This window comes from Lepidochelys olivacea, assembly GCF_965140295.1.
Source record: "Lepidochelys olivacea isolate rLepOli2 genome assembly, chromosome: 7".
NCBI classification, from domain to species: Eukaryota; Metazoa; Chordata; order Testudines; family Cheloniidae; genus Lepidochelys; species Lepidochelys olivacea.
In genome coordinates this window covers 13,746,657-13,890,835 of record NC_140417.1, presented here as the reverse complement: position 1 = coordinate 13,890,835, position 144,179 = coordinate 13,746,657, and positions in this window count along the sequence as shown.

Sequence of the window (144,179 nt, the reverse complement as noted above, 5' to 3'; positions counted from 1 at the left end):
TTTCAGCATGGGCATTGTAGCATTCATAAAGACCTAGCAATTGTCCTTTTTGCATGTTTTTACATGATATCTGTACCACATAATGCTGGTTCAAAGAGCTGCAATCTGCTGGGCTAATTCATTATAATGGAGATATCATCCCTTTTCTGCAGCACAGAAAGTCATTCAAGTGAATGAAAATAGTGAATGGCATAGGAAAGGTAGATTGGGTGATGCTATTCCAGCTTTTATATAATGCAAGAACAAGGGTGATATTCAGTAAAACTAAAAAGAAGCACATTTAAAACTGATAAAAGTAAATACTTTTTCACGCAATGTACAGTTAGCCTAGGGAACTCATTGCAACAGGATATCACTGCGGCCAAGTGCTTAGCAGCATGCAAAAAATAAAAGAGTTGATATTTATGTGACAATGAGAGTGCCCAGAATTGTATTGGTAAATATTAAAAAAAAACCCGAGCACTGGAAAGGAAAAATAAAATGAAATAAAAACATTTTATGCATCATGGTATAATCTACCCTCTAGCTATTCGGGGTTAGGAAATAATGTTTGCTGAGAGCAGGTTATGCCATAACTCTCTATTGCATGTTTCTTGCACTTCCACTTCCCCTATACCAGAAATAGCATCTTCCTATGAAACTGAATTAACTGGACCACTGGCCTGATTCTGTATGGCAATGCCTGTGTTCCTTTCATCCCATGCATCCTTTGGCTGGTCCTTTCCACAGGGATGAATTTCACCCCAAGATCTGATTAAACTCCTACTGAAGTCACAATGGGACTCATGCTGTAAGAACATATGCTAGTAGCATATTTCATAACCACTCAGATCAGAAAATATCTTTTTACTTGGAAAAATGGGAGGGTGATAGGTGCAGATGTCTAAAACTCAGCTGCTAAGTTTCTCTGGGGAAGAATTAGACTCAGCTATAAATATTGAGTTTAAAAGTTTTTGAGTGTTTTTCCCCCCAGTGGTCATTTCCTACAGCATATACAGGCAGGAAATTTTTCTTGAAAGACTCAATTTCACAACATGAAGGCAACCAAAATGATCAGAAGCCAATATGGTAATTAGCATAGTAGTAACAGCATTTTTGCTTGCTTACAATAGTTCCATGAAGCCTGTGTGGTAATTTGGAAAGTAATTCTTGAATAGATGGTCTTAAGAAAACTACTAAAACATTATGACTGGGAAAGACTAATTTGTTTCGAATAATGTAACACAATACCGTGCAACTTCTATAACAGACAAGTGACCTGATTTTCCATTGCCCCACACCTTATGTAGTCATTCACATAGTGAAAAGTGAGTATAAACCACTGCCATTCTGATTTGATAGTGTTCTACATCCACGTTGTCCTAGTCTAAACTACAACTCATGGCGTGGAGTATTGGAGAATCAGACAGAGATTTGAATGTTTGGTTCATTAATGCTAGATCCTGCCACCCTTACTGATGTTGACTGTGCTCTTCTATGAGCAGTCCCATTAAAATCAGTGTACTGCTCAGTGTGAGTAGGGTTACATGAATTAGGTCCTTACTGTTTAATACTGTTTGTGTAGTTAAAAAGATGCACACTCATAAAAGTCCATATAGCCACTGTCATCTTCCTCTCCTGGCACTGCAACCATGTCCTCATCTTGAGTCACTGGGTTTCTGTCTGTTGACTCAGATTCAACCTCTCCTATACCCAATGCTCTACTAACTTACCTTAGACATCCTTTATCACTTCTACCGATGCATGACTCTGGGCCATTTCCACACCAACAGCCTCTACTTGATACATTCTTCTACGTCATGAACGTCACTGATGTTGGTTAGTTAACTGCTCATTCCTACCTGGGCACTACCTATGGCCACTCCCTTGTCTGGCCCTTGTACAATATTTATTTACTCTAATATTAAAAGTAAGACAATTCAATGACAGCAGCTCGTGGATACAGTAACAAGGAAAAAAATACTTTACATAGTTTACAATTTCCTTTCCCTGTATTTGTCAGCCAAGTCTTTCTCCTTCCCCACCTACAGTGTTGCAATGTCTAATGTGCTGTTTGACCCATGTATTTTCTGTCAAAGATCCTATCCTTCAAACACTCTGAGCATCTAACTGCCATTGATTTCCAGACTTTCACTAATCTTGCTCAGACCCTGAGTAAGCTGCTTAGAGCAGGGATCTCTGCTAACTTTTGTTAGTAGAACACCCATGACGAACATGTTAGTAGAACACCCAGAAGACCCATGACACTGTGTAAATACAGTAATAAAACAAAGAATAATGACATTGGGCTAAATTGTGTTTTTGCCACAAGCCCAATGTAAGAGACAGTTTGTAGTTGTGTTGTCCCAAGAACAGATCAGGCACCATATTATGAGAGATTCACAATCTGGTTCCTGATTCCTACCCTGGTCTGGTATTTGAATACAAAATCTGATGCAGATGACCTCCCCTGGTGCACTGGCCTCCTAAACCCCTTCCTGCTCACCTATGCATGAGAGGAAACTGCTACCTGTGATATGGATAAATGGTGCAGGGGAATAATGTAGATCTTTATATCACTTAGGCCCCTGCATTGCAACTTAAAGCAAAAGAAAATCTAGACTTTTAATATTATGAAGGTATTTTGACACATTCCAGAAATATATGTACATATAACATCGTATAAACAATGATTGAAAGTAATCTTCAGGTTACTATTAATTTAAGAACATTTCTGTCTTTTAATGGGAGATAAAAGTGAGAATCAAAGACATCATCAGCTTCAAGTTGAGGATGTTCTGCACTACGTGAATTAATTTAAACTATCCCAAATTTAACGTATTGTACTGAATTAATTTAGTAAACTGAATACATCAGGATGATCAATGTTGAACTTCATAGATACTAACCTAGTTCCCTCAAAATAGATTTTTTTTCCAGATAAGAACAATCTGCACATTTATGTCTCTTAATGACTAAATCAAGTGGAAGAACTGGATGCATATCCATCAGGGATTGTATGCATAGTTAATTAAGTCTGAAATAATAAATGCCTGATTTCCACAGGATATGGTAAACAGCCAATTAAAATAAGATGCAGTATACACTTTTTCTACTCATTAGTCAAAGCATAAAGCATTTTAACATTTCCTAAATAATTTACTTGTATCAAAATAAAGTGAAATGCTTAAAACATTAATAGGGTACTTTACAATGCTGTAGTCAATAAGATGCTATATGAAGGTAATGTAAATAATTTATGGATCTATTCAGCAGAAATGGTAATGGTCTGCAGCTTTCTGCACTGCAGAAACCCACTGAAGCCATAGAACAGGCACCCAGACAAGCAATTCCAAATCGCGATTAAACTCCATGACAGCTGAGCAACGGAAACCTCCAGTGACATGAAACTGTTTCCTGCTAAATAGGGGTCTGAGCCTGCCAGGTGCTGAGAGCTCTCAACTCCCACTGAAGGGAATGATACTCAGAACCTGGTAAGGTCAGGCACAGTGCGGGGGTCGTTTTGTAAATCCTTGCCATTACTTGTCATTGAGATATGGGGTAGCGCACAAAATGTGCTAGGTGATTTCCAACACAGTCCCACGCCCCAAAGAAAGTGAAGTCTAAAAGATAAAGCTAGATAAGGTATTGGGGAACAGCATACAGCGTAATGGCAAGATGATCAGAGTAATGATGATTCCATGTATTGTTAGTTATATTTTAAAGTTAAATACATCAGGCCCGATCTTCAGCTGGGGTAAATCAGTGTAGATCCATTGACTTTAGTGAATATGATGTTTTATACTGACTGAGAATCTGGGCCACTAAATTCCCTTCCCCTATCCTTCCTGAACAGTTCATCCACCCACCACAATCCCCAGATTCAGTTCCAGTGTCCTTCTACTTCTCCCTCCAGAAATTTGACCCCTTTTTTGCCCCTTAAATGAGCAATTAATGTATGGAATTGGGACTGCATTGAGATACAGCCATATGCAGCAGTGCAGAGTAAATAAAGGCTAAGAAGACCTTGTGTATCCGTGTTACCGCTCGGCTCACCCTGACTCCCAGTCATCAGGGGCACAGTATGGACTGCAAGCCCTGTACTCTCCCTTGAGCAAGTGGATTGGGAATATCATGAAGTGTGCGTGTCGGGGGAGCCTTCTCCAATGCATTGACCAGCAGAACCGAGTCGGTGCAAGAGGGGAAATAATCTGCGCCCAGTAAAGGGATGAAGCAAGTTGCTTGCCCTCTAGAAGCAAGAGGGAATCATGGAAGAGATTGTGACTCTCAGAGATCACCCAGGGAATAAAGTGCTGATCATTATTAGAATCTGACCCCTTTTTTTCAGCATCACCTTCCATGTCAAATGTTGATGAGAACAAAATTAGCATATTTAAATGACACCTTCCTATGTGCAGCTATCTAGGGCTTGGTCCTGTAGTCCTTTTAGAACCACAACTCACGATGAAGTCAGTGGGAGTTTTAGATGTGCAAAGTTTGCAGGACTGGATTACAGACAGGAATAACAGAGAGAAAAAAAGCAGAAGAAATTTTTAAAAAATACTCACCATAAAGTTATTTAGTTCTAACTGACTAGCAGTTGGCAGGTGGGAAGAAGTGATGAGAGAGAGAGAGGGAGGCTGTAAAAAAAAAGTGTTTTTCTTTTATTACAGATAGGTAATGGATGATGCAATTTGGCAAGATTTAAATTAGGTCATCAACTCATAGGGCCAAATTCATCCTGGCATAATTCTTCTTAAATCAATGGATTTCCACCAGGGATCAGTTTGGTGCAGTTTTTCAGATTTTCTAGGCTGTGGCAGGAAGGGAAGACATCTGATTTTTAAAGTTATTTAGGCATCTGAAGATAAACACTGGGGAGTTATGTACCTAACCAGCTTCAGCCCCTTTGAAAACCCTCTAGGCAGCTAAACACCTTTGGAAATCTAGCCTTAGGGCAGGCCTACACTACAGCCGGGATTGACGCTCTGAGATCAATCCACCGGGGTCGATTTAGTGAGTATAGTGAAGACCTGACAAATCGACAGCAGATTGCTTTCCAGTAGACCCCTGTACTCTACCCCCGATGAGAAGAGTAAGGTAAGTCAATGGGACAGTTTCTCCTGTCAATCCCCTGTGGTGTAGACCCCGCAGTAACTCGACCTAAGGTACTTCGACTCCACCTACGTTATTCACGTAGTTGGAGTTGCATAGCATAGGTCGATTTACCGTGGTAGTGTGTAGACATAGCCTTAGATCCCTGTTCATGTTGAGTAGTACCTTATTCTGCAAGTAGTCCTATTTTGGCCTTAACAATATTCCTAAGGGCCTTATAAAAAATCAGTGACAGAGCTTTGAATTCCAACAGGACTATTCACAAGAGTAAGATGTCTCTGTGTGAATTTGAGTTATAAAATTTGTCCCTAGGTAAGATCTTTAGTTTGATAATTTGAGGTTGGTCTTTGTTGTGTCTCAGAGAAAATTCCCTTCTATCCATCTTATCATATAAACACATGATTTCCAAAAATATGGCCTCACATTCATTTAGTGAACTTTTGTAATAATTGTTTATGATTTTGAAATAACCCCATTGTCTTGAATTGTAATCTTTTTCTAAAACTGTAAATGGGATAGGGATCCTGTGTTTAGATGTGTACTTAGGATCTCTATCCTGATTGGGGCCTCTGGACACCAAAGCACATAAATATTAAATAATAATAATGATGGTAACTGCTCTTTCTTCCTCGCTTTCTGTCTTTGTACCGTTACTGTTGCCATCTCTAAAAATTGTGTGTGAAATGAATCTCTGTTCTAAGGGCATATTCACCATTTTAATCCCATTTTCAGGGGTCAAATGGGACATAAGCGATATTAGAGCACTCTGCACAAACAGGAATATCACCATGTGAGATCTGAATTACTGACATACAAAATACAACAGGTATTTCAGCTTTAATTTCAGCTTTAACTCAAGTTTCTGTGTTTAACCTGGGCTCTTTGATGAAGTATGACATTAATGTAACCAGGCTCATCTGCACTAAAGTCAATATGCTGTTCACATTTATCGGAGTGGTAGATTTGGCCTTTCATGGTATTGAAATACATTTTGTGAATTAATTACATTTCCTCAAGGTTTCTGATTTCTGTATTGAGATTTAATGAAGTAACCACTATCCTGATGGTTTGTAAATGTCATAAAATAGTTCCTATCCCTCCCCTTTTTTATTAACTGCTTCCCAATAATATCTAAAATGCTGAGAATGAAGACTTACGAACTTTATCTGTTCAGCAGATAGTATAACAGTAATATAAAATGACTTCAGACAGTCTCATCTTTCCCTTTACTTTTTTCTATTCACAATAGGTACACATTTTCCAATGTGTGTGTACAAAAATTCATACACAGTTTTGCACATCACTGACTTAGACAAACAGATCTCTTGATAAAGCAGATCAGGGTTGCCATGCATTAACAATACACGTATCATGGATTTGGACATCTAAATCATGTGTGCACACATTTTCCTGAGACCTTTTGCAGTGTGGACAGACTTTTCAAAAAATGTCCTTATTACAAAGTTGGATATAACTATAACAGCTGAGATAGAATCTCAAAGAAAAATGGCTTAAAAAAGTCTTTTACCATAAAACCTAGGTAACATTTTACTATAACTCAAATTTACTGCTCAACCAATACACAGAAACATGGCATTTGGACAGGACAGCTTTTTAGCTTTCTCAAATGCAGAAAAAATAAATAAATAAATCTTCCATCAGAGTTTCAATTAAAAGTGAGAAATAGGCATATTGCCTTTCCTTATCTGTATATTAAATCACGCTCTTGATGGCAAGTGTTTAACATTTTTCTGTTTATAGAAAGCATGTACAAGATCTTCTTTGAATCACACCAGTATCCATCTGTACAAACAGGGTTTCATTTGCCTCCTGATAGAGCTTTAAAAATGTGTAATCCAGACAGTCGTGACTTAGAATTTACTGCTATTAGAAACACCTTGTCTTATGTTGGTTGTAGTTATTCTAGATAATTAATAAATTATTGAAAATCAGTGAAATCCTCTAACATATCCTCCTTCAGAATGAGTTACATCCAATTTTTATACTGGTCTAATTTATACTTTTAAAGTAATAAAACAAATACAGTAGCTCAAGTATCCAATATTTATGTTTCATTTTTATTTTGTAATACTGGTTTGAAAAAAATCAGACAAAAACTCTGACCCCAGAATCTCTGTTCTTCAAAATTGAAGGTCATAGATACCAAAGGGTGCATGCTGCTCTGTGGATTAGATAAGCAGAGTGTGCATTTGAAACTTTGGTAATGGATCACCACCGGATATGTTTAAAAGAAAAAAAGGATAAATCAGCCCTGAAGTGTAATACTAAGCAATTGCAAAGATGGCATGCAAGATAGCAAAAATGTAACTTGAGTTCACACTGGAATGCATTTTGTCCCTTAGATACAGTGGCATTGCAAGATATGAAATTAAGGGCTAAACTTTGTCATATTGCAATGCATATGCTCCTGAAAGTAGCTCCTAGTGGGTTTACTTACCCATTGCGGGTATAATTTTCACAGTCTTGCCCTACACCAATCATTTGTTGACACCTTTCCCCAACATCTTGGTTTAAAGTATTCAAAATTGTCCCAAAATGGAACTGTACTTTCCCCCTGGACTTTGTATTTCCTTCTGCATTATCTTTTGCTATTAATATTACAGTATTCTATTTACAGTATTGTGCATCTTTAACACCCTTTTGTGGAACCGTTCTGTGGAACCCTTCTGTAAGTTGGGGGACTCTTTCACCAGCCTGGCAAGGGAAATAAACATCACACCGTAGTCCTTTAAAAGTCTCAGGGATCAATTTATTATTTGCAAACAGAAGACATTAATAACAAAATCAATCAATTCAACTACCAAAGCTGGCCACAGTGCCTCAAGCCTCTACTAGCCAGAGGAAAAAGAGAACACACCCTCCCCTCTACACCCTGAGGCCAGCTGCTTCTTCCTTTTTTATCCTGCCCAGCTATGTGACAGGCAGGGATCCCTTAGCCCTTTCCAGGCAGCTGCTTCAGCTTGTCACCTCTTCATTCTTGGAATATGACGTAGTTAACCTGTAATTACTCACTTTGCATCTCCATTGCAGCAAACATGAAGATGAAACACAAGCCATCTTCAATTTTGTGGTCCATTCTTGGAGTAGGCTAAAAGCAAAGGGCCCTCCATGAAACATTTACAATTCAGCTTCACCCTAAAGCATTCATATCTATGAAAAGGTTGGTGGAAGCCTAAATTAAATGTGGGACCCAATTTTAAATAGAATCTCAACCTCCAGAGTAAACAATAGATGGAGCCTGCCTATTAAATCATCGTTTTTTTAATTAAATTCTTTGCAGCTTGTGAGTTCTTTGAAGTGAGCTAGGTGATAAATGAATTGTAATTTTAATAGGGTTATATTTTGTGCTAAACTCTCATAGAGAAGTGACACGAGATATATACTGTGTGACCATAAAATGCTGCATGGCATTTTGCTGATAACTGCACAGTTGGTATATGACATGGCAGCTTCACAGAGGAAACAAAGGCAATGTAAAGTGGGTTATTTTCAATTACAAACTTTTAAAAAATGGGGAGTAAAGGAGCATTAATGACATTTTTAAGTTTATTCTTCAAGGGCCTGATCCAATTCCCATCGAATTCAATGGAAAGTCCTCCTAATGATTCAGTGGTCTTTGGATCAGGCCTCAGTTGAGGAATTAAAAACAAGGAAGATATTTACAAAACTACAAGTGTCAAATATATCTCCTGATGAGCTTCCTAAAGTAATGTAACATGGAGTGGTACAGGGCCAGAATAAAAGACACTGTAAGCAAAGGAAAAAAATAAATGTGTATTTTTTTAACCAATTAAGAGCCCTTTCAAAGGTTTACCATTGACTTCTTTAGGAAGAGGATTACACCCATGTGTGACACAAATCCATAGCAGGACAAGGGCTGCTCACTCAGCTACAACAACTCACTCCTCCAGTAGAGTCTGCAGTGGCTCATTGCCTAGGCATGCTGCAGCAATTCAGCTGCACTAACTCATCCCTCAAGCAAAACCTGCAGTGTCTCAACCCTCAGGCATGCTGCATCAGCCTATCCCTAGGCAGGGCTCAAGTCATGACCCCAGGGCACAGGTATTTCACTTTCACTGCCAGAGCTGCAAGTTAATCTGTGCAACAGTGCCGCTTGGCTAGGAACCCTCCTGCTGCCTTGCAATATTACCGGCTCCCTAGATTTCTAGTCTGCTTTCAATCCTGTCCCTGTGCCAGCCTTGCCCAAGCCTTGTTCCATCCTGCTTCAGCCTTGTCTGTACCATATTCTGACCCTGTTCCAGTGCTGTTCCTGACCTGCTCCAGAACTGTACCTCTCGCTTGACCCCCAGATCCGTAGATCAACTTCAGCCCGGCTTTGACATTTGGTCTGTTTCTGGACTCTGACTACAATCCTCATTTGATTTGCCTATGAACTCTGACCCTGGTTCTGACCCACAGGCTATCCCTGAACCCCAGTTTCAGCTCACTCCTGGCTCTGTCTGGCTTTGACCACCACTCCTGCCACTGGCCTTACCACCTAGAACCAAAAGCCCATGTCCATTTCCTGGCTTATTCACAATGAACATGAACTCATACTTTGATTTTCACTGTCTTTGAGTTTCCGCCTTTTAAAGTAGGAAAACTAGTGAGCCTCAGGAAAACTGTTTTTTTTTTCAGTTGTAATTTTAAAATGAACCCTAATCTCTCCCACCACTGAATTTCTCCTCTGTATCCTTATCACAGGATATTCAATGAGACTTTCCTACAACGGACTGACATATAAGATTTACCAGCAGAAAATCTTACATGATCCTAAAATAGTTAATCATTTTCCAGAATCACAAACATATGATATTTAAGGTGGTGAGATTCTCCTCCGCTTCCCTCAGCCCTGTTTAAATTGTATATCAAATGCCATAAATGTCATGGAGAAAATCCTGTCCCCATTGAAGTCAATGGGAGTTTTTCCATTGACTTCAACGGAGCTAAGGTTTTACCCCAGGTATTTCCTTGAAACACGCATTTATGCAGGAGTGTGCTGATATTGTTGGCATCTTCTTTGTCTGCATGTACAAAATTCATCGGAAAGGCCAATTTTTATCTTGATGGGAGTGGGTGAGACTCCATTGAATGAAGTGGATGGAGTTATACTTATTTACAGCAGGGCTGTGTTTGGCCCAATGGCTCTGTGATGGGCATAGTTTCATATATCTGAAAAAAACCCACCAACAACTCGCATAATGACACATATTACCGATGCTTAGCAATCATAATATATAATGCCACTGCTGCTAGGTTTCTGCTTGTAGAGTCCTGATTATTCCATCTGGGTAGCAGCTTAAACAAAGGAACAACTGGACAAAAGAAATATATGTGCAAAGTCTGAACCATGCTATTGTTTTCAGTAGAGTTTTTCTGGCATTAGCTGCAGGGAAATGAATCACACAGAGTAACATTTTTCACCAACCCCAAACATCCTACATTCCCATCAAATTGATGTACACCACAAATGTTCACTGGGCTGTAGAATGGGAACAAAGAGGGTTGCAGACATACAATTTGTCACCCTGATTTTATATAATAGCAGGATATAAGCATATAAATGGATTGGTTTGGCAGGTGAAAAGTAAAATTACAGAGAGAGGGGAATATTGTAGCAAATTCAAAAGTTGTCATGCTGCTAACGGATCCCTTTGCCATTTGACAGCTGTCTTACAAATAGGCTGAAAAATGACGTTGTAGCAAAGATCAGTTTGATCTCCATTTCAATAACTTAGGATGGGACACATTTCCCTACAAAACCATAGTATTTGATCTTTCTTCAAATATCAATAGGGTTATTATGAAAGGCATGTTTTTGTGTTCCTGCTTTCTGAAAACTCTAATGATATAGCTGAATGATAGCACGGTAAGAATACCCCATTATCTTGTATAAATGAGTTTGCCTTGTCATTTGAAGAGATATTTTATAGCTGTCCATGTGACATTTGGGATTTTCACTTTTGTTTTCCAAATATTGTTTGAGTGTATGTTTTTCTTTCCTAAAGAAGGAAGCGAATGCTGATAACTGGCCAAATCTGGCTCCCATTTCCTCTGTAGGAGGAGAAGGTCTCATATGCAGCATATAAGACACAGTTATATCTCACCATCTTATGCAGGATATGTAGGGACTCCAGAAAGGTTGTATCCTATATAGCGCAAGACCATGTCCTTGTGGGCAGAACCCATGGGCAGGACCTTGAGGGGTTAGTTGAGGAGAGGTTCAGTGTATATGCAACTGATGCACTGCATTTTCTTCAAGGCTACTTCTTGATTTGTAGTTGTACTCAGTAACTTGTCGGATCAGATTAAGCTGTAAAAGTGACATTAAACCAGGTCTTGGTGGTACAGATTGGGTTTGGTGTTTCATCCAATATCAGATCATGATGTTCCTAACTTTACATTCATCATCAGCAGGTACTTGAGACAGCTGTTTTCTTTTGATTTGCTTGTTGGCATTTGGGGTAAGAAAGCTAAAGGAAGAAGTGCTCACTAGTAAATCATTATAGTTTTATTCCAATGACATGACATTCTTGTGTGCTTTCTCCTCCTGCCAACGATAACCAGGCTGTGGGAGAATAGACAATTTTGGGTTCTCAGGGCCCTTGAAATGACTTGGGTTCCTCTTCTCAGTATTCGAAGGTAATGACAATGTTGTCCTGTCCTTATAATAAAGAGTTTGTATAGTCATCTTTATTTACACGTACATATATTCAGTGAAGCAAATTTTTAAAGAGGCCTCAATCCAGCCACTAAGTTTGAATCCACATAAACTGTAGGCACAAATAGCAGGTTTTAGACATTCAATTATCTTAGTTGCAAGTTCAGACAGGTAAGTGAGATATAGAAATGGTTATTTACACAAGAAATTAATTGGTTTGAATCTTAAATAGAGGCACACGATAGCGAGCCATTTTAAAACTTGTTTAAAATGGATGGGTGTGTTTTATCCCCCAGAACAACCAAAAACAAAAAGAGAGAGATATCAGGGACACCTATAATAGAAAGAGCCATTCAACCCAATAGTTTTAAAGGGCTGATGATAAAAAAAAAATAATAGCAGAAAAATAATGAATGAAATCAACAAAAGCCATTACAACATTAACAATGTACCCAGTGATAGTTAAACAGGTTTATACTTATGAAATCAGAGTGGTTCACATAGTAACAAGAGGATAATGAGTATGTACAAAATTGCATATATTAATATCTTCTTCAGTTAGAAATCAGTTTATTAAATGGTTCCCAAATGTCTTTGTGTTTAGGAAATGGTGCAACCAGCAAATAATTCTATCCACTGTATGTGAAAGTCACCACTAAACCTTTGCTGGTGCATGTGGAATCACGGGAGACATTTACCTCAGATTTTCTAATCATAAGAAATATACTAGTAATAAAGCAATTAAGTTAGGCTTTGTATAGACTTACTATAGGTATTGGCTCTTGCTATGGATAAATCTCTAATATAGTCCTGAAATCACATTTAAAATATATTGGATATAAGGTACTCATTATCGAGACCTAGGAGTAAACTATTGAAGGAAGGAGTCCCGCCATTCATAGATCCATGTGCTATGTTATGTCTCTAGTCAAAGTGATCTTACTGAAATTTAATTGTGTGGTATTGGTATCAGCCTTAGTTTTCATTTGGCAAACGATAAATTCAGTTTAATCAATTTTATGATCATCTTTATGAATATTATGATCTTTATTTAAATCAATGAGCTAAGGTAAAATCCTTTGAGTCAAACTTGTCATTCAGATGAAGAGACGTGGTGAAATTTTGGCCCTATTGAAATTAATGGCAAATCTCCCAGTGACTTAAAGGGGGTCAGGAATTCACTCGTAGGGTTTTAATGGATATCAGTGGAAGCTATACCCATCTACCTACAGGTGAAACTTCTCCCCTTAAGAGCAGTTGACTTTGTGTCTATTTTGTTATGAGCATGCAGTTCTTTACTGTATGACACTCACTTTTCAAAATGAGATACCTGTTTTCAAAGCAAAACTTATACTTAAGCCTCATGTAAAATGTTCATGTAAAATGTTCCTGGCTAAGTACAAATTCAGTTTATATAATGTGATCTCTTAAGGCTACACCTATTAATAATTTCAAAACACTTCCATTACAAAAAATTCCAGGCATTTATTTATAAAAATTATCTACATTAGAAATTTTGGAATTTTTTTAACAGCTCTAAGGGTAACCAAAATTTGGGGTCATTGGATGGAAGCAAGTTGGGAAGGTGTAATCTTACTTAAAGGCCATACAAATTATGCCAGCCATAATAATTAAGAGCAAAGGTTCAATCATGCAAAAATATTGTGGATCAGTGTAGTTACACCATTTTACCCCAGCAGAGGAGCTGGCCCTAAATATCTCCAATTCCCAGTGCAATCTCTAGGAGTTGATGAAGCTCAACACCTCATAGGAGACATTTCAGCTACCCATAGTCCCTATAAGTCTAAATATTTAGGTAAGGATTTACATAGGTCAATTATTGACTCACTGTGTCCATGTTTATCAAACATTGTGGAGAGAGATGGGAGCATCATATGAAACAAAATGATATGTTATTGGCAAGGCAAAAAGAGATTATTTCACAAGCTGTTTCTGTCAGTTATTCATTACACTGCTGATATTCTGCTTCAGCTAACAGCAAACTCCCTAAAGATTAAGGAACATTCAAGTACAGTACTCGATTGCGGTATGGTAGATAGTTTACCATGTAAAGTGGCTAAACTTGCTATGAATTAGAAAAAGAAAATAACCTTTTCATTGGATCCGCACATAAAGAGGAGAAGCTGTGGAGTCCTTACAATTATAAATTGTACAGTGGCTTGAGTATGCATGATGAAAATGACCTAAAGACTTAATATTGGGGGTTTATTTTCATTACGACTAACTTGGATACATTTTCTGGTTGCGGCCTTGAGCAACAAACCACTTTCAAAGCAAAAGATGATGGTTTCTGTGCTCAAAGAGTTGTATATATTACATATATATGTGTATGTATATAATATATATCTATATTACACACATAAGGAGCCAGGGATGGTCAAAGGTGGTCCCACAGGATATTAGGGGGGTGGAATCTTCCCCTCACAGGCCACAGAGCATCACAGGAAAAATTATTACAGCCCAAGTGCTGCAGTAGCTTGTACTCTATTGATACCTTTCAGAGGGCAATAAATGGTGAATCTATACAACTGTGAATCTATCAGTCCTACCCCTGCTGCCAATCCTGTCTCAGTACTGGGCCTCAGGAGCTAGGGGGACTGTATATGGTCTCAACTCCTGCAGCAGAATGATACCTGGTCTCACCTAAACATGGCAAGAGTTCAGTGACGCTGGAACAGTTTTTGGAGTGGGGGTCCTGAGCTGCACCCCTCTTACCCCTGTTCATGCACCTCACCACCCCCCACAGCTGGGGCTGGGAGCAGGGCCGTGGCTCCGGGACAGGGAGATGAGGAGGGGTAAAGCGGCGGAGGCTGGGGCCACAACTAGGGGTGGGTGCGGACCCCCGGGCGTGAGGCCAGGACCCTGCATATGGGGTGTCAAGGTTCCTTCCCCACTCTGAACTCTAAGGTACAGATGTGGGGACCTGCATGAAAACCCCCTAAGCTTACTTTTACCAGCTTAGGTTAAAACTTCCCCAAAGGTACAAACTATTTTACCTTTTGCCCTTGGACTTTATTGCTGCCGCCACCAACCGTCTAACAAATATATAACTGGGAAAGAGCCCACTTGGAAACGTCTTTCCCCCCAAAATTCTCTCAAACCCTACACCCCCTTTCCTGGGGAAGGCTTGATAAAAATCCTCACCAATTTGTATAAGTGAACACAGACCCAAACCCTTGGATCCTAAGAACAAGTTAAAAACATTCAGGTTCTTAAAAGAAGAATTTTAATTGAAGAAAAAATAAAAGAATCACCTCTGTAAAATCAGGATGGTAAATACCTTACAGGGTAATCAGATTCAAAACATAGAGAATCCCTGTAGGATAACCGTTAAGTTACAAAAAGACACAAAAGCAGGAATATACATTCCATTCAGCACAAGTTATTTTATCAGCCATTTAAACAAAACAGAATCTAACGCATGTCTAACTAGATTGCTTACTGACTTTTTACAGGAGTTCTGACCTGCATTCCTGCTCTGGTCCTGGCAAAAGAAAAAAAGACAGACAGAGAGAACCCTTTGTTTCCCCCCCTCCAGCTTTGAAAGTATCTTGTCTCCTCATTGGTCATTTTGGCCAGGTGCCAGCGAGGTTATCTTTAGCTTCTTAACCCTTTACAGGTGAAAGAGTTTTTTCCTCTGGCCAGGAGGGATTTAAAGGTGGTTAGCCTTTCCTTTATATTTATGAAAGGGGCTGGTGACCAGGGCCCCTGGATGCGGGGCTGGTGGCCAACCAGGACTGGGGCCTGCAGCAGAGCCCCTGGGCAGCAGTGGGGCCGGTGGCCAGGACCCCAGGCAGCAGGGGCATGGGGCCAGCAGCCGGGACACTGGGTGTAAAACCTGGAGGTGCTGCAGCTATGCAAGAGTTGCAGGATTTTTCCTACAAAGCACCAGAAGGCCTTTCTGGTTTTGCTTCATTCCTGCCAGAAGAAACATTTGATTTTATACAGATTTCCATTTCTAGAAGGCTGTTCTAAGTTAACGCACTCTGATCAGATGTTTGAAGATATCATGAATTAAGCCTTTATTGAAACTGAATATGATTTATGTTTCCTAGCTGAATCCATGCTACAAACTACTATTGCATTTTTTATTTCTATTCCATGAGGATTTTAATTGTAAATCTGCCCAAGAATTCACTTTAGAATTGAAACTATCTGCATGGATGGCTTTGGAATTTACTCTTTCACTTTTATGTCACAAAGTTTTTGAGGAAAATATTTTGTGTTCTTTAGTGAAAGAGTAAACGTACAGAAACCTCCTATTCAATGAACCTAGCAAGGTCAAACTTGTTAGATATAAAGTCCAAACACTATAAAAACATTTTTGTGACAAACTGTCACTCTGTTTGCTGAGATAGAACTGCATAGATATTCAGTGATATAAAAAAAAACAAAAGCCATGGATAAGAGCTACTTATTATTAGGGATACTACTCAGAACTCATAAAGGATGTCCTAGGAAACAGGCAAATATTACTAATTATTTTTGTTACCATTAAAAACTGCCTTTATTAATTTTATTTTTAGTACTTCAATTTTTGGTTCTCTTCACCTACGCTATTTTTAATTAAGAGCCAGACTGTGAACTCTTTACTCACACTTATGAATAGTTACTCCCCTGTTTAGTCTTATTGATTTCAATAGGTTACTCCTATGATTAAATGCTGGCCAGTGTGGGTAAGAGGTTCAGCCTCTGCTGAAGTAGGTTTCAGAGTAACAGCCGTGTTAGTCTGTATTCGCAAAAAGAAAAGGAGTACTTGTGGCACCTTAGAGACTAACCAATTTATTTGAGCATGAGCTTTCGTGAGCTACAGCTCACTTCATTCACGAAAGCTCATGCTCAAATAAATTGGTTAGTCTCTAAGGTGCCACAAGTACTCCTTTTCTTTTTGCTGAAGTAGGCAGATTTATGTTCTGTGCCATTTAAGGTGCTACAAAATACTGTGGATTGCTTATCAGTGACATTCCTTGCTCAAAAAAGAAGGTTGAGGAATCATAATAGATACCAAGAGCTAAAATTCTGCCCTCATTTATTTCTATACAATCCCATTGACTTTAATAGGATTGCATAGATATAAAGGCAAAGCAGGATGAGCATTGCTCTGTGGCTGCTGTGAAATAAATTACTGGCATCTGGTCATCCTACACAAAAGTTTCTGGAAACACTATATGATAAACTGAGCATCTGCATGAAAATCTGGAAAAATCAATAATATAGATGATATATTACTCGTGGCCAATGATATTTAAGCCATAGCTCGCTAGAGTAAGCTGGTAGTTTAAAGTAGAGTTGAACACAGGTCCCAGAGCAATTTATAAAATGTACAGGTTTTCCAGAGGGCAGTGAGGATTTCTAACCCCATCACTTTTCCTCTAAGTTTTTCAGTCAGCCTTAGATCGAATGAAGGAAATCATCATGTTGGAATACCCATTCCCCAGTCACAATCCAACAAGAGTGCCAATGCTATTGTTGTCATAGTTGTCAATATCCAAGGGAACATCAGATTGTAACAAACTTTGGGGTAAAAAGAACAAGCCCTGTGTTTTTACGTGGATTAGCTTGGGTGTGGCTAATTTATTAATTTGAATTCCTCATGAAGTTTCCTAAAATGAGTGTTATTCTTATCTATGAAATGCTACAAAAGACTTAAGTCCAATATCAATTATAAGAGGATTAAATACTTAGGCATTATACTGGCCTCTAAATTAAAGAAGTTGTATAAACTCAATTTCCAGAGGACTCTAAATGTGATTAAACTGAATATGCCAGGTTTAAATATCTTGCTGTTATCCATTTCTGGGAGGATTAACTCCATTAAAACAAGCTCCCCCCAAATATTTATTTTAAATAACTTCCAGGGATATATCTTATTCTGTGTTTAAAAATCTTACCAAAAAGTTTGGCAAATTCATGTGGCAAGTGAAGAGACCCTTCCTGAAAATACAAATATTCTAGAGATCTAATGATGGGTGTGCAGAGCTCAGCTTGTACCAATAATATATAGCTTTTGAAGGCACACCTGTATCAAATTATAAGTCAAGAAGGTTTAACTTCTTGCATGGTGTGAAATTGAAGCTTTTCATGTTTCACCTTCAAAAATTACTGTATCTGGGGTCTTCATTCCCTCGAAGGTTAACCCAAGCTCTTTTTGAAAAACAACACTATGAAAGCCATAGTCTTAACTTTCTGCAGATAATACTTCTCTAGTTACACCTGTTCCTGGGATTCTTCCCTTCTATGTCTTCAAAGCTTTCAAAATCTATTTAGACAGGGTGAAATAGCCTTCTTATTAGAATTAGAGGATAATTTAGTCTTGCATTGTGGATATACAATATAGATCCATGTGATAGCTGTATGGTCTTGTAGATTTCTTTCTTCTTTGCAAAGTAAAATAAGTGTTGGCCTTTTCTTGTAAATCAGCTCCTCAGAATATTAATACCGTGTAACTCATCTTCATGAGGTGTTGGGGGATAGTGAAGGGTGGAGATTCTTAATTTTTTTAAGTGAGTTTAGTTCTTATAAAAGATCACAATGACATTCCTGGTGACTGAAATCCTATACTCTGTGAACCATTTAGGAGCAATATATGTTCTTATAATAGGCAGAATCCAGAAAGTGGCAGTTTCAATCACTCCAGTCATCATTATGTTGTAAACAGATGTTATTCATAGTCTAGGCCTCATAGTGAATGTCTCAGAAGCTGCTATAGAGGATCCATATACAACAATCTGCATAGACAGGGAAGATCCTTTCGGAATTGGTTTAGCTGGCTGAAGAGCTATATATCTGCAGAGTGACACCAGGCTTCCTCAGTGCAAATCAGGATCTAGCTTAAAGGCATTCCTATGGATTTATACCAGTGTAACTGAGAACAGATTTGGCCTATATAGCCTAATTTCAGCATACCTGAGCCCACAGAGGTAACAAAGGACAGTCCATATAACCTTATCAGGACTCAATCCATTTCCTTCATTGATAATGTTGGGCAGAAAACTGAATAAAGTTGCATTTCTATCCATAGGACTGATTTCAGTCTTGTAGAAGTGTAAATCAGGAAGAGATCCACTGAAGTCAATGGAGCTAAGTGAGGTTAAAAATGGAGTAAGTGAGATCAGAATCAGGACCCCTGTTTTTATTTCTGATTTTCTGTTACCATCTTATTTTGTTCTTTGCACTTACATTAGTTGTGGTCAAGCTTTCTCTATCCAATTCCTTTTCAGATAAAGGGTTTCAGATGCAGCCAGACCTTGTTCTTAAGAATAAAATCTACTGTCATTACTTATTACCACTACCCAATACAATTGTCCTTTCAATGTCAAAGACTTGGTTTCATTGTGCAAACCTAAAGATACTTGTAAAGCTATCAGACATAAACCACAAAATTGGGCTTTAAAGCAGATAACACATGCTTTATAACAAGTAGTGAGACAGATACTCATCTGCTGTAAATCAGAGTAGCTTTGGATATAACTCAGTATTTTTCACATTCATCTCATGATATTTGTGGAGAATATAATGATTGATTTGTAAAAAAAAATTGTGTTATTACATTTGAAAGAAAATCAGATACCTCATTTGTTCAGGTTTTATTTTGTCTGTTTTCTCATGATCTTTGGGCCAGATGTTGATCCTTTATTCACTTGGAAAAGCACCTGATACCCACAGGCAGCCCTTTGATCTCAGTGGGATGATTTGTGTAGTACAGTACTTCAGCAATCTGATCCTCTGAATCCAGAACCATGGCAGAGCCAGATTATGATGCCCTGGCTCATATTGAGTGAAATCCCATCTCCAGTCAAGCTGAAGACAAATCTCCCATTTGCTTCAATGGGGACAAGTTTTCACCCACTGAGTAGCAACTTATCCAATAAGTTATGCAATTTATATCAATGAGAATGCTCAAGAACGTACTGTTCAACACAAGTAAGATTGAAAGAATCTGTCCTGGAGTTTGAAGCTAGATCATATGAATAAACTAAAAACGATGGGCTTGCAAACTCTGTTTTCCATTAGGCTAGTGCAATTGGAATGTAACTCCACTAATGTCAAAATAGTTACTTTGGAACAAAAGAGGGTACAATTGGGTCCAGCGGGCCAGAGGATGATTTCACACTCTTTATATCCTAGCATGCCTCCATTACTCAGTTGAGTTACCCCCTGATTAAAGCTGATCAAAGCTGATTAAAGCTGATGTAAAGGAGATCAGAAGCTGGTTAATGAGGTCTGGACGTAGATCTAGATTTACAGAGCTGTGTGAGTTAGTAGGATATACTGTACATTATTTCTATTCAGAGCTGAACTTACTTTTGAGATCTCATGTGCGTGCAGTTGGAATTTGGCCAGCGGGTGATTGGTCAATTGCCTGTTATGGAAATGTACCAGACCAGCTGGAGACATTACACACTCCCAGTATGGGAACCAGACCCTGTGCACTTAGTGAGAGTGGAACAGCTGCTTCAGGTTATGATTCTAGGCTGTCTGCTCCTTCTAAGATGATCACTGCACAATAAACCACCTACCGGCTGTTAATCTGCATTACAGCTAAGGAAGCAAGACAGCTGCTCACAACAGTGCAGACAAAGACAAAGCATGAGGAGCTGCTGAAACAGAAAATTGAGCCGGCAGAATATCCTTGAAGTATGGGGGGAGTACACCAGTTATAACTTGAAACAGGGCACAGTGTAGGTTCCTGTAGCTCTGCCCTTATCTCCAGTGCCCATGTGTACCCAGCACTGCTCTGACATCTTTTTGGACAAGTTTCCCATAACTTTTTTCAGCAATGGGCCAATTTCTTAGTATAAATGAGGTTCCATTTTGCTTTGCATACAGGTAATTCCATCACTCGTGTTTTACTAATAAAGTTGGTGCCAGCAATGGATATTAATCAAATTGAATATTAATGCCCAGATCAGCAGTGACTGAAATCACTGTAATCTAATGTCCTGTATGAAATGGTTTCTCAAATAGGATACCATGAAGATTGAGCTATCTTTTTGCAGTAGATCTTCAACACTATGGCTGAGTCCAAAAGGCATGCTAACGTGGGGAAGCATAGCGATGAATGAAGTGACTGAAAGGCAGGAATTGAGGACTGTTGCAGAGAGTCAAATGCATTTCCATAAGCTCTGTGCTTTATAGTCAGCTTTGTACCTTTCAGCTGTAGCTTTATTTACAATCTTTTTCTATTTGTTTGATTTTAACAGGCTGTTGTGGCAAGATGACCTCTTTGTTGGATAGGTTGAGCTCCCGCAGACTAGGATCCATGAAATTTCAGAGGCTTGTGTGTGTACTACCAGGTCACATGTTGTCATAAATATAAAGGGAAGGGTAAACACCTTTAAAATCCCTCCTGGCTAGAGGAAAAACCCTTTCACCTGTAAACGGATAACCTCGCTGGCACCTGACCAAAATGACCAATGAGGAGACAAGATATTTTCAAAGCTGGAGGGGGGAGAAACAAAGGTTCTCTCTATCTGTGTGATGCTTTTTCCGGGAACAGAACAGGAATGGAGTCTTAGAACTTAGTAAATAATCTAGCTAGATAGGCGTTAGATTCTGTTTTGTTTAAATAGCTGATAAAATAACTTGTGCTGAATGGAATGTATATTCCTGTTTTTGTGTCTTTTTGTAACTTAAGGTTTTCCCTAGAGAGATTCTCTATGTTTTGAATCTGATTACCCTGTAAGGTATTTACCACCCTGATTTTACAGAGGTGATTCTTTTATTTTTTCTTCAGTTAAAATTCTTCTATTAAGAACCTGTTTGCTTTTTCCTTGTTCTTAAGATCCAAGGGTTTGGGTCTGTGTTCACTTATGCAAATTGGTGAGGATTTTTATCAAGCCTTCCCCAGGAAAGGGGGTGTAGGGTTTGAGAGGATTTTGGGGGGAAAGACGTTTCCAAGTGGGCTCTTTCCCAGTTATATATTTGTTAGACGGTTGGTGGTGGCAGCAATAAAGTCCAAGGGCAAAAGGAAAAATAGTTTGTTCCTTTGGGGAAGTTTTAACCTAAGCTGGTAAAAGTAAGCTTAGGGGGGTTTCATGCAGGTCCCCACATCTGTACCCTAGAGTTCAGCGTGGGGAAGGAACCTTGACATATGTTCATAGCATGTCACGAGCTGAATGCTACAGTATTACTCTAGATGGAATATCATTCCAGATTTTGTTTTCTTGAGCATTTATATAACACATAATTAAATGGGACTTGCTTTCATGATGCTAAATCCTGTGCAAGGATGCAAAATCAATTTCTCAAAGCTTTAAAAGTATGTAAGCCAGTGTATTTTTGTATACAGATTCAGATATCAGCATCCCTTTTTGTTTTTTTACTTGCAATTATATAATTACTGTACACCAACATATTACATTAAAGGAAAGTAAGTCTTATTTCATTTGGATTTTCCTTTCACAGCAGCAGTGTCACAGCTTCTAAAACACTTTTCATGCGAACACAATGAGAAACATCAAAGTGTCATGACACTATTTTCAAGAAACTTTTTTTCTTAAAAGAAAGGCTGTTGATAATTACAGATAGTGTGCATGTAGGTGGTGATAGTGATTCATGAAAACATTTGTTAACATCAAACCTTAGTTTCACAGGTTTTATTGTAAATGTCTTCAACGTCAATTGATCTATTGCATTTATTGGCATTGATCATGATTGTCTCCTCCAAAGGGGTCAGCTGGCTTAAACAACCTTCTATGGCTTCGTATGGTGTAGGGGCAAATTCCTAATGGCAGCAGCTAGTATAGTTGCCACTACAACACCCCCCTCCCTGTTCATTGTGTGTGCTGGGAATAGGAGGACATTACGCTGGAGTGAACTGCTGTAATAATCTCTAACTATGGATGGCCCCTGTGGAGCCATTAAAGCTGAGGTGGAGTTTAGAGCAGCCTTAAGGCTGTCCTAGATCTTTGGGGGGCTCTACAGGCAACTGGCTCTCTGTAGGATAATGTTTAGCTACCATCGTCCAGCTTCTTATTGGCTCTCCCTTCTCTGCTGTGCCCAGTGGTGACTGAGCACAGAAAAAGATTGAGTCCATTATTTGCTGTTCTATCATGAGCTGTAAGACACATGCAAAAGGAGCAATGCAGTAAAATATGAAATATTAAAAATGACAGCTAACTTTGTCACCCTAAAGGTCTAGCAAAACAACTTTGCTTTGTCTGCCAAACTATCATTTCCCATTGCAGATTCAGTATAATCCCTTATCAGTGTTACTGCTTTTCTTTCCTCTTTTATTTTGCCCAGTCTTCTGGAAAATTCTGTATTCTAGTATTTTGAATCCCCAGTTCTATTTTCTCAGTCAGTCCTGTGTCTGTTATTCTAAAAACATCGTACTTGTCCTTGAAAATGCATAACGCCAATTCAACACTCTGACTGAGCTCCCAGCATTTGTTTAAGAATGGACGGAGAGACACAAACACAAAGCACATACATGCCAAGGGTAGATTTTTTTCTGCCAGACATCCTTTGCTCATTATTTTATAGTAGCCTTCAATGTTAATGGGGTATCTTACCTTGGGATGTTGACATCTACCCTGTACAATCAGCTCCCTCATTATTAACATTAAACAAAAGAATGACAATAATACAAATACTTAGCTCTTATACAGTCCTTTTTATCAGTTCCTCTGAAAGCACTTTCCAAAGAAGGTCTGTGTCATTATCTCCATTTTACAGATGGGGAAACTGAGACACAGAATGGGAAAGCATTTCCTAAGGTTACCCAGCTGGTCACTGGCAGAGCTGGGAGTATAACCCAGGTCTCCTAAGTCCTAGTCCAATGCTGGTCTCATTGCCTCAGATAGATGATTAGCCAAATTAATTTCCATATTAGATCAAAGATTTCCTTTCATAGAGATGGAACATAGCAGGCTCAATGACAAGACAGATGACTGACAACTTCTGTATAAGTCATTCAAAAACATAAAGCTAAGAACAAAACAGACAGCAATGCCTAACTCCCAAAAATCTCTTTGGGCCACATTTTAATTCCGTTACTCATGCTGAGTAGAACATTACTCCATGAATAGTTAATCGACTTCAATAAATGAGACCACTCATGGAGTAACATATTATTTTGTAAGTCTCTGATCTGCTATGATCAGAATATTTAAAAGGAAAATTCCCACTAAGAAGTTTTGTTTTTTTTTTTAATTCCTATTACCTTTTATTCTCTGTAAGCAGCAATGGCAAGATTTATATTGTTTACAGCAGTGTTTTACAACCTGGGTTAACCAGTTGACTGCTGGGATCTTCTGCTACACTGTAAAATATGAGTGTCTTTTCAGTAAACACTTGAATAAAGATATTTTCAAGTGATGTGTAAACCTGTAAAAGTTTCAGAGATCAGGTTGTTTGTATCTACTCAAATGTTTGCTCCAAAGCTTACATAAACTAACCAACCCCCTCATGGCTCTTAGAAACTGGTCTGAAAACCTCAGGAGAACATGTTGTCTCATATTTCCAGCAGTTTCTCTTCAGGCTATGGCCAGAAATTGGGAGAAAAGCATATATCATGGTATTTTGGCCTTTCTAGTTCCAGTCTTGTCCTGACACTAAAAGTGAAAAAAAAACAACCCCAATAATTTTAGAAGGTAAAAATAAAAAATAAGGAAATATGAATCCATGAAAAGAGGAATGCAAGAGGATAAAATGAAAGAAGCTCCCTCATGGAAATGCTTATATTTTTCCTTCTTATGCTCTAGACTTACAGTTACTTCCAAAAGACAAAGAGCAATAGTGAAATCACAAATAAGCAAACCCACTGCAAAGGACAGATGTGCATTTATAAATGAAAAGAAAAAGTAACGCCACAACAAACATGGAACACAATTAAATATCCTTGAAGCACATGTCCCCATATAAAGCCTACAGTTGGACTACATGACTGCTTGGGCATTTCCTGTGGGAAAAATGTCTGTAAAATTTTTAAGACTTACGGACATTTCTGCATAAGGAAAAAACAAACAAACAATCAAAACCTTACTATTTATGGCCGACAGAAAATTAACTGTGCCAAGTACTAACATTTGGAGAAAACAAAAACTGCAGTAGACCACTGGTGTTTTCTCTGTTTTAATGGATAGATTCAAATAGCTTGAGTGAATTGTCTTACTTCTTACACTGGAGAAAGATAGTACAGCTCTAATTAAGGATCTCAGGTTGTTAGCATATCCATTCTAGCTTTAAAGGTTGTAAAAATTAATATCCACTGAATTTTGGCATAGAAGTCTCATCAATGAGCAAGAAGGTCTAGAAATGGAAAAGAAAAACACCATCCACATGTGTTGGTATAGAGAGAATTTTCCATTCATGCTACTTAAAAATGCAAATGTCAATGTAAACAAAGTTAATGGCAGTTGGCCTAATGAGCCAGATTTTTTTAAAAAAGGTATTTTTTCTATTTAGGCACCTAAATAAAGTAGACAGATTTTCAAAAGGGCTCACCAACCAGCAGCTCCCACTGATCTCACTTCTGAAAATCTGGCCACTTCCTTTAGGTGCCTAAATGAGACTAAGCTCATTTTACAAATCTGTTGGATAAGGTGGTGACAATTTTAACTAATTATTTTTCTGACCATTGTAGACATTTACATTTTATCCAAAATACATATCATATTATGTATCATGATTTGGATAATCATTAATCATTTAATACATTTAAAGTAAAACATCCACTCGGATTAAAACCGAACTATTTGCATGCTTTCCCCCCCCCCCCCCCTGCACACTGCTGATATCACAATGCAGTGGTAGATATATCCATCATATCATTATACATGGCACTACATCAGAGTTATACCAATGGTTCAGCAGTGTACTGTACACTGAATGAATTATATTAGGGATGAATTTGGTCCTAATTCTTTATTCAGAGTGATAAAGCCTATTGTCTGGCTATACCAAAAGAAGGACAGGAGACATTTGACATGGGTTTAATTAGGCCACAACTTTGTTATTAGATGTCTGGGACTATTTGGCAGATAAAAGTGTACAGTGCAGGTAACCCCATGTTTATTCTGTAATCACACGGGGGGCTTTTACCAGCTCCCCCTCTTTTTCCCTCCAGGTCCTGCCGGCAAATTTATTGCCGGGACCTTATCCTACTCGGGGGGACTTCCACCAGTTCCCTGTCTTCTTCCATCCAATTCCCTCCAGCAAATGTAACCCCATCCTCCCTGAATAATTTGGTTCCCCAGGATGCCCAAATTGCTGAGCCTTTTATGACCCCAAGGAATTTGGCCACCCCCCTGTTAGAATCTGTCGAGCCTTGCCCCCGCCAGGTGACGCCCCATGGCTCCCAGCCAGACCCTGTGTTAATACATTCTGACAACATGGACCTGCATCAACTCACTTCTTGTTCTGGGCAGTAATGGAATCCCTCTACACATTCCCAAAAGTGTTCTCCAATGTGTGCCGCATCATGACAGTGGCTGCTGATGGGCCCCTCAGCGCACAGCAGTGACATCAGCTAGTCCAATAACATGCTTCTTCTTCCATGCCAACACAGACTCGCCCCATCACTGGACCCTGGTTGCCAACCCTTAAGGCCACTAGGACATCTGCTTATCTGCAAAAAAAACCCAACAAGCCTGTGCCCACAGATCCACAGCACTGCCTCCATGGAATGAAATCACAACACATTAATGGAGACTGACTGCCCGATGCTTCAGACTGCTCCATGTAAAAGGGAGGTTTCTGGTGCAGGCCTGCCCCTTTTAAAATCTGAATTCCTAGGGGATGAGTCAGCAACCATACTGTCCTCTTTTGCAACAGTTTTCATCTTCCCCCCAGCCATAAAGCACTGTTCCCTTCATTCAGCTAGCCAGTCAAATACCCCCTCTCTCCCCTGCCTAAAGGTGCAGGGTGGTCATTCTGCATATCTGTGATAGTAAATCTATTACTACAAGTTTTACAGATACTTCTCAGTCAAAATATTGATCTATACCCCTTCAGCCCTGTTTTCAAAAACAATCCATTATGGAGACCACAGCACTCATTTGGCATTTGTCCCTTTAAATCTTTCAATCTCCTGTAGTTGCACAGTTGAGGTATCAGTAGAATACACTTTAATTAGCCCAGAGGAAATCGCAGTAGGGATGAAATGAGTTGGCTTGTTATTCTTCTGTTTGTACTAACTGCAAATAAAAGCATGTAATTGTTGAAACTGTTGCACTGTGGATATATAATAAAAGAATCATTGGGCGAGACAGAAAGCAAGCATGAGAATGATTCTGTAGACTGGTAGTTAGATCACTCACCTGGTAGACTTAGGGTCTAGTACACCTGCTCTCCTGAATTTTTTTGACTTTATTATTTCAATTCATTTTGTTCAGACTTGCATATTATATTAAACTAGTACATTTAATATATTATATGATTGTATATTAGATTTAATATTATATAGTGCATTTACTGTTTCTAATATAAAAGTCTAAACAATAGGAGTAGAAATGAAAATCAAATTGAAACAAATTGGTTTCACCTTATCAAAATACAATTATTTGACATTATTGAAAGAAAATGATGTGATGTGATCAAAATGAAACATTTCAACGGGCCTGAATTGAAATGTTTCATAAATTTTGTTTTGCGGGAATTTTAAAAATTTTCACTTTTGATTCCAATTCAGAACAATATATTTTTGGAAATGTCAGGATTTTCCATGAAAGGGAAATTCAGGTTCCTGACTAGCTCTAAAATTATGCTCCTGTGAAGAACCCACTGTCCTGGTGAACTCTTTGTGGGCTTATTTCTCCCTCACTGAAGTTGGTGCAAATCAAGGGTAAATAAATGGAGTTGTACTGGAATAAGCAAAAGGAGAAACAAGCTCTATATACTTAAATGAGACACTGAAATAACAGTCAGTAGTGTATATTCACAATTACCTCATTTCAGCAATCATTCTGGAAAGGAAAATCAAAAACATGCCACACCTTGAAAAGAACATTCAGGGCAGGTTTTGAAACTAAAAAGCTAGGGAAATGGTTTCGGATGGAACTATGCGAAACTAGACCCAAACATGGCAAATTTGCTTTATCAAACACCATGAGAACATTTGTGCCACTGACAGACAGCTAATTGCCCACAGCTGTCCCTGGAAAAAAAAGGTGTTTTTCTATGCGCAGTGAAGTGAGAAGCAGTCCTTCCATTGACTTCCACGGGAACAGGATCAGACCCTAGGCATTCAACCCCAGAAGACGTTTATCTGAGTAGACATCAACAGAAAATGAACTGGGATTATTCTGGATTCATTTCCTCTGCATCTAAAAAAAGCAGTCTTTTAGTCCCATGTTAAAAATATGTATATGATAATAGCACTTATATATGACCTTTCATTTTCAAAGTGTTTTCTAATTATTAATAAATTAATCCTCATATTACTCCTGGGAAATAATTATGCAAGTAGTATTTATCCCCATTTTATAGATAGGAAACTGAGGAAGAGAATGTAAATGATTTGCCAGGATTTAAACACAGGATTTTTTTGATCCAACAACTCTGCTCAGGCCATAGACCGCATCTCACTCTGTTAGGAGTTTGCAAAGTCCTAAACAAAGAAGGGTCTTGGGAGAGATTAAATAAAGCTCCACAAGAAAGTACCTGAACTCTTTTCTAAGAGAATGTAGTACAAATTAAGCCTCCAAAGGAAAATGATCACCAACAAATTCCTTAAAAAAGAACAGTCTTCCTTCTAATGGAAAAAAATCTTTGATGCTTAAAGAATCCATATTATAAACCTAATGGAATGTTGAGAATGAAGTGCTGCTTTCCTGCTGGGTTCTGTATTGGGTTTTGTCTTCCAAGTGCTGCCGAGTCCTGTGCTGAATTACACCCTGTGCCAGCCTTCAGCTTCATTTCTCAGCACAGATGATTCAACACTTTTAATTTTCATGCATTTATTTATTTTTGCTTTAAATGTATAGAGCTATACTCACAGTCTATATTAGAAATATAGACCTTTGGGTCATTCAGTTCCTGGCAGTTAATGACTAGCTGGGCCAACGATCCATAAGAACTCAAGCCAGGAAATACCGACCCTGGAGTTTACTACTGCTTAAAAAGTGCACTTCTACCATGAAAAACAACCATATAAAGTTGATCTGTGACATATCTGCTTTTGTTGGTGACCTCCCACCAAAATGATCTTTACTGCTTAGCAGGCTTGCAGAGCCAACACATCTATAACTCAATGGAATCTTTCCCATCTTGTGCATCATCCATATGAATACTCACTATCAGTTACGCCTATGTAAATCAATTGAAGGGTTTCCCAGTTGTCACTGATGGCATAGTCTGACATCATTGGGGTTGCCCAGGAATAACTGATGCCTAATTTGATCTGCCTAAGAAACAAACAAAGAAAACAACTTGACATGCCAATAACTCCACTAAGGATATGTCTACACTATGAAATTAGGTCGAATTTATAGAAGTCGTTTTTTTAGAAATCGGTTTTATATATTCGAGTGTGTGTGTCCCCACAGAAAATGCTCTAAGTGCATTAAGTGCATTAACTTGGCAGAGTGGTTCCACAGTACCGAGGCTAGAGTTGACTTCCGGAGTGTTGCACTGTGGGTAGCTATCCCACAGTTCCTGCAGTCTCCGCTGCCCATTGGATTTCTGGGTTGAGATCCCAATGCCTGATGGGGCTAAAACATTGTCGCGGGTGGTTCTGGGTACATATCGTCAGGCACCCGTTCGCTCCTTCCCTCCGTGAAAGCAAGGGCAGACAATCGTTTTGCGCCTTTTTTCCTGAGTTACCTGTGCAGACGCCATACCACGGCAAGCATGGAGCCCACTCAGCTCACCGTCACCGTATGTCTCCTGGGTGCTGGCAGACGTGGTACTGCATTGCTACACAGCAGCAGCAACCTTGCCTTGTGGCAGCAGATGGTGCAATAGGACTGGTAGCAGTCATTGTCATGTCCGAGGTGCTCCTAGTCACCTCTGTGAGGTCGATCAGGAGCGCCTGGGCAGACATGGGTGCAGGGACTAAATTTGGAGTGACCTGATCAGGTCATTCTCTTTAGTCCTGCAATCAGTCCTATTGAACCATCTTATGGTGAGCAGGCAGGTGATACGGATTGCTAGCAGTCCTATTGCATCATCTTCTTGCCGAGCAGCCATGAGATGTGGATGGCATGCAGTCCTTCTGCACTGTCTGCTGCCAGCCAAAGATGTAAAAGATAGATGGAGTGTATCAAAACAAGAAATAGACCAGATTTGTTTTTTACTCATTTGCAACACTTCCCCCCCCACCCCCCCCGTCTAGGGGATTCATTCCTCTAGGTCACACTGCAGTCACTCACAGAGAAGGTGCAGCGAGGTAAATCTAGCCATGTATCAATCACAGGCCAGACTAACCTCCTTGTTCCAATAAGAACAATAACTTAGGTGCACCATTTCTTATTGGAACCCTCCGTGAAGTCCTGCCTGTAATACTCCTTGATGTAAAGCCACCCCCTTTGTTGATTTTAACTCCCTGTAAGCCAACCCTGTAAGCTGTGTCATCAGTCGCCCCTCCCTGCGTCAGAGCAACGGCAAACAATTGTGCATCTGAGTTGAGAGTGCTGTCCAGAGTGGTCACAATGGAGCACTCTGGTGTAGCTCCCGGAGGCCAATACCATCGAATTGTGTCCACAGTACCCCAAATTCGACCCAGCAAGGCCGATTTAAGCGCTAATCCACTTGTCAGGGGTGGAGTAAGGAAATCGATTTTAAGAGCCCTTTAAGTCGAAATAAAGGGCTTCATCGTGTGCACGGGTGCAGGTTTACATCGATTTAACGCTGCTAAATTCGACCTAAAGTCCTAGTGTAGACCAGGGCTAACTTTAGGTTGAGTTTGCAGACTTAAAAAACATCTTTTTACTTGTAAACTGATCACGTTTAATATAGAAATGAGTGGCTTTCTGACAATTGACATGGAACCCACAATGCCTTTTTTACAAGACTCTTTTTCCAGCTAAAGACTCTCCTGGCCACTGAGTCCATAACTCCAGTCAACAATCTCCTCCAGTTCTCTTTGACATGCCTCCACAACAATAGAGATCTGACTAAATCTTTGGCACTTGTTTGTGAATGCTCAGCATCAAATTCTGGAAATAGGCCAAAAAGTCAGTGAACATTGCTAGAGATGCCCAGAAAAGGGCACTGTTTATACCTACTGTCTTCAGAAGCAAAAGACTCAAGCCTAAAGGAACTACCTTGCATTCATTGTATGGTAGACAAAATCATACATGCTCACAGAATTTTGAGCAAACCTTGTTCCTCTTCTTGCATACTACAACCCATGTTACCAAGCTGCTTGGGCCATTATGGTGGCAGTATATATTGGCTACTGCATTTTTGAGCACTATCTGTACATCCACATGCTGATGCCTATGTACTGACTTTACCCTCCTTACAAACTCTCCTTTCCTTACTATGTAAAATGTATCATCATGGGCTGTATTTAGCCCAAAGTCATCATCATTTATATTGGGAGAGTTCTGGTTTTACTTCAACTAAAGCGACTATAGGAATTTAATGTCTTTCTTTATTCAGCGACTCAGAGGTCACTACTGTGAGATTTATTTGATTTCACAGTTTGGCTAATTAATTTGCTCATTCTGAGCATTCACCGTCAGCATTGCTTTTGGAACAGTACTACCAAAGCAATAGATTAATTTACATGGTACATTGCATTTGGAATAATTATTACCCCACAGAATTGTTATTGCTCAAAATCTGAAGGGAGAGGTAAACTCCCCACTGTGATAAAAGAGTTTCTGTTGTGGTTTTATCAACTGAACACAGACTAAATGAAAAAAAAATAAGAAGCCTCTTGAAAATGTTAAGAAGCAAATATTCCAGTTGCTCACAATGCTATTTTTCTACCCAGTTAGTTTATTAGATATCATTCATTTCAAGTTTTAGCAAACTAAATAGCAAAAACCCTCATTGTTAAGCCACTTCACTGATCAGTGCAAATAAACACTGTAGACCAGAGATCGTCAACCTTTGGCACGCAGCCTGTCAGGGAAAGCCACTGGCAGGCCGGGACAGTTTGTTTACCTGCAACGTGCACTGGTTCGGCTGATCACAGCTCCCACTGGCTATAGTTCACCGTTCTAGGCCAATGGGGGCTGCGAGAAGTGGCAGCCAGCACATCCCTTGGCCAGTGCCACTTCCTGCAGCCCTCATTGGCCTGGAAAGGTGAACCGTGGCCAGTGGGAGCTGCAATGAGCTGAACCTGCGCACGCTGCAGGTAAACAAACCATCCCGGCCCACAGCGGCTTTCCCTGATGGGCCACATGCCAAAGATTGCTGATCCCTGCTGTAGACATTTCTTCACGACTAGCTAGTCATGAGCTCCCAGTACACCTGCATTATAATGATTTGTTTAAAAACTGGTGGGAGAACACTAGAAAGGAGTAGTGGCTTGGTGACACTGGATTTATAGTATCTAGGAAAATCAAATGAGCTAAATAGTATGAATTCTGCCCATTAAAGACTATGTGGGGATGTGAAAGCCATTTATATCATTTGAAGGACATAAACACAAAAGGGTGAAAGGAATTAATTAGAATTTGCCAGCACTGTAAAACTAGGATTAATGACATGAAAATAAGTAAAGGCAAACTGAGTGTAAGCATCATGAATATAATGGCCTGATGAGTCCTATCGGCTTTGGGAATGCAGTAGTTTTCCAGTGGAAGGGTTGGAAGCCACATTTCCTTGAATCGATTACAGCAAGATTTGACAAGGGAATGGTGGACATATGGAAGGGAACAATTCTACATTGCTGGGAAGGGATGAACTAAATTCTCAGATTCCACTTATTGGGGTCCTTTTAATTTGCTACCTGGACCACTCTTTTGACTTGCATATTAACTCTTTAGATGAAGGTCAGCGAGTGTCTGGACCAGGAGTTCCCAAACTCTGATATGTGTACAAGAGCTTGATGTTCCATCAATTCACCTCACAACAATTTTTTAAGAAGTGTTATGTGAACCAATAAAGTTTGGGAAACTGCTGGATTAGATTATTTTTCTTGGCTTCCTCTTTTGAGATGTAATTCTCCCCTCACTTTCTTGTTTATGAGCAGCTACCATTCAGATAAGTAGAGGATGATAGACAAGGCTTGATGGGTCATATGGACCCTCTGCCTGCCAGTGCTCCTGCTGATTTACATTCCATTCTGATGTTATATCTCCTATCACATGAGAATAATTATGACTATTTTTTTTCTAATTGGAGCACCAGAACAATTCCATCATCTCTGTCCCATTCAACTTCACTTTCAGTTTTACAATGACTATCAGTATGGCACGTGTGGCAACCATGAAAACTGGTTCAATGTGAGTCCTGAGATTTTGGAGTTAGTGTAACCCTGCCTCCATGGGTTGCAACTGAGATTACCAAATTCAGAACAAGCTGCTGGGAAAAAGGGCAGACACACCCCAAAGCTGGTGGTTATTCTTCCTTGAGATATACCAAACCAGCAACAAAAGTAAACTTCTGTCTCACTTCAGTGGCTAACAAGAGGTCAGAAATGCAGCCTCTTTGGGTATTTCAGTCCTGGATTCAACACCCAGAAACTGGACTTAATGATGAGGGGTTATTTAAAACCAGTTACATCAAAAAAAGGGTTCTTCTATCCTAAAGGACCCGCCACATATCCAGGTCCCTATAAAACTCAGATCTTACCCAATAATCATGCTGTTGCTTATCCTTTAGTATCTAATATCTAGAGATTTATTTAAAAAGAAGAAAGAAAGGTGAGAGTTAAAATTGGTTAAAGGAATCAAATACATACAATAATTGCAAAGTTCTTGGATCAGGCTTGTAGCAGTGATGGAATAGACTGTTGGCTTGTTAAATCTCTGGTTGCTTCCAAATCATTGGAAGGTCCTCAATCCATTGGTTAGAATGCTCCCATTAGTATAAGTTCATAGTCCAGAGGTTTGAGCAGGAAAGAGGCAAAATTAACATTTTCCAGAGCCTTATATAGCTTTTGCCAAGTGAAGGGAAACCCATTGTTCTAGTTTGTGGAAAATTACAGGTAACAAGGTGGTGTTTGGAGTCACATGGGCAAGTCACATGTCCATGCAGGCTTTGCTTAGTCAGAGCAGAGGCCATTACCCATACTTTAGTTAGAACATTCTCAGGAAAGTGCATTAAGTGTAGACAGGTGTCTTCCATGGTCCATTGTGAGTTAAGTGTTCTTTGATGGGCCATTTAACATGAATAGTTCCTTCATGATGTGCAGGCTAAATACCTTGTGAGTGTTACCATATGAGCAAACATTTGAAATACAGGTACAGAGTTAGTATTCATAACTTCAGATTTAAAAATGGTACATGCATACAAATAGCATAATCATATTCAGCAAATCATAACTTTTTCATAGACATCTTACTTGACATACTTTGTACAAGATTTGTTGCAATTATATAACAGTGATAGAAACAATGATCTACATGACCATATTTTAATCAAATAACGTCACAGTTACTCATTCTAATAGTCTGAGAAATCCTCACAAAGCCTCAGGCCGAACTCCTGAGGCCAGGCAGATATGACTATTACAAGAAAAGAGAGAGATGAAGTCAAGGTGAAAGTGTCTTGAGTTTTCTGACGATGATGGGAGCACCAGACAAAAGGGGTAATGTAAAAAGAAAGATTTTCTAATTAGCCTGGAGAGGGAAGATGGGAGAGGGGATTTAATAGCTATAATTTAGTCTAGTGAGTTAAGAGCATGTTCCACCACAGACTTTTAACGGGTAATTGACAAGTCAGATAACATACAATTTGAAGCCAATTTTAAAGTGCACAGGCAGAATGCTGTACACCTACCTGTAGTTATGATTTTCCTAGGCAACAAAATAACCACTGCGCTCTTCTAAGCACATACTGTACTCGCCTTTCCTCTGACTCTTAACCTTTTCATCCAAAGCCAAGGAGAGGCTATTTATAGATACAAAAAAGAAAAAAAGTCAAATGGAAAATTCTGTTCAGAGTAGTTTGACATTTGATGGTCAACTTCACACTCTTAAACTTATGTGCTAACAATGGGATTTTGAAAGATGCTGAAGCGATTAAAACACCTGAACTATATTGCTTTTCCCATCCCCTAGGTTGGCTTTAATAAACTTTCCAAAATGTTAACATTTCTAGGATATGTTCAAACCACTAACAATAGTCTATTTTGGGCCTTTAGGAACTGTGAGGACATCGTCTTCCAAGCCAATCTTATTAAGTACAATTTTACTGCAACTGGCAGAATTCGAAGGAAACCAGTTAACTAGTATCCCCATGAAAGAAAAAGGGACAGGATTGTGACAGCATGCAGCATTCTGGGAGCAAAAAAATAGAAAGTAAGACAAGCATTTCTCTCTCTGTGTCCCTTATCTGGTGACATGTAAATAATACTGTAGCTATTCAGTATCTGTTGGATGTCTTTAAGGGATTACAATAGGTATTGGTATTCTCCCGTGAGTTCCATGATGATAGATTGTTGCTGCTCTGACCATCTGTAGTTCAAACAAGTGACAAGGGTGACAAGAACCTTTGACAAAACAGGTTCAGGAAAATATTTGGACTCATTTGTACTTTCCCCTCTGCTCCACCATACCCCCCCTTTGACAAAACCTCAGGGATAATATAACCTGCAGGTCAAATAATCATATGTGCTGTAAGGGAGGGTCTGAAATCTGAGCATAACTCTCAGAAGGAAAAGGGTTTACATGAGAGTATCATTTTATTTAATGAGCATAACTTATTGTAATATCAGCAGCTATTTCCTGATCTTTGAGGTTCACACATATGTATCTTAGGTCTGAGGAAACTCATTTGCAAGGGGCACTATAATTTGTCTAATATTCTAGTGTTTCATTACTATAAACTCCATTTTGCTACTATAATCTAATGCAGCCAAAGGAAAAGCAACCAACCACTGTATATTCAAAAAGGGTGCACAGTCTTCAACCCAGGTAAAGTGATTTGGCCACCTGTGCATGAAATATTTGATGCAAGGGCAAAGTATTATTACTTTACTTTATTAAAATGTATGATCATTTCTCAAAAAGAAAAGGAGTACTTGTGGCACCTTAGAGACTAACCAATTTATTAGAGCATAAGCTTTCGTGAGCTACAGCTCACTTCCTCAGAAAGCTTATGCTCTAATAAATTGGTTAGTCTCTAAGGTGCCACAAGTACTCCTTTTCTTTTTGCGAATACAGACTAACACAGCTGTTACTCTGAAACCGATCATTTCTCAGTGGCTATAATATTGTGTATGTGCTGTAAAATGCCTACAAATAGGCAAAATGCACCTGCTCTGTATATGCACTCATCTTTTCACTCTTTATAAGAACTTCTTCACTTCTGTTTCCAAAGTGCTGAAGTTTTAAACACAATTAGACCAACTCAGCTCTCAGTTGCATCAGCGTAAATTCAGAGCAACTCCACTAATGGTAATGGTCTCAAACCTGTTCTAGGTAAAGTGATATTAATGGGAGCACAATAAGGCCCAGTTGTTTTATTCTTGATTTACTATGTTGAACTAGGAGCAGAATGAGTTTGATGAGTTGAAAGTACTAAGCATTATATCCTGTCCTTGTTCCACATACAGGGAAATGACAGGTTTTAGCTGGAAGCATTGAACGTGTATATATCATGTGAATCTTTTTTCCAGCAGCTTTAAGAAAGCTTAACTATGTGAGTAAAATGGACTTGTAGTAACTTCTGTTCTCTATATTAATTCAGTGCCCACGAAGTACCATCCCATACATTTTACCCTGAATCATCCATTAGGCTTTATACAGATTCTGAAAGTTTGTCATATTTTTCATGGTTCTTTGCTTCTAAGTAGTGTATTAACAATAGACATTTTAAAAAAAAAAATCCCTGAACGTTAGCTATAAATACAATATTCCAGTTGTATGAACCTGATTGAAAGTGCATTATCTGGCAATGGTATATGGAGCTATTTACTCTTCTCTCACTGGTTCAGTTCCAGAACAGCTCAGTATTGACCCAGATTTATGACCATTGAATAGATGCTCAATGGGCTATGAGGAACGAATTGTAATATCAATCCAGTTCCTAGTAGATACTTGCCACCATCACAAATGGAAGCCTTAGCTATTATTTATACAGAACTTTGAAAAGATAAGGTCAGATCCCGGGCTGCTGCTTTGGGCTGCACTGCTGATGTAGAACTGCTGAAAGCAGCTGATAGAGGATTATCGTAGTGTGGGAGAATATTCTGGTGGGTTAGACCTAATGGTAGTTAGTTAAAAGAAAAGGAGTACTTGTGGCACCTTAGAGACTAACCAATTTATCTGAGCATAAGCTTTCATGAGCTACAGCTCACTTCATCGGATGTGGAAAGTGTAAAAGATCTTTTATACACACAAAGCATGAAAAAATACCTCCCCCCACCCCACTATCCTGCTGGTAATAGCTTATCTAAAGTGATCACTCTCCTTACAATGTGTATGACAATCAAGTTGGGCCATTTTCAGCACAAATCCAGGTCCTCTCACCCCCCCCCCCCACAAACCCACTCTCCCGCTGGCAACAGCCCATCCAAAGTGACCACCCTCCCCACAATGTGCATGACAATCAAGGTGGGTCATCTCCAGCACAAATCCAGGGTCCAACAAGAACGTCTGGGGGGGGACCCACTCTCCTGCTGGTGGTGGCTTGTCTGGGGTGGCCACTCTCCTTGCAATGTGTGTGGTGGTCGGGGTGGGCCATTTGCAGCACAGATCCAGGGTTTAACAAGAACGTCTGAGGAACCCCCCCTCCCCCACCGCCCCCAGCCGTTCTTGTTAAACTCTGGATTTGTGCTGGAAATGGCCCACCTTGATTGTCATGCACATTGTGAGGAGAGTGGTCACTTTAGATAGGCTATTACCAGCAGGAGAGTGGGTTTGTGTGGGGGGTGGGGGTGGGGAAGACCTGGATTTGTGCTGCAAATGGCCCAACTTGATTATCATACACATTGTAAGGAGAGTGATCACTTTAGATAAGCTATTGCCAGTAGGAGAGTGGGGTTGGGGGAGGTATTTTTTCATGCTTTGTGTGTGTATAAAAGATCTTTTACACTTTTCACAGTATGCGTCCGATGAAGTGAGCTGTAGCTCACGAAAGCTTATGCTCAAATAAATTGGTTAGTCTCTAAGGTGCCACAAGTACTCCTTTTCTTTTTGCGAATACAGACTAACACGGCTGTTACTCTGAAACCTGGTAGTTAGTTGTTACTCCTTCCCAACTTTTGGCACAGGAGCATGGATAACATTTACCAGTGACCTGGTGTTCGCTGGCTGTCACAGCACCCTCATGAGCAGCATAAATTGGTTGCATCTGGTCCACCCAGGTTAAAACACATTTGCACCCACCTCTGATGATTAGGCTATAAAAATATTATACAACTGCTAAATATTTATTATTATTGTTGTTCTTGACCATCTCAGGAGAGGTCAAGGTATGAATGGACAAGAAAACTAACTTGCATTCTTACACCCCTTAATGTGCTCCTCCTGGCTAGAAAAGGAATACATTTGCGTACAGGCAGGGTGATAAAGCCTGCAATGTCATTGCCCATGGAGAACTAATTCTATGGACAATGGGTCTGACCCTGAGAAGCGTTGACTATCTGCACCTACTAGTAAACAGGAGAGACACATAGCTAGTCTTGCTCAAGATCAAGCCACAAAAGAAGACTGCAGTCTCCAGTAATGTCCATCTAGAACCTTACGCCAGCAGTAAATTCACATTTAAAACATCTGTATCTGGTATACATATCTTGACTAGGAATAAATGGAATAAGATGCATTATTAATTTGGCATTTTTGTTCTTGGTCAGATGCTTCTCATATTTACCAATAATTTATCTATCAGTGCATGGTGCATAGGTATGTGTGACATTATAAAAAATGTATTCATTGCTCTCTTTCCTCCCTTTGTTTTATGACTGTTCTGCTGTTTTTCCAGATTTTTTTTGCTGCACATGCAAATAAAAGAATAACTCCTTAATAGAAGTATGCTCTAATTAATTTGATTGCTTGATATACTTGTCATGAATACATATAGGAAATGTATTTACAATGTATTCCAAGCATCATATCCATAGATTCATACAGTTTAAGTCCAGATCATCTAGTCTGACTTCTTGTATATCAGAGGTCCTTACATTTTCTCAGTTTCCCCTGTACTGAATCCAATAACTTGTGTCTGTGTTTGGCTGAAACATATATTCCAGAAGGGCATCCAGTCTTGATCTGAAGACATCATGAGATGGAGAACCCACCACTTCCCTTGGTAGTTTCTTCAAATGGTTAATCACCCTCGCTGTTAAAAAATATGGTGTCTTATTTCATATTCAAATTTGTCTGGCTTTTGCTTCCAACCACTGGTTCTTGTTATGCCTTCCTCTGCTAGATTAAAGAGCCCTTCAGTACCCAATATTTTCTCCCCATGAAGGTATTTATCCACTGTAATCAAGTAATCTGTTTTATTAAAAAAAATTACACAGATTGAGCACTTTAAATCTCTAATCATAAGGCATTTTCTCTACCCCTAAAATCATTTTTTGTAGCTCTTTTCTGAACCTTCTCCAAGTTTTCAACATCCTTTTAAAAATGAGGGCACCAGATCTTTATGTAGTATTCCAGTCCAGTGTCATATCCTTAACCCTACTCATCACTTCCCTATTTATACATCCAAGGATCACATTAACCCCTTTTACTGCAGCACTGCCCTGGAAGCTCCTGTTGCATTGCCTGTCCACTATGACCCCTAGATCTTTTTCAGCGTTACTTCTTTCCAGGGTACAATAGCCCATTCTGTAGGTATGGCCTCCATTCCTTTTTCCTAAAAGGATAACTTTGCATTTGGCTGTATTAGAACTATAGGTTCAATTTACCAAGCGATCTTGATCTCTCTGTAGGATTGCCCCACCTTCATCAATGTCTGTGGCACCTCCAGATTTTATTAGGGATGATTTTATCTTCAATGCATATCATTAATAAAATGTTGATCAGCACTGAGCCTGGTACTGATCCCTTCAGAACCCCTCTAGAAACCTTATTTGATGACTCTCCATTGATGACTATTTTTGAGATTTGTCAAATTCTTAATTGCTAATTGCTTAATTCTTTGATATGCACTTTATTGATATTGTATAGTGCTATTTTTTTCATGAGACTGTCATAGGGTACTGAGTCAAATGCCTTATAAAAGTCTAAGTATATTACATCTACTTAATTATCTTTATCAAACAAATTTTTTATCTCAAAGAACAACATTATATTTGTTTGATAATACCTGTTTCCCCTAAAACCGGTGCTTTAATTCCTTATTAATTGAATTCTGTATAAGCTTTCCATTATTTTTCCTGAGACTCATGACAGGCTAACTGACCTACAGTTACCCAGGTCATTGCGCACTCAGATCTAGTGTGTGCTAAACACTGCACCATATTTATATGCTCAGTCTACTCAAAGTAAGGAAGGGTCTGAATCGAGAGCCTAATTAAAATGAAGTGTAACATGTTACATGTAACAATTTATGTTCTGCAGTGCGTTTGCCATGTTGCTCATTGCTTTGATTTTAGTACCTACAATTTAAATACAGTACACTAGAACTGTCACTTAAAATGAAGTGTAACATGTTCTTTATTTTATTTATATCCAGTGTCTTAACCATCTGCTATATGGAACTTCATCAGTTCACACATCACACCACTGTATGTACGGAGACTCTAGAGTGTGTTAAATAGTAAAACAAGATATATGTCTATTAGTAATGGACACAACCCAAGCGATTCTCTTCTGATGAACATACTGCATTTTCAATTAAAGCATTATTATATTTTTCACTCCACTTTTATAAAGAAACTAAAAAAAATATGAACTTTGTTAAAAATGTCCCTACTGGACCAAGACTCAGGTGGATCTCAGATGTGTTCCAGGAGTACACAAGGATCTTGAAGGGTCAGGGCCTTATAATACACACATACCATAAACTCCTACTTTATTAAGTGTTGTCTGGGCCTTAGCCACACAATTCTTTTGGGCTGTAGTATGGTGTGCCTGGCTAAATTCAAAGTAACTCTGGAAATGTATAGCATTGGTATAGGTAGGCACACGTATAGAGGTACATTGCATCTGTTTAGATGCCCATACTTTTACTTCTATTGTTTGAAGAACGGATTGCAGAAGCAAATCTGAGTTTCAGTGGCTCTAAACCATCTGTTCGCACCATAATCTGACAGAGACCAAATACTTATCTGAGCCAGCAAACTTCATGTACAATATACAAGAGCAAATCTGTGGTTTTACTTTGCACCTATACAAAGGGGAGAAAATGTGAAAATTTACACTTATGAATTCCTGGCTTGATGCAAGTCAGTGCAGCATGATGTAAACAGATGAAGTTTTGTGAAATGGATGCTTCATGATGCAGTAGAATAGGAGCCCATGTTGCACTTTGTTTTAAGTGGTATTTGCAATGTAATATACTTGCATATTGGGCCCAAATTAACAGTCAATGTAGCCTGTTACACTGAAATATGGCCGTTACACTGAAACATAAATGAAAACTTCTACACAGACACTACTATTTAACATTTGGCAACTCCAGTGTGTCCCTACATTTCACAAAAATTGAGCAAACCGAGTACAGTATATCATATATCTGATGCTGAGACTATTCATACAAATCTGGGTTATGACACTGCATTCTGAGTGTAAGTGTAATTTGCCATACCTACATCAGCTACAGGGTGGTAAACAGGAGAATACTGCACTGTGGTATATGCATAATATGTGGTAGGGAAACTTTAGAGATGAACTACAAAACAAATTATAAAATTGATGTGGCTGTTAGAAGAGGCTTCAGCTATCCTGAATACAAGTGTACATTAAAGTCTCGCTTGTATCTTCATATAATAAGCCTGCATTATAGAGGTTGTGGAGATAAGCTGCCCCAGCTGATCCTCTGGAAGACATGGTAACCCAATGCTTCCCAGAGCTTCCGGGTGTACAGGGAGCAACACACCACCCTTTGAAGTCAGCCCTGTCTAACCTGGCTATTACTGAGTGGAATGGAACTGTGATCTCACTGCCTTCCAACCACCCTTATTTTGGTTGGTGATGTCACTAGAAGCACTAGCCAGAAGCAGTCCGTACACTCAGAAATACTCAAGAAATGCAGCTGTGGACTGCTCAGGCAGTATGCATAGGAAATATTCTTTGTACCCTCCCATCTCTCCTTGCAGAGGCTGGCTACAATCTGTAGCATTATCAATATGTGCTTGTTTAGAGGGCAGTCAGGGACAGTTTGTGTGTGACTGAGAAGTTGTCCCAGTGACTGCGATTTGTTTTCCAAAGTCACTTAGGTACTTTTGAAAATCCTACCGTTTGTCCCTCAGTAAGAAACATCTACCTTTTAAATACTGGGGCTGGTGCTATAAAATACTTTATCCTACTCTTTTATCTACTGATGCTCACATTGTACTGTGTTTTAAGGACATTATTGTATAACTAATATTTCAGTTTTTCTTTTGGGAAAAATACACCATTCTTTCAGGGGGTGCGGGAGTTAAAGGTTGAAATCCTGATGTTCTTACTGAGTCCCTGTTATGTCAAAAATCCCTTGAAGTCAATTGGAGTTTTGCATGAGTAAAAATGGTAAGAACTCCAGGATTTCGATTAACAATGACAAAATAAATGCAAACTACGGCACTTTTTTTGTTGCTAAAATTGATTGTTGATTTTTGGGAAAGAAGATTACCTGCACCATGGTTATTTGCTTACCCTTTATACTTGCAAAATCTTTGGCTGTGGACCATAACTTCTCCAAGGAATCGATGTGACTTTCCAGACAACGCACCTGAAATGTGAAATGCAGACATCCCTCCTCTTAGTTGCTGAAGTCCATTCTATCTCTTCAATGCATTTTCTAGTGATACTTCAATTTAAAATTTCGATCAAGTTTTGCGGACAAATGGAAAAATACCCTCTGCAGTCAGTTATATGATGTCACTATAATCATCTAGCAGGATATGCACACAACAGTAGCAAAGACTATACTCGGTTCAAACCAAAGGATAGTATTTATTTTGTCTGATAATTGCATCTAGTTACATTAAATTAATGAATCCTTGTGCCAAAATTTAAACAAGAAACATTTCCAAAGTACTATTAAAAATCACTTGCATTTGCATAGTCTTTGAACAAGGAGTGTTGTTGAGAAAAAGGAATTGCATGTGCAAGCTACAAGGTAATTCTGACACAGTACAAACTTTTTCCAGTGCAGGTTGAGTGCTAAGGGTCTATAGTCTAAGATTAATTTTAAAAATATATTGGTTACCTACCTAGATGCATAGTGGGATTAAGAATGCCTTAGAAAAGCAATTATTGTTTGCATTTCTACAGTGGCACAGAAAATAAGAAAATTTCCCTCAAGTAAAATAATTCCTGTAGAGAAAATTTGCTACCTTATTCACTAAACATCAAATAGAAATATTTCAGTTTCACATCAGAGGTTGCACAAGTGGTATGCAAAATTGAGTCAAAATATTTGTAAATAATAGAGCTGTCAATTAATCAGCTAACTCACACGAGTAACTCAAAAATTAATTGAGATTAAAAAAATTGTGATTAACCACAGTTTTAATCGCATTGTTAAACAACAGAATACCAATTGAAATTCATTAAATATTTTTGGATGTTTTTCTACATTTTCAAATATATAAATTTTCTATTACAACACAGAATACAAAGTGGACAGTGCTCACTTTATATTATAAATATTTCCACTGTAAAAAACAAAATAGTATTTTTCAATTAACTTACTACAAGTATGTAGTGCACTCTCTTTATCATGGAAGTGCAAATTAGAAATGTAGTTTTTTTGTTATATAATTACACTCAAGAACAAAATAATGTAAAACTTTAGAGCCTACAAGTCCACTCAGACCTACTTCTTCTTCAGCCAATCACTAAGAGAAACAAGCTTGTTTATATTTCCCAGAGGTAATGCTGCCCACTTCTTAATTATAATTAAGTGAGAACAGGTGTTCGCATGGCACTGTTGTAGCTGGCATTGCAAGATATTTACATTCCAGATGCGCTAATGATTTATATGCCTCTTCATGCTTCGGCCATTGTTCCAGAGGACATGCTTCCATGCTGATGATGCTCGTTAAACAATAATGTATTAATTCCATTTGTGACTGAACTCCTTGGGGGGAAATTTTATGTCTACTGTGCTGTTTTAGAATCATAGAATCATAGAATATCAGGGTTGGAAGGGACCTCAGGAGGTCATCCAGTCCAACCCCCTACTCAAAGCAGAACCAATCCTCAATTAAATCATCCCAGCCAGGGCTTTGTCAAGCCTGACCTTAAAAACTTCTAAGGAAGGAGATTCTACCACCTCCCTAGGTAACGCATTCCAGTGTTTCACCACCCTCCTAGTGAAAAAGTTTTTCCTAATATCCAACCTAAACCTCCCCCACTGCAACTTGAGACCATTACGCCTTATTCTGTCATCTGCTACCACTGAGAACAGTCTAGAGCCATCCTCTTTGGAACCCCCTTTCAGGTAGTTGAAAGCAGCTATCAAATCCCCCCTCATTCTTCTCTTCCGTAGACGAAACATCCCCAGTTCCCTCAGCCTCTCCTCATAAGTCATGTGTTCCAGTCCCCTAATCACTTTTGTTGCCCTCCGCTGGACTCTTTCCAATTTTTCCACATCCTTCTTGTAGTGTGGGGCCCAAAACTGGACACAGTAGTCCAGATGAGGCCTCACCAGTGTCGAATAGAGGGGAACGATCACATCCCTCGATCTTCTGGCAATGCCCCTACTTATACATCCCAAAATGCCATTGGCCTTCTTGGTAACAAGGTCACACTGTTGACTCATATCCAGCTCCTCGTCCACTGTCACCCCAGGTCCTTTTCTGCAGAACTGCTGCCGAGCCATTCGGTCCCTAGTCTGTAGCGGTACATGGGATTCTTCCGTCCTAAGTGCAGGACTCTGCACTTGTCCTTGTTGAACCTCATCAGATTTCTTTTGGCCCAATCCTCCAATTTGTCTAGGTCCTTCTGTATCCTATCCCTACCCTCCAGAGTATCTACCTCTCCTCCCAGTTTAGTGTCATCTGCAAACTTGCTGAGGGTGCAATCCACACCATCCTCCAGATCATTTATGAAGATATTGAACAAAACCGGCCCCAAGACTGACCCTTGGGGCATTCCACTTGATACTGGCTGCCAACTAGACATGGAGCCATTGATCACTACCTGTTGAGCCCGACAATCTAGCCAACTTTCTACCCACCTTATAGTCCATTCATCCAGCCCATACTTCTTTAACTTGCTGGCAAGAATACTGTGGGAGATGGTGTCAAAAGCTTTGCTAAAGTCAAGGAACAACACGTCCACTGCTTTCCCTTCATCCACAGAACCAGTTATCTCGTCATAGAAAGCAATTAGATTAGTCAGGCATGACTTGCCCTTGGTGAATCCATGCTGACTGTTCCTGATCATTTTCCCTCCTCTAAGTGCTTCAGAATTGATTCCTTGAGGACCTGCTCCATGATTTTTCCAGGGACTGAGGTGAGGCTGATTGGCCTGTAGTTCCCAGGATCCTCCTTCTTCCCTTTTTTAAAGATGTAGCTCACGAAAGCTCATGCTCAAATAAATTGGTTAGTCTCTAAGGTACCACAAGTACTCCTTTTCTTTTTGTGAATACAGACTAACACGGCTATTACTCTGAAACCAATCAAGGAGTAACCAGTCAGAAACTGACACAGCAAAATCTATAGACTTCAACAGAGAAAAAGAACTATAAGAACAGGTTGCTTTGCCACAGGACTTTGGGTTTGTCTTGCCACACTCCAGGAGCATTGGATTGTGACTGACAGAGCCCTGCTCCCCTCCGTGACCAATCTGGCTTGCCACTAGATTGATCCAGACTCTGGACTGGTAACTATAAACATCAACTGGCAGGACTGTGTGTGTGTGTGCGAGAGAGAGAGAGAGAGAGAGAGATTGAGAAGCATATGCTAACTGTTGTATTCGTAATAAGTGCAGTGTGTTGCCTTCTTCCCTATAAAGATCCTCTGTGCTTCTTATAAGTATAACATTTTTGGTGAGAATTGTGAAGCAGGGAAGAGTATATGGACTGTAATTATTGACAATACTGCTAATTGATCGATCATTCAGGTGTGCACACCCCAGGTCATAGAGATACCGGGAACCAAGTTTGGTTAATATTGTATTCACTGTTGGTATTTTATAAATTGAGAATTTGTATGATTAAGTGGTATACACACCCTCGGTCGTAGAAGGGCTGAGAGACAGGAGAGAGGTTTAGTATCCCTCCCTCCACTCTGGACTGCTGGGGGGAAATAATTGGAAGTTGGTAAACCCCCAGTCATAGAAGTGCTGGGCATTAGGGGGAGGATTAGAGTCCTCACTCTGACCTATTTGTCAGGGAAAACTATAGGTGCATACACTGTCGGCCATAGCAAGACCTAGCATAAGAGGAGAACTTAAGGGTTTCTCACTCTGCCCCTGGGAGGGGTTTTTATATTTGGTATATGAACCGTCGGTGGTAGAAGGTCGAGCAATACAGAGGGGGACTTAGCGTTTCTCCCTCTGGCCCAGAGTGGGTTAAAATCATAAGCCCCGGCACTGGCACGGGCAAACATAAGATCTTAATTAAGGTAATTAGAAACAACAACTAAACACCTTAGATACAAAATGTTCAGACGAAAAGAGTCCTCTAAGGCGAGTACTCAGGCAAAACTAAAAAAGCTGCTGTGCGTGCAAGAGATCACTCCTTTTAAACAAATCTTGCAGAAATTTGGCCACAGCTCATGGACAGAACAAGCAATAGCCAATGTCCACACAATAGCCCACTTAGAAGATAAACTGGCAAAATATTTGTTGATTTATAAACCTTCAAACTCAGCAAAAAAGGATTCAGCTGCACTCTGGCTATTGTGGGAAGCCTGTAATGAGGCTTTCCTCCGGCTGGCCAGTTGCCAAGCAGAGAACACTGTACTGCGTGAAAAGCTCAGCACTAGTGAGCGGCAGGCAGAAAAACCTGAAAATATTGGCTACAGGGGTTCACCGCCAATTAGATGTACTTAAAGACACTGTGAGGGAACTGAAGACAAAAGAAAAGGGATTACTGGAACAGGTAGAAGAAAAAGACAAAGTTGTAAGAGAAAACCAGGTCCTACAGGGCATGGTAAAGAAACTAACAGAGCAGGGCAGAGCTCCTGCAATCCATAATCACTGAGAATCAATTATCAAACAGCTTAAGCAGAAGCTAGGCTTTGCAACCCGCCAGGTTGCAACAGTGACAGCAGGGGAATGGGATCAAACACTGTCCAGGGGAAACCTGGGAGGGAGACATTTGTGATAATCCACAAGAATGTCTACATGACGGGTGCACCCCCACTCCCATAGCCCCGGTAGTAGCTGTTGAACGATGCACTGTGACAACCCCCGTAGATGGTGAGGGTAGCACAACTGTTTCCACAGTTCCAGGATCAGCCACTGATTTAAAAGCAATGGCTGATCATTTGGGGACCCTAAACCGAGACACCTTTTCTAAATGGTGCACTAACCATTAAATAAATTGGTTAGTCTCTAAGGTGCCACAAGTACTCCTTTTCTTAGAGTTGTTGACATCCTATTTTTAAAAATTCTATTTTCAACAGCAGCACATTAATAAAAATGATATATAAATTAAAACTGAAAATGTTTGTTTGAAGAGCTAATTCTGTTGTCATTTAGGGCTACTTTTTTTTCTTTTGCAGGTTTTAGTCATGTCCTTTTAAAATGGATAGCAATAATGTTATTAAATTTCTACTCGTTGCACTAAGAATGGTTTCAGAGTAGCAGCCATGTTAGTCTGTATTCGCAAAAAGAAAAGGAGGACTTCTGGCACCTTAGAGACTAACCAATTTATTTGAGCATAAGCTTGCATTCAATGAAGTGAGCTGTAGCTCACGAAAGCTTATGCTCAAATAAATTTGTTAGTCTCTAAGGTGCCACAAGTATTCCTTTTCTTTTTGCACTAAGAATGTAGCCTAAGAGTCAATTGCCAATCAGTACCAAGAGGTCTCTGTGAATATTGTCTTACATTTTAATGTTAGATAGTGTGAGAAGGACAAAGAAAACTCAGTCTAATTAAAATGTAAACTCTTTATACAGGCTATATCATGAGCCTTTGGTTTCCTTAGCTTAAAGTGTATTGACACTACACTACTAATGTACTGTAGTGACATTATCTTTGTAATAATAAGATGTCACATTTTCTTTTTAAAAACGATGCTTTAGTGTGGGATATTACAAATAAAAGAGTTGTGTTTTCTAGAAACTGGAGATGTTTTATCCAAGAGTTCTTTGTCAGGTTGTTAAACAGAAATAACAAGGCTAATGAAAGAGGAGAAAAGATAAACTAACATAATCAGAAAAAAAAAAGATGAAAGAGTAAAAAAAGGTATGAAAACTCTTTGGGGGTTAGCTAGGAAAACTGTCAGGTTGCACACAGAGAAAGAAAGAAAGATCAAATGGTAAAAAAAAACTTTGAAGTCCTGAAAAGTAGATAATAGTTTCAGGTATGTATTCAGGTATTTACATATATGCATGAGAAGGGAGTAGATTGTACAGGCAATAACTATTTAGCTGTAAAAGAAAATGCTAGTGATGGTTAAAGCAGAACTGCTGAAAATAGGAATTACATTTTTATTTTAACATCTTATTTCTTAGAGGCAGATTCTGATATCCATATACTACTGTAGATTCTCATTCCATTGACTTTAATCAGACTACTTGTGGGATCAAGTACTACATAATGTGACCTGGATTCTAGCCCTTATCTCTATAATACTCCGATAAAAATACACTGCTGTTTTTCTTTACTATAATTCTTGAAATGCTTTTTGGAATGTGGAAGTATAAGAAAACTGTAGATATTATGAGCCAGATCCTCAGCTGACATAGATGGATGCTGCACCTTTGAAGTCAAATGGAGCTGTGCTCATTAACCACAGTAGGGGATCTGGCCCAGATGAAAGAATGGTAGCAGGAAATGATCATTTCAATCCTCATTGCTACAATTGCATTGTGGCCTACAGATCTGTTAGTTTGTCTATTAACTATTCTGAATGTCTATGCATTTCCTGTAAAGGCTGTGATGAATAACATAACAGTATGGTGAATTTTAATGCTTTAAATTACTAGGTACTTTAGCTACATTGTTTCCTACTTAAGTTCCTAAAATATGCATCTGAGGAAGTGAGCTGTAGCTCACGAAAGCTTATGCTCTAATAAATTGGTTAGTCTCTAAGGTGCCACAAGTCCTCCTTTTCTTTTTGCGAATACAGACTAACACGGCTGCTACTCTGAAACCTAAAATAAATCAGTCTGTGGGTGTCTAGAATTTGCTTTAGATTAGTTCAGATGGTCAAGGGATATGCAAAGTGATTAATATACTTTGTAAAACAAATCTTCAGTATGTCTGACTGCACAGGACAATCACCATTTATTTGTACAGGGATTGGAAGGAAAAGAATTAATGTCTTAAGTAAGCAATTAATGTTAGGTTGAAACAACAGCAAACTATAATGAAAACCTAGGTGTCACCCTTGACTTGGAAGTTCCTGGCTTTTATCAGGGTGCTTCAATATAGAATGGGACTCTCTGTAGAAACAGGCACTAGTTACACTGGGTTATGGGTGAAACAAAAGCTCTCTTTCCTGGTTTCAAATTAATTCAGTGTTCAAGAGAATAAATAAGTGAAAAACAACAAAGATCTCTTTTACCGAGGGTCATAGGCCAGAGGTGTTGTTCACTATCAACACATTGTAGAATAATGCTAAGGATAACTTGCCTAGATTATTTTGCAGATATCCTGTCTGCTGGGTCTGCAGTTAGTTTCTGTGACCCCCTGAGCAAATCAGCAGGTTATGTCCCACTGGCTTCCCCACAGACTAAGGAGGAACACCTGCCTGCAAATTCAACTACTTCTTAACCTCTACTAGGCTTGAATTCATTCGGGGGGGGGGGGGGTGGCTTAGTTTCCTTCCCATGATAAGGCTGGCCTGGGGAACTTTCTGTCTCTGGATTCTTCTCCAGAACTACAAAGGGTTGGTACACATGACTTTAGGGTTTATTTAAGCATAGCGTTTTGTACTGAATTTTCTTAGACAAAAAGTACACTAGGGGGAAGATGTGAACAGAGTGAATGAGAAGCAATGCTTGTGAAAATCCTTACTGTCGTTAAAAGTATTGCCCTGGGTGCAAATTCTGCATACACAAAGCAACAGCTGTAGTGAGCATGGTATCAGCAGAATATCTATCTAGGTTTCTATATTTTCACTCATTGTCATAGTATCTGTCATATCTGTCAACCTAAAATCTCTGGACAACGAATGACTTTTATTAGTTCTTCTACTTCCTACTAATCATGTCAAGTTTGGGGCATAAAGAAATGGTTTTATATAATGTATCCTAGGTGAACCCTAAGGGCTAGATACAGCCCTGGTGTAAGTGGGTGCAGTTCCATGGCGCCGATGTTGGATCATATTAAAGAAGTTCTGTATTAAAATCACAAATAAGTTTGATTCCCCAGAGTTTAAATTCCAGGGTATTACTAATTAAGAGGTCTCTTGGTTTTTGGTACTGTTTCTCTCCCTCTATGTGTGAAACTTGCAAGCTGCTAACTGTGTTAGTACATTCTAAGACAGAGTCTGTTCTCAAAGCAATTCACAGAGAGAGAGACTCAAAACAATACTCTAACAACAGAAACAACACCCAGAGACTCCCCGCCCTTTTGTTGTATTAACCATTGTGATTAAAATAGAGATAGAGGATGTATGTGGATGGATGCTTGGTGTGGATAATAACTGAATGATCAGGGAGGTGCCAGCCTAAGAATCCAGTGTCCATCGGCTAAAGAAGGCGTCAAGTGGAAATAACCAGAGGACCCCCCGGAGGGCAGACTGGAATCCACCCAACAGCCTCAAGAATGGGAGAACCAAAGAACAAGATAACATCTTGGAGCCGTCAGGAATGTGCTATCTGCTGATTGATTCAGCAACAGCATGATGAAGCAATTCCCATAGACTGGCATAGGAAGAAATTCCTATAAAAATAGACTCTAAAAAGTGAGAACTTTGGGGTCTGATTCTGCAAACCAACTTCCAGGAGCATCAGATGAGCATCTGACAAGGCCCTGCTCCCTCCTCATGTCCAGGCCACCTGGCCAGTGACTTGGCATGAGCAACTCTAAGGCTGGTAACTATGATAACAACCTTGCAGAACCTGTGTGTGTGTGTGTGTGTGTGTGTTTGTATGAATGAATGTGAGAATAAATATGAGATTGAATGGAATGTTATAGCTATAACTAACTGCTTACTATGATTCTTTCTGTATTCACAATAAAATGTGGTATTTTGCCTTTTTCCCTTTAATAAGATCCTGCTGGTTTTTATTTTATTGGTACAACACCGAGACTCAATATTCTCTTTTGTAATAGCACAGAATCCTATGTAGCAAATGCCACTGAGTCTCATGAAATGAGTGTGGTTTGGTCAGATATAAACCTTTCTCCACTTACAACAAAACAAAACAGAACCGCCTCATATGCAAATACATTGGCAATCATCTGCATTTACAGTCTCTCCAATTACCTCCATGTGATCCTGCTTTTCTTTTGTACTGTATTTCTAGAGATATGATTTGAACTTAAGTGGACTCTGAGTTCACCAAAACACACTCCAGTTTTGCTGATAAAAACAGAGTAAATGTCAATTCAAAATTAAATTATATGGCAAGTCTTTTGTAAAATCAGTTTTAAAATGATTTTTGTATAAAATTAATATGTGAGGTATATTGGAGAGTTCGGCATTTATTGGCATTCAGAAAGTCTCAACATCTTAGAATGAGCTACTCCTAAATCTTTGGATGTGCATCTATAATACCTCAATTCCATTACATCTTATTTCTGTTGTGCAGTTATGTTTTCACTTACTATGAGCAACAGCTTCTTGCCACTCCTTCCCGTACAACCGCACTCATCCAAACAACCATCATAGAATTAACTGCCTGATTCAAAACTCACTGCAGTCCGTGGAAGTATTGCTGTTTTCTTCAGGGGGCCTTCAATCAGGACCTAAAAGAGTAATACCAAAAGGGTCACATGCAGTGCTTACTATGTGCCAGGGCCTTCCAGGGCTGAGCCCCAGCACCTCTAGGCTTGAGAATTCGAAAGCTGAATGTAAAAATATTGTTTGTGCCCCAGCACCACTTTCACTGCAAATTAAGCACTGGTCACCAGATTATATTGACTCATATCTCTAGCTTTCAGATTGACATAGGCACCCAATTCACTAGGACTATCCATACCACAAAAAAGTAAGACTGCTCAAATAGTCCAGCTTAATGTGCCAAATTATCATCTTCAAATATAGTTTCCAGCTCTTATGTTACACCAGATACAGAAATGGCTCGAACATTTAATCAGTAATCAGGACGCTGATCTTTTAAATGTCATCTGTTGTTTTCTAAGGCACTAAGATGGAGATTAAAGGTGTTTCCAGTGGTGAAAAATCATTGTGGTCACGCTGTAAATTAATGTAACAAAATGCCACGACAGAGGAAAAAAATGTATGCAGCTTTCATACGGGGCAACTGACTCCAGCTTTTAAACAATCATGAATCAAAGTAAATTGAGCAAACTGGATTTTCCAGGCAATCACACATTTGATTTCAAGCTATTCAAAAGTGTTGAGATGTGTGTTGTTTGTTTGTTTGTTTGCTTAATTAGCTTATCAGTTGCACTTACATCTGCTGCCCATGCGTGAGAGGTGGGATGTGTACTTTTACTATTATTATTCACTTTAAATTCTGCCAGAAAAGCTTCTTTTTTTAGCAATTCCAGTACAACTTGGAATCCAAGTTATAGAATAATGTGATTTACCAGTCTCCCTACCACCACCACCTTTAATCTACTATTTAATAAAATTCTACCCTGAAATCAAAATTTGTTTTCTCAGAGTTCTGAGTTATTTTCATAATTTATTTCTCTCATAGATCATTTCTGGACATAATGTGGCCTACTGGGTAGAGCACTCAAATGGGGCTCAGGAAATTTGGGTTCTGTTCCTAGCTCTGCAACTAGCCTCCTGGTGACTTTGGACATGTTACTTCACTGCTTGGTGCCTCGGTTTCCCCACTTGTAGAAGGATAATGATATTTACCTTTGTATAAGTGTTTGAGATCTGTTAATGAAAAGTGCTATATATGAGCTCGGTTATTATTATGAATCATTATTACCATTATACTGCATTTTTGTCATCTGCTGGTTTGGTACATTTTAATTAGAATGGGGAAAAGACAAACTTCTAAACAAATAATTCCTGTTTTAATTGCACCCATCTCTAAACATGGCTACTTATGGCACTGATCCAGAAATAATATCTGCATGGCTGGACTATGGCACTGAGTTATTGACTTCATAATGGCTTCGAGTGGGTGTAGCAGTCTGCCCACTCCCGTGCTATTGCATGATTAAGGACTGTATATACCTACAGCTAGAAACAGCTAGGTCACAGAATTTTCATACACATGCAATAAAAACAAATAGCCCTAAACACTTGAGCAAGTATCTTCACAAAAAGTGGCTCTTCTAAAATAATCTTAGGCTTTTATTCTGACACTCTTATTAACTTTGAGTAGTACCTGAATTTAATGGGATGGCTGATGGAGTAAGGTACTAATCAACATGAGTGAGGGTGGCAGAATTAGGCACTTAATATTGTTCTGTCATTTCTTTATGGCTACTTTGACAGTTATGGTAATGTGCCATTTTTTACATAATCATACTCTTCAAAACATTTCTCAGGCTTAGGTGCTTAACTATATCCATTTAGGTACATTGCTATGTACTGCATAATCTATTATACCATAATCTATAGGAACATTCTTTCACAGCAAGACAGTCTAAGAAAGGACTTTCTGAAATGACCTTTAACAAACAAGTTTTCCACAAAAACTTTAAAAAATTAATTTAAAGATTTGTTAGAAAATAGGGAACAAGGATTTGTAAAGTGTCTGACTTCCAATCTGGAAATATTTCCATTGCCTCAGCAACTTTACACAGAAATTAGTAAAAAAAAAAAAAAAATTAGCACTAACTTTCAATAATGTGGAAATGCTTTTGAAAGTTCCACTTATGAAAGTAATGCCTTCACAATTTACATTAGCATACCATCAAATCTTTGTTTCCACATATACTGTCTTTGAGAAATAGTACCTCTGGGAATGACGGAGCTAAATCAAGGGTATGCATCTGAACAAACTCAAAACCACCTTCACCAAACAAGGACACTGCAACAGAGAAGTAGATAACATCATGAAATGGGCCACCCAAGTTCCCTGAGAGAATTTGCTTCTATACTGAATAAATCCCCCTCCTACTACACTTAGCACCTCACACTGGAACCCAAATGGGGTATCATCAAACAACGATACTCGATGGAGACCCCATCCTGAAATAAATCTTTCCTAACGCCCCCTCTTCTGGCATTCAAACAACTCATCAACCTCTCCAATCTCATCATCAGAACCAAGCTCCCCGCAAACCAGGACACACCAACTCAAAGGGCACCAGACCCTGCCAGAACAACAGTTGCAAAACCTGCAGACATATTTCCACTGATAAAATGATCAACACCTCCCCACAACACACCTTTCAAGATCCCACAATTTGTGGTGTACCTCATTCAGTGCACTAAATGCACAGACAATCACAAAGACAAAAAACACCACATCACCCGTGTGTGCACACTTTTCACAAACCGATCATTTTATATCTAACCTATCAGTCCTCATCCTCAAAGGAAACCTGCCCAATACTTTCAAAAGGTGAGCCTGAGAGCTTAAATTCATAATTTTGCCAGACACTAAAAATCATGAACCTAACAGAGACACAGGATTTATGGCTTATTACAACAATCTGTAACCATCTAACAACATCCCCAGCTGTTTCACCCCTCTTTCTTTCCTCTCTGTGACTGAAGGGGTGTTAGTCAGCCACTCCACCTTGAATGGTCCTAGGAAATATGTGTTAACTATGTATGCCAAACAATTTGTTCCATCTTATATTTAGCTGTGACACACTGAGGCCAGGTCTAAACCACGGACTTATACTAGTATAATTACATCACGCAAGGGTGTGAAAAATCCACTTCCCAGAGCAACAACAGTTATACCGACCTAGACCCCTGCCGCCTCCAAGAGAGATGGATTAACTATGCCGATGGGAGAAGTTCTCCCAGTGGAGTAGGAGCTTCTTCACTTAAGTGGTACACCGTTAAGTAGAAAATGAATGGGCAAACCTGTATGCAGGAATGAAAAGAAATCCAGACCCAGGTTTTCTATCATGACATATTCAACATAGTTCTAGCTAATATTTATACCTAGTTAATAATAAATACCGTTCACAATTAATATTGGAGCCAAGCTATAATGCTGAATCTAAGACCAAAATGTACTCAGTGAACTGGAGTCATCTAAAATGCTTGCATCAGGACATGAGGGGAGAGATCTGGTAGAGACCAAATGCACTGGGTTGTCAGAAGGTGCTTCAGGGAAGCGAGTATTAAATAGTGCCTGGTTTTGGAAACGTTGAGTGAAATCCTGGCTCCATTGAAGTCCATGGCAAAGCTCCTATTAAATAAACAAATATTTTTAAAAGGCCTGGTTCTGTTCTTACACTGTTTTTTCACTAAAGTATTTCCAATTACCTTAGTTACGCCTGACTCACTGCTGTGAATGAAATCGGAATTAGGCTGCAGCACACTATAGCATGCAACGTATTAAATAAACAAACAAAACAAAGTTACAGTTGTCTCCAGCGCCTGCAGCCTAAACTCAAAAGCGTATGGCTGGTATATGAGAATGTGACATTTACTAAAAAATATGTTGGGGGCGGGAGTGAAAATGAGTTGCATGTTTTCATCTTCTGAGAGGACAGAAAGGCAAAAAAATAAGTAAATAAGCAACATAAATAGGGAAAAAGGAATCCATTGCAACAAATCACTTTTTTTAGTAATGTAACCTAAAACTGTCATGATTTTCTTTTCAAATACTGAATACTTAACAAGACAGAGTTCCTTTCATATTTGTGAAGCACCTTGAAACATGTAAAGTGCTATTGGTACCAGCCTGTAAGTATGATCTTTTAAATATTATATGTTAATAAACTTAAAACACATGTTAAAAATGTACACATTAGAATGTTAAAAGTTATTATTTTGGTGTTATTGCTGTCCCCAACGATCTAAATTGAGAAAGGGGCCCCACTGTGTTAGGTATTGCACATACATATCATAAGAGACAGTCCCTGCACCTAAGAGCATGGAATCTAAATAGGCAAGATAGATAAAGAGTGGAAGAAAAGGAAATATTATTTTCCCCAAATTTACTGAGGGGAAATGAGGAACAGAGAGTTTAAACCCCTGATTCAGCAAGATATGTACTTTACTTTAAGCGTCTAAATAATCTCATTGACTGGCACAGTCAGTTTAAATGATTTGCCAAAGGGAACACAAGAATGTTGTAGACAGGAACATCATTAATCTCAAAAAGCGTATTAAAAGCGCAATAGGGTCCTGGTCCATGATGATGGCACCTAGACACTACACTAATAAAAATAGTAAATAATAACAATAAACCTAAAATAAAAAATGTGGGTGTTTTCCTCCCCAGAGTATCTACATTTTTCCTCTCTTTATGATTGTGCAAAAATATCTTTATCGCTTAGCTAATCTGCTATTGTCTTTGTAATTGGAAACCTGGGCCAGTTTTTAAATGATAAAGCGAACACAGAGCAGAGTTAATAAACCAACTTATCAGCTGTACTGGACGCTTGATCCGTAGAGCATGAAGACTACAAATGTTTATGAGGAAGGATATAGTACATACAGACTGAGGTAATCATTTGTGAGGGATACTAGTGAGTACTATTTATTGTCCTTTCTTTCTTCTGTAAGGTCTGTCAGCAGGAAGACAAAGGCAGAAGATTGCCCAGGCTAGGAAATGTCAAGAGACAATAATGCAAAAGCATCTTTTATTCCTTTTAAACTCAAGCTTCCAGAGGAATGAGAAAGAATTGACTCCATTTGGGCTTCCCCATCCACATACATATATGTACGCTCCTTTCCTCACCAGCTATACCATAACACTATCTATCCAATTTCCCAGGATCTATGTAATTTTGCTGTGTTGGGGCTGGGGTTTGCATGGTGTTTATTTTATTGCCCCTGTTGTTGCTGTTTACTGTTAAAATCAGTAATGTTTGGATATACTGTGGGATTTTGCTGAGAAACCGGCTGGCTTTTCTACTGTCTCACCAGAACAACTATTATGCCCTCAGCTGCCCTCAAATTCCCTTCCCTTGCTACAACTATCCCAAAAATGATCTTAAGTTGCATGTTTCCCCAACTGGCTGTCAGGAGTATGCCACTCTCTATGTGCTGTAAGGACTGGAGAAGAGTAATTCACAGTGTTGACACCATCAGTAAGGCCAAAGAAGGAACCCATTACCAGTGGCATACCTGATTCCATTGCCTCTCCCCTATTAACATCTTGGCCACCTGCAACACCAGTTGCAGGACATTCTGGGGTCAGCTGCACAGTGGTAGGATAAGATTGTGTTTCCTGTTTAACAACCAATTCCCTAGTTGGGGAAACGGTCCTCCTGTAGATGGACATGCTGTGTGAGAGCAGCACTAAATCAATAGGGGACAGCTATCATATGGGACACTGCTTATTTCCACTCAGTGGTAAGATCTGCCGCTGTTGGTATCTTGTGATTTTGGTGCCAGCAGACCTTACCCTCAGTGGGGTATCTTGGAGTGCTTATCATTAGCTGCTTCCACCACCCTTCCCCCTCCAAAGTGGCTTATGTCTACATGTGCATGTCTATGAATATAATATTCTATATATTTGTGTGTTGCTGCTTATATGTAGCTTCACCTATCCTTTTCTCGTATTTGCAAGGCAAAGTTGTCAAAGATGGCTTTTCAGGGCAGGATGGGGGGCAGGTGTCAATATTTAAATGTGTGAAATTCTGAAAATGTTAAATTTCAAGCTAGAAGTGTATGCTGGCAAGTGGATCTTGGGAAAAAACAAACAACAAAAAAATCCCCAAAAGCCTCCATTAAATTTTTATGAAAAGAGATTTTAAGGATCTGAATATTGTACTAAATGAATTAGTGATACTCCTGGTGTGAAATCTCATGACAAATTGTTTCACTGGTTTCATACATCCTTACTCTCTGTGCATTATAAAAAAGCAAATAAGAATGCCTGCTAACATGATGTACCAAACTTTTATCTACCTTTTCTTCTGAAAACAATTGTATCCCATGCTGCATTGCTAAACTCTGTGCCAAACTGGAAAATGCAGTAGTTTGGAAGTAAATGATCACAAGTAACAAAATGCCACATGAAAGTGCTTTCATGTATTGCATTGCTACAATTGTTTTTGATTTTTTTCTGGTCTGCTCAGGGAGGAGAGCAGAACAGAACCTTCCCCCCTCTTGATTAGATTGAAAGGAGTAGCTTTCTGAAGTGGATCACTTACATTATCTCTCTGATCTTTAGAGGAAACTGTTTGTGGTGTGGGATTTGAGGCATTAATAGCTGCAGATGTGAATGCAGTAATGCCCACAGAACTACTTCGGTCAATGCACACCAACTCACTACAACAGGAACAAAGGAACGGCCGCTGTTCATGTGAGAGCGGTAGCAGCAGTGGCTGAGGGATTCTGCACTATTAACGCTTTCCTTATGATATAATGGAATATTGTCTTCACTGAAATCATCTGCAGATAACTTTTTGCCTCTTGCATGGATCTGAAGGGTGAATTAAGATCATCAGGTAGCTGGAGTACATAACAGACAGCAACAAGACAAGTTTTGTAAAATGTGCTATGCCTAGGTCTCAACCCTGCCCCAGAGAAACCCCTTCAGAGGCTGGTGTCAAGGTTCCTTCCCCACTCTGAACTCTAGGATACAGATATGGGGACCTGCATGAAAACCTCCCTAAGCTTATTTTTACCAGCTTAGGTTAAAACTTCCCCAAGGTACAAACTATTTTACCTTTTGTCCCTGGACTTTATTGCTGCCACCACCAAGCTTCTAACAAATACAACAGGAAAAGAGCCCACTTGGAAACATCTTCCTCCACCCCCAAGCCCTACCCCCCCTTTCCTGGGGAAGGCTTGATAAAAATCCTCACCAATTTGCATAGGTGAACACAGACCCAAACCCTTGGATCTTAAGAACAAGGAAAAAACAATCAGGTTCTGTCAAGGTTCCTCCCCCACTCTGAACTCTAGGGTACAGATGTGGGGACCTGCATGAAAAACCTCCTAAGCTTATCTTTACCAGCTTAGGTCAAAACTTCCCCAAGGTACAAAATATTACCCCCGTTATCCTTGGAATGGCCGCTACCACCACCAAACTAATACTGGTTACTGGGGAAGAGCTGTTTGGACGCGTCCTTCCCCCCAAAATACTTCCCAAAACCTTGCACCCCACTTCCTGGACAAGGTTTGGTAAAAAGCCTCACCAATTTGCCTAGGTGACTACAGACCCAGACCCTTGGATCTTAAGAACAATGAACAATCCTCCCAACACTTGCACTCCCCCTTTCCTGGGAAATGTTGGATAAAAAGCCTCACCAATTTGCATAGGTGACCACAGACCCAAACCCTTGGATCTGAGAACAATGAAAAAGCATTCAGTGTTTTACAAGAAGACTTTTAATAAAAAATAGAAGTAAATAGAAATAAAGAAATCCCCCCTGTAAAATCAGGATGGTATATATCTTACAGGGTAATTAGATTCAAAAACATAGAGAACCCCTCTAGGCAAAACCTTAAGTTACAAAAAAGATACACAGACAGAAATAGTTATTCTATTCAGCACAATTCTTTTCTCAGCCATTTAAAGAAATCATAATCTAACACATACCTAGCTAGATTACTTACTAAAAGTTCTAAGACTCCATTCCTGTTCTGTCCCCGGCCAAGACGACTACAGACAGACCCTTTGTTACTCTCCCTCCTCCCAGCTTTTGAAAGTATCTTGTCTCCTCATTGGTCATTTTGGTCAGGTGCCAGCGAGGTTACCTTTAGCTTCTTAACCCTTTACAGGTGAGAGGAGCTTTCCCCTGGCCAGGAGGGATTTCAAAGGGGTTTACCCTTCCCTTTATATTTATGACACGCCCCCCAAATCTCAGCTAGGGTGAAACACTGGCTGGGATTTCTTCCTGGAGCTCTAGGAAAACAGAGTTAATAAGACACATGCATCTCTAAATATACTACCAAGTACATAAAGACTAACAATATTTTCCACATCTCAAGGACGATTTTAACCAGTTGATTCTGGGAAACTTTCACGGGAGAGTGCATCAGCCACTTTGTTAGAAGCTCCTGAGATGTGTTGGATGTCGAAATCAAAATCTTGGAGAGCTAAACTCCACCGAAGAAGTTTTTTGTTAGTTTCTTTGACGGTGTGAAGCCACTTTAGTGCAGCATGGTCGGTTTGCAGGTGGAAACGCCGTCCCCAAACATATGGGCGTAGCTTTTCCAGAGCGTAGACAATGGCATAACATTCTTTTTCAGTGACTGACCAGTGGCTTTCCCTCTCAGACAGTTTTTTGCTGAGAAACACTACAGGGTGGAATTCTTGATCAGGTCCTTTCTGCATTAAAACTGCTCCCACACCACGCTCGGATGCATCTGTGGTTACTAGGAATGGTTTGTCAAAGTCTGGGGCCCTTAGTATAGGGTCAGACATGAGTGTCGCTTTAAGCTTGTTAAAGGCCTTCTGACACTTTCCGTTCCACTGAACAGCATTTGGCTGTTTCTTTTTGGTTAGGTCTGTCAGTGGGGCAGCGATTTGGCTGTAGTGCGGTACAAATCGTCTGTAATAACCGGCCAAGCCTAAGAAGGATTGAACCTGTTTCTTTGACTTTGGGACAGGCCACTTTTGGATAGCATCCACTTTGGCCTGTAGGGGGCTGATAGTTCCTTGACCCACCTGGTGCCCAAGGTAAGTCACTCTGTTTAGGCCTATTTGACACTTCTTAGCCTTAACAGTTAGTCCTGCCTCCCTTATGCGCTCAAGGACTTTTTGTAGATGTTCCAGGTGGTCTGCCCAGGAATCCGAAAATATGGCCACATCGTTAAGGTAGGCGACTGCATATTCTCCTAATCCCGCTAGGAGACCATCTACAAGTCTTTGGAAAGTGGCGGGTGCATTTCGCAGCCCGAAAGGGAGTACATTAAATTCATACAGCCAGAGATGTGTGATGAAGGCTGACCTTTCCTTGGCAGATTCATCTAGCGGTACCTGCCAGTACCCCTTGGTTAAGTCCAAGGTAGAGATGAACTGGGCCCGTCCCAGTTTCTCTAATAGTTCATCAGTGCGTGGCATTGGATAGTTGTCTGGGCGAGTTACAGCATTTAGCTTACGGTAGTCCACGCAAAAACGTATTTCCCCATCTGGTTTGGGAACTAGAACCACTGGAGATGCCCATGCACTTTCAGAGGGGCGGATTACACCCATCTGTAACATATCCTGGATCTCCCGTTCTATAGCAGTTTTAGCTTGAGGAGACACCCGGTAAGGTTGGACCCTAATTGGGTGAGCATTACCTGTGTCAATGGAGTGGTATGCCCGTTCAGTCAGTCCTGGGGTGGCTGAGAACGTTGGCGCGTAGCTAGTGCACAGCTCCTGGATCTGCTGTCGCTGCATACGCCCAAGGGTCATGGAGAGGTTCACCTCTTCCACACCACCAGCACATTTCCCTTCGTAGTAGACACCTTCAGGCCACTCAGCGTCGTCTCCTCCCTGGGCTGTAAACTGACAAACCTTTAATTCTCTGGAATAAAAGGGCTTTAGAGAATTAATATGATACACCTTAGGCTTTCGGTTGGAGGTGGGGAATGCTATGAGATAATTAACAGCTCCCAGGCGCTCCTGGACCACGAATGGCCCTTCCCACGATGCTTCCATTTTATGGGCCTGGAGCGCCTTTAAGACCATGACCTGGTCTCCTACTTTGAAGGAACGCTCTCTGGCATGTTTATCATACCAGGCTTTTTGCTCTTTTTGAGCATCCTGTAAGTTTTCTCTAGCAAGGGCTAAAGAGGTTCGGAGGGTGGTTTGTAGGTTGGTTACAAAGTCCAGAATGTTAGTTCCTGGAGAAGGTGTAAATCCCTCCCATTGCTGCTTCACCAACTGCAATGGCCCCTTAACCTCACGGCCATATACAAGTTCAAATGGGGAAAACCCTAAACTGGGATGTGGTACAGCTCTGTAGGCAAAGAGCAACTGCTGCAATACTAGGTCCCAATCATTGGAGTGCTCATTTACGAATTTACGTATCATGGCCCCCAAAGTTCCATTAAACTTCTCCACCATGCCATTTGTTTGATGATGGTAAGGAGTGGCAACCAAGTGATTTACCCCATGAGCTTCCCAAAGGTTTTTCATAGTTCCTGCCAGGAAATTAGTCCCTGCATCTGTGAGGATGTCGGAGGGCCAACCTACCCTGGCAAAAATGTCTGCTAGTGCCTGGCACACACTTTTAGCCCTGGTGTTGCTTAGAGCTACTGCTTCCGGCCATCGGGTGGCAAAATCCATGAAAGTCAGTATGTACTGCTTTCCTCTGGGTGTCTTTTTCGGAAAAGGACCCAGAATATCCACAGCTACTCGCTGAAATGGAACTTCAATGATGGGGAGTGGCTGGAGAGGAGCTTTGACCTGGTCTTGGGGTTTTCCCACTCTTTGGCACACCTCACAAGACTGGACATAGGTAGAAACATCCTTGCCCATTCCCTCCCAGTGGAATGACCTCCCCAAACGGTCTTTGGTCCTGTTCACCCCAGCATGGCCACTAGGGTGATCATGGGCTAAGCTCAAGAGCTTGGCCCGGTATTTAGTTGGAACTACCAACTGTCTCTGAGGATGCCAGTCTTCCTGGTGTCCCCCAGAAAGAGTTTCCTTGTATAAAAGTCCTCTTTCTACAACAAACCTGGATCGATTAGAAGAGCTGAGAGGCGGTGGGTTGCTCCGTGCCGCCGTCCAAGCTCTCTGGAGGCTTTCATCTGCTTCCTGTTCGGTCTGGAACTGTTCCCTTGATGCTGGAGACATCAGTTCCTCATGGGATTGTGGACCTAGGCTTGGTCCCTCTGGAAGCGATATAGGGGATGGAGCTGTTTCTGTTGACTGTGAACCGCTCTCCGCTGGTGCACTATGTTGGGATTCAGGCTCCGGCTGAGCCTCTTGTGTAGGGTTATCGGCTGCTGCCAGTTCAGGTTCGGTGGGGCCCTCTGGTGTTGAGGTTGCAAGTACTGGATTCAGTGCTGACACGGGGTCTGGTGTTGGTTGTTCGGCTGGTTCCGGTTCTGGGACTGGTTCCGTCTGGGTCTCTGGGACTGGATCCACTACTGCTGTTGCAGACATTGGCCTGGGGTCCAGGTCCATCACCTCTGACTGGGTCCTGATAGAAGTTTCCGGAACAGAGCTAGGCCTCACGGCTTGTTTAGCCTGGTTGCGGGTGACCATTCCCACCCTCTTGGCCTGCTTCACATGATTGGCCAAGTCTTCCCCCAACAGCATGGGGATGGGATAATCATCATAGACTGCAAAAGTCCACATTCCTGACCAGCCCTTGTACTGGACAGGCAACTTGGCTGTAGGCAAATTGAAAGAGTTGGACTTGAAGGGTTGAATCGTCACTTGGATCTCTGGGTTGATTAAATTGGGGTCCACTAAGGAAGCATGGATAGCTGACACTTGTGCTCCGGTGTCCCTCCACGCGGTGACCTTCTTCCCACCCACACTCACAGTTTCCCTCCGCTCCAAGGGTATCTGGGAGGTATCTGGGCCTGTGGACCTCTGGTGTGATTCCGGTGCAATGAACTGTAATCTGTTGGGGTTCTTGGGGCAGTTGGCCTTTACATGCCCCAGCTCGTTACACTTAAAACATCGTCCAGCTGACGGGTCACTGGGGCGAGGAGGGTTGCTGGAGAACGGGGTGGTGGGACGATAAGGGGTCTGGAGGGTTCTTTGGGAGGTAGGTGGGGCTTTGGGCGGCCCCCGGTAATAGGGTGTGGTCTGGGGTGGTCCCTTCTGGTCTCCGCTCCAACTGCGACCAGTTTTCTTCTTCTCTGCCACCTCCACCCATCTGGCTCCAATCTCTCCTGCCTCAATTACAGTTTTGGGTTTCCCATCTAGGATGTATCTTTCTATTTCCTCAGGAACACCCTCTAAGAATTGTTCCATTTGCATTAGGAAGGGCAAATTTACTGGAGATTCAACACTTGCTCCTGATATCCAGGCATCCCAATGTTTTACAATGTGGTAGGCATGTCGGGTAAATGACATGTCTGGTTTCCACCTTAGGGCTCTGAACCTCCGACGAGACTGCTCGGGTGTTATCCCCATTCTGACTCTCGCCTTGGATTTAAACAGTTCATACTTGTTCATGTGTTCTTTAGGCATTTCAGCTGCCACCTCAGCTAAGGGTCCACTGAGCTGCGGCCTCAGCTCTACCATGTATTGGTCAGTAGAGATGTTGTACCCAAGGCAGGCCCTTTCGAAGTTTTCTAAGAAGGCCTCAGTATCATCACCTGCCTTGTAGGTGGGGAACTTTCTGGGATGGGAAGTGGTACCTGGAGAAGGATTGCTAGGGTTTGTTGGTATATTCTGCTGGGCCTTTATCCTCTCCATCTCCTCCACATGCTTCCTCTCTTTTTCCCTCTCCTCCTCCACATGCTTCCTTGCCTCCATTTCCCTCTTGTGGGCAGCCTCTTGGTGTTGTTCTGCCTCCCTTTCTTGTTCCTTCTTCAGCTGCATGAGTTCTATCTGTCTTTCATGTTCCCTTTGTTTTTCCTCAGCCTGAAATTTGGCTAATTCCAGCTGTAGTCGAGCTGAGGATTTGGCCATTCTAACCTCTCTGTTTTTAACTAACTTTACACCCGAGGTTTAGAAATAAACAAACAAAACTTGGCTGTAAAATTTTGCTGTGCTGGAATAGAATACCTATTCTCTGATAGTGATTGTCAGCCTACAGAAAAAGACAATTCCCTTGTCTCTGCTCTGGGCCCAAATTAAAGCAAAAAACATCCAACTACTTGGAAACCTGCTTACCCAGCCCAAAGAAGAAAAAAAATTTCTTTTCAAACCTGTGCTCCTTGTAAAACAAAAAAAAAATCAAAATCCTAAAAAAACCCTGCCACTTTTGTCTCCAGGCAAATGGGTAGAGCACACACCCCCTATTTACTTTTAGGAAGAAAAGAAAGAAAAAAAAAACCTCTGGGTTGGAAGACTGTGAATTTCCCTGCAGGAGTTAAGTACCCTGCCTCCAGGCAAAGAAAACCTGCAATTCACAAGATAATCCCCTTTTGTCTCTGCTTGGCCACAAAGCAGAGAGAAACCAAGCTGCTTTCAGTTTCAAAGCTGCCTTCTGGACTTCCTAAAAATTCCTTTTTAAAATCTGTATTTCTAGTTCAAAAATTCTCAACTGGATCTCAAAATGATTTCAGGTTAATCCCACCACTGTGCCACCATGTCAAGGTTCCTCCCCCACTCTGAACTCTAGGGTACAGATGTGGGGACCTGCATGAAAAACCTCCTAAGCTTATCTTTACCAGCTTAGGTCAAAACTTCCCCAAGGTACAAAATATTACCCCCGTTATCCTTGGAATGGCCGCTACCACCACCAAACTAATACTGGTTACTGGGGAAGAGCTGTTTGGACGCGTCCTTCCCCCCAAAATACTTCCCAAAACCTTGCACCCCACTTCCTGGACAAGGTTTGGTAAAAAGCCTCACCAATTTGCCTAGGTGACTACAGACCCAGACCCTTGGATCTTAAGAACAATGAACAATCCTCCCAACACTTGCACTCCCCCTTTCCTGGGAAATGTTGGATAAAAAGCCTCACCAATTTGCATAGGTGACCACAGACCCAAACCCTTGGATCTGAGAACAATGAAAAAGCATTCAGTGTTTTACAAGAAGACTTTTAATAAAAAATAGAAGTAAATAGAAATAAAGAAATCCCCCCTGTAAAATCAGGATGGTATATATCTTACAGGGTAATTAGATTCAAAAACATAGAGAACCCCTCTAGGCAAAACCTTAAGTTACAAAAAAGATACACAGACAGAAATAGTTATTCTATTCAGCACAATTCTTTTCTCAGCCATTTAAAGAAATCATAATCTAACACATACCTAGCTAGATTACTTACTAAAAGTTCTAAGACTCCATTCCTGTTCTGTCCCCGGCCAAGACGACTACAGACAGACCCTTTGTTACTCTCCCTCCTCCCAGCTTTTGAAAGTATCTTGTCTCCTCATTGGTCATTTTGGTCAGGTGCCAGCGAGGTTACCTTTAGCTTCTTAACCCTTTACAGGTGAGAGGAGCTTTCCCCTGGCCAGGAGGGATTTCAAAGGGGTTTACCCTTCCCTTTATATTTATGACAGGTTCTTAAAAGAAGAATTTTAATTAAAGAAAAAGTAAAAGCATCATCTCTGTAAAATTAGGATGGTAAATACCTTACAGGGTAATCAGATTCAAAACATAGAGAATCTCTCTCGGCTAAACCTTAAGTTACAAAAAGACACAAAAACAGGAATATACATTCCACTCAGCACAACTTATTTTATCAGCCATTTAAACAAAACAGAATCTAACACATATCTAACTAGACTGCTTACTGACTTTTTACAGGAGTTCTGACCTGCATTCCTGCTCTGGTCCCGGCAAAAACAATACACAGACAGAGAGAACCCTTTATCCCCCCCAACCTCCAGCTTTGAAAATATCTTGTCTCCTCATTGGTCATTTTGGTCAGGTGCCAGCGAGGTTGTCTTAGCTTCTTAACCCTTTACAGGTGAAAGGGTTTTTCCTTTGGCCAGGAGGGATTTAAAGGTGTTTACCCTTCTCTTTATATTTATGACAGGTGGTATGATGATCATTTTGGGCTAGGTCCTGTTTTTCAGGGGCAGTCCATGATAAGGGTGGTGTGGAGCAGCAGTGCCTCAGGGGGAGCACTGGGAAGCAATCTGACCCAGAATGCTTTCTGAAGCTATCTGGTATACTAGATTTCAGCACTCCAAATACTATCTAACTCAGGATGGCCCGCCTGGGCCTTACATTCCACAAAATACATTAAAAGTCTCTCATTGACCTAGTCAGAATTAGGTCTCTGACCAGGCTTGGCTTCTTGGGCTAATGCAGAGGGAGGATCTATCTTTCTCCCTCTCTCCTGGCTTTCTTCAGAACTGATGTTTGATAGCAGCCACCAAGCCTTTTTATCTGGGATGCTGGGCCCTGACTGGTCTCTGCCAGCTCCCAACCCTTCTCGCTACTGGAGGACCAAGTCTCACTGGTTCTATGAGAAACTGACACTGGCAGGCCTTTCTAGGCAACACCTGGAGGACCAAACTCACTGTGCTTCTCTTCTTAAAGAACAGTTTCCTAGAGCAGGGTGTGCAAAGGCAAACGTGTCTCTGGCAAGGGTCAACAAATGCCTGGTGCACCCTACCATAGCACCATACTCCTGTGGGAGGTATGGAAAGAACAGTCCTTGGGGTCCCTTAAGCACAGGCACTGCAGTCCGACGTGGCCCTTACAGAGGCTGTCTAAGGGTGAAGCTTACACTCTCTCCACCTAACCTGTGCTTCCATAGAAGGTCAGGCAGAATGTGGCCCTCAGAGCTTGGCCACTCTGCTATGACTTCCAACAAGCATGTAAGCTGTGGAGGTCCTTTTTATTATGTGGATTCTTGTCACTGAGAACTAGATTCAGACACCAAACTCTTTACATACAGATACTGGATTCATATTCTGTTGTCAATCCTCTGTGCCATTCAGTCCTGCAGGCCCACCCCTCCCGCCTATAAGTAAGTCACCTCACCATTCTACCCAGTCACCACAAAACGCTGGGTTGAGAGTCTCATTTACATTCTGAAGCCCAGATTTCTTCTCAAGCACTGTAGCAAACCTCACTGCTGCCCAGACATGAGGCAAATGTTAATGTCAGAATTAAAATCAAATCAATCAATACATCTTTAAAATAAACTCATTATCATAATCCTGGAAATAGAGCATTGATTCATTCACACTGCAATCCAAAGATTTCAATTTTATGGTCTTCTTCAGATAATTTACTGAAAGTTGTCACTCTAAATTTACAAAACAAACTGCCAGAAAATGCTTACATGGTCAGAATAAAAAGAGTTTGGAAAAGAGAATCAAACACGCACTCACAAACAGTGCACACATGTAAAATACTATACAAGGCTTCTTTCCTCAAATATGCAATCTGTCTCTTACACACACACATACATTGTAATTCCTACTCTCATCTTTACCCCAGGCTTCTGGAAATGTAGGTGTCTGCTGGAATATGTATAATGTGGGTGGAAGACTGAAGCTGGAATTATTATTACTTTCTTCATTATTTCTTGGTTTCAAGGAAGATGCTGTATCTGTTTACATTGTTAGTTCACTGTGTTCTTAATATAGGTGTTTTCTGTATTTGTATAAACCTAAATAAATCCATCAATAAACATTTCAGAAATTTATAAATTATCATATTGCAAATAACAAATTGACTAAAGCCAGCCTCAAACAAAATCTCTCCTTCCCATAACATCAACAGCCCTTTACATCTAAGCCACCCTCTCACTTCTAGCAAAAGCCTGATGATCTTTGTACCATAACCTGAGGGTCAACAAACTTAAGCATAGCCAGACCAATAGGGGAACCTAAGTCCAAAATCAAAGGCTCTCCACTGAGAATAACCTGCTTCCAACCCACAGATCTCCACCCTCGCAAAAGCACCCCAGCTGTATTAAACTGTCGAGACTATACCTAAGAAAAGAAGGTCCCTAATTTACCTTTGACCCAAAGTAAGCTAAAACCTATAGATCAAATCAGCTTCTTGAATTTTAGAAAGAGATCAGTAGCTTATGCAGGTTACAGAACCCATGTGTAAGCGTGAGCCACATAGTAATCACCTCTATGCAAGCAAGTAGCTGTGTTCTGCATTACCTGTAATTTCTGTGTGCTTTCTTCAAATGGAAAGCCACATTGATCCCACTAAAAGAAAAGGAGTACCTGTGGCACCTTAGAGACTAACTCAAATAAATTGGTTAGTCTCTAAGGTGCCACTAGTACTCCTTTTCTTTTTGCGAATACAGACTAACACGTCTGCTACTCTGAAAATTGATCCCACTGAAGCAGTCCAATATGGAGGATTCAGTGTTATGGACAACTGTGTTAAGGTTCATCATGTCTGAAGCAAAAATTCACAAGTGTGTAGCTCTCCAGGCTAGTGATGGTACCTGGAAGCACAGACGCACCCAGGGATCTTAAAGGACCCCTAGATTGTGAACCTCAGAGACAAAAGAAAAACACTCCTACTTTCACCAAGGATGCAGATATTGCCTTTGTTGTTGATTCCTCCCCATCAGACTCACAGTCCCTCTTGTTTGGATTAATCTTTAGCCAGTTCACACTTATCTGTGATCTATCTCATTCTCATCTTTGCCCCATGTATTCCAAACTTCTCTGGAACTGAGGAGAAAAGAGAGGACCCACCAGTGTTGAATGTCATCAGCATGCAGATGGAACTTCAGCCTGAGTTGTCACATTGTTTCTCCCTCAGGCTTCACATATGTGTTGAAATGAACTCCTGAAGATTGCAATTCTTGCAGATAAATGCAAGGACATACTTCTTATAGTACATTTAGGGCAGTATTATCCTCACTAACTTTAGATGGCAGAATGTTACGAAGTCAATGTGTATTTAAAGTTTGTACAGTAGATTTATTTCCACTTGTATTGTGTGAACACACTTTCAATGTTCTGGCCAAGCATAAAATAAAACACTTAGAAATTAAAACTCAGAGAATTTCATTAAGAATCTGTTGCAAACTCCAAATGATACCTCATGTATTGGAACGTGAATTGTGAGCTGAGTGTCGCAGAAGTGCAAAATCATTCCATAAATTATCTGTGAAAGTGGTAAAATCTATGAGTCTTCTGCTATAGGTTATTTTTAGATCCTCAGACTGCACACAACAGCATGTTCATCAGAGAAACAATTACTCTATGGCAACACACTGAAATTAAGCTAGGAACACAAGTATTTAAAAGAAAAATTGCTAATCAAAAATGTGCAAAATCCAACTGTGAAATTCCTGCTCATTTCTTCCTAGAAATAACATATATTAATTTTATAATAGACAGCAGTCACTAGGATGCAGATGTATTTTTTGAGTCTATGTCACATAGTTTGACACTTTGATATGTATTGAAAGATTTCACCCACTTTCAATGTGTATGATAGATGTGTGTACACTAAGTACCTCTTTTATGATTCACAGATGTAGGGACAGGGTGTCAGTTGTGTTGAGTTTAACACTCAGTGCAGCTGAAGAGAGAGGGGGAGATGGCTCTTAGGTACATTTTTGCTTTCCCAATCCTTTGCTGGCTAGAGGCCAACACTTAGAGCTGCCATGAGGGACTTGGCACTGGCTGAGAATCAAGAAGAATGCTGTTTGCTTCACTCCTTCCCTTTGTGTGCTTGCATTCCCCCTCATTACTCCTGACTCCTTCCCCACACTGTTAAAGGGAACCTTTGGCTGCTCTCCTGCCAGCTACAGGGGCACATAGCAGCTGGAACAGGGCCTAAAGATCTGTATGTCATTGTGCCAATTGCACTCAGTAAAATGCAGTGTGGAGATATACTGTGCTAGACAAAGACCTGGGATGTTCTGCCTTATGGAGACTAATCCTTCAAGTATAATTGGGTATTAGATTATTGATCTTTGGTTTAATTTCTGTATGGATAACTTGCACTGATGGGTTTTGGGGAAGCTCTTTACAATGTGCCATGTCCTGAGAAGTGATGTGAATTTCCAACTTCCGTTGGCTAGAATGACTTTGTTCCATGGGATTTGAAGAGCCCATGCAAAATCTTTACATCTCTTGGATGCTGCATTGCATACTGCTTAAAAGGGGCAGGTACAGCACATGGGAGAAACTGCAAACCTGAGCTGACTAGTAGTTCTGATTCCTTTCCATGGCCTGCAGGAGGTTTCTGTTGTCTCCATCTACTATGGTTCTCTGCAGTACACAGGCCATTTCCCTTGGATTGTGAGCTGGGGACCTGTTACCTTTAGTGCATGGGTATGGGTTGTAGACACAGTGGGGTAAATCTACACCTGCATACAATCCATTTGGGGAGTTTTTAAGTATCCATGATCTGAATACTAAGGAGTTTCCAGATAGATTTGGACACCATAGTATGAAAGCCCTCAAATACACATTTAAACTCTGATTCAACAGGTACTTAAGCATCCATACAAAATATATAAGCAAGTGGGTAGTTCCACTGAAATCAATTTTGTAGTCTTAAGGTTATGCACATGCTTCAGTGTTTTGCTAAATTTGGGCCTCACAAGATAGAATACATTCAGATAAAAATAAGTGTGAGATCTCTCTAAGAAATATTTTAATTTATTTGGTCAATAGCATTTATTTTAAATATTCCCAGTTGCCATGATTACATAACGGATCACAATGGCTTTGACAGAATCAATGTGAGATATCATCCAAATAATGCATATTCTAAAATCTTTGCTGACACACAGACATATTAACTGCATTATCAGCACATTGAATGGCCAGAGTGTCATCCTGCATTTTCAGTTGCTTTGATACACAATATTAATGTTACTTAAAATATTTGTGTATTTATAGTTATTCATCTTCAATCTGGTTCAAAACTGATGAAGGAAAGGATGACATTTCTTCCATATTAAGATAAACAGTGCATTTCTTCTATCGCTTCAGGTAATATGTTAGTCAAGTACTACAATTTTTGCAGTTCACTGTTTATATTATTAATAGCTGTGTTATAAGAAGTGTACTGTTGAACTGTCAAGAATAATTTGTTGCCAGATGTTAGCATAATTTGCCAGCTGTCATATTTTAATCATTTTTATTTGGCTAAAATGTGATACTTAACTTTTATGGTAAATCAAGAAAAATAGCAGAACTTATTTCATGTTACAGGAGCTAAGTAAAAAAAGCAGTGATTTCAGTATTTTGAAGTGAGGGCCCAATTCTGAAGACCTATTTGTTTGTTTGCTGCTGCAAAATCCTGCCTCAGCACGTCATTGTGGTGCAGTGGTGACCCTGGCCATCTGACGGCTATGGTAGTGGGGCGTATGCCCTGGTAGGTCTAACCATGCTACAAAGGTTTTGGACTATCCAATCCAGGGAGGGGGATTGCTCTCTCAGAGGAAAGAGCGCTTTTTCTTCTCTTTAGAGGTTGAAGGCTAGCTAAGTTTGAGGAGGTGTGCATGCCTGCCTGCCTAGCCAGTGGGATGGCTTGAAGTTAACAGCTAAAACAACATGAGTAAATGGATCTTAGTTCCCTGCACATCATCGAACCGTTCTATGGTGGCGGAGCGGAAAATGAGCGATGAGATGTTGCTAAAAATGTCAGGTGCTAGGCCAACATGGAAAAGGACAACCCTCGCTGTGTGTACTTACAAGTGTAGGTTGCTGGCGAGGGAGAAAATGTTAAACCATCTGATGCAGGAGAAGAAAAGGATAAGATGCAATATCCTCGGTGTCTGCAAAACCCAATGAAAGAAGGAGTTGGAAGTCAACTGGAAGCATGGAAGTGCTGTGAGGCTCAGAAAGGGAGATGGTGCTAGAAATGTTGGAGGAGACGGATTTATTGTCAGTAAGGATTGGTCTTTGAAAGTCATATCATGCCAGCTAATATTATCACGTATTGGTGTGCTGCATCTTCAGATGGAGTCAAAAGCTACCCTCAAGGTCATCCAGGCCTACGCTCCCACAAGCGAGGATGAAGAAGTGGAAGAATTCTACCGAGAGCTCGAAAAAGCCCTCGCGCAAAAGTCCACGTATGCTGTCATGATGGGAGATTTCAACGCCAAGGTTGAGCAAGGGAAAGCTGGCTAAAAGTTCATAGGGAGATACAGCAGCAGCAAAAGGAATGAAAGAGGAGAAAGGCTGGTAGCGATGGCAAAAACGAAAGAACTGTACGTGGCAAACACCTGGTATAAAAAGAAGACCGCAAGAAGGTGGACATGGATCATGCCAAATGCGAAGAGCAAGAATGAAATTGACTATATTTTAGTCAATAAAAGGTGCATCGTTCAAGACATCTCTGTGGTGCAGCCTTTCAACACTGGCAGTGACCATCACCTGCTTAGAGCGAAGTTGATTTTCGACGAAGCGGTGGAAAAGAAGGCGTTACGGATGGCAAACAGGAAACAGCAGCCGAAGACATTTGATGAAGCAAAACTGAAGAAAGCGATTTCTGGGTTTGACTGGAACCAGACGGAAAAGTGTGATGAGAACTATAATATCTTTTCTGACAAGCTGAGACGTTGCATAAAGGCAGCTGAAATTGAAAAGCTGAAGAAGGCGAAGGGAAGAATCTCGAATGAAATGAAAAGCTTGTTGGAGAAATGGAGAAACGTGAAAAGGAGCTCAGATAACAACCTCGAGTACTCCATTCTGTGCAAGCTTATACCGTGAAAACCGAAGGACGACTTTGAGAACTTCCGGAAAGAAAAGCTCCTCAAAACAGTGGAATCATGCAAGAGCCTCAGGACATGCAAGCAGGAATTGACGCAGTATAGATTGAGCATAACATCATTGAAAAACAAAGATGGAGAGACAGTAATTGACAGAGCAGGGATGGAGGAGGTCTGCAAGGACTTCTATATAGAACTGTTCAAATCAAGAATCAATGTCCCTCTCCCAACGCTCCAAGAGTCAGAAGAACACATCCTCCCAATAATCGTCAGCGAAGTCCAAAGCACACTACACCAGATGAAGAAGGGAAAAGCTCCAGGCAAAGATGGAATAATGTCAGAAATGATTTCTGCAGGAGGCAAAAAACTTTGGAAGGCCATCGCTTTAAGATTTAGTCGATATCTTGAAGAAGGAAAAATACCATCAAGCTGGAAGGAGTTGAATACCATCTTGTTGCACAAGAAGGGTGATCAGAAAAATCTTAAGAACTACCGCCCTACATGCCAGCTGTCCTACATCTACAAGCTCTTTAGAAAGGTGATAATGAACTGACTCTCACAGAGTCTAGATGAACAACAGCTGAGAGAGCAGGCAGGGTTTCGAAGAAATTTCAGCACGATCGACCATATATTTACCCTTAGCCAGCTCCGAGAAAGAGCGAGAGAATACAAACTCCGCTGTGCTTTGCTTTCATTGACTATGAAAAGTTTCAGAGTAACAGCCGTGTTAGTCTGTATTCGCAAAAAGAAAAGGAGTACTTGTGGCACCTTAGAGACTAACCAATTTATTTGAGCATGAGCTTTCGTGAGCTACAGCTCACTTCATCGGATGCATACCGTGGAAACTGCAACAGACTTTATATATACACAGAGAATATGAAACAATACCTCCTCCCACCCCACTGTCCTGCTGGTAATAGCTTATCTAAAGTGATCATCAGGTTGGGTCATTTCCAGCACAAATCCAGGTTTTCTCACCTCCACTTTGACAGCGTTGAGTTTAACGCAAAATTAAAAGCACTCACAGAGCAGGGCATTAACACGCAGTACATCAGTTTGTTGAAGGAGGTGAATACTGGATGTACAACAGACATTACTCTCCTCGAAACTTCCCTCCGAATCTCAATCGAAAAAGGCGTAAAGAAAGGAGATACAATTTCACCAAAACTATTCACCCCTGCTTCAAAATGGTTATGAACAAGATCAATTGGAGGAGTGTGTCAACATAAATGGAGAACGATTATCCCATCTCAGATTCACGGACGACATCGTACTAATTGCTGAAAGCACCAACCAACTGCAGAGCATGCTACGAAGACTGGACAATAAAAGCAGTCAGGTCGGCCTGAAAATGAACCTCTGCAAAATGAAATACATGCAATCAGACTTCTTACAAAAAGCCCGAATAATGGTAACTGGAGAAGAAATCAAAGAAGTGGAACAGTACATATATTTGGGTCAAGAAGTTAATATGTGCCAAGACTGGAACGGAGAACTCTCACGAAGGATTCAGGCAGGATGGTGCACGTTTAATTCCATCAAGGACGTCCTCAAAGGAAAAATCTACAAGACCACATGTACAAATATCTTCAATTCAACAGTGCTGCCAGCCATGCTGTATGGCAGTGAAACGTGGGCACCGACAAAGAGAGAAGAACAGCGGCTGTCGGAAGCTGAAAGGGCAACAGAGCGAGCTATGTTGGGAATTTCCCTTCTGGATTGCATCCCAAAGGAAATGATCAGAGAACGCAGTGGTGTGAAAGATATTGTCATGGAAAGCAGACATAACTAGATGCAATGGGCGGGCCACACAGCATGGCTCACGGACAATAGGTGGACCACAATCATTGCTGAATGGTATCTGCGAGAAGAGAAAAGACCACCCGGTCGGCCTCCAAGAAGATGGGAAGATGACATTGTTAAATATTTTGGACGAACATGGAGAAGAAAGGCAAGAGTACGAGAAGAATGGCAGACTTGTTGTGATCAGCGCAGTCTTAATGACAGCTGAAGAGCAATCAATCCAGGTAATCCAGGTATTTGTTTGTTCATCAGACAAAATCACAATGGATCTGAATGGATATTTTTGTTTGAGTAAGAAAGGAGAGCCTCATCTTACTTAAGCAAGTGATCTTTATTCATGGGAATCATCCTAGTGAAATCCATGAGATCTTTTGTGTGAGAAAAGGTTAATTATGTGAGTAAGGGTATAGTAATGGGCTGTAAGCCCTGATGCCTGTAAACACATAAGCATGTGCATAAATTTACTACTGAAGTCAGTGAGACTAAGCCCATGCTTTAAGCTGAATGCATGCTTAAGAGCTTTGCTAGATAGGGTTCAGAGCACTCAGCCTATTGCAGGATTGAGCCATAAATGAACGTGGAGCAAGTGGCAGGTGGGAATATAAATAATGAATCTTGTTAGACACACTTGATTTGTTTAAATATTAATATTGAAATGTACTAGTTCTTCGCTTACAAAATGAGTGGATGAAGGAGTGCAATAGATTCAATATATTTGGATTTTAGTAAAGCATTTGATTTTGTGCCATCCACAATATTATTGTCAACATTAATTAAACTTGGTTTGGACAGGAACATTCTCATGTAGACTATGAACTGACTCAAAGATCATAAATAAAGGACAACAATAAAGAGTAATCAATCAAATTGTAAGGAGGAGTTCAGTGGGTTACCACAGTAATTGGATTTAGATCTGGTTTTATTTCACATTTTCACTCTAAAAATCTGGAGAAGCAGTTATGTTGGGAGGACTCTGGGGTGATACTGGGGAGCTAATTTAGACATGCATTTGTGATATGGTAGCAGAAAAGAATGTGACTTGGGACTGAATACGTGAAGATATCAGGTAATAGACTATTGTAATGACTGCTGTGATTGCACCTAGGTATTACGTACCCCACACTACCAGAAACATAACGACATATAAGAGTGAGCTCAGAGCAGAGCAACAAATTTACCAGGGTTGGGATGTTACATTGATTTATGAGGAGAGACTAAATGAAATAAATACATATAGCTTCGGTGATAGATGACAAAGAGGGGACACAATCATTGTCCACAAACATTTGAAGGTCGTGTTTGCTATGGATGGAGGGAAATTCTCTATGGGATAAAACTAGGTGTAGACAGATGAACTTAAGAAAGGGGAAATAAGCTGCACGTAGTCTGAAAATCAACTTCCTGATAGTGAGATGTAGAATATGAGGCTGTGGAACAGTCTGCCAAGGAAAATGAAAAGACTTGACTCAGCAATTGGCCATGTACTGTACTGGCAGGGATATTGAATGGAGTGATATTTTCTATGTTTAATTTCTATAATTCCCTAGGCTACATTTTGAGCTTACTTATGCCTGTGACACCTTTTATTATTATTATTGTTCATGTATTTGAATTACACCTGTGTCTAGAGGCCTCAGCCAAGTTCAAGGCCACATTATGCTAGGCACAGTATATACACAGGATAAGAGACCTGACCTGACTTGAGGAGTTTCCAGTCTATACAGACAGCACAGGCAAAGAATGGGAGAAAAGAAGTTATCCCCATTATACAAGTGAGAAACTAAGGGCAGGTCTACACTACCACTTCAGTCAATATAATTTACGCCGCTCAGGGATGTGCAAAAAGACCACCTGCCCTCCCCCAGCCCTCCAGCAACACAAGTTATAGTGACCTAAGCGCTATTCACACCAACGCTGTCGGTGGGAGATGCTCTCTCTCCAACATAGCTTCCACCTCTTCCGCTGCTCAGGGAGGTGGAATAATTTTGCCAATGGAAGAGTGCTCTCCCGTCCGCATAGAGCATCTTCACCAGACTCACGACAGCAGCTGCATCGGTGCTAACCAATCTTCCTCTTCTGTACCGATGATGGATTTTGTAGGTGTGACTAAAGATGACATTTGACTTTATGATTATGCGGCTGTAAGTGGGGCATGCAGGAGGGAATATTCAAATCACTGCATCTGAGGATTCTAAGGGAATCTCCTATCACTTTAACTATTTGACTCTTTTACTGCGACTTGAAAATTAATACACGTTTGAATGTTTACCCCATATGACGTCAGTAGCTCTTGCGTGACTGGAGCCCAGGACCCTATTGACACCTCATTCTAAATTCACTGGACTACCAAACAAAACCACTGAACGGAAAGGCAGACATCACAGAAACAGGTTCAGCTTTGTTAGAATCAACTTTACCGTACTACTGATGAGGTTATTCAAGCATTTTCTGTTATGCTCACTATGTTGCTCTTGTTCATGTATTAACCCCATGGTGCTAGCAGTCAGCACATTATTTGAAAGCTTCCTGCTGGGATATTTGGACCACTAGTGACAAGCAGTTCCAAAAGCTGCAGAACTAGTTAGAATGTTACTATGGGGTGATTTTCCAGTCAAAGCTACACTGAATTTATTGCCTTCTGTGATTCGCAGATAGTCAGCAACACAGGATGATCCACTGTGCTCGTTGACTGAACAACAAATTTCTGTAACTATTAAAAAAGAAAAAGAAAAAGAAAAAGAAAGCACACATTGCTCATTAGGTTGCTAAATTTCCCCGTGTTTTCCCCAGTGTAGCATGCCATGCTGTTCATGATGTTACTGATGCATCATAGCAGACAGGGAAGAGCAGCCAGTGCTTTATTTTACAAGACACAAACCTCATATAAATATACACAGTTTAAAAGCAAGGCATTGTAGTGTAGATAAAAGCTGCATTGTATTGACTCCCATGGGACCCAAACTGGAGCTGCTGTGGTCTCTTGCATAAACATAATGGGCCAAATTCATTCCTGATGTAACCTCACTACCTTCAAGGGAGTTATTTCCGGGGATTAATTTGACCCTATGCCATTTAGGCCTTCTATTAAAGGTATAAATCTAAGCGAAAAAAAGCATGTACAGCAAGATGTTAGGTATCCACAAAGTTCACAGAGCAGAAATTCAGGATCAGATGAACAACAGTAGAGAAAAGATCCTACCTGGGTTGCCATGATTCTGATGCTGCCCTTATCCTATATTATGTGTTAAAGCATCCTGATCGGGGCTCTAAGTTATAATTGCCTCTAATGGCCACAAGGTACCAAATAGCTAACCTAGGATTGCTGTAGCACATTGTTGTCCCTACTAAGCCACTTAGTAACCACACCACCCCCTGTCCTTCTGTGTTGACCACAAGGTCATATATAGTGTAGGAGCCTCAGCCGTACGTCAGTACAGGATCACACTTGCACTGCAGTGACACTTGCTTAATAACTGAGCAAGCTTTTGCATCAAAAGTGAGCTGGTACTAGCATGATGCAAGTGCACACAAGGGTGTGGCCCAATGCTTTTAAATACAAGAGCCAGGATAATCAAAATTAAGGCTGCAGTTAATCATCCCTATTTCATTTATCAGCAAATTTTTACCCCATGCTTCATCACAGAGGGAATTAAAGAAGTGAGGCCGTGTCCTGCTATTGACTTTTATGCAGAATCCCATTAACTTCACTGTGTCTTCAACATGAACTTAAACCGTAGTTCTCCCGGAGTAACAATAGCGGGGTATAGTCCATAGTGCCCTTATCGTCGTGAGTGTCCAATTCTCTCCTTAAGATCCACCTCTATCAGTGATGCCTACAGGATCAGCAGGCCAGGTTATGAGAGGGCACTATTCCTCTTTCTCATAGTTCCTTTTTGCTACAGGAGCTGGCTGGAAAATGGAAAACACTTCCAGAGAAAAAAATAGCAGTTAAAAAAAAATCACAAACTAGGATGAAATGTTAAAAATGCACAAAGGGTTTTCAAGAAAAAAATCCATTTGGAGACCTTTTTGGATTCCTAGCTGCCCTTCTGGAAGCTCCTGTCAATTTCACAAGGGAAAACGACAAAAGCCTTCCAGCCCAGTCGATGTGGGGACAGGCCATGCAGGGCATGACTCCGCTGCAATGTAAGCTCAGGGTTAGTGGGACTTGAGTCCACAGATCCTGGGTTTGCAAGACCGGAACTTGAGCATCCATGCTGCATATTGACCTTAGGTTTAGAATTTCTGGGACCAGGCTCCATACCTGGGGCTCCAGCATCCACACTGCATTATGCAGACCCGAGTCAAACCACCATATTCCAAGCTTCCTATTGCCTTCCCCTTCTGTGGCCCCTTTTCCCCCTCATTCCTGGTGGTATGTGTGAAAACTTGACTGTCCATGTTACAGAAAGTTGTCGCACCCCACCAAGTTCCCAATCCACCCTGCTAGGCCTTCTTTTGGGTTTGCAAGCTCCCGGCAACTAGAGCCAGCAACACAGAGGAGTCACTGCTTGAAGAGCTTCTTTTGCTTGCGCTTCCACTCCTGTTTCAGCAAACAGGCAAAGCACCCATGAGATGATGGCACACATTCCAGTGGCAGTTTCTGACCTACTGAAGGTGCCTGATGGCAGAGGAGGAGGAGGATGACACAGACATGGAAGAATCCAACTGGATGCTGCTGCTAGTGACTCTAGGTATAGCTGCTAATGCTCCCTACGTAGACTGTTGCCTCTCGTGCAGGGCCACAAGCACACACTGAATGGGGCTATGGCAGGAAAGGATTGCTGATCCAGTACACTCAACTGGAAAGTGCGCCTATCCCAGTTGGGGCAGGGTGCACCTGGGCAACACAAATCAGGGATGCTCTGTGTCCCCATGTTATAGACTTGCATGGACGAATGGAAGAGGGAGACTCATACGTTTCTGAATGTGCATGTACAGTCTTTATAGTAAATCAGGTACTGTCACATCACACAAGGAAATGTGTGTGTGGGGATTGCCAGGCATTGTACTTATGAATGACATGACCACATATAAAATGGTGGGGTGGGGGTGGGGGGGTGAGTGGCAAGAAATTTGGATTTACAGTATAGCTTGATGTAGAGAAATGTATGGAAAAATTGTGTTTTGCATGCTAACTTCCCAGTTGTCCAGTAACATCTGTTTACCTTTATTATTTGAAATATACATTATATGATGTAATGAAGTGATGTCGGTAAAATTTCTAAATAAAATAAAAATCTTTATTTTTGAACATATTTTGGAAAGGCACAATATTAAACTATTACCAGGCAGGCCAACTGCCATTAGCACAGCAAAACACTAGAAATAAACCAATACCAAAATCTTTAACTAAAACAAAGTGTGTGAACGGTGACACGAGTTCCAAACAATAGACCCCAAGTGTTGTGTGTCCCCTGTCCCCACCATTATCCCTTCATTTTCTTCCATGTTTAGCACACACTTGATGCTGCTGCGGGGAGGGGGGTGGAGTTGTTCATGGGGGCAGGTGGCTACATGGGAGTGGAGGCCTGAAGGGGGAAGATGGTCGGCATGGGGGTGGAGGTAGATTTGCCTTGTTCAGTTGCTGTTAAGTCCCAATTGCATAGGCCAGCCAACCATAGAATTGTCCAAAGTGTTCCTGGTCTGCAGCACATGGAACCGTGGAAGGGACTCAGGAGGTGGTGGCTGTGCAGCAAGACACTGTATTCTGGTGGCCATAAGCGTAAGCAGCCTCTCAAACAGATCTTTCTGCTGGGCTCTATCTTCTTCCTTCAGCCAATGTTCCTGCACCAGAAACTGCACTGCCAGCCTCTCCTCTGTCCTCTCGCTCTCCAGCCTGACTGCATTTCCCCTTGCCTTTCTCCTAACCATGAACCCTTCTCCCTACAGCACTGCACCTGTTTATTGGCTCTGTCCAGAATGTCCACCAGAAGTTGATCACAGAAATGCTTCCACTTGTACTGGTCCATGACTGCTCCACATCCCAGGAACCTCCATCGGGGGGGCTCACGTTGCTGAGCTGGGAGAACCAGCCTAGCTCAAAGGGCCTAAAAGCAGACATCAAACAGTCCATTATTGTTTGAGTACTTCACAACAGGTTCAGAGCATCCCCAGGCAAAAAGCCTTGTGGGATATCAAGGCCAAAAAATTATACTTTGTAAAACAGAGCTCAGTATATTCTGAGAGGAAAGCCTCAACTCCCAGAATTTCCTTGAACAAAATTCAATTAATCTCAGTGAAAAGACCACACAGGCAATGGTAAGTTACAATCAGAGCTGGTGGTGGGCATAAGCAGACAAAGCAATTGCTTAGGGCCCCGAGCCCTAAGGGGGGGAATCAATCTAAGTTACGCAATTTCAGCTACGTGAATAACATAGCTGAAGTCGACGTACTTAGACCTACTCACTGCGGTGTCTTCACTACAATGACTCAACTGCTGCAGCTCCCCCGTCGACTCCGCCTGAGCCTCTCACGGTGGTGGAGTACAGGAGTTGATGGGAGAGTGCTCGGGGGTCGATTTATTGCATCTAGACTAGACTCAATGAATCAACCCCTGCTGGATCAATCGCTGCCCGCCGATCCAGCGGGTAGTATAGACATACCCTTGATCTCCTCAGAGACCAGTTTGAGTACCAGAGACATTTTAGCATCCAGAGTCATCCAGTGCTTGCTGGCTCCCTTACACTTCTGTACTGGATTCAGGGGTGACAAAGTCGCCATCCCAGCTGACCAGGCTGTTGTGAAGCACTGTGCTCAGTGCAGTACTCAGCTCAGGTTTGGTGCTGTACCAACACTGGTCACTTGTAGGAGGGGCAGGATGACAACATGTTCCCAGAGGTGCAGTTCATATCCCTGGCTTTCCGGTAGTCAGTCTTCTCCCTGCATTGGCCACTGGTCTAATGAATCCCTAACACTGCCAGCTGCTTTGCTGTTATCTAGTCTGTATTGTCATTCCTGGAACTCTTGCTAAAATCAAACTGTTTGCTCACCTTACAATAGAAATTAACCAGAATCTGTCTGTGATCCCATGCCCAGCTAGCAGCGTGCATAGCAAAGGATTTCTTTGTGTCAGTGACCATTACAAATGCAGGGGAAGGTTCACTCTGCTTGCAGCTGAATGGTCAGAACAAAATGGAAGGATTAAATGCCGAGCAGCTGTACTTGAGAGCCAGGGGTGTTGCTTTAATTTCCTGGGAATCCTTTGGCCACTCTTGAGATAGAAAGGGCAAAGAAAACTGCCCCATGGGATTGTGGGATAGCGTTGGTGGCTTCCGAAGTCACAAGTCTGGGGGCCTAGGCCTGAGCTGTGTCCACAGTGTCAAATGATGAAGTTTAAGCCTGAGCCCCAGCGGAACTTGAGTTCAAACCCTCCACACCTGCAGTGTCCTGTGGCCAGGGCCAGGGCCTGAGCCTGAGCATGAGTTAGACCAGTGGTGCTCAAACTGTCAGCTGGGGCCCCAAAGTGGGTCATGACCCCGTTTTAATCGGGTCACCAGGGCTGGCATTAGACTTGCTGGGGCCCAGGGCTGAAACCAAAGCCCGAGGGCTTCAGCGTTGGGCAGCAGGGCTCAGGCTTTGACTTCAGCCCTGGATGGCGGGGCTCAGGTTACAGCCCCCCACCCAGGGTTGAAGCTCTCATGTTTTGGCTTTGACCCCCATCCAGGGCAGCAGAGCTCGGGTTTTGGTCCCTCTTCCTGAAGTCGTGCAGTAATTTTTGTTGCTAGAAGGGGGTCACAGTGTAACGAAGTTTGAGAAACCCTGAGTTGGACAGAATTATGTGTAGATGGAAGGGGTTGGGCTTGACCATGAGTCTGAGCCTGCACTTACATTGCAGTGTAGACATACCCTCAGCCTCCCTATCTTACCACCCAGCTCTGGAGCCATAGAGGCAGAAAGTCCAGCCACTATGCCCACCCTCCAGCTCCAGGCTGGAGAGGCTTCACACTTCAGCTCTCTATCTATCTGGTCTGGAACCAGTAGGGAGTCAGAGAGTCAGGACATTCAGAGTCAGCGCCTCTCCTGGAAGACTTTGATCAATTTCTCTGACAGAAAGTGAAGATGACAAGAGCCTTCCAGGTGGGGAGCTGTCATTTCAATTTTCCCAACGGAAAATCAATTTTTTCAGCAAAATTCAAATTTCTCCTTGATATTATTTGTTGGAAAATCATCTTGACCAAAAAGAAAATCAAACACCTCTATTTCCTACTCCTTTTCACCCTACCTTCCCCCCATTTAAACAAACAAAAATCAAATACAACACAAGTAACTAACAAAACTGTGGCAATCCTTCATTTTATATGTTTGCTTGTATATCCCTCTACCTTTCATTGGTTTGTGTCTTTAGACTGTAAGCCATGCCTGGCAGGGAATGTCTCTTTTCTCTTTGTCGAGCACCCAACACATAATGGGGTGCCAATCCCAATATGGGCCTCTTGGAAGGATCATAATATAAATATTTACTATCAATAATGATATTAATAATTTCATGTATCTGTGAAACCCATGTCAATATAGAATTTGGATGAAAGTTTTGGTACAAATCCTGTGGAATGCTCATTATTTTGTGTGGATTCACAAAGCCCCTGAAGTGGAAAATCCTTGTGTGATGCAGTATATATACACAAAGAGATCAGTTACGTTTTGCCTAAGACAAGAGGTTTATTTTATTTGCCTTGTGTCTCAAAGAAAAAAAAAGACAGTATAGTTGTTTTATACCAGAGCTTTGCACTAATATTTGTTCAAATGTTTAAATGAATTCATTTTGAGTGCACCCAGTCATTGTTCACTTTATAGAGAAAGTCTTACTTATAATCTTACAGATGGAGTCTTTGGAGCAGGGACTATTCTTTTCTATATGTTCGTACCATGACCAATACAAAAGTACATCCATCATGATTGGGATACGTGGGTGTATAACTGCAATACAAATAATTATAATAACAATAATTAATGTAATTAATTAATATATATTAATTAATAATTAATATAATAACAATAATAATTAATAGATTCATAGGATTTAAGACCAGAGGAGGCCATTAAATCCTCTGCTGTGAGTTCCTGTATGTCACAAGATATTAAATTTCACCCACTTACCCCGTATTAAGCCCAATCATGTGTGCATGGCTAACACATAACTACCAAAAAAGGGTATCCAGTCTTGGATTTCAAGACACTGAGAGGTGGAGAATCCACTATTTCCCTGGGCAGTTTGTTCCAAAGGTTAATCACCCTCATTGTTAAAAAATCATGCCTTATTTCTAATTTGAATGTGTCTGGCTTCAACTTCCTGCCATTGGTTCTTTGTTTATGCCTTTCTCCCCTAAATTAAAGAGGCCAATATTTTCTCTCTGTGAAGAGACTTACACATCATAATCAAGTCACCTCTGAGTCTTCTCTTTGATAAACTAAGTGGAGCACTTTAAGGCTCTCACTGTAAAGCATTTTTGGCTCTTTTTGGGATCTTTTTCTTCACCCTCTCCAATTTGTCAACATCCTTTCTAAAAGATGGCAGTATTGGTATGCCAGGATCAGTCTCATCAATGCCAGACCCAGTCACCTCCCTACTCTGAGGGCAAGTTTGCATCACTGCGCTGCATTGGTGTAGCTGCATCGGTGCAACTGTGCCGTCATAGCGCATCTGGTGAAGACATGCTGTGCTGGTGGGCGAGCGTTCTCCTATCGGCATAATTCCTCCACCTCCGCAAGAGGCGGAAACTACGTTAGTGTGAGGGCGCAGTGCGGACACCATTTTAAGTCAATGGAACTTACGTTGCTCAGGAGGTGTCATTTTCACATCCCCTGAGCAACGTAAGTGACATCGACTTAAGCGGTAGTGTAGGTCGGCCCTTTGCCACCACTCCCCTTTTTGCCAGACCATTGCACTGGGAGCTCATGTTGAGTTGTCCATCCACTGTGACCCCTGGATCAGAATTACTGCTTTCCAGGATACGGTCCCCCATTCTGAATGTGTGGCCTGCATCCCTTGTTCCTAGCTACATCGCTATTAACAGTTTTACCTTTTCTAGCTAGCTAGATCATTACCAGGATTTTTTTCATTCCTAATACACTTTAAAAACTCCTTATTGCCCTGGGCCCTGCAAAACAGGGATTTTTTTCCCTTATCATTTTTCTACACTTCATAACTTTAACTGTATATTGATTGCTACTTCCCCATTTTTCCATTTGTTATATTTTGCTTTTTTAAACTTTAATTGCTCCCTTCACTTCACCACTGAAGCAAGGTGGGCTTTTAGTCAAAGTTGTGCTCTTTCTTGATTGTGGAATCATGCTTTTTTGGCCATCTAAAAAACTCTCCTTAAAGAACTCCCAATTTCCATTCAGTTTTTTCTGCCTAAATTTTTTCCTCCTAGTCAATTTTGCTCATAATTTTCCTCATTTTTGGAATATCAGCCCTTTTGAAGCACCACGTATATATATTACTGATTGGGACTGTCTTTTTTTTGCCCACATTGAATGTAATATGGTAACGATCACTGCTCCTCCAGGCAATCACCAACTTTCAGTATAATAATGATACTAAATCCATTTGTTCACAGGAATGTTCACAGAAATAGTGATTTTTAAGCACATATAGAAGAATATTCACAAAAAGCATACTTTGAATTCATAAGAAGTATTTGTCCCGGCAACCTGATTTTAAGTGTTATGTCCATCACAGGACTGATCGACTGCCCTCTGAAACGAATGTGTTTCCTTCCAGTGACTTTAATGTGCATTTGATCAGGTGCCAAATCAGGAAATGCAAATTAACCATGGGCTAGATGCTCAAAATGGAATCGTCCAGGTTCCTCCTTGTCCTTGCATGGAACCCCATAAAGAAAATGGATCTCTACATGAGGCAAATCCATTTGCAGGATCCATGTCAAACATGAATCCAGTAAAAACAATTTGAATTTTGAAAAATGAATACCCTAGGGAAGCTGCTTGTGAATGAGTTACAGGCCAAGAATAATTTCCTGAAACTATTCAGTGAATAATTCTGAATAAAGAATACATTTGAGAAAATTGTGATGTTTGCGCACCATTCATGCAAAGAAAAAGGAGATATATTCATCAGGTAACTGTTACAATTATTCGCCCAAGCTTTACTTATCACCCTGATAATAGGGAGAATTGGCCCCTTTAACATTTTCTCAAGTTCTGACAATGGTTTCTTTTAATACTCTAGAATGATGTGTGTTTATTATTTCTGCAGCTGTGATACTGACCCATCTACCCAAGAGTTATTTGATTTTACATATTGCAAATAGCTGACATTTCTTACCTATTTTTATATTCAATTTTAAAAGCACAAGGTAGAGACAGAAAGCTGAATAAGGAAATACATCAGGATCTCTAAGGACATTTATTGCTAGGTACAGAAATGACGTGTCATAAAAAATTAGTGACTATATTAAATATGTCAGTATATTTATTATAACAATTAAAATAGCAAAAGCTTAATAACTAATGAACCTGGAGAGACCTTTGTTTTCCAATAAATTTGGCAATAAAAGATTATTTTTGACAGCAATGTTTATCATGAGCTGCCTAGTACCATTGTAGCTAGCTGTTGTACTTAATAAACGATGATAAATACATCTCCCTTGTAGAAGACTAGCTTAAATACATGTTGCAAAGTCTTGAGAAATTGTACCCAAGTCTAATTAAATGTGTCTAATTAAAACTGTGTAGATAGGAAAGAAAGTAATGGCTTCATTTGTACTATTTGTTTATTTCATTGTCAAGTGTACTGATATAATTGCAGTGCAAAGAAGAAATCATCACAATTGTCTTTTACCCTGTTGATTCTCTATTATAGCAATCCATAGCCATGCCTTCATGTTCTCTGTCTTTTAAAGCACACAAAACTAGCTAAATAAAACCTTGACCAGATTTTTTTTTGATAACTATAAGAGTGAGAATATATTTATTGACCAAACTGAAGGCTAAGCTTCAATTAGGCATTCCAAATATATTTAGTGAGATATTGAAAAGCCATAATGCTTCAGCCCACACGGTTCACCAAAAGCTATGAACAAAATAAATTATAATAGAAGCAGAAGGAGGATTCAGATGGTATGCTTACAACATGTGACTTAAGTTGGGATGAAATATTGCTCCCACCCTGGGTTGTGTACAGTTTGTGTCGGGGAAAAATAGCCTTTTATTAAAAACCTTTTATAATTGCTACAGACTCACATGATATGAGTAAAGGACTCAGTGAAATTAAAACTAGATATACACATCTCTTTCTTTCCAGGGTCAGGCTTACCTCTGGGTTTATGTGAAGTTTATTTGGTCTCTGGGTTTATGTGAAGTCCTTTATTAGCCAGGGGGGGCAAGATAATAGGGGGAAGAGACTATGTGTAGTCTCCTCCACCACTGGTTCCACTGCCTGGAGGGGGAGTTGATTCCCATTCTGTTCCCAGTGCCAAGTGGGAGAAAGTTGGTTTGTGTGTTGACAAATCTGTGATGCTTCCGAAGGGTAAGAGGCAAATTCACTGCCCTGATTCACTCTTTTTGAGCTATTCAGGCAATGCAAAAGCAGTTAAAACTCTCTGGGTGTCCCCAGCAGGCACAGAGATGATGGAGTCAACTGCTATGCTTCCATCCCCATTGCTCTGCTTCTCTAACCTGAGCCAGATGGCTATGGTCTCCAAGGGTGATTGTGCTTTCAGCCACCATGAGGCAGTACGATGGCTCAAGAGGATGCAGTGTCACGTCTCACTAGCCGGAGAACTGATAATGTCAAAACCTTTTGTTTCCATTCCTAATTGATCTTTTTGGTATGGGACTGAAATTTTTGGGTTTTGGGGGCATTTGGTTTTTTTGACAAAAACTTGAAAGCAAAGACTTTTTATGAAAAACTTCATTCAGTTAAAAACCCGATTTCCCATTAAAAGCAGTTTAGATGGAAAATTTTCAACTAGCCCTAATAGGGAGCCAGAACCAGCTCGCTGGTGTCCCACATTGTAATCCGGACACAGCAGAGATTCTGCCCCTAGAGCACTATCTGAGGGCTGTGATACACTGCAATACACAAACTTTTGCAGCCTGGGTGAGCAGAAATACATGGGCAATTGGAGTGTGTTTGAAAGCCCTTACATTACAGACATTTGTTAGAGCTAGCCAGACTAATGGCTTATTTACTGTCCAAATTAGAGCAATTAATCTGAACCTTTAAAATCAGAACAAAAAAGCTCCACTAAAATGCAAGGCCTTGAGTATAACAATTTTCTTGAAGGGTAGGAGACTAATCATGTTTCTCGGTGAGTGCTTTTCTTTCTCTCTGCTTACCTGCTTCTGAGAAATACTGGCACATTCAATAAAAAAAACATCATTCTCTGACTCCTGACAGTGTGGCAACTTGGTCTCTTTCTCTTGGTATCATTCTCTTCCCAGGAGTTCTAGGACCGTTACTAGTGCTCAAGTGCTGTTCACACAGACCAGCAAAAAGGAAGGGTGCAATTCTTATTCAATAGAATATATAGAAGGCAAAAAAGACCTTGGTGAGCACAGAGTTAAGGTTTCCCAGGGACAGCTCATGTCCTTCCAAAATATCCAGTTCAGCAAAACTCATATTTCAGAAAACCAGTAAATGCAAAGTTAAGGCACATGCCCATGTAACCTTGAGTCTGCCCCCGGAGCTGGCAATAGCCACTGGGATTTATCTGCATGCAGTGTGTGAGTTGTGGTTGTTGAATGGTTGAGACAGTAGAAGGGGCAGGTTGGTAGAGGTGTGTCTGTGAACTGCAGAGATGGGAATTAGTTTGAGGAGTCACAGAGCTGTGATTGTGTAATGGGAGATCAGGGTTGTGCCCACCCCATGTATGAGAGCAAAGGAAACGGGGACATATATGCCAAGGAGCTAGTCTGCATCATTTTATTGCAAAATTGTATAGGTTGTCTCACTAGTGAGGCACTGAGGGTGGAGGGGTTCTTGCCACGGGAATTGTCAGTAGTGAGGAGGAATGTGAGAGCAACCTGTGGGTTTATAAATGATTAAGGGAAAGTTTAGGTTTGGATGGTATCCTAAGACTGGGTGTGTTAAATTTCACAAGTGTGGGTATTTTGTCAGGAGAGTAGGCTAACTGTTTGAGTGAAGGGCAAGTGCAGTAACTCCTTTCCTGTACAGTGAAAAGGCAGAGTGTGGGTATATGTGTTATTGGGGTTTTGGGGTATCGCTCAAAAAGGCCAAGTTTTAGGTTACGTGGGCATGTACCTTAACTCTGTATTTCCTGGATTCCTGAAGTTTAACTGAACTTAGTATTCTGGAAGGACACAAGCTGTCATTGGGAAACCTTAACTCTGTGTCAACAAAGTGTGTTGTGTGTGTGTGTTTTTGCCATATAATTCTTTAGTTTTTAACAGAAAGAAAACTTGTTGAGAGAGTTAGTGGTCATGGTGGCAGCTGTTAATAGCATGCAGGCCAAGTGGACTACAAATCCCTACACCCTTCTCTCTGCCACTGCTCCTCAAAACCAACCAACACTGGCCACCATCACATTATTTTGTTAAGGCTTCTTCCCACCACAGACAGGGGTACTTGAATGTAGGTGCATGTAGAATGAGAGGTACCATGCCTGCCTTGGAGTGTGGGTACGACCACATACCACCATCTAACCCACCTCTGTATCCTCCCAGTCTGTGATGTGGATGTAGCAATGATATGGTGAACAACACTCAAGTCTACGTAGTCCTCCATTGTCACTACCACAATTCCCTGTCATGTGTCTTCTCACCTTTCAGCCTCCTTTGTTCCCTCCCACTTTTTCTCTGTGGACCAGAAGTTACCTGAAGTTTATTTTCCCTTGAGCAGCATTGAACCCTCCCTTTTTGTGCAAGTGGATTGCTGCTCCACCTAACAACTCGCTCCACCTAACTACTGTACCGCCATTTTAAAAACAATGTCCATCCCCCAACATGTTTCAAATTGGCCAGAGAATGACGCCAAGGGGCTGGTGTCCGTCTGGTGTGACTACACACAGATGCATGATTATGGAAGGAATCTGTGTAACATGAAATGATAACAGTTTTCAAGTACATAAAAGGTTATTACAAGGAGGAGAGAGGAAAATTGTTCTCTTTAACCTCTGAGGATAGGACAAGAAGTGATGGGCTTAAATTGCAGGAAGGGCAGTTTAGGTGGGACATTAGAAAAATGTTAAGCACTGAAATAAATTGCCTGGGGAGGTTGTGGAATCTCCATCATTGGAGATTTTTAAGAGCAGGTTAGACAAACACCTGTCAGAGATCTTCTACCAGACAGAAATGCAATGCAGGGAGAGGATTAAACACTCAAGTCCCTGTATCAAAAGGCAAAGGATGCTAATGGCCAATCTGGTAATGCTCCCAGAACGTGTTCCTGCTACCAAGAGCTCAACAGTGCTATGTGATCCTGCTACCAAGAGCTCCCACCATCATCCACTATGTCCTCCTGAATGCTGAGGGTCCGACTGTGAGGCAGGAGGAAGAGGCATCCTCAGCGGAGGACAGCAGTACAGGGTGCACACTTTCTCAAGTGCTGTCCACAGAGCTTGGTGTCCCATGGAGGCCACCCAACAGGATGGGTTTGAGGATTTTCCTGTAGGAGTCTTTCAAGATTAGTTTCAGGATGGAGACATGAACCAGACTCTGGAGACGGAGTCTGAACAGAGTGTGGAGCAGGGACAGGGCAACGAGCTGCATCCAGGTCAGAGCCAAACCATCATGCATTTTATTATGTACATGAACTTCATTTTGGGTTTTTAGGGCAGGATTTGTGGGTTATGACAAGTAACTTAATTATCCTGGGAGAGGGTGTTTCATGCTGAGAGGATGTGTGTTTGTGTGTTTACACTAGATGGTGGCTGGTGCACTTCAGACCCCCATCTGGTACTTTCTCTCACTCCTGCTGCTACAGCTGCCATGAAGTATGGATGCCAAGGTGGGAGCAAAAACTGGATGCCAAGGTGGGAGCAAAAAAAAAAAGCAATATGTTTTTCTTTGTTTCCATCTTGGCATCCATTTTAGAGGTGGGTGGGTGGGTGGGGAGGAAGAGTAATAGAATCATAAAAATGCAGGGCTGAAGTGACCTCAATAAGTCAAAAGTCCAGCCCCTTGTGGCAAGGCAGGACCAAGTAAACCTAGACCATCCATGACAGGTTATTAGCCAACCTGTTCTTAAAAACTCCTATGACGGGGATTCTACAACCTCTCTTGGAAGCCTATTCTAGTGCTGAACTACCCTTGCAGTTAGAGAGATTTTTCTAATATCTAACCCAAATCACACTTGCTGCAGATGAAGCCCATTACTTGTCCTGCCTTCAGTGAACACGGAGAACAATTGATCCACTATCCTCTTACAAAAACAATGAGGAGTCCTCATGGCACCTTAGAGACAAATATATTTATGCCCAAATAAAATTGTTAGACTCTAAGGTGCCACAAGGACTCCTTGTTGTTTTGCTGATACAGACTAACACAGCTACCACTCTGAAACCTATCCTCTTTACAACAGCCTTTAGCATATTAGAATATTATCAGGTCGCAATTCAATCTTCTTTTCTCAAGACTAAACATGACCAATTTCTATAACCTTTCCTTTAAGGCTTTTGAATCCTTTTATCATTTTTGTTGCTCTCCTTTGGGCTGTCTCTCTAATTTGTCCATATCTTTACTAAAGTGTAGTGTCCAGACTTGGACACACTATTCCAACTGAGACTTCACCAGTGACAAGTAGACAGGGGGAATTACATTCCATGTCTTACATAGAACACTCCTGTTAATACACTCCAGAATTATATTAGCTTTTTTCACAACTACATCACATTGTTAACTCTTATTCAATTTGTGATCCACTATAACCCCCCAGATACTTTTCTTCAATATTACCACCTATTTTGTAATTGTGCATTTGATTTTGCTTCCTAAGTGTGGCATGTAGTACTTATCTTTATTGATTAGGGGAGCAGTAGTGGGGAAAAAACCTGACTGGCTTCAAGATGGTATGATGAGACTGCCCACAATGGCATGTAACTGACCTGCAACTGCTAGCAGCAAATATACCCAATGGCCAGTGATGGTACACTAGACTGGGAGGACTCTGAGTTACTACAGAGAATTATTTCCCTGGTGTCTGGCTGATGGGTCTTGTCCACATAGAATTATAGAATATCAGGGTTGGAAGGGACCTCAGGAGGTCATCTAGTCCAACCCCCTGCTCAAAGCAGGACCGATCCCCAGTTAAATCATCCCAGCCAAGGCTTTGACAAGCCTGACCTTAAAAACTTCTAAGAAAGGAGATTCCACCACCTCCCTAGGTAACGCATTCCAGTATTTCACCACCCTCCTAGTGAAAATTTTTTTCCTAATATCCAACCTAAACCTCCCCCACTGCAACTTGAGACCATTACTCCTTATTCTGTCATCTGCTACCACTGACAACAGTCTAGAGCCATCCTCTTTGGAACTTCCTTTCAGGTAGTTGAAAGCAGCTATCAAATCCCCCCTCATTCTTCTCTTCCATAGACTAAATATCCCCAGTTCCCTCAGCCTCTCCTCATAAGTCATGTGTTCTAGTCCCCTAATCACTTTTGTTGCCCTCCGCTGGACTCTTTCCAATTTTTCCACATCCTTCTTGTAGTGTGGGGCCCAAAACTGGACACAGTAGTCCAGATGAGGCTTCACCAATGTCGAATAGAGGGGAACGATCACATCCCTCGATCTGCTGGCAATGCCCCTACTTATACATCCCAAAATGCCATTGGCCTTCTTGGTAACAAGGTCACACTGTTGACTCATATCCAGCTCCTCGTCCACTGTCACCCCAGGTCCTTTTCTGCAGAACTGCTGCTGAGCCATTCGGTCCCTAGTCTGTAGCGGTGCATGGGATTCTTCCGTCCTAAGTGCAGGACTCTGCACTTGTCCTTGTTGAACCTCATCAGATTTCTTTTGGCCCAATCCTCCAATTTGTCTAGGTCCTTCTGTATCCTATCCCTACCCTCCAGAGTATCTACCTCTCCTCCCAGTTTAGTGTCATCTGCAAACTTGCTGAGGGTGCAATCCACACCATCCTCCAGATCATTTATGAAGATATTGAACAAAACCGGCCCCAAGACTGACCCTTGGGGCATTCCACTTGATACTGGCTGCCAACTAGACATGAAGCCATTGATCACTACCTGTTGAGCCCGACAATCTAGCCAACTTTCTACCCACCTTATAGTCCATTCATCCAGCCCATACTTCTTTAACTTGCTGGCAAGAATACTGTGGGAGATGGTGTCAAAAGCTTTGCTAAAGTCAAGGAACAACACGTCCACTGCTTTCCCTTCATCCACAGAACCAGTTATCTCGTCACAGAAGGCAATTAGATTAGTCAGGCATGACTTGCCCTTGATGAATCCATGCTCACTGTTCCTGATCACTTTCCCTCCTCTAAGTGCTTCAGAATTGATTCCTTGAGGACCTGCTCCATGATTTTTCCAGGGACTGAGGTGAGGCTGTTTGGCCTGTAGTTCCCAGGATCCTCCTTCTTCCCTTTTTTAAAGATGGGCACTACATTAGCCTTTTTCCAGTCATCCGGGACTTCCCCCGATCCCCATGAGTTTTCAAAGATAATGGCCAATGGCTCTGCAATCACATCCGCCAACTCCTTTAGTACTCTCGGATGCAACGCATCCGGCCCCATGGACTTGTGCACGTCCAGCTTTTATAAATGGTCCCGAACCACTTCTTTCTCCACAGAGGGCTGGTCACCTCCTCCCCATGCTGTGCTGCCCAGTGCAATAGTCTGGGAGCTGACCTTGTCCGTGAAGACAGAGGCCAAAAAAACATTGAGTACATTAGCTTTTTCCACATCCTCTGTCACTAGGTTGCCTCCCTCATTCAGTAAGGGGCCCACACTTTCCTTGACTTTCTTCTTGTTGCTAACATACCTGAAGAAACCCTTCTTGTTACTCTTAACATCTCTTGCTAGCTGCAAATCCAGGTGTGATTTGGCCTTCCTGATTTCACTCCTGCATGCCCAAGCAATATTTTTATACTCATACCTCGTCATTTGTCCATTCTTCCACTTCTTGTAAGCTTCTTTTCTGTATTTAAGATCAGCAAGGATTTCACTGTTAAGCCAAGCTGGTCGCCTGCCATATTTACTATTCTTTCTACTCATCGGGATGGTTTGTCCCTGAAACCTCAATAAGGATTCTTTAAAATACAGCCAGCTCTCCTGGACTCCTTTTCCCCTCATGTTATTCTCCCAGGTGATCTTGCCCATCAGTTCCCTGAGGGTGTCAAAGTCTGCTTTTCTGAAGTCCAGGGTCCGTATTCTGCTGCTTTCCTTTCTTCCTTGTGTCAGGATCCTGAACTCGACCATCTCATGGTCACTGCCTCCCAGGTTCCCATCCACTTTTGCTTCCCCTACTAATTCTTCCCGGTTTGTGAGCAGCAGGTCAAGAAGAGCTCTGCCCCTAGTTGGTTCCTCCAGCACTTGCACCAGGAAATTGTCCCCTACATTTTCCAAAAACTTCCTGGATTGTCTGTGCACCGCTGTACTGCTCTCCCAGCAGATATCAGGGTGATTGAAGTCTCCCATGAGAACCAGGGCCTGAGATCTACTAACTTCTGTGAGTTGCCGGAAGAAAGCCTCGTCCACCTCATCCCCCTGGTCCGGTGATCTATAGTAGACTCCCACCACGACATCACCCTTGTTGCTCACACTTCTAAACTTAATCCAGAGACTCTCCGGTTTTTCTGCAGTTTCATACTTGAGCTCTGAGCAGTCATACTGCTCTCTTACATACAGTGCAACTCACCTTTTCTGCACTGCCTGTCCTTTCTGAACAGCTTATATCCATCCATGACAGTACTCCAGCCATGTGAGTTATCCCACCAAGTCTCTGTTATTCCAATCACATCATAATTCCTTGACTTTGCCAGGACTTCCAGTTCTCCCCGCTTGTTTCCCAGGCTTTGTGCATTTGTGTATAGGCACTTGAGATAACCCGCTGATCGCCCCTCTTTCTCAGTATGAGGCAGGAACCCTCCCCTCTCATGCGCTCCTGCTCTCTCCCGGTATCCCACTTCTCAGGGTCTAACTGAGCACCATATTTGGGGTCGGAAGGAATTTCCCCCTGGGTCAGATTGGCAGAGACCATGGGAGATTTTCAACTTCTTCTGCATCATCGGTCGCGGCTCACTTGCAGGTTTAAACTAGTGTAAATGGTGGATTCTTGGTAACCTGAAGTCTTTAAACCATGATTAGTCCACTTTGGTAACTCAGCCAGAGGTTGGGAGTCTGTTACAGGAGTGGATTTGTGAAGTTCTGTGGCCTGCAATATGGAGGAGGTCAGACTAGATGATCGTGGTGGCCCTTTCTGACAGTAAAGTCTATGAGTCTATAATTTCGTTTTGTTGAATTTAGACTGATTCTCAATTTGTCAAGGTCATTTACAATTTTAATCCTATCCTCCAAAGTGCTTTCAGTGCCCCCCCACCTTGATGTTATCCACACATTTTATATGCATATTCTCCATTTCATTCTCCAATTCGTTAATAAAACTACTGAATACTGCTGGATCCAAGACTGACCTCCATGGGATCTGCCGAGATATGTCTTCCCAGTTTGACAGTGAACCATTGATAACTACTGTTTGAATAAGCTCTTTCAACCAGTTTGGCATCCACCTTACAGTAATTTCATCTATGCTGCATTTTCTTGGTTTGCTTATGAGACTGCCATGTTGGACAGTGCCAAAAACCTTACTAAAATCAAGATATATCATGTCTAGTGCTTCCCCCTATCCAAAAGGCTGGTAACCCTGTCAAAGAAGGATATCATTAGATTGGCTTGGTATGATTTGTTCTTGACAAATCCATGCTGGCTATGCTTTATAATCCTATTATTATGTAGGTGCTTACAAACTGATTTTTTAATAGTTTGTTCTAGTATCTTTCCAGGTATTGAAGTTAGTCTGTCTTGTCTATAATTATCATTGTCCTCTTTGTTCCCCTTTTTAAAGATAGGTACTATGTTTGCCCTTCTCCAGTTCTCTGGGACCTAATTTGACCTCCATGAATTCTCAAAGATAACTGCTAATTTTTCTGAGATTGCTTCAGCTAGTTCCTTAACTACCCTAGGATGAACTTCATCAGCCTGTGAGTACATCCAACTTCTCTAAACATTCTTTAACCTGTTCTTCCCATATTTTGGCTTGTGTTTCTTCCACCTCATTAATATTGTGCCATTTAACCACAGATCCCTAACGGGAACAATTCCTCAATTCTTCCTCCACCTGCCACCAGTGAAAGTATGCATGCTACTGCAAAAGTTGGTCAATTTTTATCCTGATTTCACTCCACTCCTGGAAGACAATATCTGAAACTTTTTCATGGGTCAGAAATTCCAGATAATTTTGCAGATTTCTGGGAAGAGAAAACTTTCTTGAACCACCTTGGTAGCTCACCATGCTGTTCCACTCAATGATATGCAGTTCCAGGATCAGTTCCCTAAAAATATTCAGTGCATGAATTGATGGGAATCCCACCATTTGTCTAAAACAAAATTTCCCTTTTTCAAGCTGGTATTTTAAAAAATATTTATGTTTTTCAGGGGTGTACCTGTCTGGAACTGTAGTAAGAGCCACCATTGGTGAGTGTCCGTTAAAAAGGATTTCATCCTTCCCTCCCAAAACAAGTTCCAGAATCCCAAATATTTTTCATAATTCAAAAAAATAAACGTTATTTACCATGCTGTGTGTGCCTCATTCTTCCAGTGCCAGAAATGAGAATGTCTGCCCATGAGAAACAATGAAGGACTGGTTTCTAAACATTCCATAATGTTGCCAATTGTGGCCTTGGGTCTAGGATTAAAGATTAGTTTAGTGGGGTATCTTATTATTATTTATTTATTTCTACATAGAAATGCAATTAACATACTGTGTGCTTTCTTCCTTTAGCAGGTACTTTGACATCTGCAGAGCCAGGCTTCCTATCCAACACAGGGGGCACTACCAGTGGCCAGCAGAGGGTCTGGAAAAAGAGGAATATGGAATAGCTGTTTGGACTGGTGTCCCAAAGGAGTGAGGAGCTCCTTGCCTTCCAGAGAGCCAAGGAAAAGAGGCCCATACTGCAAGAAGTGAGAATGCTGGAACTCTTCCTTCAAGAGAAGAGGGGAAACCATGAGCAGGACAGCCTGTTCCTGGAGTGGATCATCACTATGCAAGCCACCAGGGTGATTCAGCAAGCTCCATTGACAGCTCCATAGCTTCCCAAAATTGGAGCTCTGTGCCAGCTATGTTGTGTGTTGCTGTCCAGGTCCATGTAGCAAGTCAGCTGGAGTCTCCTCCAGTGTTCCCTCTAATTTTTGACATGCCATGTGCACAAAATATTTCTTCTGTGCACATTTTTGTGTGCGCGGTGTTTTGCCGTGTGTGCGGGGTTTAGGATCTGTGTGTGCATGCACACGTACACAGCTGAGAGACAACAGTGGTCTCCTCCATCGCAGCATAACTTGGAACCAGTTCAGGGTTTGGAGAACATTTGACGCCCCATGAACCTCCTGCATGAACATCAACCCCTGCACTGCCCTATACAAGGAGATCCTGGCAGGGTCCTGAGGGCAAGGGGCCTAGAAGTGCCACGACCAGCAACTGTTTCCACTACTGCTTCAGTGCAGTACGGTGGATGTTGCAAGTTTGGACTGTAGAAATGTTCTCCTTCCATACTGACAGTTGCACACTTGCTTATTTCTGTTCTATCTGTGCTTCTCTATAAAAAAAAAAATTCTTCACTTTTTTGTGCTTTGAAAGCAGACTGGGTTGTCTGCCACGTGATACTAATATAATTCTCTGTTAACTTGAAAATTTTGTATAGCAGAGTTGGTTATTTCTTAGTGATGTGTGTAAACTTATGTAGGCAATGTATACTGCAGTAGTGCTTGACTGTACAGTTACCTTTGATTAAGATTTTCTCTGAATTTTATATACGCTCAAGGTTTTTCATGTGGGCAGTTTTCAGTTCCACACAGTATTATTTCTGGTGTAATCCTGTTCGGTGTAATGTTGAACTTCTGCTTTACAGCAAAATTATTTTTATTGGGGCTTCCTGTGTATTTTATGTCTGATGGGTTTGTTATGTGCACCCTTTACAGTTCCATACTTAAAGAGGGATGAAACCATAAATAACAATGTGTGTTACTTTCAACTGTGTGCATAACCACTATAAGACATATGAAGTACAGGGTAAACCCCAATAAAAATAACTGTGCAATACAGTACAAGTTCAAGGGTATATTGAAAGGGCAGAAAACATATACAACAATGTAATATTGCACTTGACCTGTACTGCACATTTAGGGGTTTTTTTTGGCGTGTCCTCTGTATTTTATATATCTGAAAGGGTTTTGGTGTGCACAGTTGAAACTTCCACACTTTGTTATTTATGGTTTTATTCCTTTCAGTGTTACTTTGCACTTAAGCCTAATTGTACAATCATTCATCAGATGTTACTTTTCCCTGTCTTTCCTAGTTGCATATTTTTTGTTCCACTGTTCCAAATTTCTCTTTGTGGAATTTAGTATTTGTTTTTTCATGCTTTGTAGTGTTGGGGGTTATGTTGAGCTTGTACTGTAAAGCGCACCTGTATAAGTCTTTCCTCCCTCTCCCCATATTACAATCAATGTTTTTATTTTTGACTAACTGAATTTGTTTGTGAATTATGTTCTCTGTGACATGGACAACTAGAGTGCTAAAGGATCCAAATTAAGGTGTTTAGTATCACAGAGGAAGGAATGACACATGAAGTGCCATCCAAGACCTCAGTCACTGGACAGCTGCACAACCCTATGTGATGACTGCATCCATAACCATGAACTTCTTAGGTGGAGGACTCATCTGCCCACTACCCACAACACCAATGCACATTGGGATACAGTCACCCACAGAAAGAAACTCTGGTTTGTGCTGGGCTCTGGGGCTGCAATAACCCCCCACACTATGGTGCCCTTTTCATCCCTCAACCCATGCAGACATGCAGGGGTTGATAGGTGACGGGGGGAACAATGAGAGCTACTGTAGGCAATTGCTGTCCAGGGCCCCACAGGCTTTTAGTCCATGATCTGTGCTGGGCTCTGAGGTGGCAAAGACCGATTACATTACACCCATAAACAAAGGCATGTATTGGTAACTGATGTTGAAAAACTGAAAAAGATAACATTTATTAACAGTGCACACAGTGTAAGGCAAGAACATCCTCAGATTTCACTAACTTCACCCTGACGTGGAAACATGTGGACACAGAGGGCATCCCTTACTTTCCTTGCACTCCAGGAAGTGGACCCAGAGAGGAAAGGTGCATTTTCTGGTTGCGTGTACCAAGCCTGAAAACCAGTAGTGTTTTCATAATGTTTACCTGCATCCTCACAGATTTTGTGGAGGGCACATCAGGCATTGGCTGCAGAACCACAAGCATTGGCTGTACTGTCCAAAGGGTTCTGTAAATTGCATCACCTTGCCTTCAGTCTGCCAAAGACACACTCCACAACCATCCTGCAACTGCTGAGCATGTAACTGAATCTTCTTCTAGCAGATGCTGTATTGTCAGAGTATGATTCATGGACCATGCTAGCAGCAGGTATGCAGGCACAAAAGCCCTGTAGACAACAATGTTTTTAGGATATAATAAGGTCCCAGCTTCTTCCAAAAGGTACAGTCCAGATCTCCTGAAAACCCTCATGTCATGCACTTTTTCAGTGCTATTCACACTGTGTTTATGAACCTACCTCTATGGTTCACCAAGGCCAGCAGAATGATAGAATAATTCCCTTTGCAGTTTACATATTTGCTTGCTCCCTGTGGCAGACAAATTATGGGCACATGTGTGGCATAAATCACCCCACCCTAGTTGGGAAATCCCATTTCTCTGAAAACTGGCTATTGTTTCTGGCACATGTCAAGTGTCAGCCACATGTGGGTATGTCACAGTAATAATCACCTGGCAAACCTCCACCACCACAACACTCAGAGTTGACTTGACCACACCAAATTGGTTAGCCATGAATAAGTAGCAGAATGGGATAGCCATCTTAGAGCGCAATAGCAACCCACATCTGCACTGGAATGGCCTCCCTCAATCAAGTGTTCTGGTGCATGGGGGTCAGGGCAAGCTCCACATACTGTTCCAGGAATGTCTGTTTCCTCATGAGGAAGTTCTGGAGCCACTCTGGGGTCATCCCAGGTCTGCAGGACAATGTGGTCCCACCATGCTGTTCTAGTTATGCTGTACCAGAAAGCTGTTACACACATGGAAAATAAATTGCAGTGGATGCAATCAATAGAGCTCTTCATTCTGCCATGAATGGACTATGCCAATTTTGGTTGGACATATTCCTGGAGGTTTCATCACATGACATAATCTTTAACTAAAGATTATTTTTTAATTCCTGTAGACTCCAGGATAATCCCAGAGGGTTGGCAACCCTAGAATGGACACCCCCCCCCCCCCCTTTAGCACTCCTCCACCTTCTTTGTCTCAGAAACTTCCCAAAATGCCATCCAGCATCTCGCCAAATATTTATTCTGGGATAATTCACTTGCAAACAGGAGCAGATGATCAGACACATCCATATTCCGCCCACAGGTTGGAATGGACAGAATTTGCGCAGGTTGCACAGTGAGAAGTAATTTACAATATGGCAGGCTGAAATTACCAGGTATCAGAGAAAGAGAGAAAAGTTCTAGCACTGGGGGGGTGCTCTACATCATGAGAGCACTCAGGACAATGGGATATGCAATGTGCAACTGTCAGTGCAGATGTAGCTACGTGGGGTATGGCCTATGTATAGCTCTCTGGTGTGGACTCTGGTGGCAGATTTAGCTAACATGTGAACCCATGCAAGCAAATCAGGACACTCCCTAAAAACAATTTAGGAGACAACCAGTGTTCTCATGTTTGATGTTATAAACTCCAGAGCACTACCTTAGACAGGTACAACGGTGAATCTGAGAGTTATTTAAGATCTTGTGCTTTTCCTATTAATCAAAATTACAGAAACACCTGTGCTAAGTAGTTCTGTGCTGATCAGTTTGCAATACCCTGGAGGAAATCTATATACTGTGCCCAAATAGGCAGGTGTTTCTTACAAGCTGTGGGAAATCATTATTCAGTAACTATCAGAATATCTCATTCCTTACGTGCCGTGCAGAGCTTCAGTGATCTGCAGTAGCAAACACATGGAAACATTACTGAAGGTCCCTTCAAGGTGGGATTCAAAAAGATTGCTAATATCATTCTCAGGATTAGGTGAAGAATTTACAAGCACTGGTTTGCTTGACAAATGTAACCCTTTTATGTGTTTGAAAACTGTCCACAGTGGGATTTTGGTTTTGTTTTCTAAGGCCTGAATACTTAAAAGGAGTTATGCACTAAGTCCCAGTTTTGGGACCACTGCGATGCGCAAAACTCCTGTTGAACCCTATAGATGCCTTAAACTTACTCAGCACCTAAAATTTCAGAGTGAAAGTTCCTAAGATGCCTATGCTTCTGCCTCTGAGCATGTGCACTGCTGTCTCCCTCTAGGCATCCAAAATTCTATCTACAGCCTAAGCCCCAGGATGATTCGTGGACCGGGGGAAGATAAGCTTTTGGCTGGCTAACTCAGATGTGGAGCCCCATCTGGTAGGTGTGCTCAGTAGCTGCCTACTGGACTGGGTCCCATTGAAAATTAGGCTGGAGAAGGAGGTGGGAGTGATGCCCAACTTACAAATTTTAGTCCAGTGGTTAGAGCATTCACCTGGGATGTGGGAAACACAAGTTCAAATCCCCTCTTTCTGCCAGAGGGGGAGAAAATGTTTGAAAAAGGGCATCCCACTTCTCTAAGGAAAGTGCTCTACCCATCACGTGCTGGGATATTCTGATGTGGGGCTTCCTCAGTCTCTCCTTTTGAAACCATTTCGCTGTACATAATGAAAGAGTGATTGGGCAGGGGACAGGGCCCAACATCTCCCACTTCCAGGCGGGTGCACTAACTACAGGACTACAGAATCATTCTCACTCTTTCTTTGGCCCAGTGACTGCCCCAGTGTGAATAAATACTTAAATAGTCAGTGGGCCAGAGAAATGAAGAGAGAGAGAGAGAGAGAGAGAGAGAGAGAGAAGATTTAAAAAGAAAGACCCAGATCCTCAAACGTACTTAGACACTTGAGGTCCAAGTTCTTACAACGTGGGACTGGGCCACAGTCTGTCATGTGTCTTTGATGAGATGGCTGGCTCTCTTTCTATTCATTAGTGCCCCAGCCTGATTTTATGAGGGAACAGAGATTCTTGAAGATGCCCAGGGCTTCCTTATGAGTCAGTGTTACTTTTTCCTTGGACTTTTTAAAAGCACCCAAGGTAACACTACGGACTACAGGGCAGTAAAAGAACAGTAGGGACCAGATAAAAGGGGAAATTTTTCATTGAATCATCTTTTTTCCACATCCTTATTGCAGAACTACTGGTGCAGGGTTTTTTTCCTATATGACTTATTCAGATGAGGCTAGGTAGCAGAAAATAGTGTACTATGAATACAGTAACCTCTTGATATTTCTATTGAGCACACAGAAAATAGAAGAGATACCAAACCATGAGAATATTAACTTGCTCACCATTTTGAAGCAAGCTTAGGGTTCTAAAACACTTATCACATCTTTAGTTGTGTGTATTTATGGGAAATGGGAAGTGGAATTAATGGTGAATATTGCTTTGTAGGAAAATCAGATGCTGCCTGAGTATTAACTAAAGAGAAAATCAATGTTGTGTAAAGGTTGCCTTCCAGGAAAGAAAATAATGCTTATAAATATGTTTGTCTCTCTGCTTTCTGCAAAAAGTCCCTGCAGTCCCTGCAAACTTTGCTATATTGCCAAATACAAGATCGTAAGCTTAGTGAGTCCAATGAGATCTTGCAGGGGTACTGAAACCCATTCTGTATATTTAACACACAAACCAAAGTCTTGAACCTAGTTTATTGCTCAGAAATCACAACTTTCACAATCTTCCAAACACACTGGCCAAATAAGAAGCAGTAACTATAATCGTCATGTCCTGCTTCTAGACAGTGAACCCTGCCATTGTGTCTTGTCGCTCTTGATAGTTCCCCTGGGAACCATGTCACAGCATCAGACAATTAACACTGCCTGACACAATGATGGACCTCTCATCAAAGGGAACCAAAGTGTAACTGCTGGCAGTTGCTGTTCTAATGCCTCTCACTGAGCACAGCTGCAAGGCACCATAGGCTGACACAAGAGTAGCAGGAAGGTTGTGAGCACAGGAAAGAAGGAAATGGAGAGGAAGCAGCCATTCTATCAGATATCAGGCAAGAGAAATTACAAAGAGAAAGGGATATGGCTCCTGAATCCTTAGTTAGGAACCTAGAAGGAAATTTATGGAGGCACAAAAGGGAGTTGGAAATTCAACTCCCATTGGCTTTCAATGGCAGTCAGGCACCTAAGTGTCTTTTTTGCCTTTTAAAATCTCTCCCCTAAATAGGCATCCAGTTTTAAATTTTTGGCCACAAAGAACTGCCTTAAAAACTGGCCTAGATGCTGAGGCTTTCCTCAGGGAATCTCCCTTTGATATGAGTGGGTGTTTCCTCGATAGAGGATTTTGTAGAAACCGAGGAAGGACCAGATTAAAAACTAACAAACTGAAGGCAATATCAGAATTGTCTGGCCCTGAATAAAGATCACAGGATGTTGAGATTTTTAGTCTACACCAGACAGTGTTATCAGTTTTAGAGATGGATTATGTATACCATATCCCAGGGGTCAGCAACCTTTGAGAAGTGGCGTGCCAAGTCTTCATTAATTTAAGGTTTTGCATGCCAGTAATAAATGTTACATTTACAGGGGCCCCCCGACAGAACCCCAGACTGGCAGGGGGCTGAGCAGCTCAGCACGCTGCTGGTCTGGGTTTCCATCTGTCGCTTGCACTGCCGGTCTGGGGTCCCGGCCACCGGCTCCACTCAGCCCGATGCCGGCCTGGATGGACGGAACCCCAGGCTGGCAGCAGGCTAAGCGGGGCCAGCGGCCGGGACCCCGGCTGGCAGCAAAGGGCCACTAAAAATCAGCTCACATGCCGCCTTTGGCACACGTACTGCAGATTGCCGACCCCTGCTATCCACTTTGTTTTAGAGTGTATGGATAAATGTAGAGATTCCCACAGTGAAAGGCTGAGGGTACTAACAATTAAAACAGTCTACAAATCATGATTCAAAACCTGGCATCTGTACATATGCTGTTAATACTTTTCACAAACTTCCTTGAGCTTTTTTATTACAGGTGATATGTACTAGAATCATAGAAATGGAGGGCTGGAAGGGACTTTGAGAAGTCATGAAGTCCATCCCCCTGTGCTGTGGCAGGACCAAGTAAACCTAGAACATCCCTGACAGGTGTTTGTCAAACCTATTCTTAAAAACCTCCAGTGATGGGGATTCTACAGCCTCCCTTGGAAACCTTTTCTGGAGTTTAAGTACCTTTATAGTTAGAAAGTTTTCTCTAATTGCTAACCTAAACCTCCCTTGCTCCTTTTACCACATTACATAATTACATGATGCTTTAGAATAGCTCACTGATTTTGGGGAAATAAAAATTCTCTGGCAGGCTCAACATATACCTAGGTTCTAATAACTCCAGATGGGTTAACCGAGTAGTATATATGTTTTAGTCCGTTTTTTAATCCGATGTTTCTTGAAATCATTGAAGCATAATGGCCTAACATGTAAGTAATATGCATTTTTTTGAAAAGGGTATTATATACATTAGACTGCCAAAATAAAAGTAAGTTAGATTTCAAATAATAGGCAAAATTCTTCTTACTCTATTAATGTAGGTAATCAATATGATCACTATTGTGAATAAAGTGAATTGCCGTAGGATAAAACGAACAAGGTAGCACTATGGGGATGAATTAACTGCATTAAATCCAGGCTATTCAGAGACAATTCTAAAAGTTCAATTTGACAGTTAACTGGTGAGCCCAAGAATGTTTGTTATGCAGAAGAGTTTAAAATCACACACATGGCTAATTCTCCACTAACTTACACATGTGTAAGCAAGAACTCCATTCAAGTCAGGGGAGACACACTGATATAAACTTGCATAAATGTGAGTAGACAGAACCACTGAATTTACTATTAGTGTCTGCCTAAATATGCCCTCTGATTGTGTTGGAATATTGCGATGTGTCCCTCTTCTTAGCCTATGCTATTGTGTAATGAGGCTATGCAAAAAGCTAAATTAGCTCCTAAAGGTGGTTGAATTTCAATCTCCTTCGTACCGTCAGGTCCTTCTATAAAAGACACTAAATAAATGACAAGCAAGTATTACTAATTGTTCCTATAAGCCGAAATTCATTAAAACAAACAAAATCTAAAACTATATGCTTTCACTGATGTCTATGGGAACTGAAGACATTAGCACTTCCAAGAAGATGCTCACTATATACCGTGAAAGATGAGACTAATAGCTACCTAGCCAGATGCTTCATAGATACAGACAGACAGACAAACTGGGTAAATATGAAGTAAGCAAGAGTTAACAATGAAATTTAGCAAATTAGTTGATGGACAGAAGGGATGGAGAGAGGGAGAAGGACTGTGATTAATGAACGGATAGTGCAGAGTTACACAATTGATTGACACTTGTCTTCAGGAAACCCTGAATGACCCATTACAACAGTGTGCAGTCCTGAAACAGGTTTCAGAGTAACAGCCGTGTTAGTCTGTATTCGCAAAAAGAAAAGGAGGACTTGTGGCACCTTAGAGACTAACCAATTTATTTGAGCATGAGCTTTCGTGAGCTACAGCTCACTTCATCGGATGCATACTGTGGAAACTGCAGCAGACATTATATACACACAGAGATCATGAAACAATACCTCCTCCCACCCCACTGTCCTTCTGGTAATAGCTTAATAATAATAAAATAATAATAATAGATAATCTATTACCAGCAGGACAGTGGGGTGGGAGGAGGTATTGTTTTATGATCTCTGTGTGTATATAATGTCTGCTCCAGTTTCCATGGTATGCATCCAATGAAGTGAGCTGTAGCTCACAAAAGCTCATGCTCAAATAAATTGGTTAGTCTCTAAGTTGCCACAAGTACTCCTTTTCTTAGTCCTGAAACAGTTCAAGTTGTTCCATCCTTGCAAACAGAAGTCAAATTCAGTCTGGCTCTGAGTCCAATTAGAGCTCTTGAATCTACGGTGCAATAGGCAAAACTATATTGAATCTTCAGTTGAAACTATATTCAGGCAAAACTACATTGAATCTTCAATTGAATCTACGTTGTAATAGGCAAAACTACATGAATTATTGCTGAAAAATCCATACCAAATTTCAGGAATAAGTCTCCTTACTGATGCTGATCTAACTCAGACATTTAGCACTTGTTGGAATATAAATGTGTAGTCATTTGTATAGGATATTTAACTGCAAATAGAGACAAGGTGTAATGCTTAGAGAAAATGTATTTTCAAATATATCATAATTGTTCTGCAATGTCCTCCCTTTAGGCTTTTAATGTCATATTGTCCTCGAACATGTCACCAGCACACTGAATGGATTGATTTATCAGTTGACATTAAAATGTGCCGTCATTTTTATTAGACTGGATGTGAAAAGTAGTGGGGGGGAAATGCCTGATGAAGTAACTGCATGGTCATTAGCCTGGTGGAGCTTAACTTGCTGATGCTTACTCTGTAAAGTCTTAACTAAAATGTTTTCCTTGTTTTCCTTGTTCTTCTATTATAAATCTGTGTTCCAGTATCTTTCAAGCCTCCACGCCTTAGAATCCCTTTCTAAGCATGTACAGATGAAGCTGGAACATATGAATTGCCAGACTAGATCAGACAGATGTTCCATCTACTCTAGCATCCTGCCTCTGACAGTGGCAACCCCAGATGCTGCAACGGAGGCTGCAAGAACCCCTGTAGGAGGCAGATGTGGGATAATTTGCCTTTAGGGACATCTGTTAGAAACTAATGGTTAGAGATTGGTTTAATCTTAAGCCTTAAAGCATCATTCTTTATACCCCTTCCATTTTTTTCATATTTACCAAATATGAGCGGAGACAGAGAGAGCAGCTAGGTAGCAGCTGAAGTGGTTCCCCCAGTTCCAGATATTGGTGTATTTTTGGGATGTTTGCATGGGTTTATAAGCCAGGGTTGTAATAGTGTCTATTAAATACAGTTGCCTTTTCTACAACAGCATCGTTATCATCTCTTCTCACCATGGTCGAGGTTCACTGGAACGTGCATGTCATGCTTCCATATTTCACACTGATTCTCCATTAATCCAGTACCGCATTTCCTTAATCAGTTTAAGGGAATTTATTCAGGGCCATACTGAGCTCTGATTAACACCTGAGTGCAACACCATCTTTTTGGCATGTTTGATTATTAATAGAAGTGTAGTTAAATGTGTCAGCCAAATGTCCCCTGTCAATGCTTAATGATTCAGTGCACTCCTAGTATTTTCAAGTTGTCCTTCTTAGACTGAATAAAGAAAATTGCAGAGTCAAATGTTATCTGAAAGAACTTTTAAAATTTTTTTTTAAATTGTTATTAAAGATGACTTGTTGCAGAGAGAATATTTGATATCTTATCATGGGGAGAAACATACATCATCTAAAATTAGATAGGTTTAGTCTTGGATTTTATTGGCAAACCCATAGCAAAGTAAAACTGATGAAACCCAATGTGACAGGACATGCCTTCTGAAAGTTGTAATAAAATGCTTTTCATAGGGCTAAAGTTAATCAAACTATATCTTTAAAGCGATTGTGCCAATCATGAAACACATTACAACATATAGAAAAAAAGCGTCCTCTATGTGGCCATTCAATATATGCTCTTAGAAGAAGTATTTATAAATGCAATATTAATGCAGGAATAGACTGTGATGGTCTCATTGACATTGGGCCAGACTGTGTTATCTGCACTCATGCTGAATTGTAACTTATTCCACAATGAGTCCCATTGAAATCAACAGGAAAGCAGAGCATGTGCTTAGGTGCGATCGTCAACAGGAATGATTTCCTGAATCAGGTTCTTAGTGCATTATAAGCTATAGTGGTGTGACACAGAGGTCCATTTGGGCTAGCTAGCAAAGAGTTCACTATTGTGTCAGCAGCTCTTAACAGATCTGACAAACTCACTACAGCCAACACATTGCTGTGATAGTATTTATCTGTAAAGAATGTCATCTGAAATCTTAAATGAAAGCTGGTGACACACTGGTTATCATATGCTTTATGAGATGTACAGATGGTGTGTAAGGAGTTATGTGTACCGACTAAAAACATTAACTATATAACCATGCAGCATTGACAAACAAGTTTTCTGCCAGACAAAGCTTGTCTACTCCCTATTGCTGTGTCTGATGTAAATTAACCACTGTAAGGCAAACACAGTGGGAGATACAGTTGCATTCCAAGTCAACACAAGGATGTGAAATCACCATGGGAAGACACCAGAGACTAAAACCACACAAGGTTGACCTTCTTTGTGGTGCAAAGACCATGAACTTTGGGGTATAATAGGAAGACAAAAGAACCCGTTTTATCCTTTTCCTATGAAGTAATCGGGCAGTGCAATTACATTCATGAAAACAGGATCTCAGGCAGAATTTGGTTGAAAGCACTGTGAAGGACATTTGGGTAAGGGATTAGACTGGTAAAGTTAAGTTTAGACTATAAGAAACAAGTTATACCTTTTTTGTTTTATTTGTACCCTGTTATTTGCTTGCTCACTATCTCTTAAATCTTAACCTTTGTTAATGAGTTTATAGGGTTTTGTTTTGTTTTTTTACCATAAAGAGATTGCTGTTCTTATATTAGAGCTGATACTCAGTTGAGCCAAAAAAATATTGTGTGTGTATTGTTCCTTTGGGAACTGCTTAACTGGTAATTTCTGTGTGTCCAGTGACACTGGCTGGATACTACCAGGGCACGCTCTGAGGAGTCTGGGGACGGGTACATCAAGCTGTTGGAGAGGAGTTAGCTGTGTGCTCCAGGCCTGCATCACCACATAATGGTGATACTCCTGGGTGTAATACCTAGCGGCAAGATTCCAAGGTTTGATTCCTTTTGCAGTTACACTTCAGGGTAGTATCACCCATTGGTATAAATCCAAAAGCTACTTTGTCCAGTGGCTATAGTTCGGGGTAGTGTCACCCACTGGTGGTTGGGGAACCCAAGCCCACCCTATGCCACTGGCTTCTGACCCAGGACCCTTTGAAACGGTGGCCCTTGCACAGGGCTCAGGCCTTGATATTCCTAAGTGTGCTCCCTGAGTCACTTCCTACTCAGTCACTCCAATATTGTCACAAGTTGGACTTGGAGTTCCTCCTGCATTCCCCTCTGATCCATCTCCACAGTCTCTTCCACTGCTCACAATGCGTCATCACCCTTGACTTCTGCGATCAACAGGCTTCCAGTGGCTTGGCTCTGACGCTTGGTCCAGGAGTTGTGGAGACCTGGCAGTTTCTGGCAGGAGGCTTTTGCTTCTGACTACTCTCCTCCTCAGTCAGCCCAGACTAAGCTGAGTCATTCCCTTTTAAATGTTCCCTTCAGTGGGAGCATGACCAGTGGAGGTGAGGAAGCAGGGCCTCTTGGGCCCAAAGCAGCTTTTTAACCCTTGCATCTGCAGTGTGGGGTTGGTACACCCTGTCACACAAGTGTTAACCTGCAAGGCAAAGCAGTGGCTGGCAGATGGCTGAGGAGATTGTCAGGGGCTAATAGACAAATGGCAGGGAGATGACACCTGTAAGAATATTAGAACAGCCATACTGGCTCAGACTGATGGGCCATCTATCCCAATATCCTGTCTTCTGACAGTGGCCCATGTCAGATCTTCAGAGGAAATGAACAGAACAGGGCAATTACTGAGTGATCCATCCCCTGTCATCCAGTCCCAGCTTCTGGCAAGTTAGTTTTAGGACACCCAGCGCATGAGGTTGTTTCTCTGACCATGTTGGCTAATAGCCATTGACGGACCTAGTCTCCATGAACTTCTCTAATTCTTTTTTTAACCCAATTTTACCCAGTTTAGCACCAGCTAATCTCTCGGTCATTGAGGAAGGAGGGTAACATGGTGATTCACAGTTCTGGGCACCCCAAGAAAAGTGTCACAAGGGGTAAAAGGATTTTTTTGCTAGTATAGCTGCATCTACCATGGGGCTTTTGCTTATGTCAGTTAGGGTTGTGATTTTTTTCACACCAACACAGCTATGTCAGCAAAACTTTTAAGAACAGACCAGGCCTTGGCCACTCACTGAGGGAATAGAACAGATTTGATATAACAGTAGACAGATCTCGGTATGACACTACTTATATTTATGGGTAGCATATATAGGGCATAATGTCCACAATAAATTACCACTAGATATATATTTTATAACTGAAAATAGTGAAATATTCATGTGACAGCATCTGAGCCGGTTGTATGAAAAAAAATCCAGTTCAATATTCATTAATATCACCATATCTCTGTGTCATTTCACAATATTTTGATTAAAAAACTGTGTTGTGATGGCTCCATACTTCATCATAATTAAGCACAAATCACCTTTTCTATAGGGAACCCCCTCCCTAAACACTGATGTTGAATAAGAATTGTATTTTCATTTTTACAGGCACAAAGAAATCCTCCTCCTCACCAAGATAACTATAGCAACAAGCTTATAAAAGAGCACTGTGAGCCTGTGATACAGGCTATAAGGTCCATAGATAAAAATACTATCTGCCAAATAACTGGACCCAAAATGGGAAATTCTATGAACTAAACAGAAAGAAAGACAGAGCTAGCAGACATGAATCCAAGCCTCAGGAGCAACCAACATAAAATATGATGCATGTGGCATCATATAAAAGTTGCGTAATTCTAGAATCAGTGAAATGTGCAAATTCTAGAGGTGTTGACATTAAACAAATTGACAGAAGAGAATATAATCTCTGTGGCATTCTCATGAAAGTTGATGAAAATGTTTTACCAGATGGACAACGAGCCACTGCCCTTCAGCGTAGAGAATTACTTTTTCAGTGATTTTTCAGAACTCAGCTGAGAAGCCATAATTTGAAATGCTTTAGCATTTATCTGACTTCACTCATTTCAATGATATTTTCACACAGCAATTACTACTGCAGATCCTATTAACTCTGTATGTACTGGCCACTGCATATTGATGTAATCTTCTCTTTGTTAATCAGGCTGTTTCAGCTACAATACTAGGCATTCTTATTTACAAACATCTCCCAATAATATAATGTGACTTCTCGGAGGAAAGTAGCGAGGTGAGAAAAGTTGAGTGGTTTTTTGGTGGATTAATCATTTGGGAGTTAAACAGACAGTCAGTAAAAAAAAAAAATTGGGATAGAATTTCACTTTGGACACAGCTCTCAATCAGAGGCACTGCTTAAGCTGTGTGGTGCACATGGGAGTCACATGACTGTGAACTGACTTGAAATGAAACATTTCATTGGTTCAGCATATTGGTTGGCGTAGCTTTGGGAGTAAGTTTGACTCAGAGTCCATGCTCTTGGGTGGGATCTATCAATGATTTACTGTTGGCTTATAGAAACAGCAAATAATAAACTACCTTATGCTAGGGAGGTCTGGAGTTATTGGGCAGGGGAGAACAAGAATTTAATCCTACAACATGCTGAGCTCCCATTCCCAACTCAGCAATCAGGTCCCCTTGAGATGTGTCAAGCTGGGAACACAAACACCGAGGCACCCAAGATTCTCGCTTTTGAAAATGGAAGCCATTGCAGATGCAGTCAGATGTCTCTACATATTAGAGTAAGTCAAAATTGTTCAAATGTTGAAATTTCAATGACATTCAGAATTAAAATAATCCAGGGAGGGAAAACATATGAAAAAAAAATCATGAATCCTCTCTCATTTTTTGACCAGCTCTATTGTATATTCAGACATTCACAACATTATTTCTGGAACCTCTTGCAATCTTAAATTCTGCAGAAACATACAGGGTTCCCATTAACTAGTTTGGTTTGACCACAGTTTCAGAGAAAAAATGGTTGGATCATTAGGAAAATTGGAGCTTAAAACATATTTTATAATTAATGGTTTATTTAATAAATTAGTAGAGCTGAGTAAAAATTGGAATTTTGAAACATTTCGTTTGGAGTCAGTTTGAAGTCACATGATGCACCGTACAGCTTAGTCAGTTTGGAGACTGAGGGTCATCATGCAAGTTCAGCCAAGGAGATTTTCCAGAATTGCATTTTTCATCAAGAACTAATTTTGATGGGAAACTGCTGACCAGCTTGAATACTGAGCGAACTCATAGACAATTTCATAGCGTGTGGGTTTGAGCCTCATTTCCTTTTTTACATCTCTGACATTTTCAGTGTCACACATGCTAATGATTTCATCTGAGAAGAAATCCAGCAGGATCTGAATTCTTTTGTTGTTGATATAGCTTAAGGCTCAAACCCAAGATGCAGTTTGTTTATATTCTTATTTAGATTTGCCCTATCTCACACTTCAGGTCTATGCTACACAATCTCAATCATTTATCTACTTTACATGTAATTGAGGACAGAATATGTTATGCGGCTTGTTTATTTATTTATTTATTTGTTTTAAGAAATCTAAAAAGGTGTCACAAAAGGACAGCAAACTACATGGAGTGTCTTATTGGCCATCTGCCATCCTCTGAATGGTACTCAATAGCGATCTGTCAAACAATTAACACAGATAATAAATAGTCACAAAGTAACCTAATTTGCCAGCCACTAGTAGCCCCAGTTGGAAATTCACATACTGCAGCTATTCAACGTCACACCTGATGCATGGCCAGATGGAAAAGAAACATGACATAACAGGTGATGATTAACGGTAAAGATGACATACAGCAGTAATGATACTAAGATTCTGAAAAATCTCTCCCTATCTGCTAGCTATGTATATGTAGCTAGTATGCATATTGCACTGCATTCTAAAGGGAATGGTGCTGTACTTATTAGTGGAATCCCATATGAAATATACTGCATTCCAGCTGCCTCTCCTTCAAAAGATAGGCCCCAAGTTTGTTTTTTGCTTACACTGAGATTTTAATTTAGTCATTTTAATGAAGAGACAATTCGTGTACAATACTGATGAAATCCCATGGAAGCCCGTGGCTATTATCAAGTCCTCACAAATTATGCAGCTACCACTGCTGATCTCTTGGAGTCATCGATTTTAAGGCCAGAAGGAACCATTATAATTAGCTCATCTGAACTCCTGCATAACACAGATCATAGAATTTCACCCAGTAATTCTTTCAGCAAGCCAATAACTTCTGGTTGAGCTATCTTTAAAAACAAAATCCAATGTTGATATAAAGACTTCAAGTGATGAAGAATCCCCCACATCCCTCGGGTAAGTTGTCACAATGGTTAGTCCTCATCATTGTTAAAAAATGTGCACCTTATTTTCAGCCCAAATTTGTCTAGTTTCAACTTCCAGCGACTGAATCTTGTTATGGCTTTGTCTGCTAGCTTAAAGAAGCCCCCTTCTGTTGAAAGTTATTTCTGTGTAGATATTTGAAAGCCATGATCAAGTTGCCTCTTAACCCTCTCTTTGATAAGCTACACAGATTAGTAAATTTTACTGCAAATTTTACTTACATTTTGTGGCTAATTTAATTTATTCTATCTCCCCAAAACACTCTTCATTCCCAGTCCCCTCACCACACCTCCAAAAACAAAGAACTATTGTTCATAGTTCAAAATACTCATTGATGTCAAATTCATTCATACTTATTTTCATGAAAGATTATTTTTAACTATTTGGTTTTTAACAATGTTCCCTTATTCCCCTCTCCCCCTAGTCGTTATTCTGACAGCTTGACTTAGAACCTTCTTCCTATCTTGTGTGCCAGGGAAGGAGAGAGTTTGTAGCCAGCTTCAGATAATCATTTTCTCAGCTCTCCAGCCCCTAACATGCTAACACCTAACATGCTGCTTTCACAGTATTTATCCAAAAAGGATAGTGTGAGGTGTCTCATAAAAAACTTATGTCATGCTGAGCCTCACCATCACTGTGAGATGGATGGATGGATGATATTTAAGGAGTTATGTGTATGTGCTGAAATTATCTCTTAGAGTCTGTCCCAGGCAGATTTGTCAAACAGGTTTTGCCAGCAACCTAGTAATTTCTGGGAGTGTCCAGTGGTTAAGGGCTGGACATTGCAGGGGATGCTTCAAAGGGGTTAAGGGATTGTTTTGTGCTTATTAGCAGCCTGCATAGAGAGAACAAAATCTGCAGAGTCCTGGAAGGCAGTGCTTGTGGGGCCAGTGATGGGTAGTTTCAGGGTGCTGAACTATAGTAGACACAAACAAGGCAGTTTCACGCTACGGGCCGGTAGTGGTGAGGTGCCTCTCAAACCTGGGTACATCTGAAGAGCATTACAATACAATAAAGACTCCTTTTCTGGTTTCAGGGAGCTTAGTGAGCATGACTGAGTATTGCTGAATCTACATGTGGTGTCTAATTATATTAATATTAATTATTATTATTGTTGTTTGTTGTTAATCTGGGTTGTGGTAGCACCAGAATCCCCACATCTGGTGTCCCCATTGTGTTAAGCACTGTGAAATACAGTAAGAAAATCCCTGCCATGAGGGGTTCACAATCTAACTAGACAAGACAGATAAAAGAAACAGAGTCTCAAAGAGGGGAAGTGACTTGCCCAAGGTCTCACCCCTCTGTCTATTTTACTCTTTGTTTCCTTCCCATGTTCAGTTTTCTCTTTATAGCATAGCAGTGGATCAGCACCTTAGAAAAGTCACTTTCTTTCATTCAGAAATTGCCTGGAGAGAATAGAAAATTGCAAGCTGCAGGGGGAAAAACACTAACATGTATCATTTTCTCAAGCCCATGATTTTATAGCAGCCTTATTCATAATATATTTTTCCTCTTGTCAATCAAAAATATGTAAATTAAGAAAAATACATTCAGTGGGCAGAATATATGAGGTCTTTGAAAAACACCTTCAAGCAAGTAATGCTTTTGCTCATGTAAAAGACTATCATAATTGCAAACCCTCAGCATAATAAAATAAGTCTGGGTAGAATTAAATGTAAGAAAAGTGACTTAAAAAGTCAGGCTACCTAAATGGTCTCTCTCTCTCTCTCTCTCTCTCTCTCTCACACACACACACACACAGATAATTATACAGTAGGAAATTGTTACAGATTATGAAGGGAGAGAATGATGGATTGAAAATTGTGGCATGAACTTTAGAAAAAATGCTTGTTTCTGGCAAGAGTCAAGAGCTGTCTCCATACTCAGCTTTGACCAAATATCAAAAACAGAGTGTTTCAAAGTTAAAAGGAGAAAAAAAGTGGGAAAACCCGAAGATCAACTGACATAGAGCATTGGAATGAAAGGGTGTGGGCGACCTGGACATTGGGTCCACACCCTTGCTTATGATAAAGGGGAGTGGAGCCAACAACAGATGTGACTCCTCCTTGGCCCCATTGTGACATTCTCCAGAGTACAATCTGGATGGTTGAACAGCAGCCCCCCCTCAGTTCTCCAGCCTGGGGTGCCTTTTACACAGCTTCACCCTGAGAACAACCATTCCTGGTCTGTTTACAAAAAGCCTCTAGCATGAAAAATCATTCCCAGTTGAATTATACTCGTGCTTCTAGCCAGCCACTCCTGAATTATATTGCAGGGTGACACCAGCAAATTCCCAGTCCCAGACTTGTCCCCAGAAATGTGCGTCTTCTACTGCCAGGCTCTTTCCTTCTGGATAATACAAGGTCATAGAAAGACTGTCATTTCTTTAATAGAAAATCATATACACAGACCCTGTTATCTCAAATGGAGGTTTCCAAACACTTCAGTCCAAACACACACCTTTTTATGTAAAACAATAAAACAAGTTTATTAACTACAGAAAGATAGATTTTAAGTGAATATAAATAATGAGGTATAAAAGTCAGAATTGGTTGCAAAGAAATAATTGGTAAAACAAAAACTTATATCTAACTTAACAAGCTAAGTTAATTTAAAGCAAAAGGTTTCTCTCACCATCTGCTTCTAACAGTCTGGCTGGATTTTTCTGTCAGGCACCCTCCCTCAGTTCAATGATGCTCCTTTTGTCTTTCAAACATTGTTGATGCTATGAATAGAGATGAGGGGAGAGAGGTGATTTATGTCCTCTGTTCTCTCTTCTTATAGCATTTCTCTCCTTTGAGAATCATCTCCAATTAAGGTTCAGGCGATAGCAAGACTGTTTGCCAAGATATACATTTCTCACTTCCACCTTACTTCCTGCCAAAGAGTGGCCGCTTATCCAAGTGATTATCCATTTGATTTTGTTGACACCTGGCTGAGGCATCCGTTTGCATTTTATCTCTCAGAAACTGTTTTGTGACGCTTCCCCAGAATTGAAATATGCCTTAGTAGCATCATACAGTAGAATATTATAACTTTACAAACAATGTTGCCACACATTTTACCAGGACAATAATGATCAGCAAATTATGAGTTTTCGAATGATACCACACATACTTTATTTATCATAGTTTTGTGAAAGTGGTGAACATAAGGGTACAGTCTGCCACACCTGCCCTCTCTTCTTGTGAATGCTCTAATTTGCTGCTGCTAAAGGCAAGAAGAAAATTACTGAACACCCCCTTCTTCTGAGAAAACAGTGAATAGGAAGGTTATTGTGACTAAGGTCTGGTCTACAGTACAGAGTCAGGTCGATGCAAGGCAACTTATGTCGCTCTAACTATGGAAATGTCTACAGTTAAATTTCGCTTCCGCCGATATAACTGTCCCTTTACCCCAACTTAATAACTCCACCTCCATGAGCAGCGAGGAGTCAAAGTCCATGTGGTTTGGTTGATGCAGTGTCAGTGTAGCTACTACTTAGATTATGTCAACTGTTACTGGCTTTCAGGAGTCATACCACAATGCCCCACACTGATGGGACAATTGATACAAGCCCTCCTTGGGACAACGTGCTCCAATGTGCTAGGCACTGCGGACACATATATATCTAAAAGATGTTATTTCTTAATGTTCATCATCAGTTCTACTCATGTTTAATACTGAATTGGGTGTTCTTTGTAGACTTTCGAATTTGGTACTTTCTGAAAGCAGTGTAGGTGAATGTGCTTTTTTTTCCCGTTTATGAGAGCAGATACAAATGCAGCTCTCACTACTGTTCTTTACTGAACATCTCTAATTTCTTAGTATTGTTTTTCAGAGTATGACATTTTTCTCTTCAACCTTAGTCTATTTTAGTGCAATGTACTTTAAAAAGTTAACTCTTTAATGACAACCCCGGCCAAGGAGTGGTAAGTAAGTTGCACCACCCAGGAGTGGTTCCAGGAAATATTGTGCTCTTCTTAGGCTATGTCTAAACTACAAAGTTAAGCCAACCTAACTTACGTTGTCACAGAACCACCACAATAATTACATCACTTGTCTGTGTCTGCACTTTGCTCCTTGTACCAATGGTGCATGTTGTCCCAAGGAGGGCTTGTATCGAAGTCCTAGATACATGTTTTTAAAAAAATGAAGATCAGAAAACGTAACATAACTTTATGGTGAAAGTCACAGAAAGTTCCTTTTTAAGAGATCAAAAGGGAAATACAGAGAAAAGCATTGCAGAATTAAACATAGTCAATATGGTTTAAGAAACGGAAGATCATGCCTCACTAACATTTGTAAATTCTTCAAAAGCATGAATCCCACAGAAGCCCTAGGGGTTAGGGGCACCAAATGTTCAGCTGTTCATAAAGACATTACCAAAGGCATATCTTGGGAGTTTATGTCTACAGTGTGAAATCATAGAGTAAGAAAAATGTTAAACCGCTGCCATTTAGCTGTGCTTTCTCTCCAAACAAGGAGCAGAATGATGGTTGTCTTCAACAGAATGACAGCTGCCAAGAGACAAAGAAGCAATAAATGGAACTGCATGAAACTGGAATGAATGTATTAGTGAGAGACAGTATTTTCCAGGCAGAGTTAGGAGATTCTTGAGTTATATTCTTAAATTTGCTCTTGACTTTCTGTGTAATCTTGAGCAAATTCTTAAGCTCTTTCTGCCTCAATTCACCCATCTGTAAAATGGCTATGAAGACATACTCACCATGCTCAGAGGCTTCCTTAACTTCAATAAATTGCCTTGAAATCCTCAGGTGACTGGAGCAGTATCATCTTTACTGTATATCAGTCTTGTCAGATCTATTTTTTCCTAATATTTGCCTAGATTGTAAATTCTTTGGGGCAGGAACTGTCTTTATGTTCTGTGTTTGCAGAGCAGCTAGTACAATAGGGTTCTGGTGCATGACTGGGGGACTAGGCACTACTGGACTTTAAATAAGGATAATATTAAAGTGGCATGTGCTTACAAATGCTAAGGTGAGAGGAGAGTATTTACTGAGCAATGTGATCTGATATAGAATAGCTGAGACCTATAAGAAGCTTGGTAGATGACAAAAAATACATTTCAGAAAAACGAACCTTAGAGTAAAGGATCAAAACAAGACACTCTCTTCAAGAAAAGGACAAAGAAATACAAGACATAATTTTGCTGTGGTGAGCCACATCACACATTGGTACCCACACACACATATTGACACCAGTGGTTAAGTGTTCACCAATGTGCATAAAGGTTGCACACTCTAAATTTGAGACAATAAGTTCTCACCACAGCAAGGGTGATGCAATTTAACCCTTATATATGGGTCCAACTAGACACTTTGCTGGACAAATAGAAAGAGGTAGCACTTATCCTGCCACAGAGAGCTTACAGTGCAGTTAATATTAATGGAACTAGTGTGTAAAGGCTGCAGAGATCAGATCCATAGTCAGGTGTCACTCTAGTAATATCCCTGTAGGGTCTGATCATCAGCTGGTGCAAATCAGCATAGGTCCACTGAAGTCAGTAAAACTATGCTGATTTCCATCCTTTACAAATTTGACTTGTAATCTTTAGCACAAAGTTATTCATGGGAGGGAAAGATGATGATATAAAAGAAATCCTTCAGACTTGTGAACAATTTTGGATTAAATGGATAAAAATCTACAAATGAGGAGATGAGGTCTCAGGAGACCACGTCATAGTGGTCAGCCTACTGGTTGAAGCATGAGGTCTGAACTGTAGACAGAATCCAAATGCCAGAGCCAATTGTTGAGACAAACACAAAGTCAAAGCCAGGAACTGGAGCCAAAGGTCAGATCCATAATCAGAGAAGGCAAAATAGACCTAGTTCAGAAGCAGGAGCCAGGCTGGGACAGAACTGGATCAAAGTCAGACGCAGACCACAGTTTAGGCAAGTGCAGGACTTGGAGTGAGGCAAGCACAGGGAGGCAGAGAATCCACAGACATGGATATTAAATTGCTAATAAAAAAGGTTTCACTCTGAAGCCACTAAGGCAATTTTATAAATAAACAAACATATACTTTGGAAAATTATGATAATTATATTTGACACTTCTATGCAGTTTTGCATCTGAGGATCTCACAGTTCCTTGTAAGTATTATTTAAGCCTCACAATCCCATTTTGTGGATTGAATTTTGCAGTTTAATGATGACACACTGAAACTAGGGCCAAAACTTTCAATTGTGCATAACTTTTGGGTGCCCAGCTGGCAGCCTAAGACATTAAGGCATGGTTTTCAACTCATTGTTTTCTGTTGGAGTTGTAGGCATTCAGCCCCTCTAAAAATCCTCCATCAAATGCTTCAGAAGACTATGCAGAACCCCTATCAATGGATACTTGTGCTATAACAGTTCTATGACAGAAGTTTCCTCCTAATACTACACAATCTTTTCATCAGCTTTTGAATCAGGTTCTTGATGCTTTAAACTTTGATAGAATCATCCATCCAATGATCTCAAAACACTGTGCATTCATTAAGGAAGCCCAGCAGTTCCATTCTGATCATGAAAAATGTTATCCCCATTTGATAACATGGGGTGATTAAGTGACTTGCTCAAGTCCATGCGAGAAGTCCATCACAGATCCAAGATCTCCTAGCCTTCAGTCTTGTGCTTCAACTACAAGACCATGTATTTCTGCATTTATATCAAAGGGATTTGTGAATGACAATAACATACCCAAGTGTTGCTTGTTTTCTTATTTCCATTAGTAGATACATTTACAGAGGATAGATATATCTAACTGAATGAGAAGGATTGAGTGCTTAACAGTGGTAAGGCAGAAGTAGAAAATACATAGTGACAAATGTTGCACGATCAGAACAGAAATGGTATGGTATGTTGCAGCCAGGCACAAGATGTAGAGGTACATAATTGTCCAGTGAATGATAGTGAATAAAGATGAATAATCCTGGAGTACATGTGAGGAGGACTAAGTAATGTCAGCTGATGATTGCTGGATGTATTGGGAAGTAAAAACAAATTGAACTCAGATGATCATTTCTAATATACACAAGTGAGTCTAAGAGAAGGCTGGCTGGATGATATATAAATGAAGAAGAATGGCTTTAAGCAACTATTGCAGAGTAGAAATGAAGAGAGCAAAGCTGAACAATGTCAGACAAGTTCTGTTTAGTGGATAGCCAGTGAATGAAGATGAATATTGTCAGAAGAAGACCGCTGAGGAAATGTAAGTCAAACAAAGATAAATAATAACAAAGGATTATTATAGCGACTAGATTGGTGAATGAAGACAAATAAAGTCAGACATCAAAAGCGGAACAGGCATTAGACAAACAAAACTGAATACAAGAAGATAAGAAAACTATGCAGCACAAGTGTTTTAATGTGATGCAAGTAAAAAAAAAATCCTTTGAATTGTAAGAAAAAAAGCTAATAACCTTCCGTACCTATAAACAAGAGGCTTTTCCCTCATGTTCTTCTGCACATATCGCTGCCTTGCTCCTGAACTTGCCTAGCTCGACTGATTCCTTCCTCACGCACTCCATTGGCCTGAGTTACTTCCTCATTCTTGTGTTTGGCAGTACTTACGGTCAAATTCTGCTTCCCATTACAGTGTTGTAACTGTGTTAGGATTTTTATGTAATGCTGCTGTGCTGGATTTACCCTGCTGTAATTCAGAGAAGAATTTGTCGCAAAGCACTTAGGATGAAACTGATAAACCCCAAAGTATCATACTTCCTGAGTAAAAATGAAAATAATCACAGTAATTCTAAAAACTCCAAAACAACCTAATGGAAATTACATGGTCAATCACTAAAATAGAAGTTACTAACCCACTCCTTCCCTTCAGACAATTAATGGTTGATTTTTAGGTTTCCTGTGGCAAAGAAAAATCTGATATGCTTTGGGGGGAAAAGAAAGTAGGTGCAAAATACAGACACATTTACATAAATTACAAAATAAATAGTCACCTGATCTATTAAAGTGTAATGAAGAATAAATCAAATAACTGACAGAAAACTAACAGAGTGTACATAAGAACTCAACACTCTCCAAAACAGAAGCATAGTTAATAAAGACTTCTCTATAAAGAGCCACCCGGATTGCTTCCAATTCACTGCATTACTGCTGCCGAAGGGTTGATTTTGCTTCCCCCATTAAATAATATCTTACACTGTGGGGAGTCCCATTTCAGAAAATCAGGTTATTTACAAATTAAGGTACCACTCAGAATGAATAGTAGTGTGTGTGTGTGTGTTTCAAACTGTCTAGGAACGTGCATGCAGAATGTACCAGGTAGAGTTATGCCCTAATAGATCAAAAGGTGTAGGATAGAATCTGAAGTGACTGGGACAATGAGAAAGGTTTGTGAGGAAAATGGAGCAGGATGTATTACTTTGTGGGCTCACCTGCATGAATTTGTGATGTTCCATTTTTTCAGAGGAAATTTTATGTCCCTTGCAAACAATAAGACACAGAAACATATAGAGAAGAGGCAAGATTGCTCATTGAGACATGTGTACAATGTATAATACCCCAAATATATAATACCAATCATTTGCTTCCGTCTATGGGACAAGTTTTAATGCCCTTTACTCGAAAGGAGTTGCTGTGGCTTAACACGGGGGCCTAATTTTTGCTTTACTTGTATTTATCAGTAGGTTTTCACTGAAATCTAGCAACAATAAAAGGAATACATTTTATAGTAAAATAAAATGGACCATACAGTTTATCCTCTTCTACAGCACAGGGAGGGTTAAACTAAAAATGGAAATAGACATATAAATCATGGATGGGCAGGAGGAAATACTCCTTTATGCCAATATCAGGACTCATCAACAGTTCACAGTTGCATGTGCACAGGAAATTATTCAATAATATATATCCAGCTGCCTTATACTGCACTCTTCTTCTAAAGTACAGCAGCAACAAAAAATATGGTCTATAAAACAACTGAAACAGAAACAAAACCAAGTGATGATTCTCATTGTCTGACCAAAAAAATGACTTGAATTTCATCCTGTTAATTCATTTCACCTTCCATTCACAGAAAGGCCTGTGAATTTTATCACTTTTGATCCATTCAAGGTCATTCAGTGGAATATTCTGCTTTTTGATAGAGGAATTAAATTCACAGATCCATAGACACAGAAATTTTAAGGCCAGAAGGGGCCATTGTGACCATCCAAACTGATCTCCTAGTCAAGGAGTTGAACTAGGGAATATCATTATGTGCCAAAAGAATAAACTAGTCACCCCCTTCAATCATCCTGGTCTCTCTTCACACTGATATTGAGGCTATGTCTACACTACAGCCAGGATAGACACTCTGAGATTGATCCACTGGCAGTCATTTTAGCGGGTCTAGTGAAGACCCGACAAATCAACAGCAGATCACTCTCTGGTTGACCCCTGTACTCTACCCATGATGAGAAGAGTAAGGTAAGTCGATGGCAGAGTTTCTCCTGTTTTCTCCCATGGTGTAGACCCTGTGGTAACTCAACCTAAGGTACGTCGACTCCAGCTACGTTATTCACGTAGCTAGAGTTGCGTTGCGTAGGTTGACTTACCACGATAGTGTAGACATAACCTTAGAGGTCAATCCATGCTTAGGGGAAGAAGTTGAAAACATGGGAGCAGGAGAAGGAAATGAAGGGAGGTGGTGAGGCTGGCTTGATTGGTGGAGTGCTGGGAATGAGGAGCAACATTATAAGAAATTATATCTGAGGTGTAGGCCATGGCAGAACAGGGTAGAGCCTTAGAGGTAAGGAATGAAATATAAATTTGCTCTGGTATGCAAGGAGGAGCCAGTGGATTTTTCCCTCAGCATGGGAGTAATCTCTGAGTTTTCCAACAAAAGCAACATTCTGGCCCTATTAGCTAAGAGCTTAATGAAAAGATCATTTCAATTTGATTTAGATCAGGGACTAAGTTCACCATTAATTATTTATTACTGAAGGTGGAAAAGTTTGAGGTACAGAGAAATTAAATGCAAAATATTTGTCTTAAATTCTTATGTGTTATTCTGAAAAAAAAAAAAAAAAAAACACCCAAAACCGTCCAGATCATCAGAGTGAAATAGATCATAACCCTGGAAATATAAGGATTTTCTTTTTGGCAGACACAAAGATGTTTCAGTTACTTTCCTACAGTACCTGCAAATTGCAAAAGCTTGTGTCTCCCCTGAGCCCTGATTCTAATGCAGGTTCATCAAAAGGGTGCATGTCAGGGGCAGGGTGAAGACAGGCTTTAAACTTGTCAGGACTGGAAAGAGACATCCTTGTCAAGGTTTTCTTTCAGTTGCTCATTGTTGTGCTGTTTATCTTCTGAAGACCTTCTCCTCTCCTCCTCACTACAGCTGACATCTATAAATGGTGAACTTTTGAACCTCAGCTTCATAAAAAATAAAAAATAAAAAGCGGAAGGCATTCTAAGCTTCACTGAAGGGAAGATTTTTTCTTTATATGCAACCCAACTTAGGCAGAGTGAATCCTAGTGCAAGTCTACACTACAGCACTACATCAGCTCAGCTGCACAGATGCAGCTGCTCCACTGTAGCGCATCTGATGAAGACGTGCTATGCCAATGGGAGAAGAGTAGAGGAAATTGGGTCAGACCTGGTACTTAGTGATGTTGGAATTTGTCAAGAGTATGTCCATTAAAAGGGGAAATTCTGAGTTGCTCCTGACTTACACTGATGTAAATGAGTTCAGAATCCAGCCCATTGAGGTTATCCTGTCCACTGTCCTGTCTTCGGTTCTTGCAGTTTCTTTTTAAAAACTGATATTTTTCTTGACTTTCACCTAGCTCAGAAATAAGGTGACTGCTCCTGAGAACCATAGCCACATACCCACAAACACCAGGGTTATCAGCAAGGATAAGATCAGCAGTCTTCAGTACCAGAGCAGAAGCCATTGTCACTGGAGCTAGAAGTGAACTCCTTTAGCTGTAGGTAAGGAGAAGCTGTTATAGGTGATGGGTCAGCCATTAATGGGAATCATGATCATTTCTACCAACTCATGACAAACGCTCCCTGTTAGGGTATGTCTACACTGGCCTGCATATTCAAGTAAGGACCATGTGCATGCTCCCCATACTGCCCCGAATGTCCATATTATGCTGTGCTTGACATAAGTATAAAGCTGTGTATACACATATACCCATGTCCACACTGCCACGTGTAGTTACATGACGTTAGTGCTACCATTTCAGGGATGGTATCCCAGGGTTCTGTGTACCACAGAACTTTAGGAACTATTTTGCATTGTGTTGTTGGTTGGTGCTGGCCTGCATCTTTACACATTTGCTGATGCCAGTTTCACGTTGCTCGCTGACTATTATTCCCTGCCAAATGGGGTGGAAGACATGGAGCATCAGGGTGATGATGCATTTCTGCCTCTGCTCCTTATTGTCGGACAAATGGTTATGCCGTGGAGTAGGCAATTCATGGAGATTTGTCTCCATGAATGATTCCATAGAGCAGTCTTCAGGCTTGCAATATATTTGTCTCTAAATGATCATGTATTGGTTCCTTGCCACAGAGACTAAAACCTAGGACCTGGTTTTCACACTTAGATATCTATAACTAATAACCTAGATCTGTACTTAAGTAACTAAATCCATGTTTTAGGCACAAAGGGCCTGAATCCACCCCACTGAGTTCAAAGAGAGTTATACCATTCATTTCAGGCGCCACAGGATCAACCCTTAAGGTCTGTTTCTAGCAAAGCATCTAATCACATGCTTAACTTAAGTCTCATTGACATTAAACAAATCAATTAATCCTGAAAGTTGTTACCAAAGTAAGTTTTCAAGTGGGGTGTGGGGTCCACGGATGGAACAAGGAGAAGGTGTTTCCTAGTTAGCTGATTATTTGCTTTGTCAAACCAAGAATGGTTGAGTATAGAGAGAAGGAGCTGGTCAATGGTTCCAGTACCAAATGATTCCATTGCGAATACAGCCTGAATTCTGAACTTTGGACTTGATGCAGTGTTTACTTAAAGGGAGAAACACCCCTTGACTTCAGTAGGTACTGAATCAGGCCTACTATCTCTGTGTGCATGCTGCCTCTCTGTCACTGGCCATGGAGTGCCTGGGTGTGGGAGAGAGTGAGAGTCTGCTGCAATGCACACCCTAGATCTGCATCGGTCTTGCCTCTACTTGGTGTACAGTGAACCACCACAGAGCTGGGCTCTGTGCCATGTAGCAGTCTTTGAATTCCCTGCATGGTCTCTCCCTTGTAAAGCAGAACTGCACCTGTTACCAGTGGATCCTCTGTACTTGTGGAGGAGGAAGCAGAATTAATCTCTTGGTGCACACGCATTCCCATCAGCACGATCTGAAGTATGTGCATGAATCCAAAAAGGAACATAGATCAGGTAGCACTAGCAGCCTTCTTCTAAGGGTGATTCTTCCTTATCATTGGTAACTCTAGAACATGGTAGCCAATGTTACAACAGTCTGGTAGAAATCTTTCTTTTGATTCAGACTTTTAAGTTTGGGGTGGATAAAGGAAATTATTTATTGTTTGATGCAGTTACATATTTTGGCTTTAGCCTCCTAATTCGTTTTTCCCCGGTGTTCATTGTGTACTGTGTTCATTGTGGTAGCTTTGCCTTACAGCATGCTATAATTGCCATGTGCTTCTTTGTTTGCTTCTGTTTTCTATTTTTTCATAAGTACCTTAAAGGAGGTTATACTGAGCTGAGAGTGGGACCTTGAGATTTTCCTTTTATCTGTTAAATAATCATTATAAAAATATTTGAAACTTCCATATGGCTACTTTTATATTGTAAACATAGCAACTATAGATGTCCTTGTCTTCCACTATTTATTTGAGATTTAATGGGTAGTAATTCAACTGACAATAAAATAGCTCTTTGGAATATGGGGTTAAATGAACCATTGGAGATTTAAAGTGCCTTATCTGAAAAAGGAAAACAAAATCTAGAATGATTTGATTTGAAGAGACATCTGGAGGTCAAGGATAGTACTAAGTTCAGCAGGGACTGAGTGTTTCGTTCCTGTCATGCCTTAATTCAATTCTCAGAAAAACAGAAGCCTTTGTGTTATTCATTTTAACATTGACAAAGCACTGACACCTCATGCAATATGGGGAAGGGAAAATTCATGCCAATGGATGAGACTATCAAAAACACTGTATAATTAGTGGAAGTGTGTTGGGACTTATAACCCTGCGCAAGTTAACAGGTTCACTTTGAAGGCGCTATTTTCTTACCAACACTATGTGATCTTGGCAACGGCATTGATCATGTCTGTTGACAAGGAGATATGAAGCTGGGTGTCTTCAGTTCATTGGTGGTAAAGGAGACTGGGGTACTCCCACAGCCTCTCCTCAAGGTCTCATGTAAACCTTGTGAAGAAAAGGGTACAGTTCTTATGTCTGCAGATCTCTACAAAGGGGAGGACTCTGAATAATGGGGACAAACAGCTAGTCAAAAGTATGTGGTACCTCTGAGAGGATTGATTAAAGCCATGTTGCATTGACCATTTGTAAGCAGGTCAGTAGCAACTTGTGATTAACTGTGCTGAAGTCTACACAGAGATCGAGTACTATAAATATTGAGGTTTGTTCTCTATCTCAGTCATTCATTAGTAAGTACTACACAAGATGTCTGCACCATGTTGTGGTGTGAAGCTGGATTGGGAACAATCCACACAGTTGACTAACACCAAGTGTAAACTGCCAGGGCTTGGGTGACCTGCCTAATGGGTGGAGCAGGACTTTGCTGGTGGTTGTTATGGCAATTTGGGTAATGGCGAGCATAGATCCAGGAATCAGGCACCAGTCCAAAGGTGAAGTCAGGGCTGAGAAGCCAAGCCATAGGTCAGAACCTGAGTCAGAAACCAATCCTAAACCAAAGGGTGAGATGGAGTTGTAGTCAGAGATGTAGCCCAGAGTCAGAAAACCAGAATGGAGCAAAGAGTTGAGGATGAGGCTGGAGCAGGTACAGGTTCTATCTGGTCTGAAGCAGGAACAGGGTTGGGAGCAAGGCAGAAGCAGGCCTTGGAGCAAAGACTGGTCCAGGAAGCAGAAGTAAGAGCAGGATAAACAGGCATGGTACAGAGAGAGCAACCGCTGTGCCGCTGCTGCTACAAGGCTCACATAGCAAACCGTTGCCTCCCCTGACCAAGCGTAACTCTTTGTAAAGGGTTCACTGGGTCCATCTGAGCTCGCCTAGTGACCAGGCTGGGAGTTAGCTGTGTTCCTCACACCATGTCTTCTTGGAGTTTTGTTGTCACTACTTTCTTGATGATTTTGCCAAGAATAGCATGGCCAGATATGGAGCGAGTCTCAGCTGGGTGATTATCAGCAGGGTTAACTGAAAAGTGGAAGAAAATATTCTTGAAGAGTTTACAAGTTCTGAATAGAACTTACCTTTGACAATGGGAGGAGGGATAGCTCAGTGGTTTGAGCATTGGCCTGCTAAACCCAGGGTTGTGAGTTCAATCATTGAGGGGGCCATTTAGGGATCTGGGGCAAAAATTGGGGATTGGTCCTGCTTTGAGCAGGGGGTTGGGCTAGATGACCTCCTGAGGTCCCTTCCAGCCCTGATATTCTATGTTTGAATCTCTGATTAGTCTCTCTTCACAAAGTTGTGTTTGTACAAATGTTCATTGAAAGTGAATTGCAGGTAGTCAAGATTTTTTTAATCATAAAACAAAGTTAGCTTCACGATGAAAGAAAAATGTTTCCAGGCAGCAGAAGTGATTTATGCAGTTTAGCCTATTCAATCAATAAGCTCAAATGGTGAAACAGAAATATCAAACATTCAAATGAATTTCTGCAGTGAACAATTCACAATTAACCTAGCAATTGACTGACTTTTCATCAAGCAATAATAAATAGTGAAAGAATAATAAAAAGTCACAGTCTGTCTGCAGACAATTTGCCAACAGAAAATGATATAATCACCAATAAGTTATTCACTGAAAATTGTACACCCTGGCAAAATATGATTAAGCTTTGGTTTTCTAAGAGCCAGGTGCATTCTTTAGCTGTGTTGGTCAGTTGCCTTCTTTGAAGGAGATATTGTTAATTGCATAAGTAGTAGGCCAAGTTTTTCTTCAATACCTGTCAGTAGCATGGAGTGCCACAGTTTAGTGCTTTACTTTTTACTGAAATGGGACAAATATCTGGCCACAAGTCCATTTCATTTACTCATACTTTTTATGATTATTTCCTTCTCCTCAATTGATTTGGTTCTGGTGGGAAATTTTGTTAAAGAGAAGCATTCCACAAAGTGTCCAGAAGGTGGGCAGATTCTGGACTAGTCCCACCTACTCTAGATGCCCTATCCACATCTGAAACTTATTGATCAAGAACAATTTGCCTCTGATGTGACAATGATTATTACAGTCAGTGCCTTCCTTTTTTCCTAGATTTTTCTCTGCTTCCCTCTCCACTCCAATTCCTGAATCTGCCAAGTTTTCTGAAGTGCACTTTTTTCCCTATAACAGTACATTATTTCCATGTTAATTTCACGTCACACCAATATCATTCCTTTCAGTTTTCTAAAGTACATTGAAAAAACAAGTAATATGCTTGCATACAAGTTGACCAGAGTCAATCAAACTTTGCAGCTATAGACATTTATTAAATGACAGAAATTAGAAGATCAGTGAAGAAATTGGAAAGGGAGTCAAAGCAAAACTTTGGTGACCTTTGCAGCTCTTTAGAGCAGAGTTTTGAAATGAGTTTTTTAAAAAGACCTTTATAAATCTTTAGTGAACAAACAATTCAGATGATATTTGTTGGCAGAAGACTTTGAGAGAGGCAGGGATCTAAATAAGTTATCTATATTCTTGATCCAGCTTTCATAACATGTTCAGCTAGCCCAAAAAGCAGCCACAAGATTAATTCTATTCTCCTAGACAATTACTAGGTAACAAAATATAACTGCATTGAAGTCTGCCTCATTAAAATATATAACAATTGTTTCTTTTCTTTTTTCCAGCTCACTCAACAAGTACTGTATCATGTCCAAAAAACAAAACTCTACAGTTTTCTTTTAAATTCTTCATAAGCTCACTTAAAACCCACCAGGTTTTGACTGCTGGATAGCCATAAAAGTAAAAAAAAAAAAAAAAGCATGTCATTTGGGGTAGGTTTATATGCAAGTAAATTTAACTGGTCAAACATGGAAATGTAATTATTATAGCAACAGTTGGAAACCTCCAGGGACAGAGAACAAACAGACCAAAATTTACTAACCTGGCCACTGATTTGGGGTGCATCAGTTTTGGTTATCCAACTGGAGACATCTAGGACCTCATTTTTGGAAGTGCTAAATAACTACTGCTCCCATTGATGGTTTTGGGAGCTCAACACATCTGAAGATCAGGCTTAGGCATTCAAAATCCATGACCTTTTTGAAAATTTTAGCCATGGGGGTTGATACAGCAGTTAAATGAAAAGAATGTAGGTCATACGTGGGCAGTTTATATGTATATCAGTCCATTATATTAATATCAACATAATTAAATTAAGGGGTTGGCTTATTAAGCTGTTGATTTATAATGAATAGGGAGTGTTCAATGCATTAGCTAAACACCATCAATAGGAAGGCAAAGAGTTATAAAGTGTTGATTGAAACCTAAAGGAATGTTATTTCATCATCTATGAATTGATACTATACTTTACAGTGTCTCCTTATCTCCAAGGAACCATGACTCCAGAATACTTGATAGCACCGTTAAGCAGCTGTGTAGCACTCAAACTGAAACACAAAAGCTCATGCTGAAACACTGGAATTAACTGAAGAGAATACAAATTAGTTAACAGATTTAGTTTTCACACTGACATAATAAACAAATATTGATGGTTTCCTGTGGTGTAATACATCCTTATTCTCTGCTTCACAACTCACTCAAAGCTTCATCATTTTCTCTTCAGTGCTTCTGAATGGGTGATTTATCCCATACTTCTCGAAATATTAGTCTGTTTATAGTCTTCAGATAGCTAACAGATTGTGCATCATTACAGTTACTATGTGGAGACTTGCATTGCAGGTTGTGTAATTCACCTTTAACTTTTTAAGATTTTAAAGAAGAAAATTAAACAAACGGTGTTGTAGTTAACAGAGGATGTTTTGATTGTAGATCTTTTTAATGTCTTTGTAATAACACTTATGTTCCCAAATACATTCTGTTTTCTGAAAATTATTAATTGTTTGGGGCATAAATCAAAATCCAAGCTCAAGTCTGTGTTCTGCATAAATAATGGATATGGGCGCTGAGTCCAAACTCCAGGGGCAAAGACCCACAGTTTAGCAGTTGCAAATTTTTACAGTTTGAAATTTTGAAGTTTGAAATACAGTTGAAAATTTTGTAAATAGCTCAAACACTCTCAAAATTCCAGATATTCAAACTTCAGATTGGAGTTTTGCACTTGATCACATTTCTACTTCCTAGTGCCTGTGAACTTCACAGAATCTACACAGGGATAAAGGCCCCACTGTGCACACACAGCTGGCCCAGATGAGCTGACTTAGGCTTATGGGGCTTGGGCAGCAGGGCTAAAAATTGCTGTGTATTCAGCCTGAGCCTGACTGTCTACCCAGCAATTTTTCAGTCCCAGCGCCTGAGCCCTGTGAGCCCAAATCAGCTGGCCCGGGCCAGCGTGGGTCTTTTATCCCTGTGTAAACATAGTTAAAGATAACCTGGTGCCAATCCTCACAATTCCATTGACTACAAGAGAATACTGGGGTTTAAAAGTATGTTAGTATGGAAAGCATTATTTCTGTTCACTCTATTTCTATTCACAGAGAAAGCTAAGACCATATTTTTGAATGTTACAATTCTTGATGTCTGATTTGTGTCCATTTATTCTTTTGCATAGAGACTGTCATCACCTACAGCCCCCAACTAAAACCTCTCCAGCTCATCATCAAGATTCTACAGCCTATCCTGAAGGACAATCCCTCACTCTCACAGTCCTTGGGAGACAGGCCAGCCCTCACTTACAGACAGCCCCCAACCCGAAGCAAATTCTCACCAGCAACTACACATGACACAACAGAAACACTAATTCAGGAACCTATCCTTGCAACAAACCCCATTGCCAACTCGGTCCACATATCTATTCAAGGGACACCATCAAAGGACCCAACCACATCAGCCACACCACCAAGGGCTCATTCTCCTGCACATCTACCAATGTGATATATGCCATCATATGCCAGCAATGCCCCTCTGCCATGTACATTGGCCAAACTGGACAGTCTCTATGCAAAAGAATAAATGGACACAAATCAGACATCAAGAATTGTAACATTCAAAAACCAGTAGGAGAGCACTTCATCCTGCCTGGACACTCAGTAACAGACTTAAAAGTCGCTGCTCTTCAACAAAAAAAACTTCAAAAACAGACTTCAAAGAGAAACTGCAGAACTGGAATTAATTTGCAAACATGACACTATCAAATTAGGCCTGAATAAGGACTGGGAGTGGCTGGGTCACTACAAAAAATAGTTTTCCCTCTGTTGGTACTCACTTTCTTGTCAACTTCTGGGAATGGGCCACATCCACTTGAATTGAATTGGTCTCGTTACCACTACAAAAAGTAATTTTCCCTCTGTTCATATTCACTCCTTCTTGTCAACTGTTGGGAATGGGCTATATCCACCCCAATTGAATTGGCCTCGTTAGCACTGACCCCCTACTTGGTAAAGCAACTCCCATCTTTTCATGTGCTGTATAGTTATACCTGCTTACTGTATTTTCCACTCCATGCATGTGATGAAGTGGGTTATATCCCACGAAAACTTATACCCAAATAAATTTGTTAGTCTCTAAGGTGCAACAAGGACTCCTCATTGTTTTTACTGATACAGACTAACACAGCTGCCCCTCTGAAACTCTCTTGATTTGGAAATTATTAAATAAATAGCAGCAGTTTCTACAGAGAGACCAAGCAGTATTCAAGTAAAACAAATCTCATAGGCTTGAATTCAAATCTACTGGTAAATCAGTCATTTGCACCCTCTTGTGTAAAATTAGTTCTATATGTCTAACTCTCAAATTAGAAAAGAACCTGTTCTGAAGCCCATAGAAGTCAATGAAAAGACTTTGGTTTGACTCAAACCCTACATATACAGAAACAATCAAAATTTGTGCAAATTTCTTCTTATTTGTGTAGCTTTGATGTTTCAAACATGCCTGTGAGTTAAATGCTTAGTACAGTTTTTCCAGTCTTTTATAATACAGGGCTTTATATCTAATCATGTAACCTTTAATCATAATGCGCAGTTTCATGTAGGCCTGTTAAATAATGTAATGTAACATATAACATTACCCAGCAGGCCTCATAAAGTAACAGAGTTATGAAGTTATGGGGTTTTGGACAACTGTTGGAAATAAAATTTTATAAAATATTATCAGAATTGATGGAATCATAGAATCATAGAATATCAGGGTTGGAAGGGACCTCAGGAGGTCATCCAGTCCAACCCCCTACTCAAAGCAGAACCAATCCTCAATTAAATCATCCCAGCCAGGGCTTTGTCAAGCCTGACCTTAAAAACTTCTAAGGAAGGAGATTCTACCACCTCCCTAGGTAACGCATTCCAGTGTTTCACCACCCTCCTAGTGAAAAAGTTTTTCCTAATATCCAACCTAAACCTCCCCCACTGCAACTTGAGACCATTACTCCTTGTCCTGTCCTCTTCTACCACTGAGAATAGTCTAGAACCATCCTCTCTGGAACCACCTCTCAGGTAGTTGAAAGCAGCTATCAAATCCCCCCTCATTCTTCTCTTCTGCAGACTAAACAATCCCAGTTCCCTCAGCCTCTCCTCATAAGTCATGTGTTCCAGACCCCTAATCATTTTTGTTGCCCTTCGCTGGACTCTCTCCAATTTATCCACATCCTTCTTGTAGTGTGGGGCCCAAAACTGGACACAGTACTCCAGATGAGGCCTCACCAATGTCGAATAGAGGGGAACGATCGCGTCCCTCGATCTGCTCGCTATGCCCCTACTTATACATCCCAAAATGCCATTGGCCTTCTTGGCAACAAGGGCACACTGCTGACTCATATCCAGCTTCTCGTCCACTGTCACCCCTAGGTCCTTTTCCGCAGAACTGCTGCCTAGCCATTCGGTCCCTAGTCTGTAGCGGTGCATTGGGTTCTTCCGTCCTAAGTGCAGGACCCTGCACTTATCCTTATTGAACCTCATCAGATTTCTTTTGGCCCAATCCTCCAATTTGTCTAGGTCCCTCTGTATCCTATCCCTGCCCTCCAGTGTATCTACCACTCCTCCTAGTTTAGTACCATCCGCAAATTTGCTGAGAGTGTAATCCACACCATCCTCCAGATCATTTATGAAGATATTGAACAAAGCCAGCCCCAGGACCGACCCCTGGGGCACTCCACTTGACACCGGCTGCCAACTAGACATGGAGCCATTGATCACTACCCGTTGAGCCCGACAATCTAGCCAACTTTCTACCCACCTTATAGTGCATTCATCCAGCCCATACTTCTTTAACTTGCTGACAAGAATACTGTGGGAGACCATGTCAAAAGTTTTGCTAAAGTCAAGATACAATACATCCACTGCTTTCCCTTCATCCACAGAACCAGTAATCTCATCATAGAAGGCGATTAGATTAGTCAGGCATGACCTTCCCTTGGTGAATCCATGCTGACTGTTCTTGATCACTTTCCTCTCATGTAAGTGCTTCAGGATTGACTCTTTGAGGACGTGCTCCATGATTTTTCCGGGGACTGAGGTGAGGCTGACTGGCCTGTAGTTCCCAGGATCCTCCTTCTTCCCTTTTTTAAAGATTGGCACTACATTAGCCTTTTTCCAGTCATCTGGGACTTCCCCCATTCACCACGAGTTTTCAAGGATAATGGCCCATGGCTCTGCAATCACAGCCACCAATTCCTTTAGCACTCTCGGATGCAACTCGTCCAGCCCCATGGACTTGTGCATGTCCAGCTTTTCTAAATAGTCCCGAACCACCTCTTTCTCCACAGAGGGCTGGCCATCTATTCCCCATCTTGTGATACCCAGCGCAGCAGTCTGGGAGCTGACCTTGTTCATGAAGACAGAGGCAAAAAAAGCATTGAGTACATTAGCTTTTTCCACATCCTCTGTCACTAGGTTGCCTCCCTCATTCAGTAAGGGGCCCACACTTTCCTTGGCTTTCTTCTTGTTGCCAACATACCTGAAGAAACCCTTCTTCTTACTCTTGACATCTCTTGGTAGCTGCAGCTCCAGGTGCGATTTGGCCCTCCTGATTTCATTCCTACATGCCCGAGCAATATTTTTATACTCTTCCCTGGTCCTATGTCCAATCTTCCACTTCTTGTAAGCTTCTTTTTTATGTTTAAGATCCGCTAGGATTTCACCGTTAAGCCAAGCTGGTCGCCTGCCATATTTACTATTCTTTCGACTCATCGGGATGGTTTGTCCCTGTAACCTCAACAGGGATTCCTTGAAATACAGCCAGCTCTCCTGGACTCCTTTCCCCTTCATGTTAGTCCCCCAGGGGATCCTACCCATCCGTTTCCTGTGGGAGTCGAAGTCTGCTTTCCTGAAGTCCAGGGTCTGTATCCTTTACCTTTCTTCCCTGTGTCAGGATCCTGAACTCAACCAACTCATGGTCACTGCCTCCCAGATTCCCATCCACTTTGCTTCCCCCACTAATTCTTCCCGGTTTGTGAGCAGCAGGTCAAGAAAAGCTCCCCCCCCCCCCCAGTTGGCTCCTCTAGCACTTGCACCAGGAAATTGTCCCCTACGCTTTCCAAAAACTTCCTGGATTGTCTATGCACCGCTGTAGTGCTCTCCCAGCAGATATCAGGAAAATTAAAGTCACCCATGAGCACCAGGGCGTGCGATCTAGTAGCTTCTGCGAGTTGCCGGAAGAAGGGCTCATCCACCTCATCCCCCTCGTCCGGTGGTCTATAGCAGATTCCCACCACTACATCACTCTTGTTGCTCACACTTCTAAACTTAATCCAGAGACACTCAGGTTTTTCTGCAGTTTCGTACCGGAGCTCTGAGCAGTCATACTGCTCCCTTACATACAGTGCTCCCTTAAATGAAGGAAAACTAGAGAAATCAGTGAAGAGTGAAAATATTTTGCCCTGAGTTATCAGTCTAGAGGGAAAAAACCAAACATTTCACTAAACATCTTTGTTTTGCAGGATAAACCAGAGATTTTTCTCAAATGGTGATAGCTGTGAAATGATATGTTTCACTAAATGGAGTATATTTCATACACAAACTATCTATCTAATATTGTGTATAGTATTTGCAAAGGTCTAAAGGGATAGAGCATACTGATTTTTACTGCAGGAATAGCCCAGTTATGAAGAGGGAAGGGATGGTTGAGTCTAAGACCTAGAATTCCTATCTCTTTCTGTAATATAGCTGCCTATTGAGGGCTCCATAGGTTTGAGTCCTGAGGCAAGAGATTTGGCCCTCTATCTTCCTGGGTGGAAGGGATGAAACTAGGGGTAGACTCTCCTATAAGTCATCATCTGCCTCTAAACCAGAGGGGAAATACCTGCAGAATTAATTTTAACAGTGTCAACATTAATTTCCACAGGTTCTCCTTACACTCATGCAAACTCCCCCTAACATGATAAGGCAAGCAACCCATGACAGCACTGTCTTCTCCTCCTCTACCCAAATGCCCCATCCCACACTTTATGCATTGGTAGCTATGGGAGTTCTTCATGGATTGCTTGTCAGCCATGATTTAGCAGGGACATCTCCTCTTCATATTCCACTGTGGAACAAACTGGACTCTTTAATGGAATAATGGAAAGAAATTGAGTTGGAACTTTCAGATTTTCCAGGTCCTACTATGGACTTGCCACTGAGGGCATATGATCAAAAGAGAATTGGCAAGCTATTTCCTTAATAGTATTAATATATTAAAAAACCCCAAAACAAATAAATCTCCCTTAGAAATCACAGCTGTAGGAAATGTAGAAATGTCCACACACTCTCCCTGCTATGATGCAAGTTAAATAAGTTTAGTGAACTATTCTATTCTTTGGATAGTTCTCACTGGACCCAGATACCAAGCTTCAAAATATATTTCTGCATCAGTAGCATCTGCCTCCCTGGGAGATGTTTTTGACAGTTGCATTGGTAGCTTTCACTTTGCCTCTGGGTCTGCCGATGGGTTTTGTGACTCTACACAGCATTGCTCTCCTGGATGCTGCCTTTTCTTTTTTCCCTGAGAGAATGCGAGAGCAAGAGAGGACTATTCCTATTCCAGTCTATTTGTGGCTCTGTGTAAAGTCTTGGTGATATTGCTAATCTCTGCAGAGGTTCTGTTTTAGTAATCTCACCTTGCCATGTATGGTTTAGGCAGAAATCTGTTCTAAAGACTTTGAGTCACACATAACAGTATGATTTTCACATAAATCCGTTCACTGGCTTTTACGTCACTCACTGGCCTTAGAATCAGTCACAGTGCAGTTTGTTTCTCTACTTGATCTAAGCATTCTTTTGAAGGTCCAGATTCTCATCTGTGTGAAATAAATCACATTTTATACAGTCTCTATGTGATCCATTTCTTGGAGATGCCATGTATATCTGAAGAAAACAACATTCATTTTATACGCGTTATAAGTAGGTGGAGTTATACTCCAGGCTGAAACACTGCAGAAACATAATAGGAGTAATAAAATAATCTTTCAAGCCACCCATGTAGCAGTGACAAAGAACTACTTTAGCTTGTAGATTCTGCTATAACCAGCAAAGTACTTAAGTTAAATTGTAATCAAACCTCCGCATTACCCCACCATTGTCATGAATGGAAGCACGTTAGTGCTATTGTTTCAGGCTCTCCGCAGACTCAAGGACAGACTGCATCAGTTCAAACCCTTTTGTATTTTGAATTTTATTTTCAGACACTTCTGGGCTAAAGGTATTGAGCACAATCATGCATCCATTTAAAAACAACCTCCCATGATGCAGCAGTAGGTGTGGCTGGGTATTCATGTTGTACCTAGGACCATGCTAATAACTAAGGGTATTTCTACACCTAAAATGGTACAGCTACACTGCGGCAGGTGCATTGCTGTAGTGCTTCCATGTAGACATTACCTACACCAATGGGAGGGGTTCTCCAGTTGGCAAAGGTCATCCATCCCCCCTAGAGATGGTACTAATTTGACAAAAGAATTCTTCTGTTGGCCTCCGACTGTCTACACTGATAGCTATGTCTTAATGTCTATGAGTCAGGGGCATGGACTTTTTGCACCCCTGAGAGACATTGCTATACTAATGTAAGTTCCTAGTGTAGAGCAGGCCTAACTGAGCTGCCAGTGACCAAATAGTTCCTATATTATGTAACTGTATTTCAGTGCTTGGTTTTGGCATGGAAACATAGCTCTTGCTCTCTCTCTCAGTAGGGTTTCTTTATGGTCCTGTTATCTGACACTCATATCTTGTTACAGTAGATTGATCACTACAATTATCATGAATCACTGGGGGAGCACGAACCAGATCTATCCTTTTCTGATCAAGACGAGCTTTTATTTCATGCTTTTAGAAGTTTGGGTACTCCAAGGTACCACTCACTATGCTCCCTGACCCTGATTCGTAAATTGTCCTAAAAAAAAAATGAGTGTATTATTCCCGCACTTTCTCCATTTCGTTTCTATCCTACAGGAAAGCTGATCAATTTTCAAAATTGCCAATAACATGAAACTCATGCATGATCAAGTTCCTTTCTATTCCATTGAATTCAAGTTAACATTCCTTGGCATGCTCTACATGCAATAGCTGTAGATGTTTTTAAAAGTTTGCACAGAGACTAGCAGCAAACCCAGTATTGCCAAGCCCAAGCATTAAAACAGCCTGCCAAAATCATGAGATTGACTTATAAATCATAAGGGTTTTTTTTTTTTAATATAAATGTGGGGTTCTTTTTATTTGCCTTCTGGTTGAGGGCCCTTTGAGTGCACGTGCTTCGTTTTTTCAAACTTTTCTCAGCTACAAGGCCTAAGAATTTACTTTTTATTTGAAAATAAAAGTTATAAGTCTCCTGAAATGTCACGATTGCAGTGGCTCAGTCTTTAGAAAAAACACTAAACATTTTGAGACTTGTGATAAAATTGCAAGAGTTGGCAACAGTGCAACACTTCAACTGCTGTAGCTCTCTCCTTTTCCAAACTCAGGAAACGACCTGAGCGGAGCTGAATGGCAAGATCAGGGTCAAAATCCAATATTGTACTTGCCAGTCTAAATCATTAGCTCCTACAATTAGAGTTCATTGTCATTGCAAATAAATTATTCCATGAGCTGAGCTCTTTTTCTGCTCCTGACTTGCTATGATCTGATCCTGGTTTTGCAAATGTATTCATTATTCAATGAATAGTTGGGACAAGCACTCTTCCTCATATGGTTGTTTATAACCTGTTAATTTTGATTATTGATTATTCATTATTTATAGTGTGTTATTGGTCACCCAAGTCACGTGCATTGTGTCTGATTCCTTATTAGATAGCTGACATTCTTTAACAGGAAATTAACATATAAGCAATAGCAAATACCCTTGCTCACATGTGAATAAGTGTATTTACGGAAAGAACACCCATATCCCAAGTATTCACATATACAGAACCCCTTCTTAAGAGAGTTTGCAAATAGTGAATACTAAGGGGAATGAACATGGTGAAAACTAAACAGGCCTTTGGAATTCAAATGAATGTCCTCAAAATACATTTGTTGTATTTAGGCAGCTCTATTTAGATGCCTTTTGAAACTGCTGAGTACTTGTTCTGTGTGCATCACACCACTGGTAAAAGTAGTTCTTACATTTGTGTACTCATGCATATCTGAGGGAAAGATTGAGTCCTAGGTGTATATCTTATATTCTCTGATTTAGTGTGCTGTGACTTACGTTACACTAGTGCTACTTTTATCAGCAAGCAAGCCAATTGTTCTGTGCAAACTAACTACCACCAAATATTCCATGGGCGCCTGTAAATTTGTACATTGCACTCCATCCAGATTGTCACTGGCGCAAATCAGCTGCTATGCCATTTTACATCAGATGGGATCTGCCCCTTTGTTTCTAAAACCCACCATATTCATTTGAATTTTTAGTTCAACCAACATGGTTGCAATTATTTTTTCCCAGTAGTGCAGCTATTCTTCTCAGCTTGGAAACTGATATTACTGTGCATTGGTCTGCCAATAGGCGTAGGTGCACTGCATGTTAAGGACAGTTTCTGATCTCAGTTCCAGTGGTGATTTCTCCACGGATATATTGAGACTTCACTGGAGTTACCGTGGATTTATATCTAAACAGAGCAGAATCTGATCCTGGGTGCATTCAGGAGCAGGTGGGTTGTTGCAGCACATTTTGAATGTTGCTTCAAATTAAAAAACAAAACAAAACAGAGAACACATGCTCAATGCACACAGGGCCTTATTTAAAGCCCACAGACTGTGTATCAGGTCCAGACATAATTTGTTTCATGATGTGCAGTCACTGGCATACTATACTCTGTGCAGCATATTCAGCTTGAACACTACTGGAAATGTCCAACATACTGGAAATGTTCTTTTTCTACACACCTGTTTCTAGAAAGTGTGTAGAAAAAGAAACAATTAGGTGGAGCCTTTGAGGGAGATTCTTTCCCCACACACACACGAGAGACAAGCTTTACCTAAGCTACATTCCACAAGAGACTTTCCTATAGTGACAGATAGGTGAGGCCACTGGTAGCTGAATAACCCCCAACAGATTGGCTGGAGATGATCAGATATATTTCAGTCTTTGAGGCCTGTCTCAGTCCGTGACACCTTAAATTTGGATGAATCTGGTGCCAGAAGTGTCCAGTGGAGTTCCATTCCAGTCTATCTCGAGTCCCAGTTTCATTTATGTCCTTTTACTGTTATCAGGATGAATTAGCCAATGATTTCTACGCAATGGTTTGTTGGATGGCCTTCCTACAATATACTGGGGGAGGGGAGGGATTTGCAGCTCAGAGAAGTGTTGGTGCTCCTTCTGGAATGTTAACGCACAAAGAGGGGACTTGAGGTGATATTCCAACCCTGGAGAAGTCACAGTGGCTTTCTGCTAAATATAGAATTGATTTCAAAATCCCTTTGATGACTCATGTAGTGGTGCCCAATCCGAGAACTGTATATTTATCTGGACTATTTATTTGCATAAACACAAGGCAATATTTGGACTTATTTCACAAAAAAGCATATGGTCTGTTCTAAAACATAGGCCTGCATCTTCTGGGACACTAACATTTTTGTTCAGTGGGCACCCTAAATAGCACATTCACTCCTGCTTGCAGCTGAAAAGGTTTACTAAAGAGACTCATTCAAATCTGAGCTTAAGAAACACTGTTCAAGATTGTATAAGACTTATTTTTTTTTTTTGCATTTTCAATGACACTTTTCCCCCATATTATTAAATACAAATTAACGTCATACAATCCAGCACTCATGAACAGCCCTAAAAAGCAATGCCCTCATGCTGGAGGATAAGTAAGGTGGCAAGGAACAGATTTCAGTTTCAAGATTCTAAAAGGTTAGTTACAAAAAGGGAGAGGCTCAGGATGGGAGGGAGAAAAAAATGAATGATTTTTTTCTATACTGAATTATATGCTTCAGAAACAGAAGTGATTTTTTGGGATGAAATAGAGCCGCCAGCATTATCAAGGCAAGACTTAGATATCCCTCCTGGGAGATAAGCAATAAAAAGTGCCCTACAAGCAATATTACCTACTAAAGCACCATGACCAGATGGATATACAGCTGAATTTCACAGAACATCCAGTGATAAATTACTTCCATTTTTAGATGAGGTTTATAAACATTCTTTAGAGACAAAAAAAGGTGTCATTTTAATTAACCCATGTTTCTGTCTTCTCGAAGTAAGGTGCAAATCCCATACTGACCCTTTAAAGTTTCACAAAAATTGGAGCTCTTAGTTTGGAGAAAGTCACTCTTCTGCCTTTTTACCTTGCTCAAACCAGATTTCTTCTGGGCAGATTCTTAGCAGATGGTGCCCACTATTTAATAAGTATGATAGACCATTACAAATGGAACACTAGATATACAGAAACAAAGATGGGATTTCTCTTTTTAAACCACATTCAGGGAATATTTTCTCAATTGCATTTAAACAGTTTACAGTAAGCAAAGAACTTGAGTTAAAACAGCCAGAGATATGGCTGTTTTTGCCCAGTATGAAACTCATTTGGGATCTCTAATATGCTTCCATTTGTTTGTTTGTTCTAGAACCACTGCCACAACAGAATTTAGAACAAACCCCCATGTCAAGTGAAGTACTCAGGCAGAAACAGAAAACTGGATATCACTCTGCACGGGGTGATGTATATATGAAAATGGGTCACCTCCTGAGGTAGAAGAAAGAGAAAAAATTGCATCAAAACAAAAGATTGAAAAGCACTTTGCAGGAGAAAGAAAAAAAGATGTAGCAAGCAGCACAGCAGCCAGTTACAAAATGACTACTTAGGGGCTGCAGCTGTTCGCTGCTGCCAAATTTAAAGGAACCACCCCAGAAAGGAATGCTGGGGGAAAAAAGGTCCTATAAGAAGCAACTCTTCTTACAAGGCCTAGGAAGGGGTTGTATGCTAGCTAAGGGGGCTTATTCTGCTCTAGTAGAGGGTTTACAAAGCTCCTATATAGATTAAATAGCAGTGTAAGGCAAGCTGGGAGGAATGAGTTTTTGCTGTTTAAATGTGCTTCTAGATATAGCCTATTAACAGGATTTTCCCATGCAGTCTAGATATTTGGGCATTTCTGTCTGCAGGGACATAAAACTAGATGAAAATTATTTTGACCCTACTGATATACATTAAAGAAGATACAAGAAGACTTGATAGACTTGTATTATTGTTAGTGGAGCATAGTAACATTGTACCTGTCTTTGCTGCTGTTTTATAAGTCATGAAGTATGAGAGAAACACATAGAACTTCAGAAAGCAACTCAAACTGAGAGTCCCATTATGTCCTTGTTGATTCTAAGGGGAATTATCTTGTGCTCTTCATGGCAAGAGGACATATTCCTAAAATTATTGTGTATAACTCTTAAAGGCTTGCTATAGTTCCAGGAAACCTCTTTGCTACTACATGTTTTTCCAGATAGGATTCAATGATCAGAGCTCTAGGTTGCTGATTTGAGGAACACTGTAGCTGTCCATGATGTAAAGAGGAAAAATGTGTGTGGGGGGGTGGTGTGTGCGTGCACCAATTGACTTCTCCTGGGTTGGAATAACACCGCAAGTCCCTTATTTGTGCGTTAACATTCCAGAAGCAACAGCAGCCCTTCTCTAAGGTGCAAATCCCTCCCCTTCCCCAATATATTGAGAGGGGGGGTGTGCATAATTTTCTTGAAGGGTTTTATAAAATTGTTCTGGTGTTCCCGGAAAATGTTGTGAATCACCCTGGAAACCAATTATTAACTCCTAAAGTAATCTTCATATTTGATTAACACCAGAGGCTTCCTCGTCTGCTAAGGAATGATTATCGAGCACAGGATATTTTTCATTTTTCAAATTATATTTAACAGGATCTGAAATTACTGGCTTTCAAGAGTCACATAATTATCCGATGCAGTATTGTTTCTGGTATGTGAAAGAGAACTCAAATATGGCATGGAAAAAAAAATCTCAGGCCATTTATATTAGCCAAAATATTTTTGCTAGCTTGCTATAGCCCAAGGCACCAAAGGAGTTTGATAAACATTCTCATCTGTTTTTTCCTCTGAACTTCTGTTCCATAAGAATTTTTTTCATGAAGAAATATGGTTACTGTAGAATGATTCAGATCACATTTTGGTAGTAAGGGGATAGAGTGGAAATATCTGCTGTTTGCCTGTACCCATGGATACTCACAGAATGCTGCATATTTTTCTATGGGCATAACAATATTGCACCGAGGTACTATCATTTTGTATTATTAGAGGTGCCAATGTGGTAGGCATTGCACAAACATGTAGTAAGAGAGAGTCTCTGCTCTAAACAGCTTAATAGGCAAAGGAAGTATTATCTCCATTTTACAGATGGGGAAACTGAGTCAAAGATTAAGTGACTTTCCTGAGGTCACACAGGAAGGTAGTAGCAGAGTTAGGATTTGATCTCATGAATCTCAGGCCTGTGCCCTCATTACAAATCCATTTTTCCTTCCTAGATATGCTATGTTGAAGTTCAAACCACATGGTGTTTTGCCTGGTGCTCAGGGATACATTTCCAGGAATGCGATCAAAAACTCATTACTGACAATCTAACTGATTCAGAAGGAGTGAAGATAAATTGCAAGCTGTAGCCATGGTGCTCCTTACACCCCATTATGTTATATTTTGTATTTTTTGAACCTATTCTGGTCATTCCAGTTTTAAGCAATTGGCTTATTTTTTCTGACTGCAAGATACTGTTTCATTTCTTTTTTTTCTTTTTCTTTTCTGCTTAATAGGTTTGTATT